The sequence below is a fragment of the Callithrix jacchus genome, chromosome 18 (assembly GCF_049354715.1).
Source record: "Callithrix jacchus isolate 240 chromosome 18, calJac240_pri, whole genome shotgun sequence".
Lineage (NCBI taxonomy): Eukaryota > Metazoa > Chordata > Mammalia > Primates > Cebidae > Callithrix > Callithrix jacchus.
In genome coordinates, this window is record NC_133519.1 from 30,112,489 (window position 1) to 30,238,422 (window position 125,934).

The 125,934-nt window shown below is 36.7% G+C and overlaps 1 protein-coding gene, 2 long non-coding RNA genes and 1 pseudogene across 8 annotated transcripts; 1 reads left to right on the forward strand and 3 right to left on the reverse strand.

The window, feature by feature from the left end:
- Positions 1 to 1,552: 1,552 nt before the first annotated feature.
- LOC144580262 (uncharacterized) lies at positions 1,553 to 30,819 on the reverse strand. Of its 2 annotated transcripts, XR_013529533.1 has the most exons (6): positions 30,681 to 30,819; positions 26,975 to 27,076; positions 20,716 to 20,760; positions 20,576 to 20,627; positions 18,570 to 18,671; positions 1,553 to 1,690 (listed from the first exon to the last, which is right to left on the reverse strand). It is a non-coding gene; the product is annotated as an uncharacterized LOC144580262 (long non-coding RNA). The 2 variants fall into 2 exon arrangements; XR_013529534.1 differs by lacking the exon at positions 20,716 to 20,760 and having other exon boundaries at positions 20,546 to 20,627.
- On the forward strand, positions 2,942 to 9,117 carry LOC100896466 (uncharacterized). Of its 2 annotated transcripts, none has more exons than XR_008477720.2 (4): positions 2,942 to 3,075; positions 4,565 to 5,191; positions 7,454 to 7,541; positions 8,156 to 9,117. It is a non-coding gene; the product is annotated as an uncharacterized LOC100896466 (long non-coding RNA). The 2 variants fall into 2 exon arrangements; XR_013529532.1 differs by having other exon boundaries at positions 5,076 to 5,191.
- On the reverse strand, positions 29,474 to 29,983 carry LOC108588947 (ubiquitin-ribosomal protein eS31 fusion protein pseudogene; annotated as a pseudogene).
- Positions 30,820 to 36,193: 5,374 nt separating the features above from the next.
- On the reverse strand, positions 36,194 to 112,767 carry SUCO (SUN domain containing ossification factor). Of its 4 annotated transcripts, XR_004736671.3 has the most exons (25): positions 112,408 to 112,767; positions 94,505 to 94,619; positions 92,678 to 92,788; positions 89,523 to 89,677; positions 88,118 to 88,246; positions 87,743 to 87,893; positions 76,971 to 77,094; positions 75,950 to 76,074; positions 75,403 to 75,470; positions 68,998 to 69,105; positions 67,084 to 67,189; positions 65,104 to 65,124; positions 64,857 to 64,912; positions 64,277 to 64,368; positions 63,403 to 63,468; positions 57,623 to 57,691; positions 56,740 to 56,830; positions 52,721 to 53,884; positions 51,555 to 51,642; positions 48,740 to 48,844; positions 46,738 to 46,892; positions 46,135 to 46,226; positions 45,777 to 45,867; positions 39,519 to 39,574; positions 36,194 to 38,193 (listed from the first exon to the last, which is right to left on the reverse strand). XR_004736671.3 is itself a non-coding variant. In XM_035280271.3 (24 exons), the coding sequence occupies exons 1-24, from the start codon at positions 112,467 to 112,469 to the stop codon at positions 37,750 to 37,752; spliced, it is 3,753 nt and encodes a 1,250-aa protein (XP_035136162.2). In that variant the 5' UTR covers positions 112,470 to 112,767; the 3' UTR covers positions 36,194 to 37,749. The 4 variants fall into 4 exon arrangements, 2 of the variants coding, with proteins under 2 accessions (XP_035136162.2, XP_035136163.2); XR_013529531.1 differs by lacking the exon at positions 65,104 to 65,124; XM_035280271.3 differs by lacking the exon at positions 45,777 to 45,867.
- Between the last annotated feature and the right edge of the window lie 13,167 nt (positions 112,768 to 125,934).

A 125,934-nucleotide genomic window follows, 5' to 3' on the forward strand; every position in this document is an offset into this window, starting at 1 on the left:
CCCAAAGTGCTGGGATTACAGACATGAGCAACTGCACTCAGCCAGCCCAACTGACCACTTTAAATATTGATACTAAAAATATTATATATTTTTAAATACACATTAAAAAAATATTTCTATTCTCTTTTGAAACATCAGAATGTCGGACACCCTCAAGGCCATGGGTAGCAGCTACCCCTGAGAATGAAGGACAGGTGTTCTGGGTCACCCAGCCTCCACCACGCCCCTGTGTCTTACACATCACCTCACCATCTGAAAGGCCTGCCTGGTCTCTGCTGACATTTCTTGTGCAGCCACTGTTATGGTTGCCAGATTAAACACATGGTGACCAATTAAATTTGAATTTCAGATAAATAATACATAATTTTTAGGGCAAGTATGTCTTAAACGTGTCCACACATGGAATATACTAAACAATTATTTATTGTATAATCTGACATTCAAATTTAACTCTGTGCCCTATTTCTTTGTTTTGTTTCATTTAAAGCAGGCCTCTCTCCTTGGACTCACCTCACCCTTTCTCCTCTGGCCTCAAATACCATTTATATGCCAATAACTTCCAAGTAGTTAGCTTCAGTCCTAATTATTCTCCAATATAAGCCATACAAATGCCCTGTAAATCCCACTTTGTCATTTTCTTTTTCAGGTTTATTACTTTTCAAATTTCATTAGTTTTTATATCATGCTTTGGGATTTCTGTGGCTATCATTCAGGCCCACTCACCTGTACCAAACCAATACCAAAGGTACTATTTCCCCGATGGATTCTGCCCACGCCAGCCCAACCCCATCCCCCCACAACCTGTTTCTCCTGAGGCCACTCTTTCTGGAGACAACTTCATCTCCTCTCTTTTCCTCTCCCCCAACATTTAACTGGTCACCCAGGATTGTTGCTTTTACCTGAGACCTGTTCCTTACCCTCCCCTCAATATAAGGTTCCCCCTGCCCCACCCTTGCCATTCCCATTTTTCTTACTGCTATTGCCCAGGGTCAGATTTTTATTATCTCTCACCTGAAATACTGCAGTGATGCCCTAACAGGTGACCTGCCACCAATTTTTCCCAAGCCCGAATCACCCAGTAAAATGCTACGAGAAAGACGTTTTAAAAAGCAAACCTAACGATCTCACTTCCCTGCCTTGTGTTGAAAGGTCTGATACCAGGAGTAGTGCAAGCTCCTTAAGCATTACCCAAGGCTCTTTAGCATCAGCTCCCACTGCCTCCTTGCCAGGCACTCCTGCTCACATCCCACTCGCCACTCTTAAACAGGGCAAGGGATGAGACTAGCAAGACTGTGCACGAGTTAACGAGCTTTTGAACTCATATGTGGCTTTATTTACCGTTATAAACTAAGTTTAAACTTCATTATAATCAGAAACTATAATTTTAAGAATTCTACCATACATAAAACAAAACTATTTGAAAATCCCAAAACAACTGTAACAAAAATTGTTCAGAACCATGCTTTTTAAATTATAAAAATTCTACTGAAAATGGCAAAGATTCAAATAAGTGGGAAAAATTCACCATATCCTGGATGGGGAGGATAGGCAGGTGGTGTTGCTTGATGGTTGGAGGTCAGTGGTTCTGAAGAGTTGTTAAACTATGTGGCATCCAATCCCAACTCTTCTGCTCATTAGCTGTGTGAACTGGACAAGTCACTTTCCCTCCTCGGTGCCAGAGTTTTCTCATCTGTAAAAATAAGCATGATCCTAACAGTACCTGCTTTATGGAAATTAAGAGGATTAAATGAGTCAAAGCACTTGATACACTTAGAATAGTCCCTACCACCAAGATAGGCACTCAACAGATGTTCTTGTTGTAAATTTAGTGAATCTCTCCCCAAATAATTCATCTATAGACTTAATGTAATTGACCTTCTTCCGTTAAGGACAAACGAAGTGGAGAGAGGGAGAGAGGTTGTCGGGGAAAGTGAAAAGTTAATGTTTGACATCCAGTATCTCTCTGAGATCCTACCCTGAACAGATAGGCCCCTCCATTTCAGGCTAAAACCTCCTGACTTTTCCATACCAGCACTCTCCAATAAGAATTATGCTCTATTTTCACATCTCCTTCCCTGCTGCTTCTTTTGATTCATTCTGCAACAGAAGAAATTAAGAGGTAAATACCTGCCCCTGACCCTCCCACTATCCTCCAGCCATAGAGAGAATGTGAACTGAAATAGAGTCAAAGAGAACATTTTAAACACTTGTATTGATCTTCAGTAATAACACCAAACAATCACAGGTTGGCAAAATCATGGAAAAATAAAACACCCGTAGGTACAATAACAGGGACCCATTACGTTTTGGGATACTTCCAAAACCTTATTAATAAGAAGAAATAATTGTTACAGGCAGATCTTAGTTCTGTGAATGCTAAAGAAAATAATATTCGCCTTTGAGAGATGAACTTAATAAACAAATCAAAGGCTGGTGGCTCCCACAGGCTGGGAATTTTAACTGAAGAGCTTTGCTCAGTCTTGCTCTACTGTCTCCAATTGTACCTGCAGAATCTCTAATTCTGGAACCAGAGGTTCCTCGGAGGATAGACAGAGGAGAAATATTCAGAGCCGACAATCTCTTTTAGGAGGAGGGAGAGGCTTACCAGCCATAGAGATTCAAAGGGACCTAGGTGACACTTGGGAGCAAATTTACTTGGAGGACCAAATAAGAGAAAACACTTTATACAAGTTATTACAATTTTAAAAGATATCTTCTCATTAGATGAACATTCAAGTTATCTTTAATTGTGGTCCCTTCAGCTTTGTAATTTTGTTCAGAATTGTCTTAACCATCTAGAAAAAGGATTTAACTATGCTACTACACTAGTCACGTGGAGGTTAAAAGGACCAGGTCATAAAGAGAACAAAGTTCCTATTTCGATCTTCCATGCAGTGGTGTCGCAGGGAAGTGGACTCAGTGGACTGTGACTCAAAGCTCCAGAGGTGACTCAGCAATCACAGAGAGTGATGCACGACGAAAGCAGCCACTGTGAACCTTCACAAACCTAGAGGAGAATTCCAAGACTATCTGCCGAGTGAGTAAGAAAACCAAATCTTCTGATTTTCCCCAGAGGTGAGCAAAGACCCCAGTACATTCACAGACATGCACCTACACATTTAATTTCACTAAGTGATTTCTTGAGACTCATCTGAGTGGCTGAATGCCTTAACACCACCACCAATTATGTAAGAGCTATTTTATCCGATGTCCTCAGCTCTATTTGGTATTATCCACCTTTTAATTTTTGCCAAGGATTATGACTATAAAGTTATAAATCATTGTCTATATCTTCCTTTTTCTGATCTCCTGTGAGGTTGAACATCTGATCATATGCTTGTTAGCATTCAAGTTTTCCTTTTTGTATATATTTCCTATTCACATACCATACCCATTTTTAAACTGGATTTCCTACCTTTTTTGTGCTGATTTGCAGGATCTCCTTGTACTTTATATTCTAGGTATTAATCCATAGCTGCACAGGTTTTGTATTTAGACTTTAATCCACCTAGAGTCCATCTTTGTGAGATGAGATAGGAGTCTATTTTTCCCCATGTATGAAACTAATTTTCCCACACAACCCACCTTCTCCCCCACTAAATTGGCATATTTATCACATATCGTTTCTGCATAGAGTTGAGTCTTTTTCTGAACTCTTATTTCCGTTTCATTGATCTGTTTATCTGTTCTAATACCAGGATCACATTGTTTCTGTAATTGCAGCTTGTGGAATGTCTTGAGAGATGGTGTGGCACAATACCCCACTTTTTTTATATTTTTAAAATCTACTTAACTATTTGGGCATAATTATTTCATATTTTTTCATATATGTATATGAAAAAACTGCCATGTTCCTAAAACATCCTACTAATCTATTAACTGTAATTGCAATAATTTGGAGGAACTGTTATTGTTACCCTACTGCAGCAATTTTTCTTATTTGTATGATCTTTCAAATTTTTCTCCATAGTCTCATACACGCTTTCTCAGATGAATTGCTTGGTAATTTGTAATTCTGGTGTGATTACAAATGGGGTCTTATTTTCTGTGGTATTTTCAGATGCTGTGGTAGGTAGTCTCTAAGATGATGCCAATAATCTGCCACTTCCTATTATGTATGCACTTCTATTATACCCTCTCCTGGAGAGTGAGCTAGACTTACTGACTCACTTCTAGCTAATAGAATACAGCAAAAATGATGGGATTTCACCTCTGAGATTAAACTACACCTTGAGATGATTGCAGCCCGACCTATCTTGGATAGCCCGACCTATCCAAGCCAAACCAAGCTTGGATTCCTGACCCACAGAAATTGTGAAATAATGCATATTTGTTATTTTAAACCATTACACTTTGGGGTAACTTTTATGCAGCGATAGATAATAACATACGGCTATTGCTGCTTTAGATGAATGCTCTTTATTTTATAATAATGTTGATTCTTACAAACTTGTGGATCTCGTTTTTTACTTTTGATAGTGTGTATGTTGATTCTGTTTTTATAGAAATATACATTTTCAGTGGAAAAGGTAACCAGTTTTTATCCTCCCTTCCCCCATTCTAGGGGAAGCAAGCTTCCATATTGTGAGCAGACCAATGGGAGAGGCCCATGTGGCAAAGAAGTAATTTTTCTGGCCAACATCCAGCAAGAACCTAAAGCCTCTAATAGCAACGCGACTGAGTCACTGAGTGGATTCTGCTCCAGTGACACCTTGAGATGATTGCAGCCCGACCTATCTTGGATAGCCCGACCTATCCAAGCCAAACCAAGCTTGGATTCCTGACCCACAGAAATTGTGAAATAATGCATATTTGTTATTTTAAACCATTACACTTTGGGGTAACTTTTATGCAGCGATAGATAATAACATACGGCTATTGCTGCTTTAGATGAATGCTCTTTATTTTATAATAATGTTGATTCTTACAAACTTGTGGATCTCGTTTTTTACTTTTGATAGTGTGTATGTTGATTCTGTTTTTATAGAAATATACATTTTCAGTGGAAAAGGTAACCAGTTTTTATCCTTTTTCAATCCTTATACCTCATTCTTTTTCTTTTCATATTGCCTCAGACCTCAAGAACTATTTAAAACAATACCCGTGATTTTGGACATGTTTGTCTTCATTCCAATCTTGAAGAGTCTGCATCTAAAGCTTCTCATAATAAGTATGAGTATATTTTCCAAAGGTATTTGGTTTTTTGTATTTTGCCTCTGGGACTAAGAGAATTTCCCTATTGTATTAATAGGATTTCATCTGCAAAAGGGTGAAACACTGAAATTAGAATAACTTAAGAAGGACTTAATAAAAGGGATTGTTTACAAACACAAAGGTGGGAAACCAAAGGGGATCCTATGATGCTCTGGAACTTGAAGGACCAGTGTTGCGATGACCACTAGGTGGGGAGAGAAGGAAGTTACTAGAACCTCAGGATGAAAAAATTTTGTGGAGAAGGCTGCCTGAACAGCAATTGTGACTTCCAGTCAAGAACTGCAGCCAGTCTTCAGTGACTACACAAGGAGCAGCTGCAATCAGTACCCTGTTCTACCCCATCCTCCCCTTCTGGTGGTGCTCCACATTGGGCAAACTCTAGTGAAGGCCAGAGAGCAAGGAAGCCCATTGACATGGTCCGTACAGATTAACTTCTCAGGAGAGAGAGCAAAATGTAGTCTGCATAATGTTGACAATTTGAAATTTATTGAGACTTTTCTTGCAGCTAATACTCTATTTTTGTGAAAGTGCCTCTTGTTTGAAAAAAAATCTGTTTTCGATTTGCTATAAATCCATGTATTTGTTACAATTTACATTTATATATTAGTTGGGGGGTTTTAATGATATCATTCAAGTGTGCTGTAACTTTGCTTGACATTTCAGTTTCTAAAATGAGTATGTTAAAATTTCCAAGTGCAATGAATAATATATCTATTTGTTTCTACATTTGTCATTTGATCTTTTGTTTTGAGCTATCTCATTAGATACACATATGTCCATAGTTATTTTACTCTCATTTCTATGAGTGTATTTTGTTCATTTTTTAGCTTTAGAATATTTCTTTACCTTGGGTTCTGTTCTGTCTGATACTAAAATTGCTACTGTGGTTATATTTGGGCCTATATATTAACACCACCTTATTTTGTGGTATATATCAGACTCCTGCCCCCTTCCTTCCTTTTTTTTTTTTTTTTGTCTCGCTTTGTCACCAGGCTGGAGTGCTGTGGCACAATCTATGCTCACTGCAATCTCCACAGGAGATTCTCCTGCCAAATAGCTGGAACTACAGGCACCTGCCACCACGCCCAGCTAATTTTTGTGTTTTTTTGTAGAGATGGGGTTTTACCATGTTGGCCAGGATGTCTCAATCTCCTGACCTTGTGATCCACCTGCCTCAGCCTCCCAAAGTGCTGGGATTACAGGAGTGAGCCATCACTCATGGCCCTTTCTTTCTACTAGATAGACCAAATTGTTTTTCTGCTGATAGGAAATGTAAATATTCTTATTTTTATTCTTCTGGTGGTTACTTTTATTTAAAAAAAATGGGCTCTTATCTATTTTTCTACCAATCCCTTAAATGTATAAACATCTATGTAGGTCCCTGAACATTAGCACCTTAATACAACCACTCCATCCCCAGCCACTACCTCCGTATGTTGGTGGGATGCCATGTTGATAGCACCTAAAATTTAAATTCTGGATTGTGTTGTATTTTTATGTTTCCTTTGCCTTCATACTTAAATGATGGTTTACTTGACTATACATTTCCAAATATGACATACTTTTTCCCAAAAAATTGGCAAATATAATTTTTGTCTTCTTGTATCCAAGGCTATTATTAAGAAGTCAGTGGTCAATCTAACTCTCATTCCTTTTCAGGCGACTTGCCATTCTTCTCCAGAAGCTTTCAGAATGTTCACTTTCTGTAATTAATTACACTAATGAAATTATTGGTGTAATTAATTATGGGAATGATTATGCAATTATGATTATGTAACTAATTATGGCAACATGGGAAACAGAAATGTGCAGAACCATAGCTCTGGCACCAAACCTATCACTCTATGGAATCTGACATTCTTCCACTCTGAGCTGTTGTATGCATCTACTCACATGCACATCAAGACCCAAGCCCCACCCTTCTCCCCTCAAGAATTTCTCAGGTCTATGTCAGTTTCTCAGGCCCAACAAGATACTTTTTTTTCTGGGAATTGAGACCGAGTTCAGGGGATGGAGTCAGAAACCCATGTTACTATGTCACCTTGTCAGCCCTGCTACATTTCTTATCTCTGTTACCTCTGACATTATTGTGGGAATAATGACTTAAATGACTTAATTCATGTGTCCAGGGTATAGTAAATGCTCTACAACTGTTAGCTGTAATTATTATTTATCACCAGCATCATTAGCAATATGCACCATGGTCCCACAAAAATTAGTATATATATTATCTTCATAGATGAGTAATTGGACTCAGAGAAGAAAAGTAACCTTGGTGACAAGTGTAACCAGGATTCGCTCACACCTTCACCTGTCATCTCCAAAAGGTATCCGCTCTTTCTGCAGTTAAGTATCCCTTATCTAAAATGCTTGGGACCAGAAGTGTTTTGGATTTTGAACTTTTTTAAGATTTTGGAATATTTGCACACACATAATGAGGTATCTTGGAGCTGGGACCCAGTTCTTAACACAAAATGCATCTATGTTTTGCATGCACCTTGTATACCTAGTCTGGAGATAATATTATATGATATTTTCAATAATTCTGTGCATGAAACAAAATTTTGTTTGTGTTTTTACTGTGATCCAAGTGAGCTCACGTGTGGAGTTTTCCACCTGTGGTATCAGGTTGGATCTCAAAACTTTTGGATTTGGGAGCATTTTGGATTTAAGATTTTGGGATTAGGAATGCTCAACCTGTATTACCCTTTGTGTATATGGCCTTTTCTACTCCCACCTCACAAGATCTGATGGGTTCAGGAAATTCTGTAAGATATTAAAGATGGCTTATTGTACTTTAATAGGTAGATGGCCAAAACTTGCTTTATGCTTCAATTTGATAAGGTTAGTTTCTAAGAGAAAAAGAACTTTGCTGTCCTTTTTTACTGTGAAAGAATGAGTTGAGGGATAAACTATCACACATAACTCTGTTTTCTCCAAGTTGCAGGAGGTTGAAGGGGAGAATCCAGAGGCTGTGGATGACAGTTGCAACGCAGTCAAAGTGATCATTCAACTTTGACACCATACAAAACGAACATTGTGATCTCAGGAGTATGCCCTTTCTTTCCTTGTCCCATTTATATCAGTCAAGGTCTGGTCAGAAAAACAGAAGCCACTCTAAGTATACAGAGTAAGAAATGGTTTAATATAGGAATTAAAGGCTGGGCAAGTAAAGCTCAGGAAGGCCACTTTTAGGAAACTTTAAAGTGCAGTTCTTGTTCTCTAACCAATCCTTTCAGTTGCTAGGAGCACTGACTTGGTAATTCTTAGGAGGATACCCAAAAGCAGTGAGAAAATTCCACACTGCTTCTACTCTCCTAGTAGCTGCTATGCAGAACAATGTCTTCCCCTTCTCTTCTACCTTCTAAATCTCATGCAACTTCTTCTTATTGGTGGAATCTATTTGGGATCCTATTTGCAATGGAGGATAAAAATTGTAATTGTAATTTCTAGACTTTATGCTCCTGGGGACACGGAAAAGTATAGAATAACAGACATGATACTGAGTACTAACAAATTATACGTGGTACACTGTGTCTATTTGCTCACCATTATTAGTAAAAACTCACAAATATATGTTGATCGAATTAATGGATACAGAAGCGTCCCGGTTCTGGAACAGGATTTCTTGCTGGGAATCAAGATTCCTCTGCACCGTCATTCAGTGATGCCATGTGCTCCAGGCCCTGAAGGCACTTTGAAGCCCTTAATGGCCTGCTGCTGACGTGACTGTAGAAGAAGCAGAGGTGTGTTCCCCACCTTTCACTGAGGTGGGCCATGTCATTGCATCAGGTGCTACTGGTGTACATGTAAACCCAACCACATCACTCTGCTGTTTCAAGTAACACTTCGGTCGCTTTCTATTGACTTTAGAATAAAATCTGAATTTTCCATGACTTCCAAGAATTTGCGTTTTCTGGACTCTTTCTAACTCTCCAACTTACCTCACTTTATTTCTCTCTCACCACATTATGTCTGCACAACCTTTCAGTTCATCAAACATGGCAAATGATTTCCACCACAGGGCCTTGGCTTGAGAAGCTCCCACTGCCTGGAATCCACTTTGCCACACTTCTGCCCCATTCTTTTAGGACCAGCTCCTAGAATCCTTCCATCCTAAACATCACATCCTCAAAGAGGCCTTCGCTGGTCACTCCATCTAAGTGAGATATTCCCTGTTAGTATTCTCTTTCATAATATTCTGTGTGTTTTTTTTTAGTACGTATCACAATTTCCCATTAGTCACACATATATATATATATATATATATATATATATATATATATATATACACAGACACATATTTACACATACTTTTTATAATGTCTGTCTTCCTCACTGTATTCTAATGCCATGAATACAGGGAGTGTGTAGACATAGCCTAGCAGAGTGCCTGACAACTAATACACACTCAACTGATAATTTTGAAACAACTCTACACAGATTCCCCAAGTAGTAGTTTGTTGTTGTTGTTGTTGTTGTTTTGAGATGGAGTTTTGCTCTTGTTACCCAGGCTGGAGTGCAATGGCATGACCTCGGCTCATTGCAACCTCCGCCTCCTGGGTTCAGGCAATTCTCCTGCCTCAGCCTCCTGAGTAGCTGGGATTACAGGCACGCGCCACCATGCCCAGGTAATTTTTTGTATTTTTAGTAGAGACAGGGTTTCACCATGTTGACCAGGATGGTCTCGATCTCTTGACCTCATGATCTACCTGCCTCAGCCTCCCAAAGTGCTGGGATTACAGGTGTGAGCCACCGCGCCCAGCCCCAAGTAGTAGTTTTACAGTACCGTCAAGTTACCATTCATTCACTTTTTCAATTTCTTACCAATTTTTGACCCTTAAATACTTCAAAAAAAAAAAAAAGAGAGAGAGAGAGAGATGATATTTAAGAGAAATTACACAGGCTTACACCCAACAGTATTCATTCCTGTTAATAATCCAACTGGATCCCACCCATGGCAACTTTTGTTCTTTCTTGCCTCCAGATAACCTTCTTGCCACCCAAAACACATCCCAAAAAGCCAGGAAGCATCACTGTCCTCCTTCCTGGTGCAAAGGTTTAAATACCATTCAGTGCATTCACTATTTCTCTCAGGAGGCGCATCAGGCTCTCTTGCAGTTAGAATCCTCATGGCGAACCCGGATACAGTAAAATTGAGGTGACTCTGCAAATTGATCTTGCATTTTCAGTCCACATACACAAGCATGATACATTGTGCATGACTGAGAACAGTGTTAGAGGTCACACAGGGGTTACTAAATCATATCATGACTAATAGTCTGAATTTCTCAAAAAGAAATGGCTAATGATGAATTCCAAACTTAGATTAACGCCTGATATTAGAGGTACTCAATAAATATCTGTTTGAATACAGATGAGTAAACTGACACTCAAATAAGTTAAATGACTGGCATGAGATTATGCCGCCTATTGGTGTTTGAGGCAAAATTCTCAGAGGGCCCATTGTGGGAGAGCTTATAAAAAACAGTTCTCCAGGTTGGGCCCGGTGGCTCACACTTGTAATCCCAGCACTTTGGGAGGCCGAGGTGGGTGGATCACTTGAGGTCAGGAGACTAGCCTGTCCAACATGGTAAAACTTGTATGTACTAAAAATACAAAAAATTAGCCAGGCATGGTGGCAGGTGCCTGTAGTCCCAGCTATGTGGGAGGCTGAGTCAGGAGAATCGCTTGAACCTGGGAGGCAGAGGTTGCAGTGAGCTGAGATCGCACCACTGCACTCCAGCCTGGGTGACAGAGTGAGACTCCGTCTCAAAACAGAAACAAAAAAGCAGTGCGCCAGGTAATCCAGTGAGTAGCGCCCCCAAGTGTGCAAGGCTGAAAAAGGGCCACCAACTGCAGGGCTGTGAGGAGGTGGGATAAGGTGGGAGGCGCACCTCAAACAACATCTATTAAGACTGGAAACACCTGGGTCTTGTGGGCTCTTTCATGCGGCCTTTTTTTGTGCTTGAAATGCTTTACTGCAAAAACATGTGTCACGGTGAGTTTGTGGGAAAGCAGATGCGCCAAAGGCTGACTTAAATGTCAAAGTCGTTGCTTTTGTCACCCACTGTTTCCTTTCAGTGCCTAGCAGATATTGGTTAGGGGTGTGTAGCTGGATACTTGGGAGCCTTCCATGCTGGGGGGCTCATGAGAAGCAAGTGTTAAGCATATGGGCTCTGTGTCTGAGGTGTGGCTTGCTGTCTGTCACAGACCTAGGGACAATAGGAAAAGTATGGCTGCAGCCAGTAGTGAAAAGATCCCTAGCTCTTGTACCAGTTTGTTATTTTACAAATGAGGTCTCTCTCCTGAGCCTTATTTGCCAGCCCGCTGTAGTACTGTTACCTTAGTCTGCTCACACTGCCATAATAAAATACCATAGACTGGGTGGCCTGAAGAACAGAAAGTTATTTTCTCACAGTTCTGTAAGCTGGAAGTTCAAGATCAGGGTGTCAGCATGGTCAGGTTCTGGCGTGGGGTCTCTTCCTGGCTTGCAGTTTGCCTCCTCGCTGTGAGTTCACTTGGCAGAAAGTGATCTCATTCTTGCTCTTCTGTTAAGGCCGCCAACCCTAGCACATTCAGACCCCACCCTTTTGGCCTCACTTAACCTTAAGTACCTCATCTCAGTTCTTTCTCCAAATATAGTCACATTAGGGGTTAGGGTTTCAATGCATGAATTTGGAAGAGTACAAAATTCAGTTTGTAACAACCATCTTACCCACCTAAATCCTTAGATGTCTCTAGAATCTCAGCACTAGACTAACATGGAGATCATCCTGTGCTGTCTCTTGTTTCAAAGATGGGAACATTAGGAGGGGAGAGGAGGTCCTAAGACCACACAGCCAGCATGTGGAAGAGTTAGCATCTGCCCTGTCTCCTAGTGCTTCCCCACCACATCTTAGACGTCCAGAAATAAAACAACAAGCAAGCATTTGTTTCTGTTCATTTCCACCCATACCTGTCTTGAGCACCTAATACATACAGGGTGCCCACAGAGGGTGCGAGGACATAATGGTCCCGGCACAATTCCTTAGGGGACTCACAGTTTGGGGGCCATGTTCCTCATCGTTCAGTTGAAAATCTGAGATAGAATGACCTTCCCAAACTGTGCCAGACATGGTGGATGGCAGCCTGCCATTTCCAATAATGAAATGCCTCAGAGCAAACAGGAAAAGATTAAATATTAAATATGTTCGGTTTAGAGATTTCCTGTGCACAGATGTCACTCCTTCCTTGCTTCATGTCCTCTGTGCTTCATGTATTCAGGGGACAATCATATCATGCTTGGTGGGCAACTCAGATTATTAAGGATTTGACTGTCAGCTAAAAATCAAACTCTTTAGAAAAGAGATGACACTAGAGAGAGAGTCTTCAGTCCAAACCGTAATACAAAAGATGCGAAAACTGAGGCCCAGGAAAACAGTGAATCACCCAGGCTCATCCAGTAGTGAGTGGCAGGGCCAGAGTCAAAACCCCCGATCCCCAGCATCAGTCAGGGCCAGGCACTCACCACAGATGCACAAACCCTGAATGCCTTAGAGACAAGACTCAAACCATGTGAAAATTTACTTCTATCCAGATAAATCTGTGATGTTATCTCGCCCCTAAATAATTGATCCTAGAAACTATATATTTGTCCTCAGCTGAGAAGCAGAGACTATGCTTCTTGATCCTCTGAATTGAGAAAAAATAAAATGGTATTTGCCCTCCTGAAGAAAACATCCAGCTTTTTACAACCGGCTTTTCTAAGGTATGAGGAAGGTCCTGAAGAGGGGGAGAACCAATTTCAGGGAGCTAGCCTTAAAACATAGATGGAGAGAAATGAGTGTTTTTATGTCAACACTCTTAAACTTTAGATGGACTGTTGCTCTGTTGCCCAGGCTGGAGTGCAGTGCATGATCTCAGCTCACTGCAACCTCCGCCTCCTGGGTTCAAGCAATTCTCCTGCCTCAATCTCCTGAGTAGTTCAGAGTACAGGCATGTGCCACCATTTCTGGCTAATTTTTTTTGTATTTTTAGTAGAGACAGGGTTTTGCCATGCTAGTCAGGTTGGTCTCAAACTCCTGATCTCAAATGATCCTCCCTCCTCAGCCTCTCAAAGTGCTGGAATTACATGCATGAGCCGTGGCACCCAGCAGAACACTTGTAAACTCTTACACAGCAGAAGTGAAGTGACTGCACTTGGCCATTGTAGTGTAAATTTGCCCTGCAACCATCACCACATTTTTGCTGAGTCCAATTTTCTTTGAGTAACTACCTATGCTTCCCTCCTATACCCCGTTCATGTGGTTCAATTGCAGCTGCTCCCACTGTTCCAGGCATGAGCACAGAATCCAGCTTGCTTCATTAAACCCATGAGTCTCGTTAGCCCCAGTGACTAGATTATGGATGGTCCAGTGGTGCATCTGACTGTTTCTGAGCAGCTCTGGGACCTTTGCTGAAGCTACTGGTAAAGAAGTGCTTTTATTCTGCTGGGCTTGGCTGGTCATCTACATGAGAATGTCTAAAGATGGTAGAGCTGAGAGATGGACAAAGATGGATTTGTGGATATCATCTCAGTGTAGGATTCCAACTGAATCTTAATCTGGGAAATAATTACTACATTTTATATGTTGTAGAAACCAGAATTTTCTTTTTTTTGAGTTTGGTTTCTGTCATTTGCAACCAAAAGAGACCTAATATACCCTCAACAAGGACACTGAGTAGATGCTTAAAGAGATTAAGAGTTTCAGTTAAAGGGCAATGAAAACTGCCTGAGTCCTCCCAGCTCCTGAGAAGAGGAGAGGTTAACTTCACCCAAATGGGGGTTCTGGCCCTAAGAAGGGTGCTTCAGTGGCAGAGTAGAGCTTACCAGGAGATGAGAGCTCATCCCAGGCTGACCTCTAGTTGCCCACCCACCTAACATTCCACTGAGTTTCAGTGTGACAATATGAAACTATTTTTGTTGAAGTTTCACCTCCTCTGACTCCCACAATGCTTTCCAGGTCCCCAGAATACAATTTTTCAATTAGAGGTACCCCTTAATGCCTGAAATTAGAGTTCATCACCACTACATTTTCTCTCTTGCTAAATCCCAAGCTTCCATCATTTATGATGAACATCCTGATCTCAAAGTCCTTCTTTCCCTGTGGTTGCCCTTCCTCTCTGCCTTCATCCAGCACAAGCAGGGCAGACTTCAGTCCTTTCACAAAGACACACCATTAAGCCTTCAGGGCTTACTAGAGATCCTACTTTTTGAGTAGCATTAATTTCTTGTCTCTCCTGGGTAATTTTCTGCTAACCATCAGTCCCTCCTCCTTCCCTGGAGTTCGAGGAAAGATCAGTGGAGCAAATTATAAACTGATAAGCCCCTGCAAAGCCAGGCAACCTAATCACTCATTCCACCAACACTTCCTGAGCACCAGGCACCAGGTACCACTGTGGGGATACAATGAAATGGAAAATATTTATTGTCCTCAAGGACGTGACTCGGCTATCACTGGTGGAAAGATTGTCTGTAGCTCTCAGACTGTAAAATAGCTATAAAGTTCATGGGCGGTCTAAGCATAACACATTTCTCAAGCTCATGCCATGCTGTGTGCTCTACCAACGTGACCCAATCTGTTTGAAATGTTTAGGCAGTCTGCCTGGAAATCCTCCTAGCATGTGACCATTGCAGGTCATCAAGTCGCCAGGAGTGGAAAAGAGAATGGTGCAAGGCTAAGAGCTCTTTGGTTCTACTATTATCATTGAGTTCTTGTGACATAAAGCTCTACACTAACTGCTTCAGGGAGGCAAAGAGGAACGAGCCAGTATAGGAACCCTGATTGTCCATAGACAGGAAAACAGCATTGAAGCTGAGAAGTTCTCATGTAACAGTAACTACATGATAAGAGAAAGTGTGAGAAACACGTTAAGACTCTAAATCAGTATTGTGTTAAAGAAGAGATGGCATATTTAGACTGGAGGAGGAGAAAGAACAGAGTTGGAAGCTGAGGAAATATTTCATGGAGAAAGCTGAATTTGACATGGGGCTTAAAGAATTATCTCCATTTATTTTAGCTTTATGTTTAAACAAACAACAACAATAAAACCTTTGGGCCCATTTTACTGAAAGCATCATATGAAGCAAATTACCAGTTGAAGAGAAATGGCCGATGTGGTAAGTGACCCTAATTCTCATGACTAAGTTTGCTCAGACCCCTCCGGGCATTCCTGCAGGTCTGGTTCAGTCTGCTCCTGGAGCTGCAACCAAAACAGACCATCCTGTTCCACAAGCGGCCCTCCCTTAAAAGGCAAGGCACACACATCCTATGCCCTTGGGTGGGTGTTTCTCCCCAGCCGACCTTCCAGGGCACAAGCTTCCCAGACAGTCACCTGCTGCTCAAGGCTGCTCCTCTCCTCAAACGGGCTTCTAACCTGGTTACTTTCCTTTGGAGAGGGTCTGACATAACTTGAAAGTCAGGGTTTCCAAAGATGAGACAGATCAGAGGCTGATCTGCCCACAGCACTCTGTGGTCTGGGCCCAAGAGCTCAAGCGTTCCAGAGTGCAGTGGAACATGTGTGTACTCCACCAAGCAACAGAAATTCAGCCGTCATCTTGTTCCATGGGCAGCAACATGCAGGGCAGAGGGAGAACCACTTTTGGGTCTTCTAGAAAACCAAGCTGGCCTCCAGGCACACCCACAAAGGATCTCAGAATGTTAGACAAAGGAGGCTTTACACATTAGAAAGCCAGGCAGCAGAAGCCAGACAGAACCACAGCACAGAGAAAGTCAAAGATACCAGGCAGATACAGAGCAGTGCCAGAAGCAGATTTTAGTGTTTGACTTTTGTGGATTACAAGTGTGCATCCTGTTTATCTGCCTAGTGAAATGCATAGAGATAAGTCCCAGACTGTAGATATAAAGGACGTGTTTCATCTTTTTTCATGCCTAAGTGTGTGTATGAATATGCAAACAGAATGAGTGTATTGTCTCACAACCAGGTAAAGTTAGTCTGGGTTCCTGTGACTCACTGAAAATATAAGACATTTCATACTCATGAATATCCAGCCCCCAAACCAAAGGACATAAACCATGTCCTTTTACTTGATTTTCAAATAACCTCATGCATAGTTTTGTGCTTTGCGAGAAGGGGAAAGAACCTTTCTTATTGGAAAAGGGAAAGAAAAAAACAGAGGGCAGGAGAATTCTTCTCCCACCAAGCAGCTCCTTCCTTGAAGATCTTTCCAAAGAGACTGCTTCTTTAATCAACAAAGATTTGTGGAAAATTTAAGAGTATGCAGAAGCCCTCAATTTACACACTACCTAGTGGAGGATACTGAAAAGAAATTATAAACTTAAAAAAAAAACAGTTATAACTATATGGTAAGAGTAGACACAAATGCCTTAGAAGCAAGGAGCACTGCTCCTAAGTGCCACCAATTTCACACCTGCAGGATGAGAGGGGTCAGAGGTTTGACCCTCAAGCTAGACCCCCAAGTGATATGATAGGTAGAAGGCAGTTAAGCTGAAAGGAAGAAGAGCCATTCAAGGTAGACAGAAGAGCAGAACAAGAGAGCAGGTTATGTTGTGCAACCTGCCAGCTAGGGTTCACCGGCTTTATTTTTCCCTATGGTGCTTAGTGCCATCTGATATTTTACACAATTATTTGTTTATTGTCTGTCTCCAACTAGAATGTAAGCCCCCTGAAGGCAGGGACTTTGTTTTACTCTCTGCTACATCCCCAGACCATCGAACAGACTTGGTAAATAGGAATTAATAAATACTTGGTGAATGCACAAATGTTAGAGAAAAGTGAGAAACGCAGCCGGGTATGGTGGCTCATGCCTGTAATCCCAGCAATTTGGGAGGTGGAGGAGGGTGGACCACGAGGTCAGGAGTTCGAGACCAGTCTGGCTAACATGGTGAAACCCCGTCTCTACTAAAAATACAAAAATTAGCCAGGCATGGTGGCAGACACCTATAATCCCAGCTACTTTGGAGGCTGAGGCAGAAGAATGGCTTGAACCTGGGAGGCAGTGGTTGTAATGAGCCAAGACTGTGCCATTGCACTCCAGCCTGGGTGACAGAGCAAGAATTCATCTCAGAAAAGAAAAAAGTGAGAAATGAGGCTGGACTGCCAGGCAAGGTAATCCCCACAGGTCATGAGGGCCTTGTGTGCTGTGCTAATGTGTGTGTATGTTACCTTGGAGATCTAGAACAGTGGAGATCTAGCTAGCAGCCAAGCTAAACACAGAAATGTTTTGCTTGACCAATATCATGTTTTTCATATTAAGATATTTTATATAAAAACCCAGGTTACTGAATTTCCTTTAAAAATTCAGAGGATGCAGTAACAAGGGGCCTGTAGTCCTGCAAGGCAAAGTCAGCTGGTGCTGAGCAGTAAGTGCCCCTTAATAACACCTGTGTTCTTCAGTCCAGCATAGTCTGTCCCAGGCCCAATTGTTTTGCATCAGGCTTCCTTGCTTATAAAGATCTGCCAGTTCCATGCAGACAATGAGTTTGTAACCTCTAGCCTAGGTTCAGAATGGCTGGTTTAAAAATTCCACCATGGGCCGGGCGCGGTGGTGGCTCACGCCTGTAATCCCAGCACTTTGGGAGGCCGAGGCGGATGGATTATGAGGTCAAGGGATCAAGACCATCCTGGTCAACATGTTGAAACCCCGTCTCTACTAAAAATACAAAAAATTAGCTGGGCATGGTGGTGAGTGCCTGTAATCCCAGCTACTCAGGAGGCTGAGGGAGGAGAATTGCCTAAACCCAGGAGGCGGAAGTTGCGGTGAGCCGAGATCACGCCATTGCACTCCAGCCTGGGTAACAAGAGCGAAACTCCATCTCAAAAAAAAAAAAAAAAAAAAAAAATTCCACCATGATAATGAGTCTCCAAAACACCCCCCGACAATGAGTCATTCCCTCCAGGGTATTTATGCCCTCCCACAGTGAATCTGAGCTGCTCTTTGTAACTAACAGAATGCAAGTGAAGTGATGTTGTGGGGCTTCCAAGGATAGCTCATGGGAAGGCAGACATCACATAAGAAGTCTGACTATCCTGAGGCTTCCATGCTGTGAGGAAGTCCAAGCTAACAATCTGGACAGACCACACAGAGAAAGAGAGTGAGATGCCCTGCCAGTCCTCAAGGGTTTGAGCCATAACATCTGAGATGCCAGATACAGGAAGCTTACCTTGGACACCCAGGCCAGAAGCCATCTACCTGCAACCATTCACAATCATATGGGAGACCCCAAGAGAGAATTACTCAACTGAGCCTATTCAATCCACAGAGCCATGATAAATAATAGTAAATTGATTTAAACCACTTCCTTTTTGGTGAATCATTACATAGCAATAGCTAACAAAAACACTTACATTACCATTTATGAACTGTGTGGTCCTCTGCAAATTATTCAGCATTTTAAGCTTAAATTTCCTCATCTTTCAAGTAAGGATCAAAATTTCATCACCCACAGAGTTTTCTGAAATTAATGAATGAGATCATGAATAGAATGTACTTAGCTGTGAAACTAGAACAAGTACCGTTGATAAATTGTAAGTGCTCAATAGTGGTTAATCATCATTTTAGTCTGAGTCTCAATATTATTGTTATTGAAGTTTGTCTAGTGACTAGTACCTCTCAAAACCAGCATGCAGAGAAGGAAGAAGAGGGGAGAAGAGGCTGGGAAGGTGGTGATGGGCGCAGCAACCCCAAGGAGGGTTTCCAGAAGACAGTTCTCAGTGAGGTGGAAATGACTTGATATCCCTGACTCCAGGAAGCCAGGCAATTGACTATTTCACCCCTTTTCTTCTTCTGTAGTAAGCATTCTGGAAGCTCCTATAAAGTCACAATTCATTAATTTGTAACTTACTAAAAATATTTATACGGCACTGATTATATATGTCAAGCATCATACTTGTGCTTGGGGTGCTGGGGATAGCAGTGAACAAAGATCCTTGCCTTCATACAACTTCCATGCTAATGTTTATCAAACAAATAAATAAGTAAAATAGAAAGTATGGCAGATGGTGATATGTGATAGATGAAGGAGGAAGAGAAGGGGAGGATCCCTGAAGAGTCTCTGACTGGCCTCTGCACTGGGAGAACGGGGTGGGGCCTCGGGAAGTTCCTGTCATTTGCAATGGGGAGGATCCTGGTCTCTTCAGCTCCTGTATGTGGCCTAGAATCAGTCTGTGAAATGGGGGCCTGTTAGCAAGAACCCTTCTTGCTTTGCTAAGTCTTTTATTTTTATTTTTGCCCAATAAATTCCGTTCCCCTCACCCTTCAATGTGTCTGCATGGCTAATTTTTCCTGGTTGTGTGACAAGAACCCGGTTTAAGCTGAACTGAGGAGCAAAGTTCTGCAACATAAGTACAATTAAAAAATAAATAAATAAGGGTGATAATAAGTGTGGGGTGAAGGAAACTGGCTTATAATTATAAATCAAGGAAGTCCTCCCCGCTCATGGTGGAAAATGAAACCAGTATCTGGGTAGGGAGGGACCATCACTTAGGCATATAGAAGGATCCAGACATAAAAAGGAGCTGGCACCTCATACTGTTTTATCTACTGATTATCAGTGATGTTAAGGGATATGTATGTTTTCTCCCAGTGATTCTATAAAGCAAATGTTATATCCTATTCGTAATTTACTCAGTCACTTTTTTATTTTATTGTGCTATATTTCTCTTTAAGCAACTTTAAATTCTCTCTGGAAAAGGCAAAACAATGTATTAATCAAATTAAATTGAATTAAGTAATAATCTCATAATCTCATCAGTTTAACACAACATAACAATAACATATGCCTGACATATATAATCTGTGCTGTATGATTTTTATTTTATTTTTTTGAGACAGTCTCACTCCGTCACCCAGGCTGGAGTGCAATGGTACAATCTCGGCTGACCGCAACCTCCACCTTCTGGGTTCAAGCCATTCTCCTGCCTCTGACTCCTGAGCAACTAGGATTACAGACACTCACCACCGCACCTGGCTAATTTTTGTATTTTTAGTAGAGATGGGGTTTTGCCATGTTGGCAAGGCTGGTTTCGAACTCCTGACCTCTGGTGATCCACCCGCCTTGGCCTCCCAAAGTGCTGGGATTACAAGTGTGAGCCACCATGTCCAGCCAAATATGTTTTTGTTATAAATTAATAAATTGTGGTTTGATAGGAGCTTTCAGAATCTTTAGCATAAAACACCAAAATGAAGTAAATAGCTAATTCTCTGCCTTCCTGAAGTTTGGTATATCAAGTCATACCCACCACAACGAGAAATGTCTTCTCCTGTAAACTCTCTTTGAAGTTGATCTGTCCATCACAAACATAACAATAGTGTATTTTTTGCACATACCAAGTCCATAGAGGGTAGGCTCGACAGTACCTTCATTTAGGGACTCTGACCAGCTGAGGCTCCACCATCTACATGCCAATCACTGCAGCAGAGAGAAGGAAAGATGGAAAACTGGTATAAGCTCTTAAATGCTTTTCCTGGAAGGGACATAAATCTTGACCTCTGCTCACATTTTATTGGCTAGAGCAGGCCGGAGGTGTGATCATCCTTAATGCCTAAATGTGAAAAAAAATAGATATTAATGAATAGCTTAATGTCTATCTTTTTTATTTTATTATTATTATTATTTGAGACAGAGTCTCACTCTGTTGCCCAGGCTGGAGTGCAATGGCATGATCTCAGCTCACTGCAACCTCTACCTCCTGGGTTCAAGCAGTTCTCCTGCCTCAGCCTCCTGAGTACTAGTGCCCACCACCATGCCCAGACAATTTTTGTATTTTTAGTAGAGACAGGGTTTCACCATGTTGGTCAGGCTGGTCTAGAACTCCTGACCTCAGGTGATCCACCCACCTCAGCCTCCCAAATTGCTGGGATTACAGGCAAGAGCCACCGTGCCCGGCCTAGTTTAATGTCTATCCTAGGTGGATAGGTGAATAAACAGAAATCATAGATAATTGAAGAAAGAAGAAAAGAAAGAAAGAAAGAAAGAAAGAAAGAAAGAAAGAAAGAAAGAAAGAAAGAAAGAAAGAAAGAAAGAAAGAAAGAAAGGAAGGAAGGAAGGAAGGAAGGGAGAGAGAGAGAAGGAAGGAAGGAAGGAAGGAAGGAAGGAAGGAAGGAAGGAAGGAAGGAAGGAAGGAAGGAAGGAAGGAGAGAGAGAGAGAGAAAGAAAGAAAGAAAGAAAGAAAGAAAGAAAGAAAGAAAGAAAGAAAGAAAGAAAGGAAGGAAGGAAGGAAGGAAGGAAGGAAAGAGAGAGAGAGAGAGAAAGAAAGAAGGAAGGAAGGGCAGGAAAGAAAGAAAACTGAGCCTTAGAAATGATAGATAACTTGTCTACAATCACACAGTTTGTAAGTAGCTGAGTCAAGATCAGATCACAGATCTGTTCAGATTTCAAACTGGTCTTAGTGTCCAGTTTGTGGACTCCGTAATGCTGAACAGAGTTCCTTGATACTAGATTAGATGTTAGAAAATGAACGTGCATTTCTGCTTGTGTTAGGTTTATCTCTGAATTTTGTTTTCATGAAGCACAGTTTGAAGAACTCTTGCACTTGTTTTTTCATTAAATTAAAACCCTATAATCATTCAGCTACACCAGAGAGTACCTCAGTCAGCTCAGAAAACATGACTGTTCCATGAGAACATAGTTTGAGAATTGCCATAATTAAAGCCTCACTCTGAAGCTTTTTCCAACACCAATAGCTGGATTCTCCACACACCAACTGGGTGTCCAACAATTCAATTCCATTCTGCCACTAACTGCTCAGAGTTAGTGCAGACTCCACAGCCTAAGGGCCCAGTGCCACAAGACTATCCCTACTTCAGACGCCAGTCACAAATCCTAGACCTCTTGTACTTCTGGCCAACTAGTTGTTAAATGGAGGCTTCTATGATCCCCTCTTCAGGTTCAATAATTTGCTCAAACAGCTTATAAAACTCAGGGAAACACTTTTCTTATGTTTACCAGTTTATTATCATATTACAAAGGATTCTAATGAACAGTCAGATAAAGAGGTTCATAGAGTGAGGTTCAGAAGGGCCCTCAGCGCAGGAGCTTCTGTCTCCATAGAGTTGGGGTGCACCCCATCCTGGCCCGTGGATGCTTTTACCAGTCCAGAAGCTCTACAAACCCTGTCATTTAGTGGTTTTTCAGTACTTTGGCATAATTGATTAAATCATAGGCTGCTGCTCAGTCTCTTGTCCCTTTCCCCACCTCAGAGGTCTGCGGGTGGGACTAGAATTTCAAGCCTTCCATGCATTGGTCTTTCCCATGAGCCACCAGTGTCCCAGAGCCACCAGTCATCATTAGCATACAAAAGATATTCTTATCACTCTGGATATTCCAAGAGTTATAGGAGCTGGTGCCAGGAAGTAGGAAAATATCAAAATTTGTTTGTTTTTTTTTTGTTTGTTTGTTTTGAGAGGGAGTTTCGCTCGTTACCCAGGCTGGAATGCAATGGCACGATCTCAGCTCACCGCAACCTCCGCCTCCTGGGTTCAGGCAATTCTGCCTCAGCCTCCTGAGTAGCTGGGATTACAGGCACGCGCCACCATGCCCAGCTAATTTTTTGTATTTTTAGTAAAGACGGGGTTTCACCATGTTGACCAGGATGGTCTCGATCTGTTGACCTCGTGATCCACCCGCCTCGGCCTCCCAAAGTGCTGGGATTACAGGCTTGAGCCACCGTGCTCGGCCCAAAATTTGTTTTTAATTATATTACGTTCACCTTGCTCAGACTAATTTTATTCCAGAATACTTAGAACTTGCAGCTCTGAATGTAGAGACAATAAGCAGCTTTCAAAAAATGTATACTAGAAAGAGTGTGAGGCATCAGAAATAAACAATCATCCTTAGAATTTTATTTTATTTATTACAGCGACTGCACCACTGTATTCCAGCCTGGTAATAGAGTGAGACTCTGTCAAAAAAAGAAGAAAGAAAAGAAAAGAAAAGAGAAAAGAGAGAGAGAGATGGCTAATCACAAACAACCCAAAGGCACAATGACCTCGCTCTGTTCCACAAGTAGTCCCCTCCAGTATAACCCTATAAAACTACCCTCCAGTCCCTGCCTCTTTGCAAACAGCCCCTTCTCTGCTGTGCTGCCCATTGCATTCTAGCAATACATTTTCATACCTTCTCTAATAAATCTGCCTTTCTTTACCTATGACTCTCATGGAAATACCTTAACTGCCTGCAACACGTGTTCTAGCTAGTAGCTACCTGTGACATTCAATAAAATACTTAATTAATATTTGTTGAGCTGTAGAGATCTGTATGTATATTTATAATATGGATAGATCACCAATCCTTCTTCCAATTCTTTTAGACCAAAATATCTGAAAATGAAGTTTTTCATAAGTCATTTGGCAGCAAGACCTAAACTGAACCCATTTGGTAACAATATTTAACCTGATCTGCCACAAAGACGAGTTACATAAAAATAACTATTTATTTAACTCAAAATGTGAATTTTGATCAAATGTTAGTTTGATCACGGAGAGCTGATCCAGATTGGGGGTGTTATATCCAAGGTGTATCTATGCTATTTGCAATGTTTTTGTCTCCCCGAAATTCACATATTGAAACCCTAAATCCAGTATGATTGTATTTGAGGTAGAGCCTTTAGGAGGTAATTAGATTACAAGGTTGGAGCCCTCATGAATGGGATGAGTGTCCTTGAAAGAAGAGGCCAGCTAGTTAGCTCTCTTTCTGTCATGTGAGGTCACCGCAAGAATCCAGCCATCTATAGACCAGAACTTGACCCTGCTGGCGCCCTGATCTCAGACTTCCAACCTCCAGAATTGTGAGAAGCAAATGTATGTTGTTTAAGCACTCAGTTTCTGTTACTTTGTTATAGCAGCCTGAGCTAGACATTACCTTTCTAAAATGAAAACATTTTAAAAATCTGAAACACATTTGTTCCCACAGGTTTGAATTAGAAATAGTGACCTAGATTATTCTCATCTTTTCTGTTGGTGAAATTCTCCAGATATTTTGTCCACTGAACCAGCTTGAAAGCTGTTATTCTGTTCCTTATAGTGATGTCTTTCTTACCTTCCCAGGCTGATATGGAACATCATTATTCTTCCTGCTGTCTATTATCAGTGAATTATGTCACTTTTCCCATGTCCTTCTATCTTAGTTATCTTCCTCTATTAAAAAAGAAGCCCTTATACTTAGATGTCACATTTTTGTAAGCCTTGCCCCATGTTTTTCTCTTTCTTTCAGCTTTTCTTATCATAGTCACACTTGGTTGTACTGAAACGGGATAGTTCTCTTGACCTCTTTATAGGACTCGTGAAGGGGTTGGCTCGTTTACTTAGCCCACAGCTCTCAACTCTTCACTGGAAGGGGAGCACACAGGTGAGCAGGTGGAGAGGCCAGGATGAGCACTTCTGGGCAACTAGTCAGAGCAGAACTCCATGCAGGTCCACAGCAACATCTAGGGTTTCCCAAGACTCCTGAGGCCCTAGAGGGTGTGTATTACAGTGTACTCTTTTAGTTTTGCCATCTATGGATGGCTTAAGTGTTAGATAGCTTGGTGGAAGGTCAGTGTGACAGCCTCTGATACCCACACCCAGGTTCTGGTCTGGCATCCAGGAGGAATCAGGTCACATGAACTAATTGAAGATGGTAAATGTGGAGGAATTTATTGCCAATGAAAATGGCTCTCAATGGGATGGCAAGGGGATGGAATGGGAAGGTAGTCTTCCCCTGGAGTTTGGCCATCACCAGCCAAACTCTTCTCCAAGGTCCCACTGTCAAGCCATCCCTCTGAAGTTAAACTGCTTCTCTCCAACGTCTGACTGCTTCTTCTCTTCTCTCCCTGCCACTCCACCATTCTGCCAATGGAACCTGGGGTTTTTATGAGTACAGGGTGGGGGTGGGGTGGGACAGGGTGATTTTAGAAAAAACAACATTCAGGCAGGAAACCAGGAATGCATGTTCTCAGATTGGGTAGCAGGTCCAGGCTGGAGGCTAGGGCTCCGCCAGGGATCTTACCCTTTTCTTCATAGTATTTCCCTAGTATTGCCTCCTGTCCATATCAATGCCACTCTTCTGTGTTCCTGCATAAAACCTCCCACTCCTGGACTAGTCCTGTTTGTATCTGAGCTAGTGTAGACATGTGGGCCTCTGAGGAGGATGTTGGCTTCCCATTTCTTCCTCATTGGATACTTTGTGATTTATTGCCAGAATTGTGAAAACTGCCAGGTTTTTTTTTTTTTTAAATGCTCTGGTGTGATTTTTGCTGTGTCCTGTAGGTCTCTCTTTAGGGATATGTGATACAACATCAAAGGGAGACTCCATCAGTTTTTTTTCTCCCACCCTCTATCTGCCCACCAAAAAAAGAAGCAAGATCTTGAAACACATTGTATTAAACTAGGTTTTAAGCCTGTTTGGGAGTGACAGACCCTTTCATTAAATTGATGAAAGACTCCAAAAAAGATAAGACTTTTGGAAAAAACTTCTACAAAAATAAGAAGAAATTGAAATTTCTGCCAATAATTTCAGGTTTCTCAGATACTCTCTGCTAAGTCCAGATTAAGAACTTCCATCCTAGACCAGTGGTTCTCAAAGAGGCCCTTGTAATAGTGAGAGAAATCTAACGTAACTGCCTCCATCTTGCTTCTAACCTCACAAGCTGACTACCTTTGCTCATCCCTGCATGTAGGCCAAGCTAACTGTGGCAGGAATTTAGTTTATAGTTCAAAGCAAGGATGATAATAGTCCCTTTCCAACACTAAGCTCCCGAGGAGATAAGGAGGGTGTATGCACAAGTAACAATGTTATACCAAGATTTATAGGAACACTGTCACCTGACCAAAGATAAATTAGTTTTGCAGCCTCCTTGAACTCCTGCTGATGCTCGGTGTCTGTGGTCATCAGTCACCTCCTGACTTTAATATGCCTTCATTCCCTCTTCCCCAGCATCAAAAGAAGCTTGAGATATATGCCTTTAAGATGGCTCTTTAAGACATTAGTCTGTCTTCTTGGCTTGCTGGCTCTCCAAACTAATAAATAAAATAAGTCTCCAAAAATAAGTCTCTTTCCTTGCTCCAACACCTTGTCTCTTGACTAACTGGCTTTCGTGCAGTGAGCAATACCAGCTTTGGACAGTATCTCCTGAGAGGCTCATCAGATCCTTGGGCAGTAATGTTCAAATTCTACACTATACTCGCCTCCCATGCTGAAACACAGGCCATGCACCATCATCTGAGAAACCTTTTGAATAATGAGAAATGGATTCAACAAGGGTTCTCAGTCTCATGTTACTTAAGGAAAATAATTCCCCTTTCATCTGAAATCTTTTTTCTGTAAGAGAGTTGCCATGGAAGAGGGAAATTGTCTGAGATAAATACCTATCAGGATTAATCTTGTCCTTGATTCAGACTTTTGAACTTAAGCTCCCTGGTCACTTGTGTCTTTAGTTTCCTCCCTGTCAATTATTAAATACTATTTAAAACTAAGATCTTCTCATATTTACTTTGGATTTTTTTCTATGTGCTCTGCGGAGAAAAGCAATGAAGCAAGAGAGGAAGTGACTCACTTCTGTCCACTCCTTACCTGAAAGAAATTTAAAATTCCTAGGGTCCCCATAGATTTTAGGTTAATTTAGTTGATCAGAATACAACCAATAAGGATCCCATAAGGATCCACGACTATAGCCCAAGACTGCTCCCCTTGTTCCAGCTAGCCATCATCTCAATCGTAAGCCATCATCTCAAACATGAAGACAGGGAAGGCTAGAGAGTAACTGGAAGCCTCATACCTACCAAACCCCATGAGCAGAAAAACTCAAGATGGTGGCTCAGGAATTACATCTTCATATGCTGAGAGAAAGCCAACAGGAGATATAAAAATCTGATGACTTCTCCCTAGAAAAGAAATTGAAATTTAGTCAATGACCAGTTGTCACTATGAACCTCACTGCACTTGATGCCTCTGAGTTTCTATAGACTCTTTCTGGACAAAATGTCCACCTATTGCCCCCTCCTAACTCCTACCCTTCCCTGACAATGTTTCTCACCACTGCTTCCGTTGCCTGGTAAACTCCTGCTTGTTTTTCCAAGACATACCACAAGAGGCAGTTTCTCTGTGAAACCTGCCCTCCTCTGGAAGAATTATACCCTCCTTGTTCCTATAGCCATATCACTGCTAGAGCATTTAAACATGATATTATATTAGTGGCTATTTGTTTGCATTTCTTGGTCCACCCTCCTCACTAGATTATGAAGTTCTTGAGATTGGGGGGACTGTGTTTTATCCATGTCACATAACACCTAAAGCACTTCTGCCTGTAGCACCAGCATTTGGTCATGGTGAAGCTTTATAACTGCAAATGCAGATATTAGGCTGGTACAAAAGTAACTGTGGCTTTTCCATTGAAAGTAATGGCAAAAATTGCAACTACTTTTTCACCAAGCTAATATTAATATTTCAGACAGAGACCTCCAAGAATTCATGGATTATGACTTTTAGCTGAATTATGCATATCTTTTAGCATTAGTCGAGGGCTATATTTTTCGGGAACTTCTCAGTTCTAATCAGGAGGAGAGACAGATAAGCAAATTGTGATCATTATGAGAGCACAATGAAATGTTAGAATAGAGACATTTTGGAGGTGAGGAAGATGGCTAGAATACTTTTTTCTAAATGTATATTTAGACAGTCTTTGAAAAGTTATGAGATTTTTTTTTCCTGAAAGGCATGTGTGTATGTGCACAAACGTGTGTGTCCATGTGGACTTGTCCACGCAGCACTCACAAGGAATGGAAGCAGGCCCAGATAAAGCAGGAGAGCAGGTAGGCCTGACCTTCTCCCTTTTCAGGCCACCATGAAGGAAAATGGAAAAGGCTTGACACAACCCAGCATGACCTAAACTGGGCCTCCTGCTTCCCTACCCCCATTTCAGGTGGTATGTATTGGGAGAATATATTATTGGACTATGAGGATTTTAAAGGACTGAGTTGAGCTGCTGAGGAAAAGTTCTGAAATGGGTAAAGCAATAAAAAATTTTCTCAGACCTTTTTTTGAACTCAGGGCACTAAATCAATTGCAAATAATTGGCAGTTACTAGGCCCCACAGAGAGTCCGAGACCTATAAAACATACAGTGAAAGCCACCAGATTACAAACATGGGGAGAAATCAGCTCGCCTCAATACCAGTGGAAGTTTGTACATCTGTAACGTTCTTCAGCGGAAATTCTGGGGACAATAAATCATTTCCTTACATTTTATTTAAAGAATTATCTTTAACTTGTGCTACTCCTCTTCCATAAATATTACAGAATGGAATTCATGACCATTTCCATACAAATTCATGACCACTTTTCAAAAATGAATTAACTGATAATCTCTGTCAGAACTGACAGTCTACGAATCAGTTTACAGAGTCTCCATACGATTGACTCTATCTAGTAAGCACCAAACCCAGACAAAGAGGTTTACTAAATGTTCACAAATAGTCAGCAGAGATGGCTCTAAACTGATCTAGACCATAGAAAAGAAAATCAGCACCCTAAATTGCCCAGTCTATTTATTTGATATAATTGTAACTAGGCAAACAACAATGTGCTTCAGCTAGCCTCCGATAGGCAATGTGGCCCTGCGACAAATATTTTAGTTATTTCTGAGCAACGTGATAACCTCAGTTGCTCTGGGACACAGACACATAAACCTGAGCTAACAAAGCTCATGTGAGTGGTGTTCTGGGGTTTTAGGGGGAGATCAGAGACTCTAAGGGTGAAGAGAGCCACAGTTTCCGTTCTCTGCTGTGTTCGTAGTTGTTATTTTTAAATCGAGCCTCTTTGATCTGATGTATATTAGCATTTCATGCTCCCTCAAATGAATATTCTGTTTCATGTGGGGATTTTGAGTCATTTTTGTACTTTCTGTTTTAAAGTTCCATAAACCCCAATAAATAAGAATTCTGATTGCCTACTCCTGGGGAGGGAAGACTTTTCTTTACTGTGAATATAAATCCTGTTCATTTCTATTGATTGATGACTGGACTTTAGAACTTGACAATGTAGAGACTTCCTGACCCCTTAAGGCTGAGAGCTGTGGCAGGCCCTGCCCAATCAATCATATTAATAAAGTATTTATTTTGCCTCATGGAACAAAACACCTCTTTTAAAGAAGAACTTTTATATCCTTATCTATATGTATTCTCAGCACACTTTCCCTAAGTTGGACATCTTCTCTTAAAACTTCCTATTTAAGTTTACCTGAAAGAACTCTCTTGAGACTCCAAATTCCCCGGACTAAATCTGTTTTTTTTTTTTGTTAGTTCATGTCTTTTATTAACTCAGTTACTTGTCTTCTGGTTTGTTAAAGCAGTAAGTCAGACAACATTTGCCACAATAATGTCTGTCAAAGTGGCTTGCCATAAACACTCCAGCACCACATTCATCAGAAGGGCATTCTCGACGAAGGCGACTAATTTTGCCATTCTCATCCACCTTGCAATATTTCAGGACAGCCAGCTTAACCTTCTTTCTCTTGTGCTTATTCTTCTTGGGAGTGGTGTAAGACTTCTTCTTCCTTTTCTTAGCACCACCATGAAGTCTCAACACAAGATGAAAAGTAGACTCCTTCTGAATGTTGTAGTCAGACAAAGTACATCCATCTTCCAGTTGCTTACCAGCAAAGATCAGTCTTCGCTGATCAGGAGGAATTCCTTCCTTATCCTGGATCTTGGCCTTTACATTTTCTATCATATCCGAGGGTTCAACCTCGAGGGTGATGGTCTTCCCCGTAAGGGTTTTCACTAAAATCTACATTTTGGTGGCAGCCCCATGTGAGGCTGAGAATAAGGAAAAGATGGGTTAGGTCAGAGGACACAAATGCACGAGGCAAACGACGCTGGCCCAAGAGCATGCGAAGAGCAGACACCTAACTCTGTTTTTTGATAATAATGCTTCCATTAAGAATTTGGTACCCATAATCTGTTTAAAGAGCATTATGATTTTTTTCCAAAGTTCTATTAGAAAATACACTTTGAAAGCTTCTTGACTAATTTTTTAAAAAGTAAAACTAAGAGGACAGATACTAAGTGCAGCATTCCTTCCCAAATAGGTATCAAAAGTATAAAGTTAATGCATTTCTGAGTTCTAGGTCTCACCAGGCTCTGACTACAAAATAAGGACTTTATGGGACAAGTTCCACTGGCTTAATGCCAGAAATTGGTGCTTCTGCAAAGCATCCCACCATTTGAATTCCTCAGAGGGCTGTCCCAGATATTCTCAGGTAGCGTCCTGCCACGTCTCCACCAGGAAGTGTTACAGCACGGTGGCTGAGGGCTTGGGCATTGAAGTCAGACAAATGGGGTTTAAATCCTACCTCTTTCACTTCTTAACTTTATGACCGCATTATGTTTCAGTTTACCTATCTTTAAACTGATACAGTAACATCACACACACACACACACACACACACACACACACACACACACACACGTTAATAGGAGAATACACGTACAGTGTTTTATCATTGTCTCAGCACATAGCATCACTCTGTCAAATGGGAGGCTCGTGGCTTCAAGAAACACAAAACCCAACTGGGATGGCTTAAACATAATAAGCATCGATTCTTCCATTTAACAAGGAATCTCAAGGTAGAGTGGCTCCAGGACGGCTTCATTCAGTGACTCAGCAATGTCAAAGGCACATCTTTTCCCACTCTGCATCTTCACCATGACGGAGTTCCTCAGATAGGCTTCTGTTATATGTGAGAGATTTACACATATCATTCAGATAAGAAAGTGTCCAGAAGGGGAAAACAGTTCATCTTTTACTACAGCATGCTTTATAAGAGGGAAGAAACTTTTCTCTGAAACACCCTTCTCCACAGAACTCTCTGTTTCTCATTGGCTAGAATTGCACCACAAATCCATGCTTAAGACAGTTACTGGCAAGGAGAATAGATTTGCAGTGACTGACATAAGTTAACCAAGATTTATCCCAATCTAGGAATAAGATCACTTCCCCCAGGAATATGTGCCCCCCGATGTTGGGAGAAAAAGCAACACAGGAGACTGGTATCTGAATCCCACCTAGAAAATTTAAGTTGAGCCGGGCGTGGTGGCTCACGCCTATAATCCCAGCACTTTGGGAGGCCAAGGCGGGTGGATCACGAGGTCAAGAGATCGAGACCATCCTGGTCAACAAGGTGAAACCCCGTCTCTACTAAAAATACAAAAAATTAGCTGGGCACGGTGGTGCGCGCCTGTAATCCCAGCTACTCAGGAGGCTGAGGCTGGAGAATTGCCTGAACCCAGGAGGCGGAGGTTGCGATGAGCCGAGATCGCGCCATTGCACTCCAGCCTGGGTAACGAGCGAAACTCTGTCTCAAAAAAAAAAAAAAAGAAAATTTAAGTTGAGAGACAGGCTTGCTTACTACTGATGCATGGACAAAGGGTTTGCTATCATGTTGGGACTGGACAGCATTCCCAGAGTTAGTGGGCCAAGAATACATGTTTTCTGGAGACAAAATATAAACCACACGAGAGCCATTTGGCAGAGGCTAAATTGGGTGCTCTCGAATAGGATTGCATGAAGAAGGAATAAGGACTCAGCAGAAAGAAGCTAGAGGTATTACTGGATCCTTGGAGCTGAGTAAAGAATATCTGATAAGCCAGAGACTAGTGTTTCATCCATATCAAGGGAACATAGGTGAGAAAACCTGAGCAAGAGATTTCATGAGAAAACCCTCAAGAGTATCCATGAAGGAAAAATTCATTTTTACATGTCTGCTGGACCCAGAGAGCCTGAAGCCATCTTATGACAATACAAGTCAAATCAGAATTCTCTTGCTTCCTTTATTTCCCATTTCTTCTACTCCAGTCCTGGAGGTGTCTGAAACTTCAATTAGGAAGCAAGAAGAGAAAGAGTGGACAAAAAAGCAAGATGTCAGCCACACTCACCCAGGTGTCAAATCTGCCTCAGGTCTTAACCTGTGAACAGCATGTGGCTCTAAATTACTATGAAATGGAAAGTTTAGTTTTTATCTGGGACTACATATTCTTTTTTTTCCCCCTTAAGACTTTTCACTCTTTTGCCCAGGCTGGAGTGAACTGGTGTGATCTCGGCTCACTGCAACCTCTGCCCTCTGGGTTCAAGCGATTTTCCTGCCTTGGCCTCCCGAGTAGCTGGAATTATAGGCACCTGCCCCCATGCCTGGCTTATCTTTTCATATTTTTAGTAGAGGTTTCACCATGTTGGCCAGGCTGGTCTCGAACTCCTGACCTCTGGCGATCCACCCACTTAGGCCTCCCAAAGTGTTAGGATTACAGGAGCGAGCCACCGTGCCTGGTCTGGGACTGCATATTCTAAAAGGTAATTTGAGACTGCTTCATAACTTACAGTGCCCAAAGTAATAATGAGGTCCACTTAATTTTTTCTCTAGAAGCAAGGGCAGAACCATTAAAAGTAATTGCTGTTTTTGCCATTACTTTCAATGTATACATATATGTATATTATATATACATTACTGTATATTATTAAATCTATAATTAATTCTATATACTATTACTTTTAATTGCAAAAAAACACAATTCAGTTTACACCAACCTACTACTATACATAATTATCTAGTAATTATATACTATGTATACTTACATATTACAATGTATACTATATATACACATTACATATATATGTATACACACTATAAAATATATACTGTATTACACATATTACATATATGTATATATACCATGTAATTAAATATAATAAATATATACTATATATTTACCTATTACTATATATAAGTATTACATATATGTATACACTATAAAATATATACTATATATACATATTACATATATTTGTATACATATTACTATATATAATGAAAGATTTATGTAGAAATATATAGCATACATAATTAAATATATACTATATATTTAATTACATATACATATATACTATTATACTATATATAATTATACATACTATATATAAACATAAATTATAAATTATATATATTTAATTACATAGCAATATGTAATTAAATGTATAATTAAATATATAATCTATTTTGCATTAATATTAAAATTATAAATTGTATAGTATAAAATAATTATAGATTATATATTATTAAATATATGTGTATAGTTATAGATAACTAAGAACAGCTCTATGTAAAAACTATGTATTTAATATATGTAATAACTATATATAGATGTATATATATGTATATTCATATAAACAGGCAAACATTTCCTTTCTATTGATCTCAGGTCCTTAGACAAACTCAGCCAATTGTCAATCAGAAAATTTTAAATTTACCTGTGGCCTAGAAGCCCCTGCTTCAAGTTGTCCTGCTTTTCTAAACCAAACTAATGTTGGATGTATTTGATTAATGTCTCATGTCTCCAAAAACCATATAAAATCGGGCTGTGCCCTACTCACCTTGAGCACATGTTCTCAGGACCTCCTGATGGCTGTGTCACTGGCCACGGTAACTCATATTTGGCTCACAATAAATCTCTTCAAATATTTTACAGAGTTGAACTTTTTTGTTGACACCATCTAGTTCACAAATAGAGCATTGGCTTCAAGGAGACAGCTACAGGAGCAAAGGCAGATCATATAAACAGAAGTTGGTAGGTTGGAGCTTGTGAAAAGATCTTTAATTCTGCATTTTCTCAGAGAAATAGGAAGGTCCTCCGCTAACAGTAGGAATAGGGAGATGTGTGTGTTTTAAGGAGAAAATTTGAAATAGTTCAAGAGAATCAATAAAGGCACTAGAAAAAATGTAGTATAACTACCAGTAGCACTAAAGGCCTGTCAAAAAATATGAAACATTTAGTAGCCCAGCCTATATGACTTCAACATAGCAGTAATAAACTCTGTTGTAAACAGATATTAAAAAAAAATTTTTTTTTTGAGATGGAGTCTCACTCTGCCGCCTAGCGGTCTCAACTCACTGCAATGTCTGCCTCCTGGGTTCAAGGGATTCGCCCACCTCAGCCTCCTGAGTAGTTGGGACCACAGGTGTGCACCACCGCACTTGGCTATTTTTTGTAGAGATGGAATTTCACCATGTTAGCTAGGCTGGTCTCGAACTCTTGACCTTAAATGATCCTGCCTCAGCTTTCCAAAATGCTGGGATTACAGTAAATGCAAGCCTCCATGTCCAGCCTGAAAAATTAATTTTTAAAGTATATAGATTACGTGGAGTATAATGCATAAGTCCTAAATACATGTTCCAACAGGGTATTTTTAAGAATGTGTTAATCATAAATACTCGTGAGTTGGGATAAAATTTCAGTGACAACATCAACACATCACTCAAAAAAGCTCTTCCGACTCACTTGGGCAGCTCACTCATCCACCAAAACTGGGATGACTCAAAGTAAGTATGGCCCTTGCGCAAAGACAATATGCAAAGTCAGGAAGTAAGTCTTTTTTTTTAAGACATTAAATAGACAATACAACCAAATGAAACTTGACTGGACCCTGGACCAAAATAAACAAACGAGGGCAACTGGAGAAGTCTGACTATAAATTGTGTATTACATATTATGGAGTTAACTAGCTTTCTTACATATCATACAGGTATTATGGTCACGTAAGTGAATGTCCTTACTTTAGGAAAAAATATGCTACAGTATTTACGGGTAAAGAAAGGGTCATAATGTCCCAACTTACTTTCAAATGGCCACCAAAAATTGTGTTTCTTTATATATAGACACATAATACACACATATGTATCTTTATACATACATGTATAAAGATATGTATAATACAAATATACATATAAAATACATATACATAAAACTAAAAAGATTAGCAACTCGTGAATCTGGGCAAAGGTACATGGTATTCAACTTATTGATTGGAAAGTTTTTTAAGCAGTTGAAGTAATGAAATATTTCTAAGTAGCCCTGTTGTGTGATTTTGAATAGACTTATCCAATTACATTAACAAATGCAAGTTTATGTCTATTTCATGTTCATGCCTACAAGTTTGTATATTCTAACACAGGACACATCTAAAAATGGAAAAAATAAGCAGCAAGGTAACGGAAGCTCAGTAACTGTAGAGAGAGTGAAAAACGGTTGCTACTGGGAAGAAATCTTTGGTGGAGAAAGGTAGGTGGTACCAGTGTGTGTGTGTGTGTAATGGTACAGATTAGAAACATTTTCTGTTCTTACTCTATAAGCCTTATAAAACTGTCTAATTTCTCAAATTTTATGTATGCATACCTTCTTTTTTGAACAATCTCACTCTGTCACTCTGTCACCCAGGCTGGAATGCAGTGGCATGATCTCAGCTCACCGCAACCTCTGCCTCCTGGGTTCAAGCAATTCTCCTGCCTCAGCCTCCTGAGTAGCAGAGACCACAGGCATGTGCCCCCATGACTGGCTTTTTTTTTTTATTTCTTAGTAGAGATGTGGTTTCACCATGTTGGTCAGACTGGTCTCGAACTCCTGACTTCAAATGATCCGCTGACCTTGGCTTCCCAAAGTGCTAGGATTATAGGTGCTAGCCACAACTTTAATGTTTTAAAAAATCCAATTAAAAGAATTGTTTTACTTTGTATCCTCTTTCTTACCAATCCCACAGTTTCTTCTTATTGCATACTGTTTTAATGCTTTACTTAACATTAGAAGAAATAAAACAAAGTTGGTCATAAGGGAACATTAAAAGCCCAATAGATCAGTATCTATAAAGTTTTTGCTTCTTAATAGGCACAAATCTAATACAATTTTCACTTCTTGCTTTTTTTCTCATGTAGTTATAATGTGAAAGAGGAAAAAATAAACCTCAAATTGTAAAATATTATGCTGTATTTATATATGAAAAAGTTAAAAGTGAAATTGTGATCGTATAGGGAGCAAAATGTTTATGTAAAAGTATAATCATTTTGCAGTTGGCTGAAATGCAATACTGCTATATTTAGCTTTAAAAATGGCAAAAACTTAAATGTCTGTTCAAATATTAATAATTTGTGAGTTCTTTTTTAAAAGACAGAAGGGCCAGTAATTAATAAAGACAAGTGTTCAGATTTATTTGGAAATTCACAGTTTCTAATGGCACTACAGCTCCGTAGTTACATATTGAAAATTCTCTTTCCACATCACACAGATCACATAATTTCTCACCCTACCTCTGCTCTCATCTGGACCTCTTTTCAAGGGGCTTCTATAAAATCAGGCTCTCTTGCTCTGAATGGCTAACTGTGCAGACTGGAAAGAAATGTAAATAATCTAAAACACGCTGTTAAACTAAAGCAGCAACTTAAACAAACAAAAAAGGCTTTAAATAAGTCACATTACAAACAATACCCAAGAAAGGTATTAGACAAGTTTAAAAAGTTATTACTAAAAGTGCTTAATAACTTAAATATCACAACACAAAATGGTCAATTCTCTCCCTTTCAAAAAGAACATGTTTCACTTTCATTCATTACTATACAATCACACTAAGAAATCATTTTATTCAAATACAGTTGCTGCCAATTATTTTTTGAAGACAAAAAAAAAAGACAGACATCGACATCACATATGTATACCTCTGCACATTTGTAGCCAATATGAAACAAACATCAAGGAATAATAATCCCTTAGACTTAGCCAATTAGACAAAGTTTGACAAACTCACTAACTGGATCTGTGCATATGTATATAGGCAGTGATTATATCATATGAGACTTGTACTAATTGGTCAAACCTTCAAATTTTAAATTTGCAGTAATAAAAATAGTGAAAGTTTGGAGGGTTAGTGTTTATTGTGAATGTTTAAAATGTAAGCTAAAGAAAATATTCACAAATGGTTAAGTGTGTTTAAAAGGTGAATTTGTCAAAAATTTGTTTGCATATATCAGTTGTTTGCAAAAAAACGATCCTGTAGGGTTTTCTCACTGAGTTAGTAACTAAGTAAAAAGTAATCCAGTCTGAATAGGTGAAAATAATAACAGCATCACCATTTACCTAAAAGAACAGACTTAAAAATTCCATTGAGTATTCATTTCCAGTGAGTTCGCTAAACAAAGATCTAGTTGGCAAGTCTTTAGGATCTTTACACTGTCTGACCCACATTGCTGAGCTTCAGGTACAGACCCCCTCAAAGCCTTGTAGTGTTTGCAGCTTCAAAAACCTAACAAAGTTATAAAAGAAATCAAATAACAGAAAAAGTTCTCCCTCCTCTTCCAGTGGCATTATAAATAGACAAAAGGCACATAAATATGGGAAGGTGCAAGAAATAGGAACAAAGCTAAAGGAAGAGGTTTAGGTTTTCATTCCTATCCCAACTAAGGAACTGGGCTTCCAAATTACTTTGTCTCAGTAATTAATCTTGTGAAAAAACATCTTTATAAAATGTCTACCATTGTTCTTATAGGAAGTGATCAGCTTTGTAAAACTGGAGCTCATTAACCAAGATTGACACAATCCCATCTACTTTTTAAAAACGCAGAAATCATAATTTCTGAATACCTTTCCCATTAATATTTTCTCCCTCCTCAAACCCTTCAAATATCACAGACTGTTCTTCGAAGAACAACAACAAAAAAGTCTTCAGTATGAAAAGTTCAATTAATTTTAGATATGTCCCGAGACTGCTGTAACACCAAATGTTCCCACGGTGATCTCTTTGTTTCCTTTGATTATGTCATGCAGGCTCGGCAATGATCCTGACTTAGTCTGTATTAGAGTTTTTATCAATTTTCCTTGGTCTTGGACTTTAGATCGCCTTCGTTTTAAAGCCCTCTTCTCAGTTTTTGTCTTTTGAGACTGTCCATTGCACAGACTTGTGCAAGCTGAAATGCCACAAAAATAGGACTCTTCTGACTGTGATGAAGTTTCTGAGCTTCCTTCAGATGGAGGACCTTTATAAGAAGAGTGATAAACTTCTCCCATATTAGAAAAATCTCTCTGGTTCGTAAAGGGCTTCCTTCCTTTAATGTCTCCGTTGGCTATGGGGTGCAACGGTTCTGCAGGCTTTATGGTCTCAATTTTTTCAATTTTGTACTTGCAGCGCTTCTTCTATAACATAAGTAAAAGAAAAGTTAGTAATGATATTTCCCATAGTAACCTTATCAAACATCTAGAGAGCTGAGCTAATAGAGAAAAGTGCCACCTCCTGGTAAAAAGTAAAACAGTATTTTAAACAGCACAGAACACACTGTTACGTTCTATATAGATATTACCATCACCTTCCCATTTGGTATATATTACTGAATCAAATTCCTTATATTGCTTAGGGGCTACCTAAGAATATAGGTTTAGGGAGTGATACTAATACTGAATATTTACTATGTGCCATATATCATACAGGTTGCTTTCATGTATTCTGGTAGTTATTAACCCTGAAAGGTGAGTATTTCATCCTTGATTCTTTTTTTTTATTTTACTTTAGGTTCTGGGGTACATGCGCAGCTCATGCAGGGTTGTTGCATAGGTGCATACATAACCAGGTGGTTTGCTGCCTCTATTCCCCCTTTGACTATATCTGGCATTTCTCCCCATGTTATCCCTCCTCACCCCTCGCTGTCCCTCCCCTAGCAACCCCCAACTGTCCCAGTGTGTGATGCTCCTCTCCCTGAGTCTACATGCTCTCATTGTTCAACATCCGCCTATGAGTGACAATATGTGGTGTTTGGTTTTCTGTTCTTGTGCCAGTCATCCTTGATTCTTAAATGAAAAAAGCAATGTTCAGAGGCTTAGTTCCTAAGTTAGGATGTAGTAAGTAGCCAGGGTGAGATTGAATCTTAGGCTATTTGCCTACAAAGCCCAAGTTCTTTCTTTCACCTAAATGTAAATACTACTAATTAAAATTGGTATAACTTAATTTGAAAGGTAAAATGAAAAAGCAAAGACTCTGAAGCCAAAAAAACCTAAGTAATTCCAATTTTCTGTTTTTTCATTTAAAAAAAAAATGAGGATAACATCATCTTCAGGTTGTGGCGAGGATTAAAGGAATGGTGCATGCTCTGTGCTTGGCATACATTAGGTAATAAATAATGACAATCATCCAAAGATCAACAAATGTTTTTTATAAATGGTCAGATAGTAAATATTTTAGTCTTTGCAGGTCACATATTTTTTCTCGTGCATGTTGTTCTGTTTTATTTCATCATTCTTTAAAAATGAGAAAACCTATCTTGGCTCATGGCCCATATCAAGTAGACTACATATGGCCTGTGGGTCACAGCTTGCTGACCTCTATAAATATTTATTTACACCATTACCATGAGATAAAATAAAGATTCAGTTAAGGACTATGTAAAGGTAATTACCTTAAGCCTTTCAACCTCTTCAGTTAATATCACAAAACATGGCAACAAACTTAAAAAGAAATAAACAATTACCTTCTTTTCTGGAGAAAACTTGAGGGGTTCTACAATATACAAATCATTTGGGTCTACTGTAAGTAAAAAAAAAAAAAAAGCATGTAAAATGTAAACTGGAATTATTTGCTATAATTAAACACTAAAAAAGAAAAAAATCATTCCTTAGTTATCATCCTCTAGTAATAGAACCAACGAATTACTATCAGGTTAACTATATATCTATGCATTTTAATTCGTAAGCAGAAAAAGGCAAAGTGAAAGATGATATGATTCCTGTACTTGACTGGTAGTCTTCGAATAACTACACTTCCTTAAGTTTTTAACTAGTAGCTGGTTATCAACCAACACAATAAAGATCTTTTTTGAGGCCCAGCCCCACTCTTTTACCTGATGAGAAAAGAAACATTCCTGGGTAAGCTAACACCAAACCCGCAGATCATCTGAATACTTCCCTAAAAGATTAGCCCCTAAACTGTGTCAGAAAGGTGGATTAACAATGTGCAACAAGTAGTTGTGACCATGTTTGGAAGCCAGTTAGAGAAGTAAACATAAAAAGAGATCTAACATATTTTTCTCTGTTTATTACTATGATCAAAACTATAAAATCCAATATCTAAAAACAGCTAGAACATTCAGTATATATTCCTAGGCAATAATGAACATTTCTGGCATAGTGAATAAATTAGATTAGTTTTAGCCCAAAGTTCTTAAGATTTCATTACTCTAAGCAGATTCCAGATATTTCCCTACCCTACCCCAACACTGACAAAATAAACACACATAAAAAAGAGGCTATGAGACTTTAGTCCTATTCAATACACTAAAAGTAAACAATTTAAGGCTGACACAGACAAAAGTTTATTCATAGCAAATTCACTATAAAAGCTTCATGTCTGAGAAATTTATTAATATCACAATTCAATGAATTATAATTTTTACATTATATTCCAGAGATTAGAAAGTCATCAAATATATGAAAATATCAAAACATTCCTCTAAATAGTCATTTCTATCAGATTACTAATCTTAATTTTTTTAATGATGTCTATTTTTAGAAACAGAATGACATCTATTTCTAGAAATAGTCAACCTCTCCAATGAAAGCAAGTAAGTAACAACGTGTTTTGTTTTGTTTTTTTAATCACTAAAAGCATTGAAGAGCTTCTAAGAAAGTAATACCTAGGCTAAAACTGAAAGAAAGTGGGAACCCAGACAGTCAAGTGGAAAACAAACGTCATTTTTGCCCTGAGAACATTTGCCAACACAAGAATATATGAACTTTGGTTCTGATGGTACCATAAGGGCCTGATCAGAAATCAGGTCCTAGGGTCCACCCAAAGTTTAGTATAATAAGATACCACCTCCCTGCGTACAGTAAGCTGAGACTGCAAAGGACTAACTATAACCTCAGGGAAAGAATGAAGTCATGCATGAACTTGCAGTCCAAATTCTCATCACCTGGTGGCCCAACAAACCTCAAGTCATGAATGTAAGGTATTACAAGAATGTTTAACAGACACACACATTCCCTCTCAAATAAGAAGCTATATTCTAGGCCTCAAATTCTCCCTACAGATAATTTTTCAAAGAGAAAAACTAGCACACAAAGACACAACACACCTTACAAAGACAATGAACAGATTCACAAAAATTTAAGATATTATAATTATCAAACACAAACTGTAAAGACAATTATGCTTAATATGTCTAAAAAATAAGCTTGAAAATACCTTCAGGAAACATGTAACAAGAAAAAAAACAGACCTGGACTTTTAAAAAATACAAAAAGAATTCCTCGAAATGGAAAAAATAACTGAAACTGAAAACTCAATGAATAAATTTAGGAATAGCAAGACTGCTGGCCTGGAAGCATATCAGAAGATATCATCTACAATACACCTCAAAAAGTCAAAAAGACAGAGTAGTTTACAAGACAGGGAAGATACAGGGAGAAGTAGCACATTTAATTAAATACAAGAAACTAAAAGACACTGGGGCACAGGGAATATTTGGGAGGAAAAAATGATGGTTGAGAATTTCTTAGTACCAATAAAAGAAACCTACCAATCCAGAGCTCCAAAGAGCCACAAATCTCAAAATGACAAAGAAAAAAAAAGAGGAGATTAGTATTTCAGTTCTAACTAATGGCAAATGAAAGCTCTGAAGAATAAAGAAATGAGTAAACATGTGGGTAAATTTAATGAATATTAAGTATAAAAAGAAATAATACCTAGTTGAATTAAAGTTAAGCAGAAAAATAGAATTAAAATATATAAGAACAGTAACATATAAATATGGCTGGGGAAAAATAAGAGTTTTAAGATCTCTGTATTGTTCAGGAGAAGATAAAAGTATTAATGAACTTGAGACTTTGGTAGGCATTAATACTTGTGACTTTTAGGGTAACTAGTAAAAGAACAGAACCAACACACAACTTCCAACTTAATGGCAGTAAAAGGGCATATTTACTTCCTCCCCAACAAAAAATCTTAATGAAGGCAAGGAAGGGGGAAAAAAAAAAGACAAAAAATTGGATAACCCTGCCCATTTAATTTTTACAAGCCTTACATATCAAAACTCAACATGAGAAAATATTACATGCCAATCTTATTCACATAGATGCAAAATTCCTACATAATTATCTAACAAATTATATAAAAATAATACATGCAGTACAGAATCCACAGACATATATATCATGACCAAGTGGTACTAAAAATACAATTAAATTTTAACATTAGAAAATCAATATAATTCATGTTCATGACATAAAATGGAAATAAAATCTAACATTAAAAATCTATAAAATACCTATGATAATAGGTAATACATAATGACAAAATACATACTAAAAATTCCACAAAACAACTATGACAAATATAACCTTAGCAGTAAAACAGTGCAAGTTTTCCCTTTGGGAACAAGACAAAGATACTTGTCAATTACTTCTATTTAACACTGCTGAAAATGCAAGCCAAGACAGTTAAGAAAGCAAAGGAAATAAAAGCTATCAGGACTGCAAAGGAAGAAACAAAACTGTCTTTTTTCTCAGTATTTGTACCTGTATTCACTGAAAATCCAAAATAATCTGCAAGTGAACTAGGAAAACAACATTGCTTATATAGAAAGTTCACCCTAAAATTCACATAAAATCTCAAGAGACCTAAATAAGGAAAATAATTTTAGAAAGAACAAAGTTAGATAACTCAACACTTCCAAATTTCAACACACATTACAAAGCTACAGTAATCAAAGTAGTAGAGTACTGGCATAAACACAAATACACCAGCGTAACAAAATAAAGAACCCAGAGACAAGCCCTCATGAACATGGTTGAATCATTTTTAAGAAGGGTACCAAGACCACTCAATGGGAAAAGGACAGTCTCTTCAACAAATGGTACTTAGAAAACTGAATATTCACATTCAAAAGAATGAAACCAGGCCTTTATCTTATACTATATACAAAAATTAACACAAAATAGATTAAAGACCTATAAAATCTATAGAAGTCCTAGAATAAAACATGGGGAGAAGCTTCATGACCTTGAACTTGACAATGATTTCCTAGATATGACCCAAAAGTACAGGCAACAATAACACAATAGACAAATGGGACTTCATTGAACTTAAAAATTGTACATAAAGAAGACAATCAAAAGAGTGAAAAAGCAACCTAAAGGATGAGGGAAAATATTCGCAAATCATATTATCTAATAGGGGTTATAATACAGAATGGGAGTTATAAAGAATTCCCTGAACTCAACAACAAAAAAAATCAAACGATCCAACTAAAAAATGGGCAAAGGACCTGGAAACACATTTTTCTAAAGAAGATATACGAATGGCCAACAAGCATACTGAAAATATGCTGGACATCACTGATCATCAGAGCAATGCAAATCAAAACCATGAGACATCACCTCACACCCATTAGGATTACTACTATTAAAAACTGGAATGCTTATGAGTTGTTGGTGAGATTGTAAAATGGTGCTGTCACTACGGAAAACACTACGGAGATTTGGTAAAAATTAAAATATGAACTATCAGATGATCTAGCAATCCCACTTCCAAGTATATAGCTAAAAGAACAGAAAGCAAGGTTCCAAAGAGGTATCTGTATACCCCCGAGCAGCACTACTCACACAACGGCCAAGAGGGGAAGCAATTTTTACCTAAAAATAGGTAAAATCAAATGTCTACTTATAGATGAATGGATAAAGAAAATGTGGTATATAAATACAGTGGATTTACTATTATTCACTCTTTAAGAGGAAAAAAATTCTGTCACATGCTATAATATAAATAAACCTTGAGGACATTATATTGAGTGAAATAAGCCAATCACACAAATACAAATACTGTATGAGTCCACTTGTATGGGGTATCGAAAGTAGTTAAATTCAGAGAAACAGAAAATAGAATAGTGGTTGCCAGGGACTGATGGAGGGAGAAAAGGGGAATTGGTTAGTGAACAGAGTTTAGATTTGCAAGATGAAAACATTCCGAAGATCTGTTTCACAACAATATAAATATACTTAATATTAATGAACTGTGCCCTTAAAAACTGTTAAAATGATAAATTTTATGTTTTTTATCACAATAAAAAAAGACATGGTCTCTCCACAGAGCTTAGAAGTGAAAATAAGGCAAGTAAAAATAGGTAAAATCAAAGCATACTATGATAAGTGCCATAAGAAGAGAACTTATTGCTGGGCATGTAGCTCATGCCAGCAATCCCAGCACTTTGGGAGGCCGAGGCGGGTAGATCATGAGGTCAAAGAGTTCGAGACCAGCCTGGCCAACATGGTGAAACCCCATGTCTACTAAGAATACAAAAATTAGCCAGGCGTGGTGGCAAGTGCCTGCAATCCCAGCTACTCGGGAGGCTGAGGCAGGAGAATCACTTGAACCTGGGAGGCAGAGGTTACAGTGAACAGAGATCGTGCCACTGCATCCCAGCCTGGGTGACAGAGCAAGACTCTGTCTCAAAAAAAAGAAGAGAATGTATCAAACAATAGAAGAAATGAATTAACTATTGGTAGAATCAGGACTAAAGTCAGTCTCCTACCTACTCTACTCAACTTTCTTTACTTCTAAAGATAAACCAAATGACATTGTTGTTTAAAATAGAAGTAATGCTATTATCAGGTACAAATAGCTACTCTATTTGGCCCTAAAAAACTAGATAAAGAGAAAAGAAATAAGATAGTCATGATTTCACTTAAGATTAGAAATGCTGAGAAGTAAAAATCTAATTTCCTAATTGCGTGAGTATACCTCAAATAAGGAATGTTTAGAATGTGGAGAAACTGTAACTCTCATATGCAGCTGATAGAAGAACAAATTCATATAACAGTCTGGAAAACTGTGTGACAGTATTTGCTAAAGCTGAACATACACATACCCTATGATCCACCAATCCCATTTATAGTATATACCCAACAGAAATGCACATATGTGTTTACCAAAAAATAGGTAACAACCTCAAAATGAAAATAATATAAATGTAAATGAATAATGTATAATATATGTATATAATGAAATACTGTAAGGAACAAAAATAAACAATTGACTATAGTCAATGGCATGGTGAATCTCACAATAGTCAGCCTCAGAAAGTGGCTACTCTGAGAAAGGATTGGCAGTGAGTAAAAGAACACAAGAAGGTTTTTGAGGTACTAATGTTCTACTTAATTTAGGCGTTGTTTACACAGCTATATTCGGTTTGTGAAAATTCATTAAGTTTTACATATATAATATTTTCTTGTATGTAATACTTAAATTAAAATTTTCACTTATAAAAAGACATATCAACCAAAAGAAAAAGAAAAAACAAGGAGGAAGAAGATATTTGCTAGTCTTACTTAACACACATGTAATGGGTTAAGTCTGTAAAGCTTGTGATAATAAACTAGTGAAGCCCATGAATGATTACTTGAATAATTTATTCAATTGAAACATGGTACTCAGTTCCTAAATCCTAAAGAAAGGGGAAACAACCAATGATTATTAAGAAACCACTGCTAAATGAAATATGTAATTAATTTATTTTAATATCAGTATGAAAACAAATTTCTAATTCTCTTAATAAGCATTAATTACAAGATACTGAAACAGGAAAATATCCCCTTAGCACATATCCATTCACTTAAATGTAAGTATTTAGTGTTAGAAAACAGAACCTAATCATAGATTCTGGGGGGGAAAAAAAAAGAGACCAGATTTTTGTTCATAAAGTACCTCACAGTCCTAGAGACAAAAGGGGTCCTACCTGTAAAAGAAGAGGAGGCAGAAAAGCACAGGATGCTATGGGAGCACATTCAGGTTTTCCATATCTGTTGAACTTTCTCAAACAACCCTTTCTAAAAAGAAATACTTCTAAACAGGAGCATGTGCAAACTAAGTTACCATAATTAAACTAAGCCCCCCTCCCTACCCTCTGGGCTTTTAGGACCAAAGACAGAAAAAAATGTGAAAATGATAAAGTGGCTTTGACACAGTACAAAGACAAAGGCTACTCATATCCATCTTTTATTGCAGATGGTTATGAACACAACACTGACATTATCTTTATGCCAGAAGCCAGTTTCATGTTTATATATACATATTATATATCCTCAAAAATCTACCTTCTTTGCCAGTTAACTGTAGAGACTTGGATCTGATGAGTGGGAATGAAGTTCTTCTTTTCAAATTCATATCATCATAGGAAGAGAAACACCTAACATGTTAAGAAAAATACATATTGGTTGCAACAAGCAAAGTACATATAATTTACTCTTTTGTTGAGGCTAAACAGAGGTTATGAGAACTGTGCTTACCATGCAAGACTAACTCTAATACTCCAGTTACTGCTAATACAGGTAAAAAAAAAAAATTTAAAGATGTCTGTCTACAGAGATCTTTAAATTTTCTAAATACCTTTTAGAAAAGGTACTGTATTAAAATATGTATTCTCTTCCTCCTTTGAATTCCACATTTGAGAAACTTTCTCAACCAAGTATTTCAAGGGTTTCATGTACTTACTATTAGTGTTTTCTTTATTATAGTCTACACAGCCATGTTAGGCACAGGAAGATCTCACTATCCAATGATGTTTTTAACATTTTGGTTTCAAGATAATCATACAGGGAAAGGAATTACCTCAGTCTCCCTTTATTTGCTTAAAATTTCTCAAAAATATATAGAAAATAGTAAAAAAATAAAATTGTGAAATATAATGCTGACATTACCTTTTAGGGCTTGGATACTGATTACTTTTAGGAAGTTTTGAAATATAATCTCCATCAAATTGAGAAGTGTTTCGACAACGCTGCATACAAAGCATCAGTCCCAAAATAACACAAAGAACCAAAGATATGAGAAGATAGCTTTGACGATCTGAAACCTGAGATGAGAAGAGGATGAAATCATAATCATAGGAAATCATATTAGGAAAAATATAAGGGTATCTAAAATTCAAAGGAGAAATCATTTTAAACATTTTTTTAATGTGCTTCAAAGACCAGAAATGCAGGGCATGTTCTTTGAAAATAAACTATGACATTGAAAAAAAATTCTTTCCAGCATTGCAATTCTTTCTATAGGAGTGAAACCTATGGAAAGTTTTAGAAATAAAACAATAAACATATTTATGCTTTTATCTATCTCACCAATTGTTCAACTGTTAACATTTTGTCACATCTGTCTTTCCGTTTACACTATCTTCTCCTCAGGGAGGAAAAATAATTGTGCTTTCATTCAGTCTTTCTATCTTATAAAAACGAACTAGCAACCACCTAGTTATTTACACCCAAAACTTGGAGATCAACCTTAATTCCTCAAGGCATATTCTTCTACAACTTAAAAATATTCTGAATTCAGCAAGTTTACACTATTTTTCACTTTCAAAATCCTAGTCAACATCACTTCATCCAGGCTACTCAATTACCTGTTTTTTCTTTCTTTCTTTTTTTTTTTTTTTTTTTTTGGAGACAGAATCTTGCTCTGTTGCCCAGAGACCTTCACTGACTGCAACCTCTGCCTCCCAGGTTCAAAGTAATTCTACTGCCTCAGCCTCCCAAGTAGCTGGGATTACAGGCACATGCCACCACACCCAGCTAATTTTCTTGTATTTTTAGAGATGGGCTTTCATCATGTGGGCCAGGCTGGTCTCCAACTCCTGATCTTGAATGATCTGACTGCCTTGGCCTCCCAAAGTGCTGGGATTACAGGCATACACCATTGTGCCTGGCCTGCAATCACCTCTTAACTGGTTTCCTATCTGCTTCTGCTCCTGCTGTTCCCCAACAGGTAATTCTCCACAGAGCAACAAGTGGAGAGTTTCTCAAAGTGCTAAGCATTAATGACATGATCCGTATCACTTCTTAATACTTTCCAATGATACAATGATTCAAATAAAATTCAGACTCTAAATCGTCTACAAAGTCCTACATGACCAGGCTTCTGCCAATATCCTGAACCCATTTCTCAGCTTCACTTCTCCAGCCATATTAGCTTTCTTTCTGCCCTCAAATACATCATGCTGTTTCTACTCTCCAGTCCGTTGCCCTAGTTCTGCTAGAAACAGGTTTGTTATCATTCCAGGCAATGTGTGGTTGCTAACTCCTCTTGAGCACTTAGTTCTAATACCATCTCCTCAGATAAGCCTTCAAGATCACCTTAACTAAAGCAGCATCCCTTACCACCACCACCCTATGCAAACACATTTAATTTTTTTCACAGTATGTATCACTAGGAGAAATTATCATATATTTATTTACTATGTGTATTCTACCCCTCCCCCAGGTCATAAACCCTGTGAGGCCAGGGACTATTCACTACCGTATGCCACAACCTAGGACTGTACAGCTCACACTTCACATATACTAGATGCTCAATAAATACTTTTTAAATCAATGACATTTTTACTTTGTTAAGCAACTTTATAATCTTTTTTAATGGAAAATGAAGTATGTGTTGCTACTATCAATGTTTACAAAAGGCCTGCTAGAAGTTTTATACCTATATCATAGGTATGACCTAAATTATGAAAGCCATATTTTACAAAAGACTATGATAATTAATTTATTTCCAAAACTTAAAAATGCCACATTCTGGTTTTTGAAAAAGTTCCCTCTAAATGACAATTGTGTTTGGTCAAAGTTTTAGGTTCCATGTTCTTGTTAACAAGCCTGCCTTTATGATAATCTCTATACATGCATTGGGTCTCACAATACCAGCAGTAACAATTACCTCCCGTTTCAATTCTGCTACTGTTGTTGATAAATTTGAAACAAGCTGTGTCATGTTGCTCAGCTGTGCCTGTAGCAACTGAATGGCTTCAGTTTGCCGCTGATCCTATGATTTAAAAACAATTATTTTTCTTTGAATATAAACTACAAACTATGAACTTCATAAATTGAAGTAAAACAATCTTAAAAAACCATTAAGTTATTCCAAAACAAATGTAATAACAGGAATCTCAATAAGTATTGTAAACTTTGAACAGAAATTTTAGAAATAAACAAAACACTTCAAGAATGTGGGACTATGTCTAACCCTCCCCAACAAGAATTATTATTATTATTTTTTTGTCACTCACTGCTACATTTGAAATACTGCCTAACAGAAGTTGATAAAATACTTTCAAATTAACATAGGTTCCATATATATAAACTAGCATATAACCAGAAATATTTTAAAAGTCCCTTAGTGTTTTTAAAACAAAGCAGTTGGCACAAAGACAAATTGAAAATTTTCTGAAGAATGGTTTTGGTTATAAAGTAGGCTCAAAACCATTTCTTAAAAATTTCTTTCATAGCATATTATGTTGGAACTTAGGATGGTACATAATGAAATATCTATGGTTGTTCATCTAATCAATGCTAAAATATCATGAATGAAAGAAATTATCTTTCCTTTTTTCTTAGGCAGCACCAAATTTTAGAAACTTTTATAATCAACAAATATGTCTTATTTATAATATAATATGTGTGCATACTTTAAGGAATTATATATCACATTCATAGTTATGACCCTTTACTAGGGAGACTTAAACTGAAAATCTGAACTTATTATTAAAGTTAGGGAGGAAGAAACAAGGGCAGGAAGAAATCGAGGAAATCTAAAACTCTTTTAGGACCCTATATGAAATATCTACATAACCATTTATTATTCTAGACCTAAGTTTTTCATATTTTGATTCAAAAAGTTTTAAGTCTCAGCTGTGCACCTGTGTGTGGAGAGGGTAAGTGTATAAAACTGCAACAGAAGATTTCACTTACTTCCCTTACTATGATCCACTATGGTACTTTCCATCCTACTTCATCTTACCAAAACGCTAAATGTGACATTTTGAATTGTTTCTTTTGAATCCTGACTTACATTTGACTCTGATAAATTCAAGACAGTTATCAACATTTAAAAGACAAGCTATTAAAGTTAATAAATTGCTTAACACTTCTAATCATGATTAACTTTCAATACTATTAATATACAACATGGTTGAAAAGTACTTATATATGTCTTTGACAAACAAGGATGTTACATATTAGCAAAGACACAGATGTTACATATTAGCAAAGAGAAGATACAGAGGAGGGGGCAATCATATTAAAACTAATTAAAAGCTAAACAAAACACTGTGTTCATGAGTCAGAAGCCTTAATATTAAGATGACGATTATGCAAATGAATCTATAAATTCATCAACACAATCCAAATCAAGATTCAACTTTTTTTGGTGGAGACAGACAAGCTAAGCCTAAAATCCATATAGAAATGCAAAACACCACTACAGCCAAAACAATCTTGTAAAAGAATAAAATTGGAGGACTTAACATTACCTGACTTAAAATGTTAATATAAAGCTAGAGCAAACATAACATGTTGTTACCTTGAAGACAAACAAATCAACAGAACAAAAGCCCAGAAATAGACCCACATATATATGGTTAGTTTATTTTTATCAAATGCACAAAGGAAATTCTGTGGAGAAAGGACAGTCATTCCAACAAATGATTCTAGAACAAATGGATATACATATGCCTTGCTCCTCTGATCCTGACTTTACAAAAAGAACTTTGATCCATACCTTGTAACACATAAAAGTTAACTTAAAATGAATCACAGGCCTAACATAAAACTAAAGCTATTAAACTTGTAGGAAAAACAAAGGAAAAAATATCTTTGTGACTTTGCATTAGGCAAAGATTTCACAGAGCAAAGAGAAAACTGATATACTGGGCTTCAACAAATCAAAAACTTCTGCTCATAACACTGTAAAGACAGTAAGAAAACAAGTAATGGATTAGGAGAAAATATTTGCATAGCATATCTCCAATAAGGACTTATATTCACAATATGTAAAAAAAAAAAAAAAAAAAAAAAACAACCTCTCAAATCTCAATAACAGGAAAACAAATCAACAAGAAAGGAACAACAATTATAATATGCCATGAATGGGAGAGTAAGATGGACCTAACAAAACTCTCTGAAGTATGAGGCCTCCTCACTTCACCATTCCCTAGTCCCAAATAACCTTTTAAAAAAGTGTAAAATTTCTTCATTATGTGATAATACACATATCACACTAGAGGTACAATATTGAAATAGTTCCCTTAAAATCAACAAGATAGGGGAATGGTCATAATTACCAGTCCTACTGTATCACTATATAGCTCTAGCCAAGAGATAGAGAAAAAAAATAAAAAGGTATGACAATCAAAAAGAAGAAACAAAGCTGTTCTTACTTGCAGTCAGTATGATTATCTACGTTAAAACATACACAATTTTAGAGTTTAACGAAGTTGAAGGAAAGTTCACTGCGTTTCTACTTAACACATACAGACAATGTACTATGAATAATGCTCAAGAAAACTTTCTCTAGAGAAGATAATGATGCTAATAGCTATGTAACTTTTCAAACATGACATCATACTAATATAACAGGCTTAATCGCCAGCTAGCAGGGGGAAAAAGTAAAACCACAATACTTATCCTTTTACCAGTGAGATTCCACAGAATTCAGTGGAAATTTATGTAAAAAGTAAGAAAGGGTGAAGACCAACCTGTTCCTCTGCTATTCTTGAAGTATTCTGAAGTTTTACAATTGTTTTATTGAAAGCCTTTTGCATTTCTTCCATTTGTTTTCGGTACCTACAGAGTAAGAATTGGTTTAAATTAGCTTTAATTTCTTATTTATTCCACTTAGTAATGGAAACACACTTCTGATTTTGATATATGAGACAAATCTAATTTTCTTAAAGTAACTCTTACTCAGGCCTATGCAATACAATTCTTTGTAGCTCTTGCTATGTAAAATTTAGTAATTCCTGTGGTTCCCTTGTGATGCAGATGGAGGCAGGGAAAAGTAAGAGCAGGTATGGGGTAGCTAAGTGGGCATGTCACACATGAACACATACAAACATGATTAGCCACTTAATTCCATGCATGAATTAGAAAAAATTCCTATTTCAGATGTAAGACTGCCTTAGTGACAGCTTATTAGTGGCATTTCAATTTAAGAGGTGTTAAGAAAAGGTGGTGTTTTAGGAACTCTAAATACTTGTGTCTAGATAATTGCAAAATGTTGGTAGAGAAGCCCTAAGGACAGACAATGGACATACAAAGGATAAAAAAAGAGTAAATAGGTTTAAAAAGCCATGTCTGGTATCTTAACGATTTGGCACTACCTCTGGAACTTAAAAGCAGAAATTATTACAACTAGAACTAAGATACTGAGACCTGTTTAAAAGAGGGCAAATTGCATTTGAGCCTAATCATCTAGTTCAGTCCATCCCTGGCTTCACTTATCCAAACTCTTAAATGATATCTGGTCAAATTCCACTAAAAGCCTTAAAATCTATACACTATCATTTTTTCCATGAGCCCTCTGGGAATCAAGCAGAAAAAGTGCCTAAGTTAAACAACAGAAAAAAGGTGAAAGTGAGTATAGATAATTCAAACTTGTTGCTAGCCTAGTAATAAAAGTGTGTTGTCACTGGTAAGTACTTTTAAAATTAAAAACAAAAAATTAATTCATTAAGTCACTGATTAGCATTCAAATGGCTTTCTTTCCCTCTCTAACTAAAATTGTGCTTACCTCTGTTATATCAGAGATATTAAAGAGATAATTAAATCCTCTCCTTCTGTAATCACAGGTTACAGAATACATAACCTCTACGATACATAACCCATTGTGTGAAGCTGACTGCTAATTCATAATAAAGCTTACCTTTGGCTAAGTTCCTCCAGATAGCGACCACTGAGGGACATGTTAACTTCTAAGGCTTTAATACGATTATTAAGTCTCATAAATACTGACTCCTTTTGGTTTGATCCATGTACAAGATTTCCATTAGCATATCCTAGATCTGTAGAATTTTGCAATTCAGCATAAAAATCTGTAGCTGTCCTCTGAAACCCTCTCAAAAGGGCATCTTCTGGAGACTGTTCTTCTTCTTTTACTTCAGGTAATGAAGAAGAATCCACAACAGAAGTCAAAGTTTGCTTTGCTGTATCAGCTATATTCATTTTGGCTTCCCCATCTTCATTGTCAGGTACAGCTGCATTTATTGGTGGCACTATTGTTTCAGACAGCTTTGTGAAAATTTGCATGGAGTTCACATCTTGTTTTACAATATTATCTGTTACCTCATTAACTTTATTTGTTTCATAGGCAATCGATGGTTTCTCTATAGAACTAAAGCTCTCAGACTTTTGTTCCATTTCATTATCAATCTCAACAGAACTCTCTTGGGGAATCACTTGTGATGGGATATGTCCTGCCTCATATTTAACAGACTCAGATACTTCTATTTTAGGCAAGAGATTGATTTCTGGGGTAATATCTAAAAGAAAAGACTGAGAAAGAGTTTGAGAATGGCTTGGTTCAAGTTCAATTGCATCTACAGTGTGATTCACCAAGTCATCTTGGTGCATACTACTACTTAAATCACCAAGAACAACAGTTTCAGCTTCCCTTTCTATATTCTTATTTTCCAATTCTCCACTCAGTGGTTGCAATACTGAAACATCTACTGATTCTGCAGGAAGTAGTAAGGGTGGTTCAGCTGACACAAGATAATCTTTTCCTTTACTCCAAGCAGTTCTGCTGCGCTGCCGATAAAGAGCAACTCCAACTGAACACCATTTATATATGTATTCTGAAAAACTAGAAATACAACAAATTGTGGTCAGTTCACTGCAAAATATTTGTGTCTCTGACTCAAACCAGGGGGATGATTCATCTTCCTGTTCACCGCTGCCCAGAAGGGTCACTGTAGATGGACTTGCCTCCTCTTCCTCCTCTTGAACTAACTGTACAATGGGACTCTCTTTTGGAGTATCTGGTCTTGACGGCTCCATGTCATGTGTGTGTACTTCTGTAGTTACATCCCTAGAAATACATATATCATAATTATAAATCACTTACTTAGAAGTCTAAAGTTAAAATATGTTTAAGAAAAATAAATTAATTATTTTATCTTCTGTATTAATACAGAAGATAAAAGGCTGGAAATAGAAAAGAAACTCAAGTTATTTTTGGATGAAATTTTCACCTTAAAAACATTTGCATTATCAAAACAAATGTTGCTCAGAAATAAAAGAAATACTATTTATACAGTGACTAGCCAGATGGCTCAAACCAGCATATTTACCATATCAAACTTGCTTTCTTTTAATCTGTTTAAGAATTGTTTTAAGTGAATACTTCCATTCACTGAATCTATAGTGTACCTTTCCTCTCATAAATATTCACTGAATCTTTACAAGCTTCACTATCCTTTGTATATCAGAAATTAATCCAACTAAGAGCTAGCTTAATAAGCTAGATTAAATAAGGTCTACAGCTAGAACTAGAATCTAGGCTTCTCAACACTTATGAGCGTACTTTGTACTTAAATATGCTATTTTCAAAAGGCAACTCCATGTCTCAAAAGAATGATTTAAGGAATCCCAATGCAGCATTAACTAACGCGCGTGTGCGCGCATACACACACACACACACACACACACACACACACACCCTCACCCCTCCACACATAGGATTATCTGCTTTAAGGACAGAAAATATATCTCCTTCCCCAAAATAATTTTGCCATCATGTAGGCTAATCTTTTATTATTAAAAGCCAAATAGTTAACCATCTTAATAACAATTCTGGCTTATGATAAGCTAATAGTGCTGCTATTAAACTAATGGTGCCACTATTAAGTTTTTAATCCATTTTGAGGCTGTGGAGTATGTATGAGGCATACAGGAGAGTAGAAGGACGAAGTTTATAGAAACTTATAAATGTTAATGCTTGTGGTTCCTTCTAAGATAAAGATGGTTAATCTCTGGGTGTAGCCTTATATATAAAAGGTTCAATACAAAAAAATATGGTAATTTAAATACCAAAAAGAATTACACTCAATCATACATTTTCCCATTACTAAACGTGCCAGGAAATGTCTTCAAATAGACCAATGTCACAACAGAAATGAGAGAAGTAATAAAATGAACAGTATCTATAAGGTAGATTTTCAGTTTGTTAGTAAAACAGTAAATGGACCAAATTTAAACATAATTGGACTATACTTTGTTAAATAAAAATATATTTATAGTCAGACATATTTAGTCTCTTATAGTATTTCTTATATATTCAGGTAATATATTGCTTTTCTGCCAAATAATTTATAACAGTAGAAATAAGTAATGTCTGAAGAAGGGGAGAGATAAAAATTAAATTGAATTTGGTAAAAAATACTGAATATAGATGTTATATACCATCTATACACAGCATAATTAGAAATATACTTTAAAATTTTTTTCTCAAATTCACATGGTGAAACTTACCAAAACCTAGAAAAAAAAAAAGTCAGCTTTCCATAACTTTAACAGTGATATCCTATCATGGATTCCTTCATTTTTGCTGTTTTCATCAAAATATTGCTTCAAAAGCATTAAAAAGAATTTAAAACGAACATAAAGAAATACTGAATAAAAAATTATGCAAAAATATCTATTAAAAACTAATATGGAAAAATAAAAACAGCTACATTAGCCTGTGACTACAGCTTTCAACAAATATTCCTATCAACTTGTGCATATATGTAAGTATGTGTATGAAAGTGTGTACGTGTGTATATATATCTATAAAACCAAATTAGTTTAGTTTTGAAAAATACGACATACTATGTGTTGTTAACTGAAGAAACCTAGTTACAAAATCAGGAACAGCGATCACAGTCCATATCATTAGAAACACCAAGAATGTCTCTATTCCCAATAGATTTCTTAGGTCCTTTTAGGAATCAATAACACATATGCTATATTTTCTCTCTAATCACCCAATAAATCTCTCCAGTAACCTTCAGGATTAATACGGGATAATATAATTTTCCCACCATGCCTTTCAGCACATCAAATTCTCATTTTTGAATTAGTATAGTTCTCAGGAATTGCAGTTCAAAGCACACCCACTGAAGGTGTCATTACATACTATTTGGAACTAAGTGGTTCAATTCAAATATCTTATGTTCTTAAGTAGAGCTGCTCTAACACAAAGGACTTGCAAAGTTTTGTAGGGAGTGTATCTAATGAAATACACATAAATTAAGTCTAAAATAACTACCCAATTATCCAAATCATTATAAGATTATTGTTTATTACAGATAGGAAGGAGAGGTACCAACAAAAGTAACCGTCTCTGGCAGAAAAGAAAAAATGAGTATTTATTGTATCTGTTATCTCTTTAGATATATCCCTGCCCAAAGTGTCCCCACTGCAACCTGGGGAAAAGCCTTCATGATTCAGAGAAATAGAACAGTTAAGAAATTGCTGTGTGACAAACTCATTATTCATGAACCACTGTTCTAGGTATTTTGGTTGATTTCTAGAGATACCACAGATCAATGCTTTTAAACTTGAACTTAAAAAAGGGGGTCTTTAAAATTTGTCCTCAAGCCTATACCTGCAGAGTAATGTCAATTATTTGCAATATGAAAAAGAGTCACTGGTTGTGAATAATGAAAGTAATATATAACACCAAAAATAAAGTTTGATCTGGAATAAAGTATATTCCCAGTATGCATATACACTAATGGGAAGAAGCAACTCAAAGATTTTCTAAGTGACTGCAGAATGTCTATCCTACCTGAGTCTCTACAGGTAATCATTTCACACACAAATCACAAGTTCCTTTTTCTATACTAATATACTTAGCTCTCCATTGTAATAAAATTCTATTAATATCACATTATAACTTACTCAGGAGATGGAACAGGAGTTGAAACAGGAGTTGACTCAGGCATTTTAGGTGCAGCTGTTGCAGTGGCATTCTCAGATATACTTTTATTTCCTATTTTAAGAAAGATGCCCAATGTTGAGTTCGATTTTAAAAGCTGTACCATGAAAATATTTTACTAAAACAAACAGAACTTTAATTTCTTGGAAGAGAAGAAAAAAGCCAAATAGGTTTGCTACTGCAGACTTTTTCTTAAAAAAAAAAAAAAAAAAACAAAGTTCTTTTAGAAAGAAATGATCACATACGATCAGAACAAGTAATACATATGGTTTCTCAGTTTCTCAGATAATTAAATCAACTCAGATGACTACGAATGTTGTGTAACTTTACATGATTAACATGCTTTCTAGATACTGAGAGTTGCTGAAGAGAATGAAAGGAAATAAATGAGTCATTTTAAGTGTTCACTGGATCTAAGCATTTTTAAAAAAACAAAAAGGCAAGACTTTCTTCTTGCTAATAATATTCTTATTTGCCATTCTCTAAGGAAAATACGGCTTTCTAAATCAAGTAGCTATTTACACATAAAATAACATTCTTGAAGTATTATTAAGACATCAAAATCTCAGTAAAGAGATAAGGAATAAAATCATTACTGTTAATATTAGAGCCAGGAGAAGTCAAAAAGCCAATTCATAAATTTTTTATAGACAGTGTCTTCTTATAAAAAAGAACTTGTAAAATTCAAATAAACAATGAATAATAAAGATTGGTAAGTTCCTCTGAATTATTTCTATATTTCTAAATGTTAAAAATTAAATTTTCTTAACTCATTACTTGATTTTCCTAACTATAATGACCCCTGGAGTACCAACTATTTAAAAGACCCATAAAATGATTAGGTACCTTCTGTCAGTTCTTCAGTTTTTGCTCCCAGAATATTAGCAGCAATATTCACCATATTTAGAATGGCATCTAAAACAAAATTCAATCAGAAAAAGTACCAAAAACCTAAATATTCTAATATAAATTAATATCAGATAGTCAAAAAATCATTTAGAATGATCATTTGCATTTTTTGACTGGTTACTTTTTTATTCACCTCACAACTTAAAGTCCAATATAGGACACAAATAAAGTTTAGTCAAAAGTGTAAAGCATGTTATCGAAATTTTTATGTTCAAAAGGAATTTATTTAAATATACTTTTATTATTATTATTATTATTATTGTTATTTTTGGAGACAGAGTCTCACTCTGTCACCCAGGCTGGAGTGCAGTGGCGCAACCTGGGATCACTACAACCTCTGCCTCCCAGGTTCAAGCAATCCTCCTGCCTTAGCCTCCCAAGTAGCTGGGACTGTAGGTGCATGCCACCACGTCCGGCTAATTTTTTGTATTTTAGTAGAGACGAGGTTTCACCGTGTTGCCCAGGCTGGTCTCAAACTCCTAAGCTCAGGCAATCTGCCCGCCTCAGCTTCCCAAAGTGCTAGGATTACAGGTCTAAGCCACCGTGCCTGGCCTTAAATATACTTTACTTGTAAATCTTCCCTAGACACTTTACCAAAACACTGTCTTCAGCATATTATAAATTCAAGTATAAGTCAACATACAGCCTGTATTGGGACAGGGAAAAAATGTGACAACCAAAATTCTTATTTTATAGGAAAACCTGTTTTTCTTTAAAAAGGCTTTATAGTTTAAAATAAAAACAAAAATGTGTAAAAAAGCAAAAGCTTATCCTACATTTTGTGATTATCACAGGTAAAAACAAAACAGGGAGATTATCTAAAAAAAAAAAGTAAATATTTTTAATGATTAGCTTATCATATCTATGGTAATATGGTTAAATTCTAAATTGATACTGCCTAGAATCAGATCTCTTTGATAACTTTAAAAAACTCATTGGCCAAAACTGCAATCTTTTTAAATCATGAATTTAAATTCTTTAGTTAATTTGGTGGGGACAGGTAAGGGACAGATTAACTAAAAGTCAAGGTCATAAAGTGTTATAAAAGCAATCTGCATACCTTCTAACACTACTTCTCTTTTGAAGGAGGATATTTAGATGAAAAAAAGTGGTACACACTTTAATATCTACATAGATATATTTATACATGAGCATAAGAAAAGATCAGAACTTCATAAAAAACTAGTACTGGGAATACAAGGCCTTCCTTCTGGCAATGTGATGTAATTTCAAGGGAAATTAACTTTCATTTCCAATCTAACCTTTGAAATTCCACTGGCAGTTAATTCTTTGGTATAAGGTACTTCTACTATCAACATACTAAGACCTGGCAGGGGCAACATATAAATCATCATACATTATTTTTGTCTTAATCTCCTTCCCTAAAAGCGATCCACAGAGTTTTCAAGACATTTTCAGTGAAAACCAGTGATGTGAAAAGTAGAAAAGGAATCTAAGAGAGAAAAATCTACTATGTCAGGAAGGTTGTGTTAACCAAAGACTGCTGCCTAGAGCTCATCCTGTAAATACATGCTTTAGGATGGGAGAAAGTAGTAGCAGATTTTAAACTGTTTTAAAGGTGCTAGCTAGGAATCAGGTATAATGTTGATCTTCACAAAATTATCAGGGTATACTCTGAAAGTCAACAAAGTAGTGGTACTTTGTTTCTAATCATTAGTATAACAGGCAAAGTCTGGTATTTGCCATTTTTAAATGTTTAAATAACATTTTTAATATTGCCCTTTGATCTGGCAAAGTGATAAACAGAAGTGGCCTTGATTCTTACTTAAGCTAAAAAAATGCTACAGTATGAGATAACAACAAAATGGAAACTCTATTCCCTCACAAACCAAGATGAAGTTTGGAATGAAAACTGTTATTTCCTTATACGCCCATTATAATGCCAATCAATACTGCAATATTAGATATGATTCCTCCACCTATCCTGCCACCTATAAGTCAAAACTGACTGCTTCACAAAACTCAAATTGTGCAATCAACAGTCTATATTCTTTCCTGTGTTTGAAAATGAGGTCTTATCTGAGATTTCATATTTTTTGACATTTATGATGAAAGAATTCAAGAAGATAATGTGTTCATCTGTGTAAAGAAAGTAGCTTTAGAGTATTATTTTTGAACCTAAATTTTAACACCAGTACCTACAATAAAGAAGATCCTTCTATCCAACCTTTAAAAATAGTATTTATTATCATTTCAGGAAACTTGGTAACAAAAGCAAAATTGAGCAAATTGCTACTTTCTCAGCCCATTTAACCTAAAATAATTATTCCATGTTTACAGAACGTTGCCTAACATCTTTTTTGTCTTTTGAGAGAAAGCAGAATTGTGAATATTCTATTTTCAATTTGTATCCAAACACGATAGCTTGTATACACCATGATAATCTGGTCATTGAAAAACCTTCAGAACAGACTAAAATAACATCTTTGAACATAATTGCCAAACTAGAGATAAAAATCCCTAATTTCTCCTGGATTAATCAGCTTTTAAATTTTTGAACTGGGCAACTTACTCATCCTGCTTCATTCCTTTAGGAATAAAACGCTCCTAATTTTGGTCCTAGAGACCAAACATCTCCATATTATTTACTCAGTATCCAGTGCTCCAATGGCTCTTTTTGGTAAAGGAAACAAACATTTGTCCAGGCTGCTGAAGCCTAAGAGTTTATATGATACAACATAAGATAAACCAACAAAAAAGACTTCCTCCTATGTGTACTAACCCTGAAGCAAGCCCACATTTTCCAGGAAAATGGTCCTCCTAGAACCTATTTTTTTCCCCACCAAAATATCCTTTGACTTAGAAAGTAAAAATTACATTTTCTCTTAAACACGCACATGCACCTATCTCCCTTTGGCAGATACTGTGACTTTAACAAAAACATATTTAAGAGCAAAGGCAGACTTGCACCAATTATCAAAGTAGATAGAGGTCTGGAAAACTCACATAACAAAGAACAAGAAAATCAGAGTGGTGGGGAGAATTCTTGCTGATGGAAAAGATTTAAATGTTTTAGTTCAAGAAGGTAAAAAGAAATCAGACAGGCATACACACAAAGCCAAGAAGGCTGCTCCTTTTTAGCTCTTAAGTAAATTATATAATATCAAGAATGTTTATGCAGTGTGCATGCTCTTTGATGTACAACTCTCATCAGAGGCAAAGTATCCTAGTTACATATTTCCTATAACTACTAACTACTTGATAAAAAGAAAAGGAGTTTCTATTAAGATTAAAGACAATTCTAGCTTGCGGATACTATGCACACATTAAAAACAATAAAAAAAATAAACTAATTTCAAAATGGGCTAATTTCAAGCTAATTTACAAAGCAGTGATGATTACAGTCAAACTCAGACATTCTTGTGCCAAAGACCAGTTCTTTGAATCAAAACTACTGAAGTTCTGATTCCACTTTATTAATTATTTCTTCAAGTTATACCAGATTTGAGGCTATAGCTAAGTCAGTCCCAAACTCTTCAGAGAAGAGTAGAAGGACACAGATACAGAAGGCAGCAGTGTTAGGCCATGTCTATAAAGTTTTATGACAATAAAGTCTTATCACTCAGTTCTTATTGCCTCTCTTGTTCTAAAACTTCAGGAGGTGGAGATCATTTTAAATCTTATTTTAGAGACTCAGCTGACATCCTCCCACCCATCTTATCTCACTATATAAATTCTTTCAATACCTAGAACACTGGAAGATAATCTTGCCCTCCCAGAGATCTGTAAAAAGAAAAGTAAGTGATACACCTTCGAGAAGAAAGATCCAAACAGAGGTATCTAAACAAGATTCTGTCAAATTAATTGATATACTGATCAGAGACATGAATACAAACAGATAAATGTCTTCCCTTGATATATGTTAAGGTTTTTTTGTTTGTTTGTTTTGAGATGGAGTCTCGCTCTGTCCCCCAGGCTAGAGTGCAGTGGCATGATCTCAGCTCACTACAGCTTCTGCCTTCCAGGTTCAAGTGATTCCTCTGCCTCAGCCTCCCGAGTAGCTGGCATTACAGGTGCGGACCACCATGTCCAGCTTATTTTTGTATTTTTAGTAGATATGGAATTTTGGCATGGTGGCCAGGCTGGTCTCGAACTCCTGACCTCAGGTATCCACCCATCTCAGCCTCCCAAAGTGCTGGGATTACAGGCGTGACTCACTGCGCCCGGCCTATGGTTAGGTTTTAATGGCATCTAGGAGTTAATCACATAGAAAGATACAGCAAGAAAATCCAGAATGTCAACACAGTTTTCCTTTATCTGAAACTACAGTGAGACATTATTTCCCTAAAGTGCCCTCTCTTTTCCTGTAACTACCAGAAGATACAGCTCTGTTAGTCTGGGGCTATTTTCTGACCCCATAAAATAATGATGCTTCCTCAGGGCTCATTCAACATTACTGAGCTACATAAATGGCAGAATAATGACTACTGCGTAACATACAGAGTACAAATTAAGAAAAACAAAAACATTAATATCCAGACAGGTATTTCTTTCACTCCTAAAAAGTTATATCACATAGCAGTGAATGAGACTTACTTTTATAACAATAACTAGATAGCTAGGAAACTTATTTAAAAGTAATCACTAATATTTAGAAAGTCAGAAGCCTAGCAATAAAGTAAAACAAAATATACTGAACTGATATGTAACAAAATTGAATATTACTTTGTAATCAAAAATATTTCCCTTCTACAGGTATTTTTAACACTCTTTAAATGTGTCAAAAATACCTGTAGAAAAAGGAAAGGAAAGGACAAGAAAGGAAAAAGGAAAGGAAAGGAAAGGAAGAGGCTAAAGGAAAGATGAAAGAGGTAATTTTAACTCCATATACGGTGGCTACACAAAACATCAACCTAAGTATTTACACTACTTGTTCAATAACTAAAAAAGTTATAAAGTCAATGTTCACACTGACATTGGAATTCAAGCAATTCAATTCACTAAGAGCAAAAAGTGACAAGCACAAGCAGCTAGTCTTCTATTTTATTAAAATTTGTTTTTATTAAATTCAATTTAAAATTTTCAAATAAAAAGAAAACTACTTCTAGTTAATTCCACATTTTCAGAAATAACCAAAAACAACATTAAAATATACTACACAGAATCCAACAGTGAAACATAAAGTGCCAGTAAGGTAATGGTCTTTCCAGTAGTATCCTTAGTGAGTCTACCATGAGGTTGGGATTCTATTTTGAAATAACAACAAACTAAACCACTAGTATGTTATTCATTGTTTCTTAGTTTACAAGGAGTATATTATGGCTAGTATTCTTATTGGTATTTGTTATTATCATGGTAGGAGCAGCCTTTATATTTTGTAACTAAATAGCAAACTAAGCATATCCATAGGTCAACTGGTATGTGACCATTTTAATAATTCTTTCCCCAAGAAAATCCATAGACCTTTCTCCATAATAAGGAATTTGCCCCAAAATGTGAGTGCCTAATTAGTGTAGAAGAAACACCTTCATTATGCTTACATTTGTTTCTCTCCCTCTTTTCATCTAGTCTTCCTATCACATTTCTATAGAAATACTTTTCGAAAGACAGTATCTTCAGTATCTTTTATTTCAACTCAAAGTTCAACATTTGGAGAAGTTCCTAAACTATACCATGACAAAATGTCCAAGTATGTCAGGACAAAAAAGTTGAGAAACACTTCAGTAGACTGAATAGAAAATCTTCAAAATACTCACTTGTAGCAGAACCAAGAAGATTTTTTGAGGATTTATCCTCTCCAGTATTATAATCCAGTGGATAATCTTTAAAAAAGAAAATGAAAGTAATTATGCTGAGACCTAGCTCCAATGATAAGGTATTTAAAAGCTCAAATTATGTCCTGCAAAGTCAGCTAACATTTCAAACATTTTGTAATAAATATAAATTATATATCTAAAACATGTTCGCAAAAAGCAAATATGATTCAGAAACCATTTAACAAACAAATATAAACCAAGAAAAATAACTGTAATGCTTACCAAAATTTTAACCACATTTATAAGACTTTTTTATTCAAGCTTTCAATATACTTTACCAACTCTTAGTCAATATTTTCATTTCACTCATGAGAAAATTTAGATTGTTCAAACAATAGTTTAAGACATCTTAAAATAAGGACTTAAAGTAGAAATGGAGAATGTCACAAAACTTTCCTCTACCTCTTTAGGGTCACAAAATTTCTCAGTGGCTCAGGAGACCAAAATGTGCTCACTTTTAGGCTCATGGGAAATCACAGGAATTAAAGCTCATTTCTACTACTTCAGTTACCTTGTGAGTTTAACAGATTTTTGAGCCTAGCATAGGGATAGAATCACAATTTACAGCATTAATGTTATAGAAGGGAGTTTCAGTTACAAATAACTGAAAGATAAACGTGGAAAGCAATACAATTACAGTGCAATCATATCAGAAAACAGGTTTAAGTAAAAGTTGATTAGAGTTAAAAACAATAAAAAAAAGCCTGAAGACAACAGTAATACTAATTTAAGTAACCTATAGCCCCCCCATTATTATTCGATTTTTAAAAAGTAAACAAATAGACCTAACAGTCATCTGTTTGATGTCACTTACCATAGTCCTCATCAAATAGTTCCTGGCGTTCTGAGTGATACTGGGAATCAGCAATTTCCTCATATTCTTCCACCATGCTAGTGCCAAATACCCTATATCAACAACAATTTCATTAAAGACTTCCAAAACAAAATACCTGTTAAGGCTAATCTCTTCACAAAAAATGACAAACACCAACTTTGGTCATATTTTGAAGGCCACTGGCTTTTGGACTCCAAAATAATGGCTGTTTCTTACATTTCAGTCATACTGTTTCAATTAAAATATAAAACTAATCTATTTAAGGCATTAAGAAATACAATGGATGAGTTTTTATTATCAGTCTAAAATGTTTCTGTATATTATCATCATAGCAAAATAGCAAGCAAGTTAAACCAAATACATAAAATGAAGTTTATTTTTAAAGAGAGTATTTTGACATTTTTCCAAAATACATTCAAGAGAAAGAAATATTTTACAGTTTTTATTTCTATGGTATTAACTCACATAGGAGAAAATTATTTCTTCACTTTAAATATACTGAAAATTTTGCATACCAATTTTTTAAAGCACTCAATAAATGTATTTTGTTCTGCATTACCTTATAAGGCTTAATGGACAAAAGTGTTCTGATCCAAAATGTGATACCAACTCAACCTAAAGAATAAAAGCACATAAAATGGGAAGCCAGCAGAGTGCATGTACGATTATCTAACAATATACTCAGTTTTCTCATAACATTTCTATAAAGTCCTCCTTTTCCCCAAAATCAATACTTGTAAAGTTTTTGTAATGCATTAATATGCCATGCCCTGTTATTTAATATTGCAAAAGAGAAGGTTGCTAACCTTTATGTACTTGATGAACATCTGAAGCAAGAGAAAGGAAAAGAAAAAGAAATCAGTTCCAAAGTCTAGACATCATGCAATAAGCAACTTTAAATACTTGTAAATTATATTGTATAAAGTATAGAAAGCAACGTCATGTGACGGATAACATTGTAGTATTCTTAATTCCTTGCAGAAATGAAAGCAACGATTTAAATTTTTACCATCACAACTTTAGAGTATAATCTAAATGACTGCAATGAAATAAATTAACTTTAAGGTTATAAGTTATCCAAAATCCATTGCTATTATTTTATATAGCTGTTAGAAAGCATTCCAAAAGCAATTAATAAACAGTATCTAGAAACAATCTTTTACATTACCTTAAGTATTACAGACATGTATCAAGTATAAATTCATATATGAATTTATATATGGATATATATGCACATACACATATGTATATTCTACACATATATTGAAAACAGTTCATTATTAAATGAAATTTAAACTTGTATAACATCATATACTACTTATTTCAGGAAAAGCATGAATTTTTAGTATGCTGTTACTGCAACTATAACTTACAGAATTGGAAGATATATTAGACTTTTGAATGTAAGCTATTAAAAAATAGTAGATTTGGGTGTAGTTCTTTTAGGATAAGGAAAATCCAAGTAAAATATTTATCTAACATTATTATTACAAAATGAAAATCAGAAAGTAATTTTTTCCCTGCTTTTTATGAGTTGCAAGTAAATGTTTCTTGCTTTTAGATTCAATTCTACCAGAGGGTTTTTTATAAAACTAACACTCAAAATATTCTATAGTCTCCAATCATGAAAGGAACAAGGCAGAAAGTTTTATAAGGCATTTTTATGCTTCCAATAAAATATTCTTCTATTATTAATAAAGTAGATGTTAAAAAAAAATTCTCAAAATTATTTCATGTGAGTTGTCTTAATTGCAAAATTAAATACAATTGTATCACCTAGCAAATGACTTAATGTTTTTTTCCTTTTCACAGTGAAGAAAGTATACTGTATAAAAAAGGTCATTAGGTAATTGTTTCAGTACTCATTTTAAAATGAATTGAAAATGTTCCTTAATTTTTTTGAATAATTTTGTTGGAATTATTAACTGAGAATATCAACTTTATTTTAAAAATAGTATTTAGCATTTTTATATGGAGATTAAGAATACTACAAGTTTACCTACTTATAGAAGTCAATTTAAACCATGCTTTAAAAAGAGATGATAAAATCACAGAAGACAAAATTAGGTAGCTATAAGTTCTCACATTTAAAGAAGAAAGGATAGTAATTAGAACTGCTGCCATTCCAAAAATATTAATTCAATAGTACTTTGAGGTATGGCTATAATTTTAAAGAAAAAAAAAAAGAGGGAAGAAAGGAGTAATAACTTCTGCTATATTGTCTAACCCAATTCAAAAGTGATAATTTTACTTGATTAGTTGGTAGAAGAAGCAGTGGAAATACAGAACATTAGTGTTTAAAAGCCTATTTTATTTGAAACTGGTACTTGGACACAGAATATTTCATTTGGCTATACAAAAAAAAAAGCAAAGCCATAACAATGCCAAATAAGTGGATATGAAGGTTGAAATAATCTAAGATTCAGAATCTGTTAAGAAATTAGGCCTGCTTTAAAGACTTCAGTGACTAGCTATGATTTCAGTTTCAAAATATTTATACTATGAAGATGACATTTTACATAAAGACAAAAAACTTAAAAATTTATAATTTGGAATTTTATCCATAAATAACAAAAAAAAACTGGCCTAGGCTTCCAGCAATACAAAAGGGAATGCAGCAATGTCTGACTCATGAAAAATAATATACCCAAGTAAGAATTATCTGTTAAGTGGTATACTGTAGTCGATTTCTTCTTTTCTGATTTCTAAAAGGATGAGGTGTATCAAAATGTAAATACCAGGTATGTTTTCATTACAGAACATAGTCCTGTATGTGTAAACATTACCTTGACATATTTTGCATACATCTGTTCATCTAAAGGGAAACTCTGTACATTCCGCTCATCTCTACCATGAAAAGTACCAAGCTTAATCCATTTATTTGTTGGATACCTAGAAAATATGGAAAACATGTTCTTTTTATAAAATTATAAACCACATATTGAGAAGTTCCATCATATTTTCAAAATATAATTTTTTGCCATTCCAGGTGAACACGCTGACTTAATAGTTAAATACATAAATGCATACATTTAATAAATACATTTTCTTTTCCAACTAAACTGACAGGTTTCTCTTTACTGGGAAAGAATGCCTTGAAAGATCATACCATTAACAGAGAGCAAGACCAGTAACAATTCTTGGGGTTTGGGAGGAGGTTTTAGAATAGAAAGTAACCAAGAGCCTGTCTTGGAAGAAGGTGGCACAACTCTTCACATACTGACATGTGTGTAATAATGTAAAGTATAAATACAAGTACTGGTGGAAAGAGAATGGGAAGAAAAAACTTTTAAAATCACATCTGAGTTTAACATATCTGTTCCCCTTAAAAGGGAATCTAATATTTAACATAAAAGTCTAAAACTACAAAAGTGTTTACTGAAACATTTTAAGAACTCCTCAAAATAATAAGCCCTCTCACCACATTAAGAGACTACACTTATCAGAGCTGTGTATGCTCATTTGACATATAAGAAAATTAGAGCTGAGAGGAAAGGAAGTGATGAGCAAGGGTAGTGGCAGAATAATAGATGGAATTCTCAAGAGGTCTTGAGAACCAATTTCGAAAACTGTATATATGCAATGCTGACTGTGAGGTGGAGGAAGAAACATCAAGGAAAACCCTTAAAGTTCAATGACAGAACAATAGTTCCATAAATAAACAGCATCCTACATGGCATATTGTGGACACTCAAAAAGATTTATGAAGTAACACCTCTGTTGAAGGAAAACTATTATGTACACATTAAAAATGAATGTGTAAAAGACAAAGGAGTATTTCCAGGATGTAAGAAGTAAAAAGTAAATATTTTTATAGAGTTAATAAACAAATGCATAGTAAAGACTAGAAGAAACATATTAAAATGCTAACAAGGGCTACCTCCCGTTGACAGATGCAGTTCTATTCCAAATTCCTCACGATATATATTTCTGTTATAATCACACAAAAAAGTTTTAGAATATATTTTAATAAAAATATACCTCATAGGCCAGGCGCAGTGGCTCACGCCTGTAATCCCAGCACTTTGGGAGGCCGAGGTGGGTGGATCACGAGGTCAAGAGATTGAGACCATCCTGGTCAACATGGTGAAACCCCGTCTCTACTAAAAATACAAAAAATTAGCTGGGCACGGTGGTGCGTGCCTGTAATCCCAGCTACTCAGGAGGCTGAGGCAGGAGAATTGCCTGAACCCAGGAGGCAGAGGTTGCAGTGAGCTGAGATCGCGCCATTGCACTCCAGCCTGGGTAACAACAGTGAAACTCCGTCTCGAAAAAAAAAATAAAAAATAAAAATATACCTCATAAAATAAAGCACCTGTACATATATGTTTTTAATAACTTTTAAAAGAAATGTTTAAAAGCAAGAGAGCATAATTACTGAAAGTGACGACTTTGAAGTCAGAGCTGTAGTTCTGAATCTTGGTTCCCAAACTCACAAGTCATGCGACCTGAGCAAGCTACTTAATCTCCCCTTTATTGTTTCCCTACTTTGTAAGAGAATAATATCACATGGTTGTTATATTTAAAGCATCATATGAGCTAATGAAGGTAAAAGGTAAGTGATTAACAAGAGTCATATTATCACTATTACAAACTGATCTTTAAAAAATAAATGGATTGAAGTCAAAATAGTGACCCACTTTTTTGTTTTTATTTCAGAGATCCAACATAGACCGTATAGAAAGAGCTTTAGAATTTACCTGTCACTGATAGAAACCAGAAAGTCTTTAGGAGTAGAAGAAAATAATTCATAATTTGCAATATCAAGCTGTTTTACTTGAATTGGTTCACAAAGTTCAATAACAAACCTTCAAAAAGAACATAAGACAATCAGATAAACCAATCAAAATAACATTTCATATTAAATATGATATTAACAGTTTCCATAAATTAGACTATCATTAAAAGTTACTCATTAAAATGTCAAGAGGAGGATATATAGCCTGAATTGTCTGTAAGAAACATCTTTAAATACTTCCCAAGCATATCATTAGTGGGGAAAAAACCTGTAAATAAAACAATACTGATCTTGCTCCATCACATTGTTTTAAAAGACTCTTTTATAGATAACATTCATTCTTGGAGAAGGGCTGACTCTCCTAAAAACATCCAGTAATAGTATAAAATGACTAGTCTAAAGAATAGTTTGGCATGTACATTGTCTTAAAAAGTTATCATAGTCTTTGATTTAGTTCTTAGAAATTTATCTTAAGGATTCATGGTTTCAGATGTCTACCTTTGTATATATACTTTGCTGTATCGAAGCACACACAGTCTGTAAAAGCAGAGAGGAAGTCAACTTAAATACTCAGCAAAGAGAATTATCAAATGATGATTCATCCAGACAATGAAATACTAAGCAGCCATTAAAACTAGTACTAAAAACTTTTATTGCATTTACATAAAAATCTAGAGAATGTAAACTAATTTATAGTAACAGAAAACAGATCTGAAATTATGAGGGAAGAGAGTTTGAGAACAATTACAAAGAGGTACAATGAAACTTCTGAGAATGATGGATATGTTTGTTATCTTTATTGTGGTGATGGTTTCAGAGATACATATATGACAAAACTTATCAAATTATGCACTTTGACATGCTGTAATTTATTGTACACGCAATTTATTGTATGTCAAATATATCCCAATAAAGCTGTTTTTTTTAAAATGATGCTAAGACCTACATTTACTAACATGGGAAGATGCCAAAAAATATTGCTGCTTAGTAAAAATCAAAAGTATGGTTCCATGTGCATGATGTAAAACTGCATATAGCATGGCATTGGGAAAAAATAAATACCCATGACACCTAGCACTGTAATCACTGCTTTGATAAAGTAATACAAAGGACATTTAGAGAGAGACAATTAAATGCTAAATAAATCAAAAGCATATAATTATTGTTTAATCCTTGGAGAGCAACAGACTTAGGTCCCAGAAGATGGTTGAAAAACATACCAGGTTTCAGAGAAAGGCTCATGAAGAGAGGTAACTAACATTTGCTGAACACTTACTCTGGGTCAGATACTATGTTTATCTTTACCCATCCTTTGATTTAATCCTTACAACCAAATTCAAGGGATAGTATCGCCATTTCATAGAATAACTCAATAAACACTAATTGACTACTTCACACTTTTCCCTTCTCTCTCGTTTTTCTTTTTGAGACAGAGTTTTACTCTTGTTGTCCAGGCTGGAGTGCGGTGGCACCATCTTGGCTCACTGCAACCTCCGCCTCACAGGTTCAAGTGAATCTCCTGCCTCAACCTCCCAAGTAACTCAAATTACAGGTGCCCACCACTACGCCCAGCTAAGTTTTGTATTTTTAGTAGAGACGGGTTTCACCATGTTGACCAGACTGGTCTCGAACTCCTGACTTTAGATGATCCATCCACCTTGGCCTCCCAAAGTACTGGAATTACAGGCATGAGCCACTGCACCCAGCTCCCCTCACCCCTTAATAGCAGAAAGCCCAAGATGTAGCTGAGCATATGGCCGTTCATCAAAGACTGTGTATTCTAACCTCAGTCATGTTTATTAGTTCTCAAGGGTCTATCTAGCCAGCATATTATAACTAAAAAAGTAAAATGTAATGGCCAGGCACAGTGACTCATGCCTGTGAGCTGAGATCAGGCCACTGCACTCCAACTTGGGTGACAGAGTGAGACTCTGTCTCAAAAGAAAAAAAGTCAAACATGATTAAAAGAATCAGAAATTTTTGAAAGGGAAAAAAATTGGCAAAGAAACTCTAATTCTCCATAGAAACCCCCAAGGAGTTTGCATATTAATTATTCGAAAATAAGGCAATATAAGAAGGTAGTCCAATATAAGATCCATATGTAAAAACTGCATCAATGTATACAACGAAATGTAATTTTAAAGATATATCCTTTACAATAGTAACAAAACAAAATTTCAAAAAGCTGCCCAGGAATAAAAAATTAACAAAAGATATGTAATGCTTTTATGGAAAGTTTTTTAAAAATAACTTTACTGAAAGACATTAGAGACAACAAAGAAAGATGCCCTATTTATGGATAAGAAAATTTAATGTCTGAAAGTCATTTAAAGATTCAATAAAATTCCAAACAAAATCCCTGTATGACATTCAGGGAACTCAAAAGGAAAGCCTAACATTTATTTTATTTTATTTTGATGAAGTTTCACTCTTGTTGCCCAGGATAGAGTGCAGTGGCATGTTGTCGGCTCACTACAACCTCCATCTCTTGGGTTCAAGCAATTCCCCTACTTCAGCCTCCGGAGTGGCTGGGATTATAGGTACCCACCACCACACCAGGCTAATTTTTTGTATATTTAGTAGAGACGGGGTTTCACCATTTTGGCCAGGCTGGTCTCAAACTCCTGACCTCAGGTGATCCGACTGCCTACGACTCCCAAAGGGCTGGGAATACAGGTATGAATGACTGCACTCAGCCAAAAGTCTACCATTAATAAGAAAAAGCAGAAGAACAGCCAAGTGAGTCCTGAAGTACAAAACTCGCCTTATCAGATATTAAGAGCTACAAAGCTAAAGTGTGATGTAATTGCAGGTAATGGTAAATTGACCAATAAAAGAGAACAGAGAATACAAAAAAAAAAAAAACACAAAAACCCATGCATATAAGGGAACTTTACAATAAAGGTTGTATTCTAAATTAGAGGGGAACATGTAAACTACTGAATAAACAACTAAACAGGAGAAGTGAGGAGGAAGAATGAATCCTTCCTGCATACCATAAATAATATAAAACAATAAACAATTCCAGGAGAATAAAAATCTCAATACAAAGTGCAAAATGTTTAAATTCTAGAAAATACATGAAATAGTATCTTTACAATTTCAGGGCATGGAGAAACCTCTGACATTAAAAAAAAAAAAAATCCCAACATTGTAAGATAGATAAATTCAACTATGTGAAAATTAAAATAGTTCGTTTCACCAAAAGTCACTATAGGCCACGTGCAGTGACTCACACCTATAATACCAGGGCTTTGAAGGTTGAGGTGAAAGGATTGCTTGAAGCCCGGAGTTCAAGACTAGCCTAGGCAACATGGCAAGACCCTGTCTCTAAAAAAAAATATAAAATAAATTAGCTGGATGTGGTGGCATGCTCCTGGGAGACCATACCACTGCATTCCAGCCAGGGCAAAAGAGTGACACCCTGTCTCAAAAAAAAAAAGTCACTATAAAAAAGTTAAAAGGACAGTCCATAAACTAGAGAAGGAAGATAGTGTGACATATATAACTTAAATGTCCTATCCAGAATTCTACAAAATCGACTTGGTTGTGTCCATTTTATAAAACAAAATGCCATGTCTATCTAGACTTCTACTAGACAATAAGAAAAATCAAACACACAAATCAACAGAAAAAAGAGGAAAAAAAGACAAACCCTGCACAAGAGAGGAAAAACTAAATGGCAAACACATGAAGATATCCTCAATCTCATTAGTTATCAGGGGCTGACACCTCTCTAGGATACAGGCGCCATAGCAAGAGAGATCTCAGTTTATGTTGTAAAAAAATGTTTTTCTAGTATCAGCGGCCTAACAGGTACTCAATAAATACCCAATCGGTATTCTAAAATATCACTTAACCCAAAATTCATCTAGAGATTGATACAATTACTAAAGAAATACCAGCATTTTTAATAGAACTTAAGATAATTCTAAAACTTAAAAGAAAAAACAATGGGACAATAATAATGAAGACACTTCTGCAGAGGATGAGGTATATAAATTCACTCAATCAGATATTAAGACTTACAAAGCTACTGTTAGAGAGTGTGGTCTTACTTACTCCCCTTAGATGGGGGCGGGGAGGAGGAATCTACTTAAACCAGGTGAAATCAGTTAAAGATGTTCTGAGGTTCTTTAATGACAGGATGAAAAGACACAAACATAAATGTGCAAAAACTAAACTATATAGTAAATACATATGTACAAATATAATCATGTGTCGCTATATAACAGGGATACATCTGATAAATACATTGTTATGTTTTGTCACAATCACAGAATATACTTACGCAAACCTAGATGGTACAGTTTACTTATACAACTAGGCTATACACCTATTGCTCCTAGGCTACAAATTTGCAGAGCATGTTTCTGTATTAAATATTGTGGGAAATTGTAACAAAAGATTAAGTATTTGTATATCTAAACATAGAACAGGCATAGTAAAAAGATGGCATTATAACCTATGGGACTACCTTCATACATGCTTCTATCATTGCTGACTGAAATGTGTCATTACATGGTATATACCATACCATATATACCGAAGACTGCCATTGTTGACTGAGATGTATCATATGGTATATACCATACACGCTGTCTGGTAGAAACATTAAAATACAAATGGGTAGCTATGATCATTTATTCTGCAAACCATAATAAAAAAAAAAGACTGCTTCATATGACTTCATCCAGTATGCTTTTGCTTGAAATGCAAAACTTTTGAGTATAATAATTTGTCACTGACAAATAAAAACAAAAACCAGCCGGGCGCGGTGGCTCAAGCCTGTAATCCCAGCACTTTGGGAGGCCGAGGCGGGTGGATCACGAGGTCAAGAGATCGAGACAATCCTGGTCAACATAGTGAAACCCTGTCTCTACTAAAAATACAAAAAAAAATTAGCTGGGCATGGTGGCACGTGCCTGTAATCCCAGCTACTCAGGAGGCTGAGGCAGGAGAATTGCCTGAACCCAGAAGGTGGAGGTTGTGGTGAGCTGAGATCGCGCCATTGCACTCCAGCCTGGGTAACAAGAGCGAAACTCCGTCTCAAAAAAATAAAAAACAAAAACCTCAAAATAACAAATTTTGATTATGATCTCAAATAATCATTTCTTTAATTCACAAATCAAATGGCATAAGGAAAAATTAAGTTTACAAAATCCATCTCTTACTGCTCTTAAATAGTATGATTCATTTTCAAGACGAATCTAAATGTACAGATTTCCAAAAGGAATGAAAGCCAAGAGTAGAAAAGAATAAGTATTACCTTTATGGTTTAAAGAGTGTCTCCTTAAATTTAAAAAAATATATATTTTATTAATTCATTAATTCATTCAATCTAGTAAATCAACATGATGATGGTTTTCCTCAGTTCTTTTTCAAATAGCTGCTTTGAGCAATAAAATCAAGTAATCTAATAAAATTGTTAGTATATCACATTAATTTTCCCAATATATCTTTTCCTTTTCCTATATACTTAGTTAATGGCAGAGTCATAGATCCAAGCAGTGAAGCCAAAATACGGGGAAATTTCCTGGATGTCTCTCTCTTCTTCATATCCAAATACTGACCAAGAGCTGCCAATTTTATCTGCTATAAATCTCTCAGATATATTCCTCTCCTCTGAATCTAACTTGCCTATTTCTAAATTACAATCCTTATTTCTCACCCAGACTATGACAATAGGTTCCAAACCATGCTTACAATTGCAATCTGTAGGCTACCCTTTAAGGAGAAGCCTTCCTAAAATGCCAGTGAGATCTTGTCACTTTTTTACTTAAAACAAATACTGCCCTTCATGGTCTTTAAGATAAAGTTCAAAAATGTTTAAGCCGGGTATACATAGACCTAGATGGCCTACCTATAAATAAATGAATGCTCCAGGCTTATGTTCCATTCCTACTCTCACTGTACCTTTCTTTTGGTAACATCTAACGGTCACCCAGAAGAAACATATTCCTTTTTAGCACTGTCCCCTTATTCTTACAGTTCCTGAATACCTCTGCCTCCTTCATCTGCCACTTCCTATTAATCCTTCAAGGTTCAGCTCAGGAATTACCTCTTCCAGGAAAACTTCTCTCATCTCCTTTTGTAGTTGCACATAACACTCTTTCAATAACACCCTTTCAACAGTAATTTTTATACCATTTCATAACTGTTTAACCATGTCTGCCATTGTTTGCTTTTTGTGACCTCCTCAAAAGGAAAGGAAGGCATTTTGTCCTCAATTTTGCATAGTATCAGCACGAATCAATCATAACTGCTTATTAAATGATTATATAAATCAATCTAACCCTCATATAAAAGCTTAACATAATATGCATATATATGTAGCATATACTTTTTAAAATTGTGTATTACTCACCAAATTTTAGTGCTACAAGGATTCAACATATAAAGATCCATATTTTCTATAAGAATAGCAGATGTACTCTATTTTAAAAAGAGAAAAGGAAACAAATTACTTTAATGAAAAAAATATTTATTTTAATTTTAAAGTTTTCTAGGACTTCTGTATTTTTAGATCTTAAGTACACCTAAGACTGTAAGACACTCACTTGGGAAAAAAGCACAGAAGTGGCTAAGATTCACCATTCATGACTACAGCATTAAATCAGTCTTACAACAATACATTTAAAAATAAATGCCTGTTACATTAAAGAAAAAAATAATATTTTAGTTATTTTCTTTTTAAAATTTCATATGGGTTTTAAAAGTTAAAAAATGCAGGGTAAAATATATCAGCCAATATAAATAAGAATTCATACAAGGTAATGTTTTGAAAGTATATTCTGCTTTTATTAGTGAATAAAATAAATCACATTAAAACGTAGTTCCCAGTAAACAAATGGCTATATTTTTAAAAGTCACTAATTTCCTATATATATAAAATTTCAAACTTAAGTACCTACCTTGGCTTCTGGATTAGCTGCTAGAATTTTGGCACCACATTCTACTGAGGCATAATTATTTCGATTTTTCTGGACCTTTTTGGTGGCATGTGAACCTCCATTAGAAGATGAATGCATTGACTGACCTGCAGACAAACCTTATTATAAACATAGATATATTTGATGATTATAACTGAAAATACCTCTAGCAACACTGATCTCTAAAGCAATAAGCTGTCTTCTAGAAAAGAACAGGTTTTAACTAAGAGTATTTTAAAAATTCATAAAAAAAAAAACAAAGTGTGTCACCTCAATAGCTTTAAAATTTCCCCAAAAACAAATTAACTACAAAATTCTACATTACTTAATTTATGTCTAAGTAATATAACTCACAATACGAAGCTTGTCCATGAGAATATGAGCTTTCTGTATTTACATCTATTATAAATATCTATTAAGGATGTATTTTTCAAATGTTTTTTTTTTTTAAGCTTCGGGGTACATGTGCGAGATGTGCAATTTTGTTACATAGAAAAACATGTGCCATGGTGGTTTGCTGCACCTAACAAGCCTATCATACAGGGAATAAATTAACTATAATTTTAGCCACCCTCCCCCCCCCTCATAATTTAGGTAAGCTTTTTGGTATGTTCTTGAAACACCATATGTTAAATACCTTTTGGTAAATTAAAGAATATTTTAAACCCAAGAATTTTATGCAAGTTCTTTTTTAGTTCCATATGAATCTTAAAACAGTTTCCATGCCTCAAGTTTCCTCACATTGTGATGAAAACCACTGCTATACCTTCCTTATTTTATGCTCACTTAATAATTTACAAGAATGGATTTTAATTAAAACAAAAACTGTATGTAATTATATACAGGTACATGATATATGGACGGATCAACAAAAACTTGGTAAGTTTCACCCTTAAAAAGCTTTCAAAAGTAAGTTTTATTTTGTTTTACCAACCAACAAAAGAAAACAGCATATTAAAACCTTAAAAAAAAATGTTTTTAAAGAACTCAAATACTTTCTTACTTTTTTCTTTTTCTACTTCCATAACTTTCTTCTTCCATTCATCAAACGTTGGTATATCTTCTGGATCTTTGGAACTTGCTACAGATGTAGGGTCAATTTCTCCTGGTTTCGTATAATCAGAACTCTGAAAGAAACACCAAAAAATAAAGAGACTATAAGTTTCAAAGAATACAAATAAATTTTAGAAATAAATACAAATGTTTCTGTCAAATTAAAGTTCCATTTTATAATGAATGATATTTTGAAAAAATTAAAAAGGTAAAAATACAAGTTTTGGTTTACTTAAAAGTTGAATTTCTCTTGAAATAATTAAAACGTTCTATTTAAGATAGGTTCCTTCACTTGTTAGTGATATAAGCATAGGTTGTTAAAAAGATAATAATCTATATTAAACCCTAAAGCAAAAAATTACTCATACATATTCTGTACAAATGAACAAATCATATCCTTGCAGTGCATTCACCTTGAAATATAAGTTAAGATAATACATCCATTAAAGGAAGCTGGCTAATTTTACATGTTTTAATATTTTTCCACAAAATCCTTAAAAAGAAATACTATGTACGTAAAAATGTTAAGGCAAATATAAAAACCTAAATGTGAAAAAACAAAACTTTACATTTTAGAAGAAAATTTAAAAATCTTTAGAAATCATGTTAACAAGATGAAGAATGCATAAATCATTTTTAAAAGGTGAGACATTTGGCTAGGTTAACCATAAATGATATGAAAGAGTAAGTCACACACTGAGAGAAGTATTTGCAACACATTCAGTAAACAAAGAATTATTATCAAGTATAAAGAGTATCAACAAATCAAATAAGGGAATGGGGTGGGTGGGAAGCAAAGAATAAAATCAACAAATTCAGGAAAAAGAAATAAACTTTCGGTAATAATCATGGAATCCAAATGAAAGCCAGAGATATCATATAAATCAGTGGTCCACAACCTTTCTGAAACCAGGGACCAGTTTCATGGAGAACATTTTTCCCATAGAGGGGTAGGGAGATGGTTCTGGAATGAAACTGTTCCACCTTAGATCATAAGGCGTTAGTTAGATTCTTATAAAGAGCACACAACCTAGATCCTTCACATGTGCAGTTCACCATAGGGTTCACACTCATATGAGAATCTGATGCCACCACTGATATGATAGGAGGCAGAATTCAGGTGGTAATGCTTGCTTACCTGCCACTCACCTCCTGTGGTGTGACCTGGTTCCTAACAGGCCACAGACTGGTGCTGGTCTGTGGCCTGGGTGTTGGGGCATGCTAACAAAAATTACACAAATCTGATGGAGTTTAAAGTGTGATAGTCTGTGGCCAAGTGTAAAACGTCTGTTGAGCCAAGGGAAATCTATCAGACTGCTAAAAGGAGTTAAAATTTAGCAATATAAAGATGTACATACCCCCAAATATAGCCCATGTATAACTCTAAGTGAAAGCATGTGTCTAAAAGATATGCATAAGAATGCTCATTGTAGCAGTGCTTTTAATATCAAAAAAATAACCTAAATATCCATTAATTGAGGAATGGATAAACTGTACTAGTCACTATAAACAGGAGTGGAAACAATGAACAAATCTCAAAAACATTGCTGAATAAAATGTTACTTAAGGTAAGACTGTCATTTATATCAAACTAGCCATATAATAGTATATATTGTTTATATTTACTTGTAAAGCTCTAAAACTAAACAAAAAAATCCCTTAAATTCAAGATAATGGTTATATCTGAAGACAAGTGAAAGAATACTGGGGAAGTGCACACAATCTTAGGATTTTTTTTTCTCTTAAACTAAATAATGAACACACACATTTATTCCCTTATCAAATCATTTCTGTATTCCTAAAATAAAGTGTTGATGTCTTGAGAAGTGTACAAAATCTATTAGATAGCAAAGTCTTGTAAACAATACAAGTCTCATTTTGTATATATTTGAGTATGCTTTTGAGTACTAACATGAAATATCCGTAACTTCTGGGACTATAATTTCTTTTTTACTTCAAAGGAAGTAGAGCCATTTCCAAACCTCCCTTTAGGAAGACAACAATTTGGTCCCAACCCAACTTCCATCTCAGAGTGTTTTACAGAACAAGTTGATTTACTAAAGGAAGTGTATGGTGATTTAAAACAATACATGGCAGAAAAAGATAAAAGAGCTAATATTACCACAAATTAAATTTTTTAAATTATATACTAAAAATCTAGTTTGAATATAAGATAGGAAACAGGACTCAACTGACTCCAGAGGCAGGGCTTGGACACTAAACCATATCAAGGACTAGATAAAACAAGTCCAGGGCAGGAGCAGTTTCCATAAAATACACCCACCAGCGTGCCTTGTCAGTTTAGCATTGCCATGGCAACAGCTGGAAGTTACAACCCCCTTCCATGACAAGGATCCAGCAACCTGGAAGTTACCACCATTTTCCTAAAAATCCCTGCATAAACCACCCCTTAATTTGCATATAATTAAAAGTGGGTATAAATGACGGCAGAACTGCCTCTGAGCTGCTACTCTAGGCACACTGCCTATGGGGTAGCGCTATTCCGCAAGGAGCAGTACTTCTGCTGCTGCTGTAACAGCCACTTCAATAAAAGTTGCTGTTTAACACCATCAGCTCACCCTTGAATTCTTTCCTAGGTGAAGCCAAGAACCCTCCTGGACTAAGCCCCAATTTGGAAGCTTCCCTGTCCTGAATCATCTGGTGACCACAAAGGGATGAAGAAAGCAGAGATGGCAGTGATTGGAAGAGAGGCAAGATGATGCAACAGTAGAGATGGAGAGCAGGTGACTGGCAGGAGACAATGAGAGACAGCAGAGAAACAGTGAGAAAACAGCAAGGGACAAGAGACAGCGGTTAGCAAACAGTGAGAGATGGCAGTGGATGAGATGAGCAGAGAGGTAAACTAAGCACAGCTGTAACATCTGAGCTCTAACACTAATCAAAGGCTCTTCTGAGAGCCATTATTTTCCCTGGCAGACAGCACAGTTGAGCAGATGAGCAAGTAGCAATAGTACTACAGCCTCATATGGGACCCACTGCTCTGACAGGCAGCCCAGTGGGTTACCAGCCCCTGTGCAAGCCCCTCCCACTGCAGCAGCTTAGCCCACCCAACCTGAGGGAACCCAGAGAGACCTTTGCCCAAGTCCCACATTGAAGATCAGTAACATTTTTACTTCTGTGGACGGGTGTGTCCCCTCTACCACCCTCCACAATATCAAGTAAGCTAGGGAATAAAAGCCTTTGGCTAAGTGGTCATTTAAATGTTCCCCATTGTTAGAGTGCCCTGAAACACACCCTTAGCACTTCTTCCACTGGTCCTTTCCCTCTATTTTGATTCCACCAGTCAGTTCATTTTCAATCCTGATTATGTGTGCAGTCTTACTGTTTGCTTTTAACTTTCTGTTAACTGTGTAGGCAACTGCTTGAGGTGGGACATGTGGTTAAGAGCAGTTCCCCCAGTGTGTTGACTCTGGGACACCAAAGTCACATTCTGTGACCTCAACTTGGTAGTGAGTCACTGTTGGCTGCACTCTGGGTGCCCTAGGGTTTTTGGCATTGGTGAGGGGCCCCTCATTGGATGAAAAGCAGGCACTCTGGGTTTTCAGCACTGGTATTATAGACTGAACTCCAGATGCTCTGGGGTTTTGGGCACTGACATTCCCTATAGGACTGTGGCTTATAGCCCCTCTCCCTAGGGGAATATTAATCTTGCCCTTTTCTGCCCTAAAGTTATTATTATTATTTTCCTAATAGCCAGTTGCAAGCCCCTTCTTGGGAGCTGTCTTATAACTGCTTTGCTTATAACTACCCCTCTTGGTCAAAAGAACTGGGAGTTCACAGGCTCCTGACCTCAAACAGACAGCCACCTACAGCAGCAGACAAGTGGCTACCTATTTTCTCAGTGTCTCCACTACCAGGTAGGTACTCCAGCAAGTCAGGGCCTCTAAAGTCTCCCCTTTGGCAACCTCTTCCTAGGTAAATTACTTATGTTCATAGGCTTTAAAATGGCATGAGAATAGAATAGAATAGAATCTTAAATATTGAGCTTATTGTATGGTATAAAATCTAAAAATGATAGAATGGTTCTCATCTATAAAATTCCAATGTCTGGTAGGCAGTTCAGGATTTCTTGCTTCCTAGATTTACATAAAATGTGCTAAAGAAATGTATTTTTTCACTGGAAAAAATTTTTTGTTTAATTTGGAAGTTATTAAAAAGGAAATTCAAAATGTGAGGGAACCAGAAAGTAGAGAAGAGAGACATAAAGAATGTTATGAACAGAAAATGTTTTCTTTTCCCTTTGTTTTGCAAAGAAGGATATAATAAAAGAGTAATCTTATATGAGGGGAAAAGCTTACATTTCAAAGTAAAATGTCTGGTTGTTTAAGAAAGAGGTAGTATAGGACAACATTATTAGTCCACTCTCATATTGCTATAAGGAACTAAGATTGGGTAATTTATGAAAAAAGAGGTTTAACTGCCTCACAGTTTGGCAGGCTGTACAGGAAGCATAGTTGAGGAGGCCTTAGGAAACTTACAATCATGGTGGAAGGGTGAAGGGGAAGCAAGCACCTTCATGGTGGTGCAGGAGGAAGACAGTGAAGGGGTGAAGTGCAACACACTTTTAAACAACCAGATCATGTGAGAACATTCATTACCAAGGCCTTAGGCAACCCCACCAATGTGGTACCGCAGGGTAGAGCCCCCATAACTGCTTTCATGAGCTGCTGTTGAGTGTCTTCAACTTTTCCAGGTACAAGGTACAAGCTATTGCTGGAGGATGATGGCCCTCTTCTCACAGCTCCATTTGGCAGTGCTCCAAGGGGACTCTGGGGGTTGTGAGTTCCCACCACATATTTCCCCTCTACACTGCCCTAATAGAGATTGTCCATGAGGGCTCCGTCCCCGCAGCAGACTTCTGTCTGGACATCCAGACATTGCCACACATCCTCTGAAATTTAGGCAGAAGTTCCCAAACCTCAACTCTTGCTCTTTGTGCACCCATAGGCCCAATGCCACATGAAAACTGTGAAAGCTTGGGACTTGCACTCTTGGAAGCAATGGTCTGATCTGTACCTTAGCCCCTTACAACCATGGCTGAAGCTGGAGCAGCTGGGATGCAGGGCACTATGTCCTGAGGCTGCACACAGCAGCAGGACCATGGGCCTGGCCACACAACCATTTTTCCCTCTTAGGCCTCCTGGCCTGTGATGGAAGGGGTTACCATGAAGGTCTCTGAAATGACCTAATGGCATATCCCCCATTTTCTTGGCTATTAACATTTGGCTCCTGTTTACTTATGCAAACTTCTGCAGTCTTGAATCTCTCCCCCAAAAATGGGTTTTTCTTTTCTACCACATGGTCAGGCTGCAAATTTTCCAAACTTTTATGCTCTGCTTCACTTCTAAATATAAGTTCCAGTTTTAGGCCATTTCTTTGTTTATGCAAATGAACACAGGCTTTTAGAAGTAGCCAGGCCACATCTTGAATGCTTTGCTGCTTAGAAATTACTGCCAGATACCCTAAATCATCTCTCTCAAGTTCAAAGTTCCACAGATCCCTAAAGCAGAGGCACAATGCCACCAGTCTCTTTGCTAAATCACTGAGTCACCTCTGCTCAAATCCCCAATGAGTTCTTCAACTCCATCTGAAACCACTCCAGCCTGAACTTCACTGTCAATATCACTAATGGTATTCTGGTCAAAACCATTCAACAAGTCTCTAGGAAGTTCCAAACTCTGTTATCTTCCTGTCTTCTTCTGAACCCTCCAAACTGTCCATGTCTGCCCATTACCCAGTTTCAAAGTTGCTTCCACATTTTCAAGTATCTTTTTAACAATGCCTCACTTCTCTGGTACTAATTTTCCATATTATTCTGTTCTCAAACTGCTATAAAGAACTCGAGACTTGGTAATTTATGAAGAAAAGAGGTTTAATTTTTAATTGACTCACAGTTCCTCAGGCTGTACGGGAAGAATGGTTGGGAAGGCCTCAGGAAACTTACAGCAGAAGGACAAAGGGGAAGCAAGTACCTTCTTTACACGGCAGTGGAGGAGGAAGAAAGTGAAGGGGAAAGCACTACACACTTTTAAACCAGATCTTGTGAGAAGTCACTCACTATCACAAGAACAGCAAGGGGAAATTCTGCCGCCATGATTCAATCACCTTCCATTAGGCTCCTCCTCTAACATGTGGGGATTACAATTCAACATGAGATTTGGGTGTGGACACAGAGCTAAACCATCAGAGAAGTCAGAAAATGTAAGCATGCTGTAGAGGGTCTGTGTTACATCATGATAAGGTTAATAAAGGAGACTTTATAAAAGAAACTTTATGTGTGATTAAACTTGTTATAATCAAAGGAAATTGTTTACAATATACTTTCTAAACAATGGTCTACATGTTAAAACCCAATTTTCTTAAAATGTTAATTTGCTAAAGTACCAGGAATTTTGCTTTATAATCCTGTAATCTATTTCTTTTGAAAGCTTCTCAGATTCATGTAACTCCTTTAGCTTTTCTGTCAGCTCCTGTGAGTTTTTTCTTACAAGTATGACTGCTGCTGTGGCCTGATGCAAAAATGTTTAGTCTTAGAGGTCTGTAGGAGCAGTGTTTTCTCCCAGTATAGCTTAATTCTATGCCGTTGTTTTTTCTTGATGAGCCACCTATTTTGGCTTTTGGTTTGACTCTTATATTGCTTAGAATTGGGTAGATATCTGCCCAAATCTATTCCCTTTGTCCAGGAAGGGAGCAAGTGTTCAGTTTGTTGGGGGGCTATGGATTTATTGTTTTGTATTCCCCTTTTTGTCAGAAGGTGCTGGATGCAATGTTAATGGCAAAGGTTTTATTTTTTCCTGTGCCAATGGTAAGGTGGTATGCTGCCTGCCCTAGGTCCATTGGGTCCCTCAGTTGGACCCCTGTGGCCAGGGAACTTACAGTCAGGGGACTTGTAGCCAGTGGATGTTGTGGGCCAGACAAGAGTGGAGGTGGGTGAGTACTCATTGGTCCTTCAACCCTTTTGAACAAAATATTGTAATACTTCTTTTTGATCGCTTTAGTCAACCTCATAGGGAACATCTCTCTTGTCCTTGTTTGGGTGTAGAGCCAATAGGCCATGCTAAGGCCCAATCGGACACCATGTTGTCACCATTAATCTTGTTTGCTCTCCCAATCACCCTGATCTGACGTGGGTAGAAACAGAATGCTATAGTAAATATTTGAACAATTATAGCATCAGGGAACCACCTTCATGGTTGCTGGATTTGTCATCAACATCCCCAGGAAAAAATTTCAATCTAGTGGCTTATCCAGAAAATCTCACAACTGTCCCCACAGATCTCATAACTAACCATAGCAATCCTAAAATACCCAAATCCCTACTTGTTAGGTGGAACAAGCTGTCCCCCACTGAATGAATTCCACCTGAACCTCCCCACCATTACCTGGACCTAGGAAGTTAGGTATGTATCTCTCCAGTGTACTCATGATCCTACTTTTTGCACCCACTGTTGTGTTAATGATTCAAAAGCAGAAGTTTCCCTGCATTGCTCTGAATCCAACTCTGGCTGCCAAGATACAATGCCACAGCAAGGTAAATGGGATTCCATGTGTAAGCAAGGAGACATAAATAGTGGCTTCTCCAGGATTAGAATATACAGGGGAAAACAAACAAAGAATAAAGATCACACCCCACAGGGTCTCTGTCTGTGCCCCAATTCAACTCATTTTTCTTTGTGGCCAGGAATGGGAAGAAGTCACACCCCATAACCACTCCTGACTCTCCAGATAGTCATCTGTTTTTAAATTCTAAATAGTTAAAAGTCAACATCTGCTCTTTTAGGAGTAGCTTTCCCTTGTGTATCAAAACTTGGAACTGAGGTGAATGTATGTTAGCCACTCTTGCCCCTTCAGGGGTCACAGTTATAAGACCCAAATAACACCAGAAGTAAATGAGCAATAGGACTAATTCTAGCAGGAATCAGGGCAGCATTACCCTGGGGTGGCTTTGCTTATCACAAGTGAACCTTAAACAACTTGACTAAAATGGTAGGACCCTTAGTCACCAACACAGGTCACACACTAAAGAGAACTCAAGAGTCCCTAGACTCTTTGGCAAATGTATTTCTCAAAAACAGACTAGCAGTGGACTGTTTACTAGCTGAACAAGGTAGAGCATGTGCAGTTATTAATAATACCTGTTGCACACATATTAACAACTCCAGACAAGTTGAGATTAACATCCAAAAAAAATCTATGAGTAAACTACCATTACAGATATCACCAGGGCACTTACTGCAACTATATCTGGTCAACTACCAAAAGTGCCTTCACAAGTTTCAACTGGTTTTTACATACCTCTTCTAGGACCTTTGAAGGCTGTCTTGTTACTAATTTTTAGCCCTTGCTTGTTTAACCTCTTAATAAAGTTTGTCTTAGATTATACAAGTTCCAGGTAAAGACAATGTTAGCACAAAGCTTCCAACTCATCCTGTCTCTGGGCCCCTATTAGGTATACAGATTTTCACTTCTCTGGTGCTAGACACCTAGTAAACTCAGCAGGAAGCAGTTACAGAAGATGGATCTCTGCCCTTGTATAGCCTTCTTAAGATTAAGAAGGAATATCTAATTTCTGAGGGAGGAATGAAGTAGGGAGGTGGGATTCAATTCTGGAGGCAGGTCTTGGATATCAGATCAGATTGAGGGCTAGCAAAACCAGGTCCCAGACAGAAGCATATTTCCATAAGCCAAGTCCACCAATGTGTTATGTCTGTTTACCACCGCCACAGCAACAAGTGGAGGTTGCCACCTCTTTCCATGGCAACACCCAAAAGTTACTACCCCTTCCCATAACAATATCCTGACAACCCAGAATTTACCACCTTTTTCCTAGAAATTTCTGCATAAACCAACTTTAATTTGCATATAATTAAAAGCATATATAAGCATGACTACAGAACTGTCTATGAGCTGCTTTTCTGGGCACAATGCCTATGGGGTAGCCCCACTTTATAAGAGCAGTACCTCTGCTGCTGCTGCTGTACACTGCCACTTCTATTAAAATTGCTGTTTAACACCACTGGCTTGCCCTTGAATTCTTTCCTGGGTGAAGCCAAGAACCCTTCTGAGCTAAGCCCTAATTTTGGGGCTTGCCTGTCCAGCATCAGATAATTGAGAAAATAAACAAGAAACACACATTTATAAAAATTTATCTAGCTGAGATACTAACAACATAAAGCTCAAATATAAAAACTGCAACAAAAAGAACATACATTTACCCTTTGAGGCCCAGCCAAAGAAATCACTATATCTTCCTGGCAACAAATAAGAGAATACAATAAAAATCACTTTGTGATACATTGTCCATAAACAATACAACAAAATCATTCTCTATATAAGCTCGACAAGCAGGGTCTCACAGATCCTTGAAATAAAGGCTGGCACAATGATCCATCTGCACCAGAAAGCAAATTCTCTCCCACTCAGATGAGGCAGAGTTATTCTGAAATGAATACTACACAAAACTATTGGCTATTACTCATAATGTGCTCATTATCTGCCATGGTTTTTCTGGGATACTATTTAGAAAGTAATTAATACAGTTAATTAAGTTCTACTCTTTTGCCTATTAGCATAGACTCACAAACAGTTTAAGTCTCTTAGGTAATGAAGAAGTTCCAGTCTGCTAAGTTAAGGAGAACAAGCAAATCTAGGACAAAGCTAGCTGCCATGCTTGAATTTTATATTTGACACTATTATAAATACATTCAAAGGAAATGTGTTTTAATGTTTATCTAATTTTATTCATGGATGTGATATCTGACAATTAAACTTTAACATAAGCATGATTTTGTATCATTGAGAAAAGTAGTTCCTTTAATATGTTAGACTATGAAATGCTGAGCTCCTATATTTATAAGAAGCATCATCAAAAGAGTTGATCCCTTGATAGTGAAAGTCTCCAGAATGAAGTTTGGTCTAACTGAAGATCCACTGAAAATATGTGAAAAAGAAAGCAGAGAACAAAAGATCCCCAAATTAAAAAGGAACAAATATGGATGTGGTAGTCAGCACACTGAACTACTCTTGGACCTTATTTATTTTGTTTTTGTTAAGTTTATGGAGTATAGTTAGTTCATCTTTATAACTTAGTTATTACTTACCTGAGGAAAGCTTAAATTGCTGTGTTGACATTACTTCAAGAAATTCTACACTACATGAAGCCAAGGGACTACTCAAAAGGAGAAAAGAAACTAAAATTGTTCCACTCTGATAAGCCTTGTCTTAATTGTAAGAATAGCACCTCTAAAATATAAGGTGGTCTGGTTGTATTTTGCACACAAATAATGAAAGGTAAAATGTTCCATTAAAATAATTCTGATTGAAGAACCTAAGTTTAACCTTGTATTATATTCTGAAGATAATTAGATGCAATTACTCATACCTTCTTCTAGATAGCTTTATATGAAGCTGATTAAATATGGACTTTATGTATCTAGTATCAAACAGCTGATGGTGGCACGAAATCATTTAATAATATATAACGAGAGTTCACACTTGAAACAACTTTATGTAATAAACACTATATTGGAAATAGAATCACTTGCTCTAAGGGAGCACAGTTCATGTCAGTTCCACATGTTATTGTCTACTTAATCTTCCTGATTTTATAACAAATACAGTTAGCAAATTACTACAAGCTTAGCTAATAACAAAAAATGCATTACATAAAGAAGTAGGAGACAGTGCAAGTTATACACCTACCTCATTTTTTAAATTGTCTGAAGCATTCAATCCAGATTTCGGATCACCACCACCCTGTTCACTTGCTGAAACTTTTGATTCAAATTCTGATTTTGTTATCTTTCCTTTGCCATGTGAAGATGACACATTTTCTATATGCTGGCCAACAAGGCTGTTTGAAACCAAAAGATATACTAAATAAATAGATTTTACTGGATAACAAATTCTATACAATCTAAATTCTTATAACACATGTACAAAGTAAACCAAGGAAGAAACACAAAGAGATCAGCTTTCTCTCAATCAAAGTGGAATTTAACATACATCAAAGTCCATTCAAACAGGACACTGCTGTTACTGTAGAATCATAAGAAGGACAAAACTGCTTATACCCACCCGTCAGGTGGATTGACAAAGGAAGGTTGTTCAATTGGAGCATTTGCCTCACCAACATCACAATCGGTTTCAGACTGCTCGGTTTCACTTGGTTTGGCTACAGGAATAGTACCAGATTTTTCTATTTCACTAAAAAAAGAAACAAGAAATATAATCTGGTAATTAAATGAACTTGAGGTAATATAAATTAAAAATACTATTTGTGATTTCCAAAATATAATGTAAACCAAAGAAAAAAATTTTATAACATGTAAAGTCAATTGCTGACTTGATCTGTTATTGTCCTCAGCTTCTAAATAACTACTTATCAAATATTACAACAAAATATTAGAGGTTAATATTTGGTCTTATAAAAAATAAGATTTTAAAATTTATATCTGCTACTATATTAATTCTACCAACATTAAAGTTGTGACTCATGGCATCCATCAAAAAAATCATTATCTCAAGACATTTCACTAAACTTTTAAGGTGTTCTTAGATTTCATTTTTAAAATATAAACCTTAATATTTTTCTCTGCCTCACCTCCATTTCATTAACCAGTCATGTTTAATATAATGGAAGAATAGGAGTCATTGTTCAGACATATAGTATCTAGCCTTAAATTCTTTCAGAATCATTTAAATTTAAAAGTTGAAATACTATCATTATTTCTCAACATGTCTTCTGTTCCCTGGCCCTTATTAAGACAAGCTCCTAAATGGTAACCATAACATCTTGTGCAACTCCTTCAACCCAGGCCCTTACATTCGTGAGAAGCAAGGGTGATATTAACTGACACATTTATCCTATGTACCAGTTATTCTTCTACATACTTTATTTATATTAACTCATTCGATAAAGGAAATGCTTAATATAATACTAAGAGAAAGACATTCTGTTTTGTTCTTTTGACTATTGCAGGAAGGTACTAGGAGAAGTACATAACACATTTTCTAATTGAGGATAACTTAAACCTGAACACTCTGAATATTTATTATCAAGTTTGAAAAAGGTAGCTATTCACACAAAGACATAAACATAAATGAAATGGCAGTGATATACTTAATGGAAATGAGTAATGTGACACTGAAGTTTTTGATAATTGTAGGGAAGATAATTCAAATAAGCACTAGGTTTTCTAAGTAAAACCTTACTTTGCTTAGACTATATAGAAATTTCACATGTGGGATCTATCAACTTCACTGAGTTAGTTAACTAAATAAACTTGTTATAAAATCATTACATTCAAAACAAACAAAGGCATGCACACACATGCAAACAAAACACAAGCATTGTAATTTAGGTCTGCTATACAGCCTAAACTTCAAACTTGAATATCAAGCTACTTTATCTTTTAAAGAAATTTTTCTATCGCTAAGGAGATTCTTTTTGTGTTTGTTTTTGTGTTTTGTAATGACTTACTCAAGCTTTGAGATTGGAGTGATTTCTGAGGTAGATGAGCTGGAAATATTTTCAACAGTTTCACTGTCCACAACTACACTGGAAGAATCTTCATGCAAATCAACTGTAGGGAGTATCTCCACCACAGGTGGACTTAACTTTTTTGACTCCGTATTCTGTTTAAACAAAAAGTCAGCTAAATTAAATGTTGAGATTAATACATCATCTCTTCAGCAGAATAGGAATTTATGGAAAGTATTTCTGAAAATTGACAATATAAAAAATGTTCGCTAAAAAAGTACTTTTATAAAAATCCTTTCTTCCAATACTACCACCCTAGGGAATATATTTCATATGAAAATACAGGCCCTACACACGTTTCATGGCATTTCATAAACTATACAAAGAACTTTCTCCCTTCCTATTTCCTACTTTGTAACAGGACCTACAAAGATTTCTCTCTTCTCTAATGCATGCTAGTAACAACAAAGAAACCCTATGGACACGTACGAAACAGTACAACACATAGTTCTTTTTTTTTTTTTTTTTTTGAGACGGAATTTCGCTTGTTACCCAGGCTGGGGTGCAATGGCGCTATCTCGGCTCACCGCAACCTCCGCCTCCTGGGTTCAGGCAATTCTCCTGCCTCAGCCTCCTCCTCCTGAGTAGCTGGGATTACAGGAACACGCCACCGTGCCCAGCTAATTTTTTGTATTTTTAGTAGAGACGGGGTTTCACCATGTTGACCAGGATGGTCTCAATATCTTGACCTCATGATCCACCTGCCTCGGTCTCCCAAAGTGCTGGGATTACAGGCGTGAGCCACTGCGCCTGGCCCAACACATAGTTCTTGACCCTGAGCAGTTTAGTTTATCAATAAGCAACAACATAAGATATGTTCAAGTAACACCACAAAGCAATATATGATTCTTGCTGTTCCTTCAGTCTTGAATGCCCTGGGCCTTTAAGTCTCCAAAACAATGTGAAACCTACCTCACACCTGTTCATATTTGAAAACTTCTATCAGTACCTTCTCCTCCAAGACCAACCCTAAACAGAATTAACTACACCCTTTCCTCTATGCCTCCACTGTTCTCTGTACAGTTTTATCACTGCATCTGTAACAACATCTCAATTGCCATTATTCATGTTTCTCTCTCTTCTTCAACTATACTATAAATTTCCTGAGTAAGAACTATGTCCTCTTGATCTTGATCTTCATATTCCCAGTGTCTAGCACAGTACCCAGCACACAATAGGTGTTTAAATGCTCAATAAATGATTATCAAGTGAGAGGTACTCATGCTCAAGAAAAAAGAAACTAGGACTATTATGAACTAGAAGAGCTAGGTCTGGGCTGGGTACGGTGGCTCATATCTGTAATTCCAGCACTTCAGGAGTCCAAAGCAGGCAGATCACAAGGTCAGGAGTTTCAGACCAGCCTGGCCAACATAGGGAAATCGTGTCTCTATTAATAATACAAAAATTAGCTGGGCAAGGTGGCACACATCTGTAGTTTCAGCTACTTGGGAGGCTGAGGCAGGAGAATTGCCTGAACCAGGAAAGTGGAGGTTGTAGTGAGCTGAGATCGCACCACTACGATCCAGCCTGGGCAACAAAGTGAGACTCCATTTAAAAAAAAAAAGAAGAAGAAGAAGGGCTAGGCCTTAAAGAAAAGGAGGGCCAGTATAACAGCAGAAAAAAAAAACCTCAAGGCATACAGTCCAGAGAATATAAAGTAGATCACTTGGGGAATTATTTACACTGAGAAATTCACAAAAAAATACAAATAGTCGCCTGTATATTTATGATGGAGGACTTCAGAAAAGTACTACAGTCTTATAATCAAGCACTATTTTACTATATGAACATGTATTCAAAATTTAAAAATTAATGAGATATTTCACATGCTTTTTTTTCCTGAGATGGAGTCTTGCTCTGTCGTACAGGCTAAAGTGCAGTGGCATGATCTCAGCTCACTGCAATCGCCACTTCCCAGGTTCAAGCGATTCTCCTGCCTCAGCCTCCAGTGTAGCTGGGACTACAGGCACTCACCACCATGCCCAGCTAATTTTGTACTTTTGGTAAAGACAAGGTTTCACCATGTTGGCCAGCATGGTCTTAATCTCCTGACCTCCTGATCCATCCACCTCAGCCTCCCAAAGTGCTGGGATTACAGGTGTGAGCCACTGTGCCCAACCTACATATTATTTTTTAATTAAGTCTTCAAAATCCGATGTGTATTTGACACTTACAGAAAATTGTAAGGGCTACAGGTATCACTTTTCTCTTATTCCTATGCATAAACCCTTGACAAATGTCTTCCAGAATCCAATAAAATGAAACTAACTATATCACTTTAGATAACTCAGTAAGTTATAAAATAGCCCTGGCTCTTGCAAAAAGTGCAAGGTTAAAAAATAAAAAATGAAAAAAATCATTAGCTAAGGCTGTATTTTTTAAAAAAAAGAATTCTCCCTCATTCTGAGTTGAAATTTGTATTTTTTTCGATTTCCATTTTTCCTTAGTCCTCTGCCTCCAGATCAAATATCCCCAATTCCTTCACTCATTACTGATATTAAATGGTTTCCAGATACCTCAGCATTCTGATCAGTTTATGGTATATATATATATATACACTAGTTTTTAGTATTTTTCAAAATTCTGGTGCACAAAATAAAACAATAGTCAGAATGTAACATGAGAGAAAGGGAAAAAACATATTTTAACCAATTATCTATTCCTACCCACAATAAGTGGAAATCTTGGTATCAAAATACTCTGGTTTCTACATTAAAAATATTTCCTTTTGTTCCAAGTGATTCAGGTCAGAAAAAAATTTCCTAACATCCCAAAATCTGAAGAGACAAGATACACCATTATAAACCAAAACAGAACCTAAGAAGAAGTACAGATTTATACTCAAACTTTTACTACCAAGAGACTAGTCACATTTATTATTATATCTGTAATTTTACATTTTCTCAAAAGTAGTACTATTAACAGGTAAGTAATCTTAAGTCCAGTTACAGAGTACTTCAAAGTGAAAAAAACTAACAAAGTAGTTCAAAGTGAAAAAACGAACAATACACAATACAGTGACCAAGCAGAGGTTTTCAATATTGTGAAGTAGTTTGAAAGGGCATATTATTAAAAATCAAAGTAACATAGCTTACTTGAACATCCATAATAGAGTCATCTTTTGATTTATATTCTTCTGGAGAAATTGGTAAATTTGAACCTGATTTTCCCAATAATTCAGCATTAATAGGTCCCTCTCTTTCATCCTATGTAGCAACAACAACAAAAAAAATTACCTAATAAAACCATTTCACAAAACAGTTATAAAGCAATATGAAGACGATTTCTTTACATACTTTAAAACCAAAAAGCTAACTTGTGTACATATGCCTCTAATTAATTTCATTTGTTTTCAGGATTATTGTCTATTTCCTTGAATCCCCTCCCTGCCACAACACTTAAAATGTGCAATACATCAGTTCAAGAACTTCGTTTGATTTTTTAATAAACATTTTAGTCTTACCATCTAGCACTGTGTTAAGCACCTAGTAAATTTCAGTAAGTATCTGACAAATGAAGGAACATAAAGCTCTTTCTTTCATCTTTTTTGACATACATTTAAGTTAGAATTTCTAATACTTTTATGCTTTCTAGAGTGTAACTGTCATAAAAGTTCAAATTCAATTTTTGTTTCCCTAAGCCTATCTAGCTCATACTACGTATCTAAATGTTTATGGAAAGAATATACTTCCCCCTTAATGCTTTGCTTAAATTCATTATCATGATTTTTGTTTTCAAAATGCTTCATCGAAAAAGGAATTAAATCAAAATCTTATAGACTGTGGGTGAAAATATAAAATTATAGTGTTTTTGGAGATATGTGGCAAGTCTTCAAAATTTTAAATGCTCCATCCCAGAAATATATTCAACATAACTTAAATTTAGACAATCCATTCTAAATATGCCAAAACACTCCTCAAGTATGTAACTGTAAATATGTGTTGATACACACACATGTGTACATTAAGGCAGAGAACAAAATGCGTTTGTCGATAAAGAAAAAATTGATAAACAATAATATGTCTATATAACAAAATTAAAGTGCAGCTGTTCAGAATATATCAATATGAAAAGGTGATATATGAGATATCACTGGAGGAGAAGGGGGATGTCAATTTATAACATATTTATATGACATTTTCATGGAAATAAAAATATTAATATGTGAGCATATATAAAGGTGTATTTACACCCACAGAACAAGGTCAAAACATTTTCACAAGAAACAGCAAACTGTTGTTCCTTTGGGAAGAGGAATGAGACATATATAATGAATATTTTCTATTCAACATAAATTACTTCAGTAATTTTAAATAAATACATTGACATTAAATACATGATTTAATCTTTTTGATGAAGCATTTTGAAAGTAAATGTCATAAAAATAAATTTTAAATAAATACACTGAAGTTCAAGGCAAAAGCCAAATCAAGTCAATACTCACCATTTATCATTTAAAATGGTAAAATAATACATATTTTAAGGTGATGAGGTTTTTTGGAGTCTTTATATTTATTACACCTAATTATATAAAACAAACCACAAAGCCACTGACTGCAGATTCTCCCTGGAATACTCATTTCTAATAGTTTCTAATTTGCAAGATTGGGGTTTCTTTAAAAACTGTAAGTATTATAGATCATTAAAAACAAATCACTTGTTTTCGGCTCTCTAAACATGTACTACCCTCTACTATAGGACTAAAGACGTTACAAAATTCCAAATGCAAGCAACAAGAATAAACATATAAATATCTCTGAGCCATCGTAATTTAAGAATTACTTGAGTAATAGCAAAAAAAAAATACAAATCTCTACCAAAAAGTATGGCATAGTATTTTTGAAATGACTTTTATTCTGAATGTTTTCACACATCCTCAGAAAGCTGTCACATAAATTATAATGTTAACTTTATTTAAGTACCTTTTTCTGGAATTGTACATCTTCGTTTTGTAGTGCGCAGTTGTCATCTTGAGAGTAATAGGATGAAGCTGAAGCTGAAGAACTCTCTTTACAACATACACGCCAGCTGGGAAGCCTGTAAAACACCCAGCACCACCAACAACAACAAACAAAAAAAGAAAAAGAAGAAAAGTTGTTAAGTTGACATATTTCTATATGGGCTAGAATTTGAGGCAATAAACAGTTCCTATCCTAACACCTTTTAACAATTTAATGATGAAAATCAAAACGCAGAAGAAAAACATAAACATGATTATTAGCATTCCAAGACAGACATTATGAATTCCACAAAAGTACAACAGGAAAGTCTTCACCAGAAGTATCTGATAATTATCACAGAAGGAACAGAGAAAGGTGTCAAACAGCTAACCTCCTCAGAAAGTACCAGCTATTATAAATTCTAACAAATATTTAAGAACAGATAATCCTAACGTTACCTCGACTGTTTAAAAACATAGAAGCTTCCAAACTTTTTTAGCATAGAGAACCTAACAGTGATATCAAAAATTAACAGAAAGAGCACACACATAAATGAATACCAGTGCTTAATAGTACTTATGAAATAACATAGAAAACAATAAAAAACAAAGTCTCTAGGAACATATCAAAGGAGAAATATACTACAGTTATTACATAGCAGAGTTCAGCTCTGACATTCAAAACTGATTCAATATAATAAAATCTACTGATTTGCTATGCAAAAATATCAAGGAACTATATCTTACGATTATATCCATAGCCACTGAAAAATATCTGATAAACTTATACATCCATCAATGTTTTAAGAATCAGTAACAAAACCGAAATAACTATATATTTAACATGGAAAATACATATATGATACATAAAACTAAAAGTCAATATTATAGTTAAAAAAATTAAAAGTACAACTATATACATCTGAAATAAGAATGTCCATTATCATTAGCATTACAAAACATGAGGATAAAAGAGGCATAAAAATGGAAAAAAAGACAGTAAAATTATCTGTAGTTCCAAATAATGAGTTTATCTGCATTAATTGCAGATGACTTTATATAACTGGAAAATTCAAAACAATCACCTATTAAAAGAAGTCCTAATATAAAAATTATATTCCCAAGTATAAAATTAAGAAGCAAATCAACAGACTCTCTCAAACCATAACAAGTACCCATTTACAATAGAAACAAAGACATGCCCAGATAGAAATTTGGCAAGAAATCTCCTATTAAGTAGAACTGTTTGAAATTGCCAATATGTGACAATCCTTTTACTTGGAAAAAATGTCAATTTCACAATTCGAAATAATATAAAAGGGTAGGTTGAAAACCACATACTGAGGTGGTAAAAAGGGAGACTTTTTATATAAAAAGTAAGTCAAAATAGTCAAGAATATTCTGATATCAGGAGACTAGGTTTATATGAAACTACAGTAATTACAGCAATATTGAACTGAGATAAGAGAGGCAAAGGAAATCCCTAGGGTGACTAGAAAGGGAAATCCCAGGAAGATAGTTGTAAACAAGGAATAGAGGGCAACCAGCCTAAGTTAGTTTATCAGAAGCATCCAGATAATACTAGAGGAAATAAAATGCCTACCTAGATTTAAAAGACTTTGGGGATTTTATCTCTTCTTCAACCTACTGCTTTCATTTTAGAAATTGTATTTCTATATTTTTTTCTTGAAGGAACGTTTTCAACTTGAATGTATGGTGACAAGTCTTTATTGTTGTGGCAACCTATAATCTTTAATACTTCTATGCATCCTGCCATTTTAAAGGTGTATGTTACAATTATGTGTTTCAAAAAATAATGGTTAATACTTAAGTGTTAGGGCAAAAGAGAAATCAATTCTTTCTTACCAAAGAACAGGAGAGGAACTCAGGAAAATTTTTCTAGATATAGTAATTGAAGAGCCAAGGAAGACTTCATTAAGAAAGTGGAAAACATTCTTTCATTGCCAAGGGAGATTTCATTATGGGAGAAAGTATTCTTTAATGTGAAAGTGACTGAAAAAAACACCTTCTTAAAATGATAACCAATGGCTTGGAATGACAGCTTTTTATATCTGCCTAGCACAGAATTACTGAACCAGGTATCTTAACAATTGCTTTTATCGTACTATCAAATAAATCTAGCAAAATAATGCAACAATGAGTTCCAGGGAGACACGTTAATGTGCAATAAAGAATAAGCTAATATGCAAATGAGCCAAGCCTAATAATTGCAGAGAAAGAGTCTGCAATTATTAGGCTTGGCTAATAAAACTTAACTGGAGTCTGTCACTTTCAAATGAGTTGTTTTCCTCTGAGTTTTAATGAAGCAAATTCACAAGCGTGTAACATTACCCAGTAAGTACCAATTATTATGTTAGGAAACATTTGGGGTAATTTTCAACTCATTTAAAAATTTGAGTATGTAAATATAGTTGTAAGAAAATATGAAAAAAACAAAGTAGCCATTTTAATTAACAGAAACAAAACAAGATGGAAAATATTATGTTACTAAGACAGTGATTTATTATCTATGAGTAAAAAGAAGAAAAGAATTACAACTATGTATGCACCTAACAATGTAGAATATATTCTACAACCACTGGCAAAGCTACTGGTGGAAAGAGAATAATCAAAATTTATGGTGGCCCATTTTAAATTACCTCACCAAATAACAGATTAAGTGGACAAAATGATATTTACATCCCATGAAAGAAATAAGCTCAATCAAAGATATATAATTTTATACCAAATACAAATTAAAACATTCTTGGAATATGGAATATTTCCCAAATACTGATCATAAACTAAAGCCTCAAAAGAAGCTTCATATTCCGAAAACTCAAAATCTAATAACTATGCTGCAACAAAATCTGAAACAGAAAGACAACTAACAATATCCCAAGCTGGAAGCAAGAAATACGTAGCAAAATAATCCTTAGGTTAAAGAGGAAACAACATTATGAAATAATCAGCAAAGGACTACCAATCAAAATTGGTCGTATGTAGACAGACAACAGCAGGAAAACTATGCTTCTGAATACATTAACACAAATGCTGAAAGCAAAAGAGCTAATCATAGAACTCAAAAACATAAAAGACAGTAAAAATGCAAAGAAACAATGAAGGATACATGGACAGACATTGCTAAAATAGAGAACAAAAAATGGCAAAGAAAGTTAAGAAAATCAAAAGTTGGTTCTTTGAAGAAAGTATTGACAAACTTCTGACAAAATCAATCAAGGGAATATAGTGATGGAAATTAACAAAATATGGAATAAAAAAATAAAATAACCACAGAGAAAACAGATTTTTAAAATTATAAAATACTATAAACTATGTATGCCAATATATTTGAAAACAGGAGAAATGGATAAATTTCTAGAAAAATAGCAAAACTGGCACAAGGAATGGAAAAAACTGAAATAGACTGATGACAAATAAACTTGAATGTATCTATCAACTTCTCACACACAGGAGAAAATCCAAGCTCAGTTTTTAAATTTTTTATTTGGAAATAATTTTAAATTTCAGAAGAGTAGGCAGCATAGCACACACAAAAAATCTACAAATGCCTTAGCTGTATCAACCTGTTATTAATACTTTACTTAATTTGTTCCATTATTTGTCATTTGTTCATGCTCACTCATCCTCCCTCTTTCTCTCTGTTCCCTCTCTCCCAGTAATTTACCTCTATAATACTTTGATATCTATTTCCACAGAATAGAAATATTCTCTTGCATAACTACAATACAGCTATCAACTTCAGTAAATGTTACACTGACACAAAAATTTACTGTCCACATTGTAATTTTGTCAATCCAATAATGTTTTCTGTAGAATTCCTCCTTTCTCCAGTACAGAATTAAATCTATGATCATGTCCTGCATTTGTTAGGTCTATTCAGCATTCTTTAACTTGGAACAGCTCTGGAGCTTTATTTTATACAGCACTAACATTTTTGAAGGCTAAGTCCCTTTTCTTTTTAAAAAGTATTGTCCTTATGTGAGATTTGTCTGATGGTATCATGATGACCAGATTCAGATTAGGTATTCTCAGTCAGAATCCTTCATTGTGTTTTTCTCAGGATATTAAAGTGATGTTGCAACTTTCTCAGGATATTGCATTGAGAAGCATACAATATCCATCTGTTTCAGCAGTTGCAATTCCACTTTTAGGTACTTCTCAAGAGCAACGAAAACTATGTCCACAAAAAGCCTCATACAAGAATATCCCTAGTAGTTTTTACTCCTAGTAGCCAAAACCTGGACGCAGCCCAGAAAACCAACAGAAGAATAAACAAACTATAGTATTTTCATATAATGTACTACCACTTAGCAATAAAAAGGAACTAACGACAAAGGAAACAAAATGGATAAATCTTGGACATTACATTGAGTAAAAGAAGTCAAACACATGAGTAAATACTGTATAATTCCATTTAGATGATGTTCCAGAATTGGCAAAACTAATCCATGGTGACAGAAATCAGATCACTAGTTGCCTTTGGGTGACTCACCAGAAAGGAACATGAGAGAACTTTCTGGGGTGGTGAAAATATTCTCTGTCTTGATGGGGTATGAGTTACACAGGTGTATGCATATGTCAAAACTGATCCAACTATACAGTTAAGATCTGTGCATTTTGCTGTAGGTAATTTCTTTTTTGAGACAGGGTCTCGCTGTCACCCAGGCTGGGGTGCAGCAGTGTAATCTCAGCTGCCTGTGGCCTCCCCCTTCCCGGGCTCAAGTGATCCTTCCACCTCAGCCTCCAGAGTAGCTGGGAATAAAGGCAAGCACCAAAATGCCTGGCTGATTTTTGTATTTTTTGGAAGAGATGGGATTTTGCCCAGGCTAGTCTTGAACTCCTGGGATCAAGTGATCTACCTGCCTCAGCCTCCCAAAGTGGGATTACAGGTGTCAGCCATTGTGCCTGGCCTATATAGGTTTTATAACATGTTGAAGATCCTATAACTAATAAGTGGGAACCTGGGGTTAAAACTTGGATCTTTTTTACTCTGAAGCCTGGGCCTCACTACACTACATGGCCTTCATATTTATCACTTGTTGCCACTATGAAAATCATGAAGTAATTAAACAGAACTTCTCCTTTGTGGTAATTGTTTTCTTTTTGTATTACACTGTAAATAGCTTTGACTACTATCACCAATTCTTGAGTGAATGTATCAGTGATATCTTCTTACCTTTCCTTAGAACTGTTGGCTAGAAAATATTAAACATGAAATGTAGCAATATGGAAAAATCCCACACTTTGGAGAGAAAAGATCTAAGTTTGCAAAGTGAGTGATGGGCAAGTTACTTAACTTCTGAGCTTCAGTTTCCTTATTTGTAAAAATTAGATTAATACTTTAATCCAAGAGTATGAACAAATTTAAGAGGAGCCCAGAAGTTCGAGACCAGCCTGGGCAACAAGGCAAAACCCTGTCTTTACAAAACATACAAAAATTAGCCAGGGATGGTGGTACACACCTCTGGTCCTAGCTACTCAGGAGGCTGAGGTGGAAGGAGAATCACCAGAGCCTGGGAAGGTCAAGGTTGCAGTGAGCTGTAATCATGCTGCTGTACTCCAGCCTAGGGAACAGAGTGAGACCTTGCCTCAAGAAAGAAAAAGAAGCAAAGCCAGCCAGCCTGTATGCCTCAACTCAATACCAACACCGTAAAATGGAGTTATTAGGAGGAACTGAAATAAATGTATATGCTATGCTTAGCATGGCATACAACATGCACTGAAATGTCAGTTATTGTCAGCCACTACCTTTTCTATCTACTTTCACCTATAAAATTTCACAGTAGTTTATACTTGTAATCTCAACTTCTTCAACTTCTACTTAAGTCCTCAGCCTGCTGCAATCCAGTTTCTGCCCGCTTTGTACCACCATGACAAGTACAGTGTGGCAGAAGTTAGTTTTTGATTTCCTTGCTGCACGTGATACCTCTGACTTCTGTTTTCACTTGAAACCCTCTCCTCCTTGACCTGTCAAATTACACACTTCTGCTTCTCATTTCTTGCTGACTCCCGCTTCTGAGCCTCCTTTCATATGCTGCTTCTGTTCACTATTTATATTCTCATGCTCCCAGGGTCTGATTCTGAATCTCGGCCTTTATATTCTACTTGGGAGACTTACCTACTCTCATGGTTTTTAGTTGATGGCTACCAAAACTTTTATCTTCAGCCCTTATCTTTTCCTAACTAGTCCATTCCTAACAACCTTCTATGATACCCTACATTAATGCTGAGAATAAAGCTAATTTAAAAGTTGCATCTCTCTTCCTTCATATTCCAAGACATCTCAACAACGACTAAATCCAAAATTGAATACATTAACTTCCTTTTCCAAATCTCTTCCTCCCATATCCTTGATCCAACCCTTTGGTACTGCTATCTACCCAGTCCTCAAACTAGAAACCTGAAAAACATATATGACTACTCCTTTGCTTTCACCCTCCCTTGACCATCTCCAGTTTATTTTACTCTAAATTTCTTTAAATCATTTCTCAATCCCCATTCTGACTGCCTTAACTCAAGCCCTTACCTCTTACCTAGAGCAACCTCCTAACAGACCTCCCTAATTCCTAACTTGCTACTTCTGCAAATCAACCCTTCACACCTCTGCCAAAGTAGATAACAGTAGATTATCACATTACCATTCCCCTGCATAAGAACTTTTATAGACTCCATTAACTACATGACAAAACTCAAGCTTCTCTCCACATGCTATTTAAAAATCTCTAAAATTCTACTCAGTCTTCAGCTTCATATTTCCTGCCACTCTCCCTGCTTTTCACTTTATGCTTCAGTGATACAGAACTACCTGTAGTAGTTCCTTGAACATAGACCATGCCTGTCTCATGTCTTTGGTGCATGCTATTCCCTCTTTCAAGAATGTTCTGTACCTGCTCCCACTCCTATCTAAAACCTAACTAAATACCTATAATTCTTCTCTCTTGGGGCAATAAACTAGTAAGGGTCTAAAATATTTTCCTGATTTCTACAATCGGGTTGATGGCTGGCCCCTCTCTAAATTCCCACAGCCCTTTGGCTATCTCTACCAGAGCACATACACACTGAACTAAAATTAACTGTTTATTTTTCTGTTTTGCACAGACAAAGCAACTCCAAGGCAGAGAATATACTGCCCTGTTACCAGTACAATGATCTCCTACTTTGACTACAAATGGAAAAGCTTTTGATAAGAGCTTTAAAAAGGAGAATCAGAAAAGACTTTGTGGTAAAAGAAAGAATTGAACAATGTAATGAAGAATTGCTTCTTGAACACAAATTCAAAACGAATCCCTTGTACAGAAACATAGTGCCAGCTACTCAATTAGCGAAGTAGGGCTAAAGTTAACAGTGAAAATTGTGGTTGAGTATTACTTCCCTGATATCTGAAAAAAATTTACAGAAATCCTATAAGCATTGAGAAACTTGTGGGAAATGGGTGAACAATATGGAAGCCATTTTTGTTAAACACTGGTAGTAAAACAAGACCAAGAGATCACCAGGCCTCTAGTGCCTTTGCTTAAGCAACCTACTTTCTTTCCATTACAATGTTTTATTAAAAGACAGATATTCTTCTAAACCATGTATCAGCCTGGAGCTCTTTTAAAGTTGCTTCTCTTCTGCTTGGTCTATCTGCTAACAGGTACGAGCACACTGGACCTCTTTCTCCTTGCAGTTTTTACTCTGTTTGGCTGCTTCAACAGTCCACAGTCAAATCACATGCAATTATACAGCTTAGCTGAAAGTTTTATGATCCTGTGTCTGTTTTCTAATTAAACCTTTGCATTTCAGTGGTTCTGACTTTTAATCTTCACTCTGATGTAGGATTGGGTCTTGGATTCTCTTAGCTTAATATTCCACATATTAAATTCTATTAGAAAACTGTTTCACTAAATTAGCCTATAATTTCATTGATCCAACATGGAGAAGCACTTACTAAACAATGTGATATGTTCTGTTTTTGTATCTAAACCTACCATTAGAAATTCAGCCAATACAATTTGTCCTCTAAGATGCTGGAAATAATCATACACTATACTTGATAATATATTTTCAGAAATTGAGTACAGTGTACTTAGCCTCTAAAACACAAGTAACCATATTTTTGTTACCTTAATTTTCAATTAGAAACTACAGAAATAGTCCCCAAATAAATTACTACCAGGCCAACAGATCAACTATGCTAAAACAGAAAGTCTCCATTTGGAAAAGTGGAAAATAAAGCTGCAGTAGGTATGGGTCAGACTGCAGGTATTTAAAAATTATCAATGTTTAAAGTTTTATTCTTCAAGGAGCCTTTGAAAGATATTTCACTGGGGATTGACATAATCAAAGTTGCGTGTAAGACAAATGCAATGGCACTGTGTAGAATGGGTTGCAGCATACAAGTATCAAGTTACTCTACATGTTAACTTTTTTTTTTAAGTACTCTTCTGTGTCTCCTGGCTGCCAAACAAATGAGTGAAATTCATGCTACCAGCTCTCCAAATATCTTCTATTCTCCACTCCTAAAAGCTATCAATCACTTCCCTCTTTTGAAGACAAGGCCCTTTTCTCGGTTTTCAAGCTCTCCAACCTTAACTAAGAAATTTTATATCATTGACCATTCAAATGATTTCCTTAAATCTCTTGCCATCTATCCTTTCCAGTTTCCTCCTGCCTTTCAGAGCTTTACAATGCTCGGCACCTTTCTTATTCTAATTACCTACAGTTCAATATTCTGTTTCAAAAGTCCAATGTTCTCTTTCAAAAATGATTCCCTCTATGACAGCAGTCTCCAACCTTTTTGGCACCAGGGACCAGTTTTGTGGAAGACAATTTTGCAATGGACGGGGTGGAAGTGCATTAGATTCTCATAAGGAGCCCACAATCTAGATCCCTCACGTGAGCAGTTCACAATAGGGTTCATGATTGTGTGAGAATCTGATGCTACTGATCTGACAGGAGGTGGAGCTCAGGCAGTACTGCTCACTCACCTGCTGTTCACCTCCTGTTGTGTGGCCCAGGTCCTAACAGGCCACAGACCAGTACCAGTCTGCAGCCCAGGGATTGGGGACCTCTTCTGTATGAGAACAACTCCAGGCCAAATTTTATCTGCGTTCAAATCTGCATTTTTAACTGCCTGCAAAATGTCTCCACTTGGATATTCCACTCACCTCCAACTAACAGCTCCTTCCCTTTCCAAGCCCTTTGCCAACTCTTTCACTTCTTTTTGACCACCACCAATTCTTCTAGTTGACCAAGTCAAAACAAGCAAGCAAACAAACAAAAAATGCTTAATATTTCTTTTCTCATTGAACTTTATTTCACAGATTCATAATTTTAGGCCCTAGAATGTATTCTCTTGGTAACAGTGTACTTCAAAAAAGCAGCTACTTTGTTTTGTCCACCAGAATCCTGTACAAGTTACAGCACATAGAAGCCTAAGTAAATATCTCTTTGTATTGAGATAGATGGCAGAAAGGGGATGTTGAATAAAGAGTTTGGTTAGAAACCAACTAAAATCCAGTTCTTTAGATTCCTAGCCTAATGCTGCTATCTGCTGCACTGCACTGCCAGCTTGCCAACCTTTCACAAAACCAAATCATTTACCTCCTCAAACATCTCTATTTAATGTACCCTCTTCTTAATTTCTACTGCCAAGATTAAGTCCTTCTTATGACAAGCCTCAATTACTCCAAGAGCTTTTCAGTCCAGTCATTCCTTGGTATCCAGAAGGGGTTGCATCCAGGATCCCAAAGACACCAAAATCTAAGAATGTTCAAGTCTCTTATATAAAATGGAATTTGCATATCACCTATGCATATCCTCCCACATAAATATCTAGAGATGATTTAAAACATCTGGAGGTGATTTAAAATATCTATGAACATCCTCTCATATAAATATCGAGGTGATTTAAAACTTAATACATGTAAATGCTATGTAAATAGTTGTTATACTACATTGTTTTTATTTGTATTTTTATTGTTGTATTGATATTTTTATTGTTTTTAAAATATATTTTCAACCTGAGGTTGGTTGACTGTGGATGTGGAAAGCCAATTGTATTCATCCCTCTAAGTCTCTTTCCTCTAAAATATATCTAGCGCAATTACGTCAAAATTATGCTCTCACACCGCTTCTCTTGCTGAATCTTCTTATCTAATTGTTTGGATTGGCTTGCAAAATCTATCATAATCTCTGAACTCTATCTCTTTCTCCTCAGGCTTTTCTGTTTACTACCATTCCCACCCATATCAACTAGAGTATCTCTTTTATTGACTCTCTTTCTCCTTGACAATCAGTGCCATCTACCCACTGCAGGCAGGCAGACAGACATACACATGCACAGACAAAGAAATAGCTATTATTCATATTATCAATACCAGTACATCTTGTTTCAGCTTATGAAGCTCCTGTTTGCACAGAAGCAGAGTTTATAAACCATACATTTCCCTTAAACCCAAGTCAAGCCTTCCTTCAGAACTCTGGCCCTCATTTTCTCCTTTCAAGCACTTACTATGTAATTCAGTTTTCTGTGTTGTTTACTAACATTAAAATCAGACACCTTAAAATGTTAGACATATTAAAAAAAACCTGAATTCATCTAATACAGAATACAGACTTGAATGCATAAAAAGTGTCACAAACTTACTGACAAAATCTCCAAGGTAAGAATCCTAGGTATGTGTATTTCTTTTAAAAGTTTCATGAACAATTCCAATGTCCATTCCTTCCTAGGCCAATCCAGGCACCCACATTTTCAGATGAAAAATAACTGACACTTTGCCAGTTAAAATTATTAACTAGAAAAAGTGAAGAAACTTGTCCAAGACCATCTACCAGTCAACTGGCAGCACAGCATACTGGTTGAGAGAACACAGGCTCAGAATCTGGCCTTCTTAGGTTCTGGCTCTGCTGCTCACTGGCTGTGAGAACTTGAGCAAGCTGGTTAATTTCTTTGTGTCCCCTTTCCTCATCTTTAAAATGGAGTGTCTGTCTTAAAACAGCTATACAGAGAATAAAATGATTTAGCTTATATTTCACTGAATAGTATTTAGTACTTATAAGAGAATACTCACTCAATAAATGTTCATATTAATAATGTAAAGAAAGGTCTACAACCAAGCTCTGACGTAGTTTTATGCCTTTTGCACTATACCACTATCTGTATTGTAACGAGCAGCTTATATACCGAGCTCAAGTCTCACAATTTTTCTGTATCCTTCACCACACCAAATACATTGTGGATAATCAAATAACATTTTAAGTGGATTTATAATTTCCTATTTTTAACTCTGAAACAGTCCATCTTATTTCTACACAACAAATTACCAAGGTATCTAGAGTCAATGACTAGCTTACATAGCAGTGCTTACTATTGTTCTTAGCCTTTATATGTTTTTTCCCCAGTAGTTTACAGACACTACATAATAATACAAAATTAGCTTATAACATTAATATGGTTCATTATTATTATTATGATAATAATATTATTATATAACCATATTAATGTTATAAAATACTTTCTAATAAAGCTAGGTGTCACTTTTATGTAAAATATAAAATAATTTTAACTAGCAATTCATTATAAAAATAAAGTCTTAAAACCAAATCTTCTTTCAAAAAAAACCTTGCATTTATTAAACAAATTCATCCCAAAGGATTAATATTCTTATACGCAAATATTCAAGAGCAATTTCCTATTTCCTTGTGACATGCACAATTTTACTTTTGAAATTACTCTAAAATATGATCTTGAAAACAAAACAGATAACATAGAACTGGCACTAAAGTATAATCTGAAATATATAGCTAAGTTTCAAGTACAGAGATTTTGTTTCTTTCCAGTTATGTATAAACTACTAAACAAAAGTATCACGTATATATAGGTGTTAGCATTTGAAGATGGCTTGAGAATAATAAAGCAGTTAAATTTTTTCTAAGTTCCCTTTTCATTATAAGTATGATAATATTAATTATACATATTGATTCATTTTTCCATTCAGATTATTGAGAAAAGTGAAAGAATAATGTACAAATTCATGAACAAATGAAAAATGAAGGCTGGGCGCAGTGGCTCAAGCCTGTAATCCCAGCACTTTGGGAGGCCGAGGCGGGTGGATCACGAGGTCAAGATATCGAGACCATCCTGGTCAACATGGTGAAACCCCGTCTCTACTAAAAATACAAAAAATTAGCTGGGCATGGTGGCGCGTGCCTGTAATCCCAGCTACTCAAGAGGCTGAGGCAGGAGAATTGCCTGAACCGAGATCGCGCCATTGCACTCCAGCCTGGGTAACAAGAGCGAAACTCCATCTCAAAAAAAAAAAAAAAAGAAAGAAAGAAAAATGAAATAACCAATGCTCAAAAGTAAGAGTTGATGCCTTTTATTTTTTTCCATTGCCTGTCAACCCTACTACCTGCTTCCATTCCAGTATATCCTCAAATGTTTAATAACATGAAGGAACAACATGAAACACATTATTTGCTGTCTTTCATTGAACACAAGTGTTCAAATGTTATGCAAACATGTCACATACCTTCTTTCACAGACCTTTTCCTACTAAGGCAAGCTGGTTTCATCTAATGTGTCTGAAGGGATCTGACAGTTTATGACCCAACACCTGTTATCAATACCAGGTCCTTTCTTTGGAATATATATCCCAGAGCAAGATACCCATTTTTGCCTTAGTCTTTCACATTAAGTTTCACTAAAAAAAAAAAAATCATTTTTTAAAATGTCATCTTTCATTCGTTTATTCAAGGAAAGAAAAAAAGGCATTAAATGATTTGGAGAAGTGCGGGTATTTTATTATTTTATTTATTTCAAATATTATTCAGGAAAGAAATAGATTCAGAACCTTTAAAGTTAAGAGACAGAAGCAGAAACAAGCAAAAAAATTTCTCCAGATTTTTTGGGGAATTTTCAATATGTTTTATTGATATGTTTCCAATATGTTCTATTCATCACCTCAAAAAACAAAAGACAGCTTGTATATTGTTCTAGTTTTTAAATTTTTCCACTCATTTACGCATATTAATAGAACAGCAATTATAAGAGAAAAAGCAAAAGGGTACAGAAATATAATCACGAACCAGGAAATAAACCTCTTTAACTGATAAAAACTGGGCTGACATACTCAGAAAAATTACTACTAAGGTCAAAAAGGCCAACATCTTGATTTAGATAACAACTTTCCCCTAGTGGGACCACGACTTAGGACCCCCTACCTCAAAAGTAGAATGTAGGACCCCCTACATTCCACTTTATCCTCCATAGCTATCTAGTTAAAAGATCCACGTGACTTCATGCTCCTTTCTCCTGTTTAAACTTCTTTACTTGCTCATCCTCGGTCAGATGGTTAGAATCCGAATTCATCTGCATGATAATCAAATTCCTTCAAAACCTAGCTGTAGCCTCCTTTCCCATATCTCCACACAAACACTGTAGATAATTCAATGAGAGTGTTCTCTCTGCCTAAAACAAAATTCTCTCTGTGAACTATCCATCCTGCAGACCATTTTACGGATGAGAGCTGAGGTTCACAGAAGTAACTTGTCAAAGGCATATAGTTAGTGACAGAACCATAAGTAGGATATGAATTCTTCCTTTGCTGTTCCTAAAAATCTCTGTAAGTACCTGTTATATTATATTTGTCAAATGTATGAGAATTGCTTAAATTTCAAACACTTCTCGAAAATCTAAATATGAGCTTCTCCAAGATGATCTTTTGGGGTGAAGGAAGAATACATTTGATTAGTTTAAAAAAATAAATTTTACTAAGGATTCATACTTGGTCTGATGGTCACACATCAAGAACAGCAAGAACTATTGGCAGAAATCCAGGGAAGGAGTGGAAGTACCACAAACAATGGGTTTGTTTTACTCAATAGCACACCATGATTCACTGTGGTTTATGCTTGCCCAGTTAGATAGACTTAGGAATTATTAGGTTTTTAACTAAACTGACCCTCATAACATCGGGAAGCAGCTTTTTAAAAACTTCCTGCAAAGAATTTAATAATGCAAGCACTGCCAACAAGAAAATGACAGGGCTGACTCTGAAGTAGTTGAAGCTATTCCTTTTCTATACTACAACATAAAATAATCTAGTAGGTCAATCACACAGCTCTCACTAAAAATTGTTATTTTAATGAGCAAAAGGTACTGTTAACAGAACTTATTTTTTCTCATTTTTCTTAAATATCTAACTTGCATTAATTTATTACATATACTAATACACTATTACCATATTGGCACATGTATATAACTTATAAACAATTAAGGTGCATGCATAAGGTTTTACTAATTAGGGGACACACCCAGAATAACCACTAACTACGTTTTTTTCCCTCTTTAGGGTGATGCAGCTTTCCCAGTTCGCCCAGGACTGAGGGAGTATGGTATAGGGTACAGGCTGCATAATGCTCTCCCCACAACAAAGATGTCTGCATCCTAATCCCTAAATATGCTACCTTACAAGGTAAAGAGACTTGGCAGATGTGATTAAATTAAGGATTATGAGACAGGAAGATTATCCTGGAATGTCTGGGTGGACCCAATGTAATCACAATAGTCCTTATAAGAAGAAGAGGCAGGAGGACAAGTCATTAGTAGACATGAGGACTGAAGAAAAAGGTTGGAATGGTGATGTGAGGAAGGGGCCGCAGAACACAGGCAGCCTCTAGAAAAAGATTCTCCCCTCAGAGCCTCTAGAAAGAACCAGCCCAGTTGACTTCTTAACTTTATTTAGCCCTGTGAGACATATATTGGACTTCTCATCCACAGAATTGTCAGGTAATAAATGTGTGTTGCTTTAAGCCACTAAATTTGCAGCAATTTGTCATAGCAGGCATAGGAAACTAATGCAGGGAATTCCTAGGCTATACGACTTCCAGTGTTAAAACCAAGACAAGCTGCTGACCCTCTCTCTTGGATTTTCAGCACTCATAAAAACATCTGGCATAGTAGGTATGAGAAAAAATTTGGTTGAATAATGTTATGATGAAATATTTACATAATACACTGTTACTGTGTCACAAAGATCTGTCATTTGTATTACTTCATCCTCCTAACAACTTTGTATGAATGGATCAATTTTCCCATTCTGAGGATATAACATCTAAGGTTCAAAGAAGTTATATAACATGTCCAAAGAACACATATCTAGTAAATAATGGAGCCACATATATAAAATACAGGCCTTCTGACCTATGGTAGTCAGGAGCCTGCGCTGCTTAGGTTCAAATTTAAGCTCCAAAGCTTAACAGCTGCTTAACCTTATCCAAGTTATTTAACTTCTCTACTTCCTCACATGTAAAATGCAAAAGGAAGTTAATAATAATACCTATCTTATAGGGTTCTTATGAATATTAAAGATGTTATTGTCAAGAACACATCATGTGCCTGACACAGAGATAGCTGACAATAAATATTAGCTATCACTGCTCTGTGCTGCAGCTATAGTGCATTTATGCCTAGAATACTCTCTACTACTTGAACAAAAATGATAAAGTATGGAAAAGGAAAAAATAGCAACAAAAATTATTACCGAAATAGATGAAATGGTTTTTCTGTTAACATAATCTAAGGTTAGTACTGCGGGCTAAAAGACAAAACAGAGGGGAGACATAATCAAGATCTATAGAATTATGATAGTAAACATAATACAGTAATACTGGTAGCATGAGAGGGGAACCCTTAGAAATTAGAATATTTTAAACTATCCACAAAACAGAAATAGATCACAAAATTCTGAGACAATTTGTGAATAACAAGAGACAAAAGTGGCTACTAAAAGGCACTCATTGACTCTTGAAAATGTTTTCTTTAACCCTAGGACTTGTTGGTAGCCATTTCTGTTAAAAGGGATGGGATTGTTGAGAAAAGAAATACCACACCAGATTGTAGCAGAAGTTAGAAATCCAATAAGTCAGTGCCATAATTTCAGCCTGGCAAGAAAGCAGAGGCTCCAAAGACAAAACATATCCTTTGCCAATCATCACCACGTACTCCTCTTCTCCAATCTCATTTTCATCACCCTTCAAAAAAAAACCTTTAAGCCTTAATGTCTTCTTTTTACGCCTTTTAATTGTTTTGTTAAATAATAATTAAAATGTCTCTAAATTTGGCAGTCTAAACAAATCTCAAAATATACTAACCCAACAGTTTCTCAAGCTAAAGTTTCTTAAAATATTTACACTACTTTCTTAAAGTCTCCATATCCATTGTTCTCACTAGGAGTTAAAAACTTTACAGAAGTTTATTACTACTATTTTCAATACCAGGCCAACCTATTTTTTTCCCCCTAACGTCGTTATCTCTTCACTATAGCTAATGAATGAAGGTGAGAAAACATATTGAGGGTTAGTAATCAAAAGATAGCCAGAAATTCCCAAAAGAAACAGAAGCAGGGTTAACTTAGATTACAAACACATTCTATTGCTTGATTTCGTTTTCACCATCCAATTAAAAAAAGCCAGAGATACTGCTGTGTTTTTAAACTTGAAGGAACGTGTTAACCTTTTCCTTAATTAGCCATTTCAGGAAGTTTTGATAAATAACGACACGGTTTAAAGATGGGCAAGACCAAGGAGAAAGAGGAAAGAAAATACACAATCTACAAATAACTACACAGCCCCAAAAGAGATGAAAATGAACGCAAGCTTCGTTACCTACAAATTTAAATTTAAAATAAGGTGAGTGGATTTATCTCTTATAAACACTTCACCGTGCCCAACACAGTAAGTAGAAAGAGGAGAATTTTATTAAAAACGGAAGGGAGGTATTAAAAGGATTCAGAAAGAAAGGTAAGAGGTCAATTTCTTTTTTGTTCTTGAAAACTTCTATCATCCTTCCAATCAAAATCCCTTAGTTACTCAAGTGTCTTCTCTTCCCCTTGCTTATGTATTATTTTATATGAGCGACAACTCTACTATTTCAGTGCCTCTGGAATCCATTAGGCATCCATAAAAAGGAAAACTTTGTTGGTTTTTTGCAGAAATAAGCTAAACAGTAAACTTAATTTCTATTTTAATATAACAAAGAGCAAATCGCCTTGACTGAAGAAGCATCTTTTCAGTCATCAATCGTCACACATCTTTGAAGAAATTCCAGGAGAGAAAATAATGGCTTTTTCAAGTACACTGACGGCAGTCCGTAGACTTACAAGTTCTCTCTGCTCTTCAAATAAAATCTACACGTGCCTGGTATTAACAGAAACTCCATAAAACTTAGGGAGTGCTTTAGCGACAAAGCAGTCCTCCCGCCTTCCAATACAGTATTTACCTTCCCCTTACTAAGGGACATTACCAAAAACTACTACACACTCTACATTGAAGACACCCTCTCCACCAAACCAATTGAAAAGGTGCTTCATTACAAACACACCCCCCAAGTTTCCAAAAACAGCGGCCCAAGTGTACTTGGGGTCAAGCACTGTGCGAGAAATGTCCATGCTTCTACATGACTCTTACCTTCCTGACGACTCACGTTTTAAGATCGCACGTCCGAAACGTTATCACATCCGACGTGCTTTATGCCCTTATCACACTAGGAACGCAAAGACTGGCGGCAAATCGGAGCAACTCACCACCGATCTGAACACCCAGCCCAAACCCCGCACGGTCTCTCAGGGGTAGAACTGAGTACAAAGGCACTTGGTGCTTTCCTCTCCCACTGAGTCTCTGTAAATTCCAAAATACACCATGAAAATCTCTGCACAGAGCACTACTAGACCAGAGGAAGAGTCGCGAATTAAGCAGTTTGTCCCTCCACAGGGGCCTTGGACACCCGGACCCTAAAAGCCGAGATGACTTGGGGGTGTGACCTGGGCAGCTCCTTACTTCCCTCAAGGGAACTCCCTTGTCGTCGCGGCTACTCACCAGACAAGAGAGCAAAGAAAGAGGCAGGAGACCAGGGCCAAGGCCTGCCGATGCTTCTTCATCTTCTCCTCCTTCTTCCCCCTGCCAGAAGGCGGCACATCCTCCCGGCAGCCGCCACTGCCGAGGCCAAGATGGAGGAGCCGAAGTAGGAGCGCGAGGATGGGACGGAGAGTCCTAAGGGCTGTGGCGCTGGCGGAGCGGCTCTTCAGCAGCTCGCGTCCTGGCCGCCCTCTCCGAGGGCCCCACAGAGGCGCGGACAGGGACGCTTCACAGAAGGACTCCGGGGATTGCCGCTCCTGCGGCCGCCGGCTCGTCCACGCCCGCCTCCTGCAGCCGCCGCCGCCGCCACTGCCGCCCCATATCCTCCCCGCCCTCCCCGGGTCTTGCTCCAGGCGGCCGGTGACCAACGGCCGCCGCGTATCGCCTCTCAACAGCCAATCGCCGGCGGGGCCGCGACACCTCACACACCGCTGAGCTGGAAAGGGACGCGTCACCAACGTCCCGCGGCGCCCGCACCCACCACGAGTCCGCGCAGGCCACGCCCCCTTCGACGTCGCCGGCGAAAAGCCAGAGGGAGGAGACCACAGAGATTCGGAGCCGACCCCGTAGCTGCTCCGCCTGCCCCAGGTCCCGCCCACCAGCTGCTTCGCGTTCAGAAAGTCGGGAGGAGGCCCGTGACCCTCAGCATTCCCCGTTACAAAAGCCCGCCCGTCGGCCCGCGCGCGCTGAGTCCGCGCAAGGCCCTTTGGGAGTGGTAGTTTGCCTTCCAGAACCCGATTTTCTCTTTCCCTGTCCCTCCTAGAACCCATGGTTTTGTTGGGGAAGACTATAATTTCGCTGCTCACCGCGAGACTGATCAGCTTTGGCATAGTTGCACTGTTTTCCTCTTTTGAGCAGAGTTCGTGGAATAGCCTAGAATGACGGAAGGAGGGTTGCGAGGGAAGCCGTACTAATAAAATTTAAAGACCCTTTCCCTGTGTCAATCGGTGGCCAAGTGAGCTAGATGCTGACTGGTAGATGTAAAGGGGAGTGCCAAGAATTCTCTCATCTGATTGGTTGGAGCGGAAAGCCTTTTGCTTTTTCTTTTCTGCGATAATTTCTCCTCTCGCCGGGTTCCGCAGGTGAAGAAACTCTGGTTTTCGTTATGTTGGTTTCGAATTTTGGGTTCTCTGCGAGTCGGAAGGGAGAAGTTGTCCCCACTAGACGCGCACCCACAGACGCTCCAAGTCTTGGGGTTCACTGAAAGCGGAGAAGGCAGTCACGTACACTCACCTAGGAGTAATAAGTGACCATTTCTCAATACTAACTAACGGACAGCATGCCCATTCGAAGTATTTATGCCGCTGACGTGACGGAGTCTGCAGTTGTCTGTGCCTTGGAACATGGCATATTTAATGTGAAATATGTTTAAGGCGGGTGTTAAGTTATTGTTTATGTGGCCATAAGGAAAAACACCCTCAGTAAAATGCCCCAACTAATGCCTAATTTTGAGCCGCGGAATTTCCTAATGAAACTTCTAAGTTGAATTGGTTGTTAGTTATATTCCCAAAGAACTGAATGATTTGATCCACTCCGTAATTCTTGGATATAAGTTAATTTGATGTTAGAGAAATTAAACAAAGGGTGTTAATATTTGTTTAAAAGGAGTTCACCCTAAACTGCTTTTTCTGTCAGTAATTAGGTAACAGTTCCATTTACCTGCTGATTCCACTCTCTTAGTATATGACAATAAAATCCTTTCATCTCTCATCTATTGCAGGAAGCAAGTGTTTGTCTCACCCCAAAACAGTTTCAAATGATTAATATGCAAGTTAAAAAGAAAGTAGGGGCAATGGAATGATAGTGATAAACTGATAAATTTGCTTGTCACATTGGAGAAGTACTACTGGCCTGTAGTGGGTAGAGGCTAGGGATGCTGTTTTGTATCCTACAGTGCACAAGAAAGCCCTCCACAACAAAAATTATTTGGCCCAAAAAGTCAAAAGTACCAAGGTTGAGAAACCCTGCTATAACAGCATCTCCCAATTCAATAAAATCTATAAAGTACTGACCACATGTACGATAACTTGTTTGCCCTGAAGATCCTTGGATTATCCAGGAAGCCACTAGTGCCTAAACTGCACAAGGAACATGCGTTCTCCCATTCCTAAAGGATTGACTAAACCAGAAACTCTGGGCAGCTCAAGTTCCTGCCTTGATAAAGATCAGATACTCTGTTTGCTTGTGGTGAAAAAGAAGAAGCAGACCTTAGAAAAGGAACCAACGTTTTCTGGCTATCTCCTTTGTTCTTTATCTCCTATACAAATCATATTTAAGACACCCAAGAAAAATGTTTGTCTAAGTTGGTGGTATTTCATGAGCAAGCTTTTACATATTTTGATTTAGTTGAAAAATTACCTGCTCCTTTCAATATTACAAAATGCTGAGATCCTATATGTCTCAGAAAGATCTTAGAGATCAATGACATTAGATGCTTCCAGAGTAAAAGTCAGTTTAAACGGAAGTTGCCTGGAAATCAGTCAAAGAAAGGTTGGGGCATTGAGAACAGACTAATAGACAATAAAAGAGATAATAAGTAAGATGGGAAAATGGTAAAAGTGGCAATCAGCACTTAACATTTTAACCACATATAAAGTATAAACCAAACTTTTTAAACTGTTTGTCCCCACCTGATCATCTTCTTTATGTATACAAATATGTGTGTAGAATAGCATATACCTTCTTTATTTAGTTATTCCCTACCTGAAAAGAGCCTTAACTGCTTAGCCAAATCTGCCATAACAGAGCACTGATAATTTGGCTGCTTCAGGAGGTAAAGGTAGAACTCAGAAGGAGATAATAGATTGCTTCATTAGTACAGCCTGAGAACTCAGTCTCTTGAGGGCTGGAAGAATCACAAAGTGCAATGTTGGCATGCACAGTTCTGTTTTTACTGCAAATAACAAAAGGTAAGACTTCCCTTGTAAAAAATTCTTTGAGATCCCAAATTCAGTGTTCTATCACTAGGTTAATGTATGTGTATTTGGAAGATACATGAATTGAATAGGCTCATAATGGAAACAACTAGAGGAAGGGAATGATTACATGTGGGTGACAGAGAAGGAGATATCAAAGATGGTCCAATTTCTAAGAACATACATGCCATTACATGAATAAGAAAGGAGTTGCACATTTACAAGTTAAGAAGACTAGTATGGTTTTGGAAGCACAGTATTGAGTTGAGGTTCTGGTGGAAGTATCTAGCAAGAATTTACCTGTATGAGATTCAAAATTGGGAGAGAAAAGTAGCAACTGAAGACAGCATGTTGGAGATTGTAACTGAAGTGTCCTTTAGTACCTCCTGTACAATGCTCTCAGATGAAACTTCCTAAAACATTCCCTTCATCATGTCCTTTCTTTGATGGAAAAATCTCCTATAGGTCTGACATATCTGTCAAATAAAGTCCTGCCTCCTTGGCCTGGCATTCAGAGCCTTACATAATCAAACCGAGTTGATGTAGTTCAAGCTTTATCTCCCACTGTTTTCTTTCATAACTCAACCTTCTCACCAGACCACACTGTTTGTTATATCCTGAAACACCTGTGCCTGCCCTCTTGGCACTGTTTTTATTTAACAGTCATTTGTCTCCCAAGCAGAGAATAAATTCCTTATTGCAGAGAGGTCATGTGTTTTATTTATATATATCACACAGTGGTATTTTTTATTACAGAGGCCCAAGAAATAATTTTTTACTTAATTGCTTATTTGTCTAATCACCTTGAATTACAATTTGCCCTAAAATTTAAATTCCTAGGAGTAGCAAGCCCTTAGGATGAGAAAGTTTTATGTAATTGACTAGTCTAGAGCACCTAGCCAACTATTTCTTTCTCTATAAATTACCAAATTAAGTGATAAAAATTACTGTTATTTCTTCTTAGACATGACAATACTACATGTGGTTATGTAAGAAATGTTCTTATTTTTAAGGAGATATATGCTGAAATATTTAAGAGTAAAGTCCATGATGACACCCTAGTTTCAAAGGTTTAGAGAGAAAGAGAACAGATATGGCAAACTTAATAATTGTTGAATACAGATAGAAGATACAAGGGTAGCTATTGTACTATTCTTTCAACTCTTCTGTATGTTTGAACTTTTTACAATAGTAATTTTAGGGGAAGAAATGAATGAGGAGATATTTGAAGCTGAGACTTCAGGCGTCTTTTTGCATCAGCAATCAGTCTCTCTCTCTAGGTAGAGGATGGATAGAATCTTCTCTGAGAAACCTGATCATTGCAAGAGGAAATAAATTGAAAAATAACTGATATCTGACTTTTCCCAACCAGTTCACCCTATAAGGAAGGTCATAGTCAAGTCCTAACCATGTAGTCAGAGTATCCAGTCAGCATTTTAATGCTCCATTGTTAAAGAGGAATGGATAACTAATGATTACCAGGCATGAGAAAATCCTCTTATATGACAGATAGAGATGAAAATAAATAGGAAAACAAAACAAACAAAAACAATTTAGAGAATAATAAAAACTATACATTGAGAGAGAAACTTAAAAAAATAAATTCTAACATTGCCAGATGCTGCCACCCTATAATAGGAGCAGGATCTATAAGAAAGGAACCTGTCAAGAACAGCAACAATCACCAAAAAAAGTCTTGTAAAGCAAAGCTATGAAAGAAGAAAGAAAAAATTCAATAGAAGAATTAGAAAATAAAGTCAAAGAAATCATCAGAAAGTGGACAAAAAGACAAAGGACTAATCCAAGCAGTCTGGTATACCTATATTAGAAAGAAAGAGAGAAAATGGAAGTGAGAAAATAAATATTTTCAAGACATTTTCCTAGATTTGAAGGATCTAAGTTTCCAAGTTGAAAGCATCCTAGTCTAACTGCATAGCACAGTGGGGCAGTACCTCAGTCGACGTTAAGGCACATCACTGTGAAATTTGGAAACACTAGACACAAAGAGATCACAGAAATTTTAGAATTAGGAAAAAAAGTGAGATCACACACAACCAGGAATCAGAGCCATTTCAGATCTCTCATTTACACAGGAAATTGAAAGATAGTGGAGTAATGTCTTTTAAACACTGAAGGAAAATTATTTCCAACCAAGAATTCTATGCTCAATTAAACTATTAATCAAGTGTCAGGGGAATAAAGACATTGTGAGACAAGCAAGACCTCAAGAAATTTACCTACTTTGTGCCATTTCTCATGAAAGGAGATCTTGCTCTACCAAAACAAGAGAAGAATCCAAAAAAGAGGAAGACATGTGATACAGGAAACAGGCAATCCAATACAGAGAAAAGAGACAACAAGAATCCCTAGGGTGACAGTGAAGGAAGAACCCTGCATAACAGCTAAATATCAGGCATGGGAGGCAGCCACTGCAGACTGCAGCAATGGGAGACACTGGGAGAGATCTCTTCAGGAAAATCAAATCAATAGAATACCTGCTGCATCTGAGCATGTCAAGGGCTAATGTACAGAATTGTGAAAAGTTACTAGAATTGATGAGAAATACTGTCTTAGTCTGTTTGGGATGCTAAAATAAAATATCATAAACTGGGTAGATTATAAACAACAGATATTTATTTCTGACAGTTCTGGAGACTGGGAGGTCTAAGATCAAGGCACCAGTTTAATGTCTCACCAGTGTAATGAGAACCCAGTTTCTCATGCATAGACAGCACTTTCTTGCTTTGCTGTTACAGGGTGAAAAGGGTGAAAAGTCTCTCTCGGACTTGGTCCTCTTTTTTAAGGATATTAACCCCACTTATGAGGGCTTTAAGCTCATGATGTAATCACCTCCCAAAGACAAATACACCTCCAAATACTACCACCTTGTGGTATTTCCTTACAGGAAAAGTTGATCTGTGAATGGTATTTACATAATCTTCATAATATATACACTGAAAATTAATCAAAATCATTATGTAAAATTGTAATCAGGAAGATGAGGAGATAGGAAAGATTATAAGTCTCTGGTTGGGGTTTTTGGTCAGAGAAAGGGAAAAAAGCAAAATCTCAACTTCCATAGCAGAATGTCAATAATGCCTAAAATTCAAAAATACAAAAACAGAATAACAACACATTATTTATGACATGGAGGTAAATATCAAAATAGTTGGCTGGTAAAAGGTAAAAGTAGTTGCTTTTTGAACAGGGATAAATAGAAGCAAGTGATAGGGAACTGCCGTTTTTTGTAACAAATCTTTTTAGAATTGTATGATTCTTGTATGCATATACATATTCTATTATATGATTCAGTATGCATATAACTGAGTTTTTAAAAATTGGAAATGTTATAGTTATGATGTTTGTGATTTGTGGCCAAATAAGTCTGTATTTTTTATAGTTTTTTCTATTGCATCCATCTATATCTATTACTAAATATATGGAGCAAAGGGAACTATTTGATATAATGTACAAATTTTGCAATTCTTCCATTCAGTCACTAGACTTCAAATTCTAAAGAGAATGCAAGAAAATCGTATTTGGCTTTTTAAAAAAGAAATAGAGACATGAAGCAAAGGATAAATGTTTTCCTATGGATTACTTTTTTATTTTAGAATATAAAAGTATACTGGAATGCTCCCTGTAGTACCTGCTTTAAGAAATATCTAATGTACAAAATGCATTATTTTCCTTGCCTTATGTATTCTTCTTTTCTCTGTTATTTATATGTCTATTTTAGAACTATCTGTTGATTCTATAAACTTAAGCATTTACCTGGATAATTGAGGAAGACCTACTTTTCCATTGTTAGTCAGACATCATCCTGTTTTGAGGCCTGAATTGTAAAGATCGTTGTATGGATCAAATAATTCCTGCTCTTTATTTTCCACAGGAAGATGATGTGATATTAGAGTGTGTCAGTCTGTAAATCTTTAAAGGATCTGCCTGAAATGATATTCAAGTTAAACAGATATTGAGGAGTCTTTGCAATTTCTTTGTTACACAACTTTCATTTAGTTACACTTAAATGACTCAAACAACTTAATTGAACCTTGGGAAAATCTGTTTCATAAGAGAGCATTAAACATTAATCATTTCACATCACCAAATAATTAATGAAGAGTAACAGCGATGCTCCTAGGGAAAGTTAGTAACTGTTGAGAATAAAGCATTCTTATTTAAAGTTTTTGAAGGCCAGCTCAAAAGCCACTTTCTCCAAAGGGTCTTTCCCACTTGTAGAGCCCTCCACTGCAATCCCTCCACTCTGTGAACTTCCACAGTATGGATTATTGCATTGTAACTTAGTGTGTCCTTCCCTGGGAGAGTGGAAATGTCTCTGCATCCCCCACAGACTTTGCATTATCCCTGGCACAAGGAGGCAATTAATGAAGCCTAACGAAGAGAATGATAGTGATCATGATGATGATGATTCAAGAAGTGGGAAATTTAAATTTCTGGAGCACCTTCTATACACAGAACTAGAGCTTTTATGTGTACTCTTTAATTTTAAACCTAGACTAGGAAAAAAACCTACAAGTAAATAATACAATCCTCATTATATTACTTATGAGCTGAAACATTAAAATCTGACTTTTCAGAAACATTTGGCCTTCATTAGAACAGTCAGTAGTTCTAGTTCCATCCTCCAAGATAAAACTGAAATGAAAATGTACACTCCAAAATGTTCAAAGTAAAATAAAATGCTTATTATTAAAGAATAGGGATGAGGTTTTAAAAAAGATTTTTGATAACTCTAAGTAGTATTTAGAATCCTAGATTAAGTTTAAAATAATTTTGGTTTATTTTAAGCACTGCATGTTTTTTGTTTTTTAGAGACAGGAACTCGCTCTGTTGCACAGGTTGGAGTTCAGTGGCATGATCATGGCTCACTGCAGCCTCCGTCTCCTTGGCTCGATTGATCCTCCCACCTTGCCCCCCCCCAAGTATCTGGGGCTACAGGTGCAAACCGCCATGCCCAGCTAATTTGTTAAATTTGTTATAGAGATGAGGCTCTCACTATGTTGCCTAGGCTCATCTTGAACTCCTGGGATCAAGTGATCTGCTCACCTTGGCTCCCCAAAGTTCTGGGATTACAGACATAAGCCACTTGCCTGGCCGAATGTTTTTACCTTAATTTTTTCCAGAGCTTACTTATAGGCTTAAAATTTTAATATGATGCACCTATTTGCACAATTGCAATGAACTGCTTTTCAAAAAGAGACTTACATTTGCTGGAAATATCTTGATAAATGGACAGAATATTTTGAATTATTTTTATGTTGTATTTATCTGCAGTGTTGCCAATGTAGGTACAGAGCCAATTTGTAAAAGGTACACAAGGCATCTGTGAGGTTTTTTCTATTTTTTTTCACTCATATAAATAGTTCTTTGTGTTTTCATTCTTCTTTAGTCAATTATAATTTCTCCTAAATAGCAATTTCCCCAATTTTCCTTAAGATAGAATCTCCCATAAAAGTATAGTTTCTTCAGATTACCCTAGAACCACAGAACCAGCATCTCCAGAAGGACCCTGAAATCTGCACTTAGTAGGTAGCTTACATTGTTGGATAAGTTTGGAAACTGCTTTAAAACATTCTATCCCAGGCTCCTAAAGCCATTATTTACAAAAGGAAATAAAGCATTTCCATTGTACTGTACTCAAAATGTGGTTGCAGAAAAAATAGGTAAACTTTATTTCTACTCTAATTTCATTTAATGTTTAAGTTGTACCACCACTCATTAATTGACAGCTCACATTTCCATTTTAGGGTGAAAAAAGTAAGATAGGTTATATATATTATTCTGGGAATGATAACATCTGATATAGTAAACAATAATAATATCTATGTAATCATTCTGCTATGACTCCCTCGCCCTGTCAAGTAAACTCTTTGAAGACAGTTTCTCTCTTTTTTTTTTTTAACCTGTTTCTCACAGACCCAAAACAGGTCTATAATAGATATAAAATACATGTTTATTGAGTTGAAACAAATTAAACTGTGAATTATTGATGAGGCAGAAAGTAAATGATAATTATGTTGGCACAACTTTTTCATTATGTTATTGATTAGAGATCATTCTGCCTTCCACCTATCAAGGTCCAACTGCTATCACTAAAGATTCCACATGGCAACGAAAGAGAATAGAGAAACTCTTTCCACCAATCCTCTCTCCCTTAATGAATTAACATTTCTTCTTTCTCTGCTTTTTTTCCAAGCTCACTCTGTTGACTCTGTTTTATCCAGCCATGCCCAAGTAATGGCTTTACATCTGTATTCCCAATATATAACCTAGAATGAAAACCTCAATGAGGCAGAGATTCTCTCAGCAGAGCTTTCTGGTCTTGGTCAGGACATTCATAAAATAAATAAGCCAGTCCCAGGCTATAAAGCTAAGCCATTTCAATAATGAAGGTGGAACCTTTCTTTCTCTAGTGGGAAAGTAACTTGAAGCAAATACGTGGTATCTTGAAGCAAGGATCTTTCTCTGCCATCTAAAATAGCTCTTGGCCTAAAACGCTGTGGTTCATCAGGTCCTACAGCATCAAACACCTGTGTAGCAGATATTAAATAATTGTTGAAGAAAAGGAAAACTAGAAAGGAAGGAAAAAAAAGGAAGGAAGGTTTTATCATTTTGTTAAAGGTATTATCTGTAATACTTTTTTATGTGACATAATACTTTCAATGTTTATTTCTAAGTTCTTTCATCTGAAAACCACAAGTTATCAATAATCATAAGTTTGACATATATGGTTAATATATATATGAATGTCTTTAGGATTTCATCTGGAAAAAGTATTGTAAGATTTATAATTTTTCTGTTATCTAATCACAAGCATGCCTTTGTTATAGAAGCAAAATGGGCACTCCAATGGCTTTTTCTCATTCCTGTTGTTTACAGAGTATATAATTACTACAGTCTAAAGATATATGTGTACAGTATTAGAAAAAAAGGTAAAAAACAAAGGAACTTGGGGTTTGTTTGTTGTGTTGAAGTCTTCGGTGTATGTGCAGACTGCAGGATGACACAGGGACTTTCTGAAACTGTTCAGTATTGAGAAGCTAGGACTTTCAGGAAAAGCCTGGAGAGTTGAAGGGAGAACAGTATACGCTATTCAGTTTTTGTTTTAGTCAAGAGGATACAGCTGGAGCCCAAAGTAGCAGCACTTAGCATGCAATTTCCTGAACATGTTGGTATTTTGGGTGTAGAATCTGTATGTGCCTGTGTATGTGTGTAGTGAGTGGTCTCTCCATATTGAAAAGATGGTTTAAAAATACCAAATTAGAGTGTGAGAGATCTTGGTGCATTTCTAGCATCTATAAGACTAGCAACTGTAGGATGAAAGCTAAAGTGGAATGAGGGATATCTAGCATGTGAAAGGACTAGTGAAAATGAGTTTCTGTAAGATATATGATCAGTACTGGAAGATGACATTTTATTTTCATCACTTTTCTCTATCTATTCTCTCTGTATTCATCATCTCTTCTCCAGACTCTCTCAGCCATGTGTCTGCTTGGCTTCAGCTTCTTTACCAAGACACACACACAAACACACAAACACACACACATACTTTTCAAAATCTGATAAGTTTTATGTTTTATTGAGAGCATCACATTTGGTTTCGGATTCAGTATGTTTTCATTATGGAGATTAACTCTTGTCTGACACAGGATAAGTGCAACAGGTGTTCAGAAGAGAAGGAGAGGGATGGAGTAAGCTGAGCTGCTCAAGGAAGGTAAAGGGAGAAATGCATCTAGGACTGGGCTTCAAAATCGATGCATTTTCCCTGGCAGACAGGGCACATGTATGTACCATTAAGTTTAAGGGATGGGGTGGCACTTTCTAGACAGTGGGAAGGGAATACAAAACATGACATGTAGACAATGCCCCATTTACTAAAGGAAAAGAAGGATGTTCTATGTACCGTGAGACAAGGCTGTGTGTGTGTGTGTGTGTGTGTGTGTGTGTGTGTGTGTATCAGGGGGTTGTAGGAGCCAAAAGTGAAAAAGTAGTTTGGAAAAGATTGCAGAAGATCTTAAATACCCTGTTAAGATCACCCACCACCTTCCGAGACACACACACACACACACATACACACACACACGTGTGTGTGTGCTGCTCTCTCTCTTGTCCAAGGATGGAACTTGTCCAAACTGTTTCTTTTTCCTTCTAGCAAAGAATCAATATATATTTTTAGCCTTAATCTTGAAAAAAAAAATCACCTAATGAATCTCTCACCTCCTGAAGCCCAAAAGATGATTACTGTGCTGGAGAACTAGTTTGCCTGATGAATGACCAGTTTATCTGGCAGAAGAAACTGGTCACCAGAGAACCAGGAAACCAAAAAGAACCTTCTGAGGTCATCAGAACATGTAGGCATTATTTCTTTAATATTCTCAAAACATTAAAAACCTGTCCAGCTAAACTGATACAGTGAGAGAGAGGAGGAAGAATATGACCAAGGAATAAGAAGAGACAAAAAGAGGAGTAATGGAGGAAGTTGGGGCAAGGAGAAGAGGGAGTGAATAAAAAACGTGGCAGGCCCTCTAGCTTTGTATTTTTCACGGAGACCCTCATGAAGCCATTTCTCTGTCTGCCTCCATGTTCTGAGAAAAATAATTTTCGAAGGATTGTTCTATGGCACAAGGAAGCCTAATGAACGGTGGAAGAGATACTACTAGGTCTTTTTTGTTTTTTGTTGCTTTTGCAGGCAGCAGTAGATATATAGTTTTTGATGTGACCTTTATTTATTTCATTTTTTTTTTTTTATTTTATTTTTTGAGACAGAATCTCACTCTTTGCCCAGGCTGGAGTTCCATGGCACAATCTCGACTCACTGCAGCCTCTTCCTCCCAGATTCAAAGGATTCTCCTGCCTCAGACTCCTGAGTATCTGGGATTACAGGCACCTGCCACCTCGCTTGGCTAATTTTTGTATTTTTGGTAGAGACGGGGTTTCACCATGTTGGTCAGGCTGGTCTCAAACTCCTGACCTTGTGATCCACCCACCTTGGCCCCCCAAAGCACTGGAATTGCAGGTGTGAGCCACTGCACTTAGCCTATTTTTTTTTAAAGAAAAATTCATTTAAAAACGTAAAAAGCTAAGAACTGAATTATGACAGAAGCAATGTAGTGATAAAAATAACACATTATGGGAAATAGGGCTTAGTCTCATGCCTTCCTGTTGCAGTTGCTTTAGACACTGAAAATACATTATCAGGAAACAGTCCCTGGGTTCTTCCTTTTGCACCAGAAATGACTAGTGAGAGCCGGGGACAAAGAGAAATGATTCCTCCTCAGCATATTTGCATTATTCTCTGTATGTTTGTTTAAACATCCAAGCCCCATCAGGGAAATGCATAAAAGGACAAATGCCATGCAATTGTACTGCTGAGGGCCACAGTCTCACAAAATAAACCATAAGATCAGGCACTCCAACTCTTACAAACTGTCATTTATAAGAAGAGACCATGGGAGTCAAAGTGACGTACTATAATGACAGTGATGTCCTCAGGAAGAGAATACACAAAGATGAAATTAACTTTACTATTAGGGAGATGCGTTTAAGGATAGTTGATTTCTGCTGCTTAATAATTCACTTGATACTTCTATTTTAAAGTCAAAAATACCAACATGTATCTATCCAACGTTTCCCTAAAATAATTTTGTGTTTGCCAAAGGACATTTCATGTGAAGTTGGCAAATAGCATATTGATTAGGACAAGCTACGTAGAAAGAACAGTTATCTTTAGGCCCCATGTGGCTACTGATATTGTTCTCTGATATTGTCTGTGTGTGTTGGAGCTTCTTCCAAGACACAGCTGTCTTCAAATACATACTACCTAGGTCTTCTGATGAATAAATTAAATTCTGGGGGCAGGGAGATAGTCCACACCTATACAGCCTGCAATTCAAACCTGCTGCGTTTCAGCTTTCACTCCTTTCTGCAACACAGAAAACTTGCTTACACTACAGAAATCACATGCACACACATACATTGACACGGGAAAGAACAGATGGTTTTACAACATGCCTCATGACTACTGAAACGATGGGTTGCTTTATTATCTATTATTTCTATACAGACTACTTAACTTTTGTTCATAAAACTAAAAGTAACAAAGAAAGAGTATTTTTCTCTCACTGCTCTTTAGTATCTGAATGCCGATGCTGCTCATTGACTCTGATAAAATGAAGACAGTGCATGTCAGTGGAAGAGACACAATGTATGGTGTCAGAAAAGACCTGAACTGGAATGCCAGAACTCCAGAATCCCATTCACCACTTATGTGACCTTACGTAAAGTTCTTCATTTCTTTAAGACTTTGTAAAAAGGTTCTTAACTTCTTTAAGACTGTAAAATTGTCATCCCCCAATGGGTTCACCTTGCCTGCTGCCTAGACAGAACCAATTTATAATGACAGGGGAATTGCAATAGAGAAGGAGTAATTCACGCAGAGCTGACTGTGCAGGAGACCTAGAGTTTTAACTGTTACTCAAATCAGTCTTCCTGAGCATTCAGGTATCAGAGTTTTTAAGGACATCTTGGTGGGTTGGAGGAAGCCACTGGGCCA

Excerpts from the sequence above, each read along its gene's own strand:
- SUCO (XM_035280271.3), bottom strand. The coding sequence starts at position 112,469 with ATGAAGAAGCATCGGCAGGCCTTGGCCCTGGTCTCCTGCCTCTTTCTT. Across the intron at positions 88,247-89,522 it reads ACTCCAATCTCAAAGCTTGA|TGAAATAGAAAAATCTGGTA; the intron begins GTAAGTCATTAC and ends TTCTTTTTTTAG. Across the intron at positions 46,893-48,739 it reads TAGCAGAATTGAAACGGGAG|GTTTCAGATCGTCAAAGCTA; the intron begins GTAATTGTTACT and ends TTCTCATCTCAG.